Genomic DNA, 111,220 nt, shown 5'->3' on the forward strand with positions numbered 1-111,220 from the left:
TTTCAAAGTAGGAGACAATTGCTGCATGAAGTACTCAGGAGATAAAGGGGACAGCAATGAAATGGCTATGCAGGTTATCTTGGTTTTTGTTTCGGAGCATCACCCAGCAGTGCTCAGGAGGTACTCCTGGCTCTGTGCTCTCAAGAGGCTCTCCTGTTAGTGCTCAGGAAACTGTATGCAGTAGCAGGCAGTGACCGGTGATGGCTGTGTGCAAGGTGAGTGCCTTCGCCACTGTGCTCCCTCATTACCCCTATACAGCTATGTTTTAAGTCTAGAAAGAAAAATGCATAAACATACATTAGATTATACATGTATAGTTGTTAACTCAGAAATTCTTTCTTCAAAAGAATAAGCCTATCTTTCCCTCTTGCTCCTCTCATGTTTACAGAACAAGTTATCTTAATAAGATCTTACCTTAAAATCTTCCCTTATGGGGCAGGAGCGATAGTACAGCAGGTAGAGCGTTTGCCTTGTAAGCGGCTGACCTGGGTTCAATCCCTGGTACCCCACATGGTCCCCTGAGTACCTCCAGGAGTAACTCCTGAGTATAGAGCCAGGAGTAACCCCTGAGCATCACTGTGTGTGACCCAAAAAAAGCAAAAAGAAAAAAAATCTTCACTTATCATTGAAATAAATATTGTTTATACTTTACCTCAGTTTGCTGTAAAGCACACTTCTGCTCAATTATAGATTCAGTAACTTATGTTTCTGTTTATTAATTTTCCATAGATCAGTTTCTACCATGGAAGTAAATACTGAGATTCTGGTATGCCAGAAATGTATGTTTGTTTTGGTATCACTCCCAGTATTGCTCAGGAATCATTCCCGGTGGACTGGGCGAAACATATGGGGTGCCCAGGTCTACATAAAGACTAAAAGTAGGGTTGGAATGAGAGGACAGTGGGTGGAGAGCTGGCCTTGCATGTGGCTGATCTGTGTTCAATTCCTGGTAGCCCATCTAATCCCCTTGTGCACCACCAGGAGTGACCCCTGAATGCAGAGCCAGGAGTAAACCCTGAGCACAGTCTTCTGTGTCCCCAAAACAAACCCCAAAAATCCCTTTAAAATAACACGCAATTTAAAAATAAAGACCAAGAATATGATCTCTTGTGATTGGAGGTAGTTTTATTTTTATATAAGATCTCTAAAATTAGTATAATTTTAAGTCATCAAGTAAAGGTTAAATGTGTTGGTTATTTGGGAGTTGTAACATCATAAGAGTTATTGGGATGATTAAAAATCTAATGAAGAAAGTACCTTAAAGGATTAGAGCAAAGGGAATTTTAAATCCCAAGACAAATGCTGTTTTTAAAAATGGAATTAAATTATATTTTCATAATTAGATTCACAAACTAATATGTGACAAAATTCAAATATGTTGCATAATTTTTATTCATTTAAAATCCCTGGTATATAAAAAATGGGTAACAGAGAAACTAATGTTCCATGCAATAAATAACTGAAATTCCTGTAATAAAATCCTGTTGAAACACATAGGTATAACAATTATCACTCCTGAACTTTATGATTTAGGCTCCCCTATTGCTAGACTAATCCGAATCTCAGTTCCTGTGTGAATAAGCAGAAAAATGTCCAAGACTGATACTGAAGGATCTACAAATGAGATCAAAATATTTATAGCCTTTGTTAGAACACTGACTGAAATGCAATCATGATCAACTTCATAACTGTGTCTCATGGTAATTCAATTAAAAATATATTTATATCCCCAAACTTGCACGGACGGTATGGATTGTATGGTTTGTTAGATTGATTCCAATTCAGTTGGTTTGGTGGCATCTGAGAATCTATTATTAACACAATACCATATGTTTCTTATATTCAGACAAGTTTAGGAAATAGCTGATTAAAAATGCATAATTTTTTAGCCATCAGTCATCCATCCCTGCTTTGAATACTGTAATATGTGTTCACAGATAACTGAGGAGTTATTTGCATGCAACTGGTTACAGCACTATTAAATAAGCCAAAAGCTTCTGACTGTGTGGTCTGGCTAGCTTTGCTCTGTTCCAATAACAGACTTTCCTCCAAATCCTGGTCTGTCTGAATTGTAAGTGACTGATTGCAAAAAAATTAAGAATTAAAAAAAAATTTAATCTGGGGCTGGAGAAATAGCACAGGGGTTAAGTCACTTCCTTCCATGCAGGCAACCCAAGTACAATTCCTGGTATCAAATATGGTCTCCTGAGCACAGAGTCAGCCCTAAGCATCAGCACATGTGGACCCTTCCCATATGAAATCTGTGAATTGGGAATATGACTCAAGAGTGAAGTGAAAGCCTTGCATACCTGAGACCTTGGTTTGATCCTTGGCAACTCAAAAAGAAATGCTTTTCAGTTAAAAAAAATTAAAATGTTAACCATGTCGAGAAAATTTATGTTTAAAAATAAAAATGTGATGTTATATAAAATCTAAAATTATCTAGAAGTATCATTATACATCTGTCAGTGCAAAACTATATTAAATACATAAAAAATCTTGTGTAATCATTACTTTTGGAGTAAACTTATTTGACCCATAGAAAGGTGCTTAAATCATATGCATGATTTTTTAATAAAATGAATGTACCCATGTAAATAAGGCCCACATCAAGAATCAGAACATTACCTATGCCCAGGATACCTTATATGGCTTTTTGTTATTAACTCCATTCCTCACCATGAGTAAGCTATAGTGACTTTAAACAATGTTAGTTTAATGCTTTTGAAGTTCATAAAAGTGAATCATGATATTATTTTAGTTTCTTTCAATGTGTTTGAGATTCATATATAACTATTAATTTTATTTCTGATATGAATATCATACTATTTTTATATAATGTGAATATACTATGATCTATTTTGAACCCACCATAAAGGTATCTTTCAATTTGGGGCTATTAGAGATATAAACATTTTGGTGTTTTCTGACCAAATATCTATGTGTTTCTGGTATAGACTTATGTATAGACTCAGATCTAGGGTCATGTATCATTTGGCATTCCTCATTCCTGATTCACCAGAATTATTCCCTTGGGTGTATAAAAATTTAAAGTCACATCAAAAAAGTATGACACTGGGTTGTTCTTAACCTCATCAATATGTGCTATTTGTTGTTTGGGGCTTCATCCCAGCAGTGCTCATGGATCACTCCTGGAGGTGCTAGGGGGCCAGATGGGGTCTTGCAGATGGAACCCAGGTCGATAGTGTGCAAGGTAAATGCCCTATTGGGCTCCAGCCCCAACAAGTACTATTTTGTATTCTTTCCGTATTAGTCATTCCTTTGAGTATAAAATGGGATCATACTCTCACTTTTCTTGGTTTTGAGACTACACCCAGTGGTGCTCAGAGCTTTGGGGCATACACAACAGTGCTCCTGGTTTTATATTCAGGTGTCACTGATGATGCTGCTGAAGAGACCATATGGGGTGACAGAGATCTAATCTGGTTAATCCGCATGCAAGGAAAGTGAATTAATCCCTATTCTATCTGTCCCTTTACATTGCAATTTTAATAGGCATTTCCCTAATGATTAGGTGTTAAACATCAACATCTTTTTTATTAATTGGCTACTCTGCTTGGTGGAGTTATTTTTTTTAATTCAATCACTCTGAGATACAGTTACAAAGTTGTTCATGATAGTCTTAGTCATACAATGTTCCAACACCCATCTCTTCGCCAACACCCAGCGATGCTCAGGGGTTTCTCCTGGCTCTGCACTCAGGAATTACTCCTGGCCGTGCCTGGGGGGGAACCATACGGGATGCTGGGGATTGAACCTGGGTCGGCTGCATGCAAGGCAAAAGTCCTACCCCCTGTACTATAGCTTCTACCCCTTCCCTCCCTCTCATATTCCTTTTATATACTGTGATTTGCAATACTGTTACCGAAAGGGTATCATGCCTCTTAACTTCCTTTCAGCATTCACTTTGTCTCCAGAGTGATCATTTTCCAAGATAGAGTCCTTTAAGTATTTTAGAATTAAGTAAGTCCTTGTAAGATTACTATTATTTATATACTTGTTCCCCTCTTTAAAGACCTCTACATAGTTTTGGTTTAAAATAATTGTATTTCTAGATTTATCTTAAAAATTTCTCACTAAAGGACTAGCGAGTGTATGGGGGTAAGATGCTTGCCTTGTACCCTGCCAACCCAAATTCAATTCTAGGTACCAGATACGGTCCCCTGAGCCCCGAGTCAAGAATAGCCCGAATACTACTGCTCTTGACTAAAGCCCCTTAAGTCTCTCAATTATTTTAAAATGAGAGTTACCTTATCATATTGCTTACAACTACCTTCTCTACCCAACCATTCTGATCTATTTTATTGATTATTTTCTTTCATATTTATTTATACAACAGTCATGACTCTGAATAGTGCCATTTTCACACCCCAAATATGCCACCCAGTTAAAAAAAAAAAGCTACTCCAGCTGTACCTTCCTGACAAAATAACCAAATGCCCTGGACAAACATGATGACCTCTTAATACCTGTATTGCAAACCATAATGCACAAAAGGAGAGAGCAAGAAGAAAGGTTTAGGGAGGGAGGTAGTGGTAGGGGATGGTGGGGGGAAACTTGGGACAATGATGGATGGGTATTGGCACATTACATGACTGAAACTCAATCATTAATAGCTTTGTAATGGTCTATTTCACCGTGATTCAAAAATAAATTTATTTATAAATAAAAAGAGAAAGGTGGTCTAAAGTGGAGTCACTTGTGTTCAAGTCCATTTCACTAAATGAATTTATGAAGGGAATTGTATTCCCAGTCCTTCCTTCCCAGGACTGAGCTAATGAATCTGGAGTTCTCTGGTCAGCACAAGGCAGGTGATCTGCCCACCTCAGCCTCCCTTGCTGTGACAACCTGTTCACAATAGCCAGAATCTGGAAACAACCCAAGTGCCTGAGGACAGATGACTGGTTAAAGAAACTTTGGTACATCTACACAATGGAATGGGCCTGAGTGATAGCATAGCGGGTAGGGCGTTTGCTTTGCACGCAGTCGACCTGGGTTCGATTCCTCTGCCCCTCTTGGAGAGCACAGCAAACTACTGAGTATTCTGCCCACACGGCAAAGCCTGGCAAGCTACCTGTGACTTATTCGGTATGCCAAAAAACAAAAAACAAAAAAAACCAAAAAAAAAAAAAAACCAACCAGTAACAAGAAGTCTCACAATGGAGACATTTCAATGAACAACTAGAATTCTACAGTGCTACACAATGGAATACTATGCAGATGTTAGAAACGATGAAGTCATGAAATTTGCCTATAAATGGAGAATATATATGCTAAGTGAAACAAGTCAGAGAGGGACAGACATAGAATGACTGCACTCATTTGTGGAATACAAAATAACGTAGTATGAGACTAACACCTAAGGACAATAGAGACAAGAGTCTGGAGGATTGCTCCACGGTTTGGAAGCATGCCTCACGTGCTGGGAGAAAAGGCAATTGGGATAGAGAAGGGACCATTAAGTCAATGATGGTTGGAGGGATCACCTGGGATGGGAGATGTCTGCTGAAAGTAGGCTAAGGACCAAACATGATGGCCTCTCAGTATCTGTATTGTAAAGCATAATGCCCTAAAGTGGAGAGTAAAAAGGAAGGTGCCTGCCATAGAGGCAGGGAGAGGGATGAGGGGAGTGAGACTGGGAACATTGGTGGTGGAAAATGAGCACTGATTGAGGGATGGGTGCTCGATCATTATATGACTGAAACTTAATCATGAAAGTTTGTAACTCTATCTCATGGTGATTCAATTTAAAAATTTTTTTAAAAAGAGGGGCCAGAGCCATAATATAGTGGGTAGGGCATTTACCTTGCACGTGGCCGACCCAGGTTTGATCCCCAACATCCCATATGGTTCACCGAGCACTGCCAGGAGTGGTTCTTGAGTGCAGAGCCTGGAATAACCCTGAACCTAGCTGGGTGTGACCCAAAACACACACACACACACACACACACACACACACACACACACACACACACTTCAAGCTACTTCCTGTCCATGAAGTTTTGTATCAATCCTTCAAATCTGAATAGAACATTCTTGGTGAGGTGTTTGTTCATTTCGTTGAGTTTTTGTACACCTTTGGTAATTCAAGACCTTGAAATCAGTTATGCAAGAAGCATTAAAAGAGTTCCTTTAAAGAACAGAAGAAACTTTCCAACATGTGGCTTTGAGTAAGGCACTCACTAATGGTGAATATAGTTGTCCTAGATAAGATACTAGATTAAGAAAGGAAAAAGACATATAGCAAGCAATCATCACAAACTGACTTTTACAAAATTTATTTTCTGATTGTCATTCCTTTAAGTTTTATTGGAGCAAGTAATATAAAATAAATGTGTCATATGCCTGCCAAGGGGACAGATTGGGGAGAGGGGGGTTGGAAAGAAACTTGGAAACACGGGTGGAAAGAAGGGGACACTAATGGTGGGACTAGTGTTGGAACATTGTATGCCTGAAACAACTCTATGAGGAACAACTCTGAAAATCAGTGTTTCAATAGTAAAAAAAACTGTTTTAAAGAAACTCTCTCATGTAACATGTTGCTACACTGATCTTAAATTTATTTACCTTGAATATAAAATAGCCAAAGTATGTAAACAACTAAAATGTCCACAAACATGAGTGGATAAAGAACCTATGGCACATATATATATATATATATATATATATATATATAGGAATACTATGCAGCCTTTAAGATCGCCACGCAATATATTGCAACATGGATGGATATGGAGAATATCATATTGAATGAAATCGGGCAGAGGGAAAGGAACATAACTCAGAACGATCTCTCTCAGACGTGGCACATAAAGAAACCTCGTAGGGGAATATCAAATGCCCAGCAGCAATAGAAACAAAGAGCAAGGGAACTGATCTTCGGTAGGAAGCGTAGCTCTGGGACAGGGGGGAAGGGGATGTTAGGGAAGGGAACATTAGGACAATGGGGGAGGGGAAAAATGCCTGCCTCAGAGCCAGGCTGTGCGGTGGGAGGGAAACTGGTGGAGGGTGGTTGGACGTGATGACGGGATTAGTGTTGGAACAATACACACCTGAAACTCAATTACAAATATCTTTGTAACTTTTCAAGTCACCGGTGATTCAATTAAAAAAAAAAAAAGAAAGAGACAGGGGTGGGGGGAGGGGGAAGGAACGACGCTGCATACAAGCCTGGCTGTGGTGCTTCTGCGACGCTCAGCAGGGCTTACACACTCAGCAGTTACACTCCTTTTGCTGTGAAGCTTGCACGTGCCTAAGGCATTCAAGGTATAGTGTGATGCTTGCTCAGGGTCACTGTGATGCTCAAATGGTGCTCGCTATGGTCTCAATCCCTGGCGACACCTCTGTTTCAGCGGCAGAGCTTGCTGAGTGTGGCAACCCATTTTTATGGTGCGTGCACGCACGCACCTGGAACTGCTTTGGGCACCAGGGATGAGAGAGCAGATCTGCCAGGGCTGTATCCAGCACCTGTGGAGCACTGGGGATTTGAACTCACGACCAAATACCTGGACGGCAGTGCTCTAGGTACGCTACAGTAGCATCCTCTGGCTCTGATCAGTTTATTTTCTGAGATCAGAGGAGACTGGATGCATTCCGTATGCATTGCGGATAGAGAATAAGCTTTCTATTTTTTTAAAGAAATAATCATGTTTTTGAAGTGGCCAGGGAAAGGACTCAATAGGACTGGAGTACAGGCCAGGTTTGGGACCTGGCCCAAGTTCTCCCAAGCACTGCTCCTGAAGTAATCCCCACGCACTGTGTTCAAGTGCAATTCCTTCCTCCAAAGAAACAATTCAATATTTCATATTCAAAATAGTTCAGGGGCTGTTTTCTGTGTACTACAATTCAAGGTGCAATGGTATACAGTTATAAGGACTTTAGTCATTTTATAGTGAAGCCAAGTTAATTTTATGATCTTCAGTAATACAATCTATAAAGGAAATAAATTTTAAAATGTTTGACTTAATACTAAAAACAAGGTGTTAATGTTTTCTAGATCTTACCATTTGCCATGTAAGAAAAAAGACAGTGTTAATTTAAATCCACTTTTTATTATTCCATAGATTTTTTAACAATCATACACAACTTTTAACATAAAGATAGTGAAATCTCAAGGATAAGGAGGCAATATATTTGGCCTCTTCTATTCTTCAGTACGGAAGGAAATTTCCAAAGCATACGATGTGTGAGATTTAACACTGGAAAAATACATATGAAACTTGTTTATCTGGCTCCACGTAGAACCAGGCACAGCACAATAAATAGAGAACTGCATCATCTTTTTAAAAGACTGTTGTAATTCTAACACATTCTTACTAAAGAAATAAGACCAGTGACCAAACTAAAACTGTACAACATATAGGTAAGGGGATTCTTATGATGGATATCTGGGCATAGTTTCTCTAGAATCTTCACACTCATACATTAACATTCTTAAAAAGAAGTGAGAATGTACATTGCTAATTCAGAACAACAAAAAATAAACTTGGTCAAACTTTCTTCATCATAGCATTCATTACTATCACTCCTACGTAGCTGGTAGGTTTAAGGTAGGAATAGAAACTTTCAAAAATCCTTTTATTTTCCACTGGTCTTGGACCCTCTGGGTGGGAGGCCACACTAGAAGCCAACTGTTTGAGCAGCACCATTAAGCCCACCTCTCAACAAACCACTGCATCATTTTTATCTTTCAATATTCTGAAAGGCGAAAAAAAGTTGCATGGGAGAACATGCAAACGATAGCTGAACTCTCTACTTGACTGCATATTTTAACAGACCAAGAGAAACACATCACCTAAAAATTTAAATAACAAAGACTGAGGCATAAAATAAATACTCTATTTATGCTATTGCATTTGGGTACTTGAGATTGTTACACATGCTCACATCCCCTTCCTTCTTCCCAAGTGGAAGCGACTGTGCCAGCACTATTGGTCGGAAAGAGTGAATGGGAGACGGTTGCTCTCGGAGCTGTTCTACAGTGTGCTTTCTTACGCAGACATGGAAAGTACTCGAAACATAAATTCAAAAGGCAGGGTGAAATAAACCTTTCTTCCCCACAGAACCCAGATTCTATTAGCAGATACAAGAATTTTATCCCTGAAGAAAAAAAAAAAAAAGAAAAAGAAAAACAGAATGGAAACTGTTATGCTGCCAAAGCAACAGTTATTCTGAGAAATCTTTTGAGCTGATGAACAAAAACTACAGGAGAGTACTATTTTCTATTTGGTAAAGTGGTTGTGCAAGAATTCAACAAGCAAAGAAACATGCAACCATGTAACACATGTTATCTTGTGAAATATATAATGCCACTCTGCCCCCAGAATCACTCTAGAGTGTCAGCTGATCCTTCAAGGTATGAACAGCCTTCAACCACAAGTAAGTATCTTCCTGCTGGCATTCTGCTTATTTCTCATTATACTGCCACATGATCCTTAGAAGTTAGTCTTCTAAGATGTCCGAGGAAAAGAAAAGAGGGTGTGATGTGGATCAAGTTCTCAGTGATTGTTCTAAATGTGAAGTTTTGTGTGTGGGGGTGAGGGGGGCACTCGTAGGGGTGCTTGGGGGACCATGCATACCTGGGGAGCAAAGTGAGGGTTCCACATGCTCAGGTCCTTTAAGCCATCTCCCTAACCTCCCTAACCCTAAGATGGAATTTGAAAAAATTTTCAAAGTAACGCAGTAGGATAGACCTTGATGCTGTATTTTTTCTACTTGACAAAAAAAAAAAAAAGAGCTTGAACAAGATGATGATAGTCTTAACTTTGATGGTTTCACTTGTTTTTCACTTTTTCAGAATATATTGTATTGAGCCCCACAATACCTTTTAAAGAGTTAAGTTCCCAACAGTTTCCCCAAAACATTACTAATTGATGTTGGGAGAAGCAATGCATAGTAGGAATATTAATCATTCACGTTTTAAAAACGCAAATGCTTCCTGCAAAATAGTTACTTAGCATACTGTTAAGCTGCAAAAATCTTATATAGATAATGGAGTCATTTCACAAGTTACGAGTCAAAGTGTCTAGAAATCTTCCGTTCCAAAAACAGTACGGACGGTCATTAGTCCTGTTTACAGCTGAACGGTGGAAGCAGAAAGAGCAAACACAGGATAAGCAGGGATGTCACCCCACATACAAGTTTACAGTAGTGTAGCCACTGTGTATCATATTTACTACATTCACCACTTCAGAAAGAGGATCAGGGAGGCCTTTTAAACACTGGAACTAAGGAATGTTTGTTTTATAGAAGACCTATCAAACAGGAGAACAAACGATACCACACATAAGCACTAGTCTTAAAGCTGCACAGTAAAGAAGCAAAGGGTTTGAGATGATAAATCTGGGAAGTATACACATCTGAACTTGCTGAGGACAAGGAAGAAATCACAGTTCTAGTCTTCAAGGCTACGGAATGCATTCTGCATATCTTCAAGGAGTTGTGCATAGTCAGCCTTAATCTTTGCCTCGCCATCTTTCACTGGATCCTGAAAAAAAGACATTACGGAGTTCAGTTTACCTCTGGAAAATAAAATTCCACAACATTAGCAAGACTTAGTTACGGGTTAAGTGAGATATACTGTTATGGGTATGACAGACACTGTAGTCAAAATTATGTTTCCTCTTCCTTTTTTTTCCTAGAAGGGTAGAAATGTATGAATGGAGTAATATACTAACCAAACAGAAAGACACAACTAAAATCTTATATTCTGCTTGTTAACAGTGTTCAACAACCAAAAGACTTATCCGAAACAACAAGCAAAATGCTGGGAAATTATGTTAGCATCACATATTAGATGTTGAAGATATGAGTTGTAATAAAGTTCATCAGAACAGAATACTATTTACTATTGAAAGCCTAGGGCTGGAGCGATAGCACAGCGGGTAAGGCGTTTGTCTTACAAGCGGCCAACATGGCCGACCCGAGTTCGATTCCTCTGCCCCTCTCGGAGAGCCCGGCAAGCTACCGAGAGTATTCGATATGCCAGACACAGTAACAACAAAGTCTCCAATGGAGACGTTACTGGGCCCGCTCGAGCAAATCGACGATCAACGGGAGGGCCTTTACCTTTACCTTTACCTTTACCTTTACCTTTACCTTTACCTATTGAAAGCCTAGTCCTATCACTAGGACGAGGACATTATATTTGGAACAGAGAAGTAAAAGTTCCAAAATGATCTTAAAACGTAAAATGCACATTAAAAATTCTCCCAGGCTGGAGAGACAGCTCAATAGACTGGAGCGCACTGGAGGTTCAGGGTCACTCCCTGGCACGGCCAGGTGTCACCCCAGAGCACCAAGTGAGTATCCCTGAAGAGCACTGGGCGTTGGTCCCCAGTCCCAGGTGCGCATACACACACACACACACACACACACACACACACACACACTCCTGATGGAAATCAATTTAACTGAGCAATACATAGAAAAAAGAGACTTTAATGTGGCAGTTCTTTGACCCACGTATTTCACTTCTGGAAGCTATTAGCAAAATATTCAAAACATATATATGGAGAGATTTCCAATACCTGAAAATTTCCAAGATTAGGAAAGTATTACATTCCAGCCACAAAACAAGGCTATGTTTGGAAATTTAATGACATTAAAAATAACGCAATGTTAATTTGGTATAGTGTACAATTGCATTTTTTGGCTTTTGTGCAATACCCGGCTGTGCTCTGAGATCACCCCTGGAGAGCTCAAGGGACCGTATGACCACACCCGGGTCTGCCTCATGCAAAGCAAGGTCCTACCTGCTGTACCATCACTCTGGCGCTGTACATATACACTTAAAAAAAAGATTTCATCCTAATTATACCAACAGAAATCATTGTTATTATATTACTACATCTATTTTTCCATTTTCACATTTCTTTGCAGATTGGGGCACATCTGGCAGTGTTCAGGGGAACAATGCCACACTGGGAACTGAACCAGAGGCTTCAGTCCTTTAAGACATCTCCCAAGCTCTATTTTTTTTAATTATCTTCTCACTTGATACATACTTAAAAAAAAAAAAAGATTTATCAAGCTATATATGAAATTTCTTTGACTAAAAAAAAAAAAAAGATGTCAATGCCATTGGGCTGGAGTGATAGCACAGTGGGTAGGGCATTTGCCTTGCATGCAGCCAACATGGCCAACCCCAGTTTGATTCCTCTGCTCCTCTCAGAGAGCCCGGCAAGCTACCGAGAGTATCTCACCCACATGGCAAAGCCTGGCAAGCTCCCTGTGGCGTATTCAATATGCCAAACACAGTAACAACAAAGTCTCACAATGGAAACGTAACTGGGCCCGCTTGAGAAAATCGATGAACAACGGGAGGACAGTGACAGGAGACAGTCAATGCCATCAATGACATCAGAATATACATTTGTAATGTAGATGTTCTGTTCATGCTTGAAGTTTAAGAATTCAAGAAGCTTAATGAACAACGCTTCCTATGTCTCGATATAAAATATCTGATTATTTCCTTGGGTTTTGAAATGCAAAGACTGGACTCGAGTGTGAGTAGGCTGGTTTTGTTTTTTTTTGTGCTAACCTGCGCATGCTCAGGATCCACTTCTGGCAGCGCTTGGGGGACCCTATGCTGTGCCAGTGAAAGAACACTAAAAGCATGCACAGCAAAAACCTTGATCCCTGCATTAGCTGAGTATGAATGTTTTTAAATATTTGAGACTGTTTCTATTCGTTCAGGTTCACTTTTAACCCACAGTATAAACAAACACAATCAGAAACAATCTCAATTTCTCAAGAGGTGATTTAGTAATAAGTTGAATGCCGTGAGACAAGCAATTAAATGCAATTCAACTGATAAAACATGTTCGAAACAATCTTACACATTTGAGTTTCTGTTGATAACTCAGCTATATGTTTATATCTTCCAAAAGAACAAGAGTCCATTTAAAAGGTTAAAATGATATGTAAGAGGACACTTAGAAGGAGTAAACAGCAAAAGTCATTTCAGATGAGCGCAGGAGCTAGAAGTTAATAGGCACTTGAAGTAACTGCTGCTCAGCAGTGATTTTGGCATTAAATTGCAGGTAGCTAAGACCAAAGGGAAACAGTGTCAGCATTCATATCAGACATGACATACTGCAATTTTTATCACCGCAATTTCTACTTAGGCAAGTACCTTTCAGGTCTGTTCAGTTTTTATATAAGCTGAGCATGAGTAAAAAGAAGAAGTGCTACTGTAAATTTTCACAATATAGCTTCCCTCTGTGTGTGTATAATAAAAGGAATCAAACTCAATGCCTAACACATTTGAGGTCTATGCTCTATCACTGCATCATACCCCTGCAGTGAGTGAATGTGTGTGTGTGTGTGTGTGTGTGTGTGTAAATGTGTGTGTGTGTTAGTAGTAGTAGTCAAAAAATAAATACCTTGAATTTCATGGAGGAAAGTTTATAGAGGATTTCTCCCATGTGTTCTCGAATAATGGACCATGTGATTTTATTGTCACTTTGGGCAGTGGTTTCAACAGCCCTACGGGCCATATCATAAAATGCAATCATGTTGGACAGCATTCCCACGGTCTTGTAGAATGGGCAGAACCTAGGAAAAAAGAAAGCAAAAATTACAAAAGCGAAATCCAAACTAGCTTCACATTTTAATAAAATGTTTTATTTCTTATATACCAGAATATTGTCACTGTCCTCCCATTGTTCATCAATTTGCTCAAACGGGCCCAGTAACACTGTGAGACTTGTTACTGTGTTTGCCATATCAAATACGTCATGGGTAGCTTGCCAGGCTTTGCTGTGCGGGCAAGATACTCTGGGCTCTCTGAGAGGGGTGGAGGAATCAAACTCACATGTAGGCCACGTGCAAGGCAAACACCCTACCCGCTGGGCTGGAGCAATAGCACAGTGGGTAGGGCGTTTGCCTTGCACACGGCCAATCGGGCCAACCCAGCCAACCCAGGTTCGATTCCTCTGCCCCTCTCGGAGAGCCCGGCAAGCTACCGAGAGTATCTCACCCACACGGCAAAGCCTGGCAAGCTACCTGTGACATATTCGATATGCCAAACACAGTAACAAGTGTCACAATGGAGGTGTTACTGGGCCCATTTGAGCAAATTGATGAACAACGGGAGGACAGTGACAGTGACCAGAACAGTAGCTCCTTTTAATATGCAGGCAATTTATACTGAATGACAGATACAAAAGATAGGCTTACTGTGGGAGTAGCTCCTTTAACAATGGAAATAGAAGATACTCCAATCAAAAAAGGGTAACAGGATAGGTTACCTGTCATAAGGAGTGTATCCATTTTGTTGCAGAAAATCATCTTTGATAAGTTTTGCTACCTCCAGAGTAATTTTATCTGTTTCTGCCAGAGAAGCCTAGGAGAAAAAAAAATAATACATAATTTAAAAAATTTACTTTCACAAGGTGGGCCAGTCAAATAGGCAGGAGAAAGCATTGGTTTTTGAGCCAAATCCAGCTGTGCACAGGTCTTATTCCTGGCTCTGTGCTCAGGACCACTGCTGATGGTACTTGGAGGAACACGTGCGGTGCCAGGGACTGAAACAGGGTCAGCCTGGTGCGGAGCAAACATCTTAACCTCTGTAGTGTAAACCTCTCCAGCCCACTTTGTGTTTTTGGGGAACACTTTCTTCTTCTTCATGCTCTGGCTTACTATCCTATTGTTCTAATTTTCAGTTTTAAGTTTGTTTGACAGACGTCTACACAGTCCACAAACAGCTAAATGTTTTTCAACCCTGCATGGTTAGCACCGTGCATGTCCAAAGCACAGTACGCACGTGTTTCTGGAGGTCTGAGTTCTACTTTACTGGTCCCGCCACTCCAGAGCTTCGCTCTCTAAACAACACTGCCTCCGAAGCTTGAACTTTGGCAATCAGGCCAGACAGGCCGTGTTTCCTGGGCACTGTGGGAATGTGGGCCTGGCGAGCTAAGCGGCCGGGGGATCACGGCAGCAGGCTCCTGAGAGGGAAGGAGCAGCTCTTCCACCTGTTTTCTGTTGGTCTTTTTACCACAACTCCCACCCTCTTCAGCCACAGTAAACAGGAAAATGTGCTTTATGTGTATCCTTTTACTGGAGATGAACTCCCGGGAGACCCATATTTTCATTTGTCTTACAGGTCTCACTAGGAGCTTTGGTACTTTGTTTTCGAAGCTCCTTTGCCCTTGGCTGCTGCTTCCTGGCTCTGGCGCAGTTGGGTCTTTGGGTGTGCCTTCTCCCCTTCTGCCCCAGGTGAAGGGCACGGAGATCTCCTCTACCTTCCTGCCTCCACGCACGTCTAAGGCCCAGTTTGCAATTTTCATTTATTTCTCCCTTCTCCCTCTGTTGCTGCTTGACTGTGGCGCTTGAGCAGCTCAGCTGGGATGCGGGCTGGGGGCTGGCTCAGGCTGTGGCAGTGGTCAGGTCGTCTTTGGTTGTGGCGCTCGCATGCGTCTCTGTGGGGGGAGGCTAATGCTGCAGTCATGGGGGGTGGGGTATTCCCATGGTTTTCTTTTAGTTTTATTTTTTGGGTGGGGAGGTGGGTTGAGGATTTCTCTCTCAAGCAGTGTTCAGGGGGCCCGGGGCTTAGCCTCGTGCTGCTCAATGTCAGCAGAGCTGGATAACCACAGGGACACCTTGGTGGTGCTCAGGAGACATACGTTGTCAAAAATGGGGCGGCCGTGCCTAGCATATGTACCAGCCCTTCGTGCTACCCACCTCCATGGGAAACCCCCCCCCCCCCCCGCCCGGCTTTTTGTTTGGTTTTGACCATATCCAGTGGTGCTCAGGGATCATCTCTGGCAGGCTTGGGGGACCACATGGGGTGTCGGGGATAGAAACCAGGTCTGCCACAAGCAAGCAAGTGCCCTACTTGGTATACTATCACTAGGTCCCACTTGTCTCCAGATTTTGAATTCTATACAGGTAGCTGTATATATGGGCAAGAAATTTTTCACAAGAAATTTCACAAACTGTAGAGCTGCTTGAATTGTACTTGGCACAAGCAGGTGGCCCTGGGATTGAAAGCTCAGCCTGACAACTGCTGGGTCTCAATTTATTTTTTTGATTCTTAATTTGTTTAAAAAAATGTTTGGGTCACACCAGGCAATGCTCAGGGGTTACTCCTGGCGGTGCTCAGGGGACCATATCGGATGCTGGGGATCGAGCCTGGGTTGGCTGTGTGCAAGGCAAATGTTCTACCCGCTGTGCTATCACTCCGGCCCCCGGGTCTGAACTTTAGCCAGTGAGTCATGTCCCAGCTGCTTTTGAGAAATTGAGATAAATACAGAGAAATGGAATTTCGAGGTCACAAAGTTACAGTGATTTCCCAAGTCATAACTAAAACAACTTATCTTCCCTTCACTTGAATTGTGATATCATCTAGATAACAACAAGGATCTATATATATGTCAATCATTTTGCTTTTTTTTTTTTTTTTTGCTTTTTTGGGGTCACACCCTGCAATGATCCGGGGTTATTCCTGGCTTTGCACTCAGAAATTACTCCTGAGTTGACATTATGAGATGCCAGGGATTGAACCCAGGTTGGCCGCATGCAAAGAAAATGCCCTATCTACTGTACTATGGCCCCATACCCATTAGTCTGTTTCATTTTGGTTCCACTGATCTATTTGTAACCTCACTAAAAACACACTTTTTATTACTATTCTTTTGCAATGGTGTTCAATAGAGAAAATACTCTCTTATTTTTAAAGACTTCTAAATAATCACTGTGATATCCTAGAATGTTAGGATGATTACTGGTTTGCTCGAAAGACTGAACTGAAAATTTATCTTGGCATCATATCAAATTTATCAATTAAAGAGAAGTACTATTATTCTAAAAAAAAAGTTTATCCAAGATCATGGTCAACCTCTGTATTCTGATCTTTTGTTTCACTTATTAGTTTTAAAATGTTTTCATAGAACATACATATGAATTTATACACATATATAGTTAATTTCTACATTCTGCATTTTTACATTGTTTTTGGTATCTGGGCTTATACCTGGCTCTGCACTCAGGAATCAATCCTGACGGGGCTTGGGGAACCACAAAGAGCGCCAGGGATAGGAACTGGGTGGATCACATGCAAGGCAAGCACCCTCCACACCCCCCAATCTCTGGGCACTACTTAGCTCTGTTTAACTGGTATTGCTAGGCAATCAATTTTGATTAACTAAAATATTAGCAGACAAGGCTCAACCAGCAACATGTTAGTAATCTCTTATATGAGGGCTTAAAGGCTCCAGGGTGAGATACAACAATCTTCACATACTTTCTTCTAAGGAAATCTTTTTTGATCATTTTTAGTGAATCATTAATAACAAGCAATCACGGTCACGGTCCTCCCGTTGTTCATCGATTTGCTCGAGCGGGCCCAGTAATGTCTCCATCATGAGACTTGTTACTGTGTTTGGCATATCAAATACGTCACAGGTAGCTTGCCAGGCTCTGCCGTGCGGGCGAGATCCTCTCAGTAGCTTGCCGGGCTCTCCGAGAGGGGCGGAGGTGGAGGAATCGAACTCGGGTCGGCCCTGTTGGCCGCTTGTAAAGGCAAATGCCCTACCGCTTTGCTATTGCTCCAGCCCAACAAGCAATATAAAATGAATTATTTAGGGCCTGCTCTTGGGGCAGGCTTGGGTGGTAGTTGGGAAAATTCAAAATAATGGTGGGTGGAAAGGTCTACTGGTGGTGGGATTGGTGTTGGAATATTGAATATAATAAATCATTATGAACAACTTTATAAAAATAAAATAAAATTTAAAAAATTAGCTACATTTAATTACATGATCCTTCGTTGAAACATCAAGAGGGACACAAAAATAATTCGCTTGTTTATACATGAAAACAGCTTAAGTGCTCAACAACAAATGAATAGATGCATGTGTGTATGTGTGACACACACACATTTCATCACTTTTGTGTTTGTATCTAAAAGAATACATATTCTAAAAGATATATATTCATACATTATGACAGAGTATTATTCAGGGAAAATGAAATTTTGTCTTTCATGACAATATGGATGGAACTCATGCTCAGGCAAATTAAGTTGGGAGGATGAAGATAAATATTGGGTCATGTCATTTACATGGGAGCTACAGAGAAGCAAAGCAAGGGAAAAGAACACTAACAGAAACAAACCTGTGGACTCAGAACATAGAACCGTGGTTACCCATGGAGGCAGAGGGAGGGGACAGAAACAGGGACGGGCCCAGAAGACTGTGCTGAAGGAACACGGGCACTTCAGGAAAGGGGTTGTGGGGTGGCGGCAACATATATTTTGAAAAATCACAGAATTATAATCCTGAGTTCTCACCTGCTACTTGGAGAGAATATGTAAGAGAGAAATGCCCTGCTAGCCACTAGGTTTTCTAGTCACCCCACCAGGGTGTCAGATGTTATGTGGGAAAAAACTTTCCGATGACCCCAAACTCAGTCAACCAGAGACTATCACTCACCAGGGACCCCATGCAAGAATGCCCCTCAACACCAGAACCAGGAGCAAGAAAACACCGCCTAATCCACTGAATGTTGGACTAGTTTGCTACTCAACACTAGATAAAATAATAGTCATTGTCCACAAAACAAACAGGTTACTCGAATGCTTGCTGAATGAAAAGAACAGCCAAAATTTTATCATTTAAATATATTTAATGCTCGTTTTTTCAGAGCAAAAGTGTACATAGCTGAGATTCTATCTGTCCTTATTACACTGGAGCTAATTTATAGATCTAATGAGCTTATACTCACCTTTCCCACAAGTTGTACAATTTCTGCCAGGTCTTCTTCTTCCTGGAGAATCTCTTTAGCTTTAGTCCTCAGAGGAACAAACTCTGTGAAGTGTTTGTCGTAGTACTCATCTAAGGCACGCATGTACTTGCTGTAGCTGATTAACCAGTTGACAGAGGGGAAATGCTTACGTTGAGCTAGTTTCTTATCTAAGCCCCAAAACACCTGATTTAAAAACAAAAATCAAATCACAGTGATTTTTTTTAAAGGGGGCACACATAAGGGTTAATCTCAGTTCTGTTAAGGGGTCACTCTGAAAGGTGTCTGGGGAACCAGGTGGCACCCAGGCACCCCCTATTCAAGCCATGTGCTCAGCCTACTACACTCGCTCTTCATTAACTTTTCTTAAGAAATTTTTAAAAATCAAGGCATACTATCTAAACACATAAGTGTCTCGTGTTTTAATGTTTTGAAAAAATTGTACTTTAGTATATATGAAGTCAACTGAAATAGAATAAAACTTAAAATTGAAAACTGCAGACTTTTACATTTCAGCATAACTAGTATCTACAATTCAAAATTCATCTGAATTAGTAGTGTCATATCTGGTAGGAAAAAAATAATTAGGGCTGCGATATGGCTCAGCGATTTAGCACATGACCTGTATGTCTGAATCCTGTTTTTGATCCCCGGAACTGGAGAAAAAGAAAAAAGAAAAAGGACTCTTTGGGAGATGACTATGGCACAATATAAGCATATGAACCACAAAATGCCTGAGATAAAATACTTTCATTAAACATCTCTAAATGTTCTGATTACATTTGGTTCTCTATAATTAAGGGTCAGCCCCCTAAGACGTGACAGTCATTTCTCCGGACAGCCAGAGCCTTTGCTCCCTTCCTTCTTGTGGGGAGAGGGCCCATACCCAGAAGTGCTCAGGGGTCGCTCCTGGTGCCGCTCAGCCTGCTGAGCTTTCTCTCTGGCCCCTGTACTCATTTCTTTGCTCCCCTTTCCCCTGCAGTTTCAAACTCAAACTTTAACAGAGATTTAAGAGTTATCAATTTAACCTCAAGGAATGTTCTTATCGGATCCTGACCAAAACATAAGCAAACACTGTTTTCCTCACAGGGACAACATAGACTTAGGAACGTAGCAACCATTTAAAAAAAAAACATACCCCTAAATTAATAATCTTTTATCTATCCGGACTTCTTCTCTTGACCATATTGGCTAGCTACCCACTGAAATTCAAGCGGTGTCACAGGAAACAGGTGCCGCACCAGAAACTATATATTTCTAGCTTTGGTTTCATTTGGGCGTAGTTAATAGAGTAAGTGGCCTGTGTTTCAATGGAGGTCCCATGAGTGGGTACGGGGTTTCCTCCCACTTCCCTGGGTACCAGTCAGATACAGATAATTACCAGGCCCAATGATGGAGGGACCTTAAGATGGAAGGAGCACCAGTCTCCGAATACTCCATACTTCCTTGCTGATAGGATTATCTGCCCAAGACTATAGAGAAACAAACTTCAACTGTGTTTTAACCATTATACATTTTTGGAACTGTTTCTAAAACTAGGGTTATTCTAAATTAAAGAGTGGTTATGAGTGGAATCCCAATGAAACTTTGCTATCCCTAGATAAATGTTCTATTTCTAGATTTGTTACAAAATCTAGACAACCAGCTAAGAAGAGCATCAAAATCTTTCAGTGATAAATCCAAAACTGGATTTACCAATGACATTTTTTTAGTGACTAAACGATGTATTTTGCGGTAATACCATAATAGCTGGGGGTATGTGGGAGAAGCGCCAGGCGGGTGGCCAGTGTTGGGGCAGGAGAGCAGAGACTGACTCAGGTAGACTACACGAGGAAAAGATGTACCTGGACAATACCGAGAGTAGCAGATGTAACTGGGTCAGAAAAGTCACCACCAGGTGGAGAAACTCTAGATTAAAAAGAAAACAAAAATTAGTCAAAGCCTTCTAATTTATTTGTATTTTGGGGTCAAACCCAATGGTGCTCAGGCCTTACTCCTGGCTCAGTGCTCAGGGTAACATAGGCAATACTAGAGATCAGGCCTGGCTTGGCCCTGTACAAGGTCAGCACCTTACCTGTTGAAAGCCATTTCTAATTGATGGTAACGTTTCACTACAAATAACTTTATTCTTTAGTGAATCAAGGCAGCTTTTACTGAAACTTCTGAGAAAGTTGAGAGAGAAGAGAAAGAGGGGAAAAGTGTTCAAGACAGAAAACAGGCAGCAAAGAAACACAGAGCATGTGGGATGTGTGCAAGGGAGAGCACAGGCTCAAAGAGGCCAGCCTTCCCAGAGATAACTTTGGAAGTCTGCCTTGAGAATAAAATCTTACAGAAAAACCAGTATTGAGTTGACAGGGTGAATCTATTGAATACTGTTAGTATGAGAAACAAGACAATAAGTTTCACTACGCAGAACAGAAGGAGAGCTGAGAACAAAGTATGGCTTTACACAGTCGACACAAATCATTTTCTCATGATATATTCCTACATTAACATGTCTTTTTTTTGCTATATTCCTAAGACACCACGACTTTAATATTATAAGGCAGTCATGTTAAATCTATGGAAGCAGAATATGCAGAGATACCTAAACATGTGCCTTTTTAAAGAGCTCCTTGAGTGACTCTATAACCTTGGTTAAGAACCACTGTCTTCAAAAGCAACTAACGTTTTCTCTGAAATAAATAACCCATTACTCTTTTGAAGAGTAAAAGCTTAGGTGCTTACGCTCCAACAATGCTGACACTTCCTTCTCTTTCAGGATTTCCAAGACATTTCACCCTGCCTGCTCGCTCATAGAAAGAGGCCAGCCGGGCACCCAGATATGCAGGGTATCCACTATCTGAAAATTAGAAGAAGAAAAAAATTAAAAACGGGGATTTTAAGTTTTTAAAGCCCAAGCCCAACCAATAGTTTTTACTTAATAAGTAATATACAGGCTTACCTGCAGGCATTTCAGCCAGGCGGCCTGAGATTTCTCTAAGGGCCTCAGCCCATCTGGAGGTAGAGTCAGCCATCATACTGACGTGATAGCCCATGTCCCGGAAATATTCTGACAGTGTAATTCCTAAATTGGAAAGTGCACATTGCAAATAATAATCCTATTATTTATAAAGTATTTTCACCCTTACAAAAAACTTTAAACCAGTCTGTACATGAAGTAAACTGCTAAGTTGTTTACCAAAATCTGTTCTGGGCAAAAAATGAGTTAGATTTCTCACCCTCCTTTGAATTTAGGTATGATGTTTTGCTAAAGTACGTAAAAATGTGTTTTATCATCAAGCAAGTCACAAATACTTCCGTGTTATTTCTTCCTTTAGGTTTATGTGAAGAAATTCCCAGAAGCCCTGGAAGGCATGTGTCGAAATGAAAGAGCTCTTATCAGCCTGGATCCTAGCATGGAGTGACATATTCAAGAATTCCTTGACAACCATATATTGAGCAATTACCTGTTTGGGTTTATTTGTTGCCATAGTTAGCCTAGTCTATCTAAATATAATATACATTTTTAAAATAGGAGGACCAGAGGGACAGTACAAAAGGCAGGAAGCTTGCCTTGCATGTGGCCAATTTGGGTGTGATTCCTTTCACTATATATGGCCTCCTGAGCCCTGCCAGGAGTAATCCCAGAGTGCAGAGCCAGGAATAAGCCCTGAGTACAGTGGAGTGTGGCCCAAAAAACCCAAAAACAAGCAACAAAGTAGGAAAATACTTTTCCTATTCTTTGTTGAAATGATTAAGTTGTAATCATTTTTATAAAGTAGTGCTTGTGTATGTATATAGGAAACAAGTATAAAACTTTTCCAAAATCCAACCCTAAATAACCATTAGCTTTTATGGCTAATTTTCAAGAGTAACAAATGTTATTAGTAAGTAATATCTTAATTATCCAATTCATTCTACTAAGTTCAGATTCATATATAAATTCATATATAGTAAATTTTTAGAAGGAAGCTGATAGGAAGAAACATTCCTGGGTTCTAATTCCTGTTCTTCTATCAACCTTAGGAAAGTAACAATTTCCCAATTTCCCAGTATACTTTCCTAATCTAATTCAAATGAAATAACTCTTGCTGTATTAATCTGTTACTGTGTTTGGCATATTGAATACTCTCGGTAGCTTGCCAGGCTTTCTGAGAGGGGCAGAGGAATAGAACCCGGCTCAGCCGGGCTGGCTGCACGCAAGGCAAACGCTCTACCGCTGTGCTATCACTCCAGCCCACTTCGATTCCTCCGCCCCTCTCGGAGAGCCCGACAAGCTACTGAGAGTATCTCGCCAACACGGCAAAGCCTGGCAAGCTACCCTGGCAAGCTATTCAATATGCCAAACACAGTAACAAGAAGTCTCACAATGGAGATGTTACTGGGCCTGCTCGAGCAAGTCGATGAACAACGGGAAGACAGTGACAGTGGACAGTGTATTAATATGTATAAATATTAGATGAAATGCTCTTGGCAAGAGGTTCTTCGACCTAGACTGGCCTCAAAGAAAAACAGGGAGGGCTGGAGCAATAGTACAACAGATAGGGTGTGTGTTTTGCCTTGCACGTGGTCAACACAGGTTTGAACCTATATGGTCCAACTAGCACTGCCAGGAGTAATTCCTGAGCCAGGAATAATCACTGAGTATTGCTTGGTGTGACCCCAAAAGCCAAAAAGCCAAAAAAAAAAAAAAAGAGAAAGAAAGAAAGAAAGAAAGAAAGTAGAACGATATACCAACGAAACATGCAGGTAAACAGTTTCAGTAAGTTAAAAGTGGGCGAGGCAGGGTGGAAGAGAAAGAATTCATTGTGAGTGACCTTGCAGCTGCTGGTTTCTGTTGGCAGGAGAGAAGGAGTGAAAAAACATACAGGCCCTACCCCCAACCCACATGCCATGAAAAATTTCACAGATGATCATGAAGAATTCCTGAATCAGTCACAGCCATCCCCTGAATTAGTCACAGCTATCCCTTCCCATTTCCTGTAGAGATGGGTAACAGTAAAAATTGCTCATAAGTTTAAGAATAGAGATATAAGAAGTAAAAAGAATAGCAGTATGCCGTGATGGTTAAATAACCCGCCAAGGAACAGATAAAAACCATAGGGATGGAGAGTGTGCACAGGAGTAAGGCGTGTGCCCCAAAAGGCCCAGCACCTCCAGGAGTGATCCCTGTGTGCAGAGCCAGGAATAAGCCTTGAACATCGCCAGGCATGGCCTAAACCAAAAAAGAAAACAATAATGCATCCTACAACAAAGTACAAATAGTAAGCTAAGAAAAGATGTCTCATGATGCAGAATTCAACAAAGAACCTGAAGAATAAAATAACCATTACAGAAATAAGAGTAATGTTAGAAGGAACACAAAGAATAAATACCCTTTCTCCTATGAACAAATGTATAAGAATAAAAAAAAGGATTAGAAGAGATACTAGAACATTGGAAAACAGATGAAAGAAATCCAATATGTACAGGTGGTACATTTTAAAGAAGGTAAATGATAATGGAAGAGAATCGCTTAAGAAACAGCACAACATTTTCCAAAATAACATTTATAAGATAGTGTAAGGAAAATCTTATAAAAACTATATACACCAGAATTTATCCTAAAAAAGTCATTAGGCTTCAAATAATAAGAGGAATTTCAAATTGCAAAAAGAAAGGTAAAGGTAAAGGCCCTCCCGTTGATCGTCGATTTGCTCGAGCGGGCCCAGTAACGTCTCCATTGGAGACTTTGTTGTTACTGTGTTTGGCATATCGAATACTCTCGGTAGCTTGCCGGGCCGAGAGGGCGGAGGAATCGAACTCGGGTTGGCCATGTTGGCCGCTTGTAAGGCGAATGCCCTACTGCTGTGCTAACCCTCCAGCAAAAAGAAAAGTCACCTAAAAATGGAAAAAAAAAAAAACCCAAAAAGTCAGTTTCAGATCTCTAATAAGTATATCTAACATAGTGAAATAAATGATCCCCAAATTTCATACCCCACCTATTGCTAAAATTTAAAGCAGTTGGGAGGAGTGGGGTCAGAATGAACAAAAGACTTGAAGAAACAAACATTTAGGGACTATAGTTTCCACGAGCCTTTCTTGAAGAAATTTAGTAAAGTTAAAATTTCACCAACCATGAATCAAATGGAGAAATTATAGCAAAAATACTTCCTGTGGGCATGTTCTCCATTTTATTATAGGTCTAAAACTAACAGAAACATTTATCGGTACAGAACAGAATGTGAATTATTATAAAACCTGAAAATCTAGAAGTACTAAAAGTAGGAACCAGAATATGAGCAAAGATGGAAGATAATAAATGCCTAGATGTTATCTTTTGTATCTAGCTGTCAAGATATCATAACTGAAAACTAATAATTTACACCCAGGGAGATGGCCCAATGGGCTGGATGCTTTGATGTGAGAACCCTATTCCAACCCTGGTACCAGATGGTCCGTCCCCCAGCAACATAACATGGGGTGATAATCAAAAGCAAACAAAAAAGACCCAAAGAAAAAAATGTTATCATTTAAACTATAGAGGTACTGGCAGATCTCTCTAGCTAAAACAATGAAAATCATGTACTAGGAAAAAAAAAACTGGTAGAAGACAGATCCTCTTATGATCATTAAAAAAAGTAGCTCCAAGAGCTGTAGCACATACTTTGTACGCAGCGGGTCTGAGTTTGATCCCTGTCACCACACCCTACCTCAAACACTGCCGGGACCAATCCCCAAACACTGAGCTGGCAGTACTCTCTGAGAACTGCCAGGTGTGGCCCACAAACCAAACTAAAGAATTAGCTTGAGTGCTGAATGCGTGTTTTACATGGAGAATTCAATCCCCTGAGTGAACATTACTGGAGTGACCCCCGAGCAAAGAGCTGGGAGTAGACCCTAAGCACTGCCAGGCACTGACCCTAACCACCATCTCCACACCAACCCCTGCTCCCCCCACCCCCATATACAAAATGATGTTTTATATTGACATGTTCTTTTTTTTTTTTTTTGCTTTTCTTTCTTTTTTTTCTTTGCTTTCTGGGTCACACCCAGCAATGCACAGGGGTTACTCCTGGCTCTGCAATCAGGAATTACTCCTGGCGGTGCTCGGGGGACGATATGGGATGCTGGAAATCGAAACCGGGTTGGCCGCATGCAAGGCAAATGCCCTACCAGCTGTGCTATTGCTCCAGCCCCTGACATAATCTTAAGATATAAGCAAAGTATAATATTTGTAGATTAGGAATATTTTAGAATGAAAGCTCTTTGAAAAAGTTGTTGCTAGTTTAATGTTGAGCTAAAACTAGATTAAATTTAAGATGCTGCTGCTTTTATCCCAACCGTGTACTCACCAGTATAAATAGAGGCTTCTCTAGCAGCAACAGGCATGTTGGAGGTATTGGCCACGAGAGCTGTTCTCTTCATGATTGACTCCACCTTCCCATCAACTTCCATTGTGAGCTAGAGAGACAACCTGTTAGTAAGCCTCAAATTTCTAAATGAAACATTTTAATCCAATTCTCCGTACTGTCTATATTTAAATCCTCTCATAATCACTCTTTCCAAAGTATTTATTTCCCATCACCCAACCTCTTTTCCCTACCCTGTAGGGCTGTTAAGAAGGTGAGCATTATTTCTATTTCATAAGTGACTATCTATCTATACTATCGTATCTAGATATAGGTAATTTTTTTGGTGTTTGAGGCATACCCAGTGGTGCTCAGGGCTTACTCCTGGCTCTTTGCAGAGTAAACATACCAGCAGTGCACCAGAGATCAAATGCAGGCTGGGGATGGAACCCAGGTTGGTACACGCGAGGCAAGTGGCTTACTTGTGGTACTATCTCTCTGGTTCTTAAATCACAGGAGTATTTAAGAAAATTCCTTCAAAGACTCTTAACAAATGAGAGAGTACTGCTCCATATCTGATGCAATTTATTGTCAATCACAGCAGATCAATGTTCTAATTTTTTCTTAAAGTTGGTTAAATAATCTTTATATATACAAACCTCCGGGAAGTCCCGAAGGACTTCAGACATCTCATTTCCTCTTTCACCACATCCCACATAGATGATCACATCACTGTTGGAATACTTGGATAGAGACTGGGATATCACAGTCTTTCCACAGCCAAAAGCCCCAGGAATTGCAGTAGTTCCTCCCTGCACACATCTAAGCAAAGTAAAACAAAGAAAACAAAGGGTAAATTACTGTGTTAATAAATACTAGTCAAGTAGATTAGCGACACTGTCACTGTCCTCCCGTTGTTCATTGATTTGCTTGAGCGGGCTCAGTAAAATTTCCATTGTGAGACTTCTTGTTAATGTGTTCGGCATATTGAACACTCTCGGTAGCTTGCCAGGTTCTCCGAGAGGGGCAGAGGAATCGAACCTGGCTCAGCCAGGCTGGCTGCGCGCAAGGCAAACGCCCTACCGCTGTGCTATCACTCCAGCCCAGATTAGTGACACAAGTTCAAACTTAAGAAAGAAATCCCTTTGAATTTTTTTTCAAACTATTTACCTATACATATGCAGGTGCACATATGCAGATATAATAGTTCCCCTAGCTGTGTTTTTTATTATCACCAATCACCTCTATCTTTAATAGGGATTAATAACTGAAAAGTGAAAGTATATTCCATAAAGTACCTGAAGGAACAGTATATAAAAATATTAAAATAAATGAAATAGTATCCTGGCACCACATAGGGTGCCCCAAGCCAAGCCAGGAGTGATCCCTAAGCATCGAGCCAGGAGTAAGCCCTGAAAACTGCCGGGTGTGGCCCCCAAACAAACAAGTAAGCAAAAAGGGACAGTATTAAGAACAAAATCAGGGGGCTAGGAGATAGTACAGTGGTTTGGGCATATAACTAGTATGTACCTGACCTAGGTTTGACCCGGCATCACATAGTTCACCTGAACATCAGCTGCAGCTCTGGGGACCCCCAGCACTGCTGCTGTATCCTGGGTCTCCCAGCACTTCGGGGCCTGAGCAGTATCACAACTGCAGGCCCTTTCTCTAAGCCACCAGCCTAGCTGGATTCTCAGCATCTCAAAAAACATAACCTATGTCCCACCCTAACCAGGTGTTTGCAAGCACCACAGATGAGGCACACACCCTGGGAGTGTATATGTATTACTGCTGAGCTATATCTGCAACCAAACCATTACTTGAAATCATCAATAGCCACATCAAATAATCACCCAGGTTGAAGGACAGGGCTGGAAGTGACCCCATCTGCTGCGTGTTACTGAATGTGGTAAGTGCTATCACAGAGCCACCGAGGTGTCATGAGAGTAAACAGAAAGGGATGGAAAGTCCATCAGACAGGGGTTAGGAAATTTTACTCCTGAAAAAAAAAAAGCTAGGATCTGGGCCAGGGTGACGGTGCAAGGGCCTGGAGCCTAGACTTTGCATGTGCAGTCCAGGTTTATTTATTTATTTTTTATTTATTTTTTGCTTTTTTGAGTCACACCCAGCAATGCTCAGGGGTTACTCCTGGCTCTGCACTCAGGAATTACTCCTGGCGGTGCTAAGGAGGTGCTAGGGATGCCGGGGATTAAACTCGGGTTGGCTGAGTGCAAGGCAAACACCCTACCCAGTGTACTATCGCTCCGGCCCCTGCAGTCCAGGTTTAACCCCCAGCACTGCATACTCCCCACCCTCCAAAGCAGCTTTGGTAATGATCCCGAGACAGTGAACTACGAAGTAGCCCCTGAGCGCTGCCAGGTGTGACTCTAAGTAAACTTTCCAAAAGGAACTGAAAGGAACTATAAACCAGCCAAGGAAAAATAAGCAAAATTCCAAGCAGAGGGAACAACAGGTCCAGGGAACAAAGAGTAAATGAGCTTTGCTTGAGAAACTGAAAATGACTCAGTATCCCTGGAACACAATGTATAAGGAAACAGGCAGTCCAGAGGCTAAGACATAATTGGATGGTACGCAATGACCAGAGATTACGAACTCTGAAGAATTGAGGAGTATATATTTATTTTAAGAGCAATGAAGAACTCGTAATGGTATAGGACCAGCTATATTTTCGATGGACCACTATACAACTGGGACAATTGTTTAGAAAAAAGGAAACAAACCAATAACTATAAATTAAGATGCAAGCAGCAAGAAGACCCAAATGATTTCAAGTATCATCAATTTATAATAATACCAATCTATTAATTTTAGGTTAAGAAAAGTATTCTTATATTTTTATATTAGTTATATTATATACATTAACACTTGATCACTTGACTTCCCATTAATCGTCGATTTGCTTGAGCGGGCGCCAGTAACGTCTCCATTTGTCCCTGTCGCATGCTAGTGTAGCCCAATGGCGTCTGTTCGCTCTAGGAACATGAAGAGCCTCAAACCAATCATTCCTGGTCTTGATGAAGAAGTCTGACCATCTGGTAGGTGGGCGGCCACTCAGTCTTTTGACATCCCATGGAATCCAGTCGGTAACAGCTCTAGTCCAGCGGTCATCTTTAAATCTCATTACGTGACCAGCCCATCTGATTTTTGACACCTTGGCAAATGAGACAGCGTCCCTGATTCTTGATCGTGGATGGAGGTCGGAACTCTGGATTCTTTCTCTCATTTGAGTGAAACGTGATATTCCAAGCATAGCTCTTTCAATTCCTCTTTGGGAGACCCGAATAGCGTTCTCATCCTGTTTGCGTAGGGCCCAGGTCTCTGAGGCGTATGTTAATACAGGAAGAACCGTGGAATCAAAGAGATGTGCCCGGTGCCAGAGGTTCTTCGTCCTCTTAGCTATTTCTTCGACGCTCTTGAAGGCGTTCCAAGCCGCTCTTTTCCTCCTGCATAGCTTGGGTGCCAGGTCATTTGTCATGTTGATTTCTCGACCTAGGTAAACATAACCGTTGCATTCGGAGATGGTCATTCCATTGAGAGCGAATGGAGCGTCAGGAACGAGGCTGTTTCTCATAAACATTGTCTTCGTAAGATTCAGCTGTAGTCCGACCTTTCCACACTCATGGTCGAAGTCGGCCAGCATTTGTCCCGCTTGGCTAATGTTTGCTAATTATATTAGCATGAATTTTAGTCTCAAAATTTTATTTTTGCAGAAAATTTTAGAAATAATCCTTTCTGGGGTTGGAGAGATAGTATAGTGGGTAGGGTTTCTGCCTTGCATGCAGCCAACCTGGGTTTTACCCTGGCATTCCATCATGGCCCTCCTGAGCATTGCCAATAGTGATTCCTGAGTGCAGAGCCAGGAGTAGCCCCTGAGCATCGTCGGGTGTGACCCCCAAAGATAAAAAATAAAGTTAAAAAAAAAAGCTTTCTTTTCGAATTATGAAAAAAATAGATTCAGTGATTGACCAGTAGTATTATTATGCACTGCATATCTAATTGACTCTCTAGATAAAAATAATTACTATCTCTTTAGACAAAAATAGCACATGAAACATTTATCTACAGAAAGTGGAAGAAAATATACGTCAGAGAATTAAGACTTCTTTCCTGAGGGAAAATCATGGGACACAGTTCCAACTTACGGGAAAAGGGCATCAAGAACTCTCTGGCCTGTCAACAAAGGATGGTTGGCTGGTAGCTTCTCAGTGACAGGCCGAACCTGACGGACAGGCCAAACTTGGACCATGGTAAACTTCTCCTTTATACCTTCAAATTCAAGCTCCAAGACAACATCCTGTAAAAATACAGTAGAATTTTAAGCATCGTCATATTTATGAATATTTCCCCCTAAAATCAAAGTATCCCCGATTCTTCTTGGGGAAATGGAGGTGGTATATAAAAATGAGGAGGGAGATTAATGCCTTTATAGGATATTTTTATGTATAGTATTACTTTTTAAAATCAAACTATTCTAATCATGTTTATAAGAGATATTTCAAGTAATAAAGGAATAATTATATAAATATATAAAATGCATGGATATATAAAGGGAAATTTTTACAGATCCAGAAACTAATCCTAGGATAATGGAGGAAGAAAAGAAGTATAAGCTTCCCATAATTTGTGGTCAGAGAGATAGCACAGTGGTAGAGCAGTTGGCTTGTAAGCTCCTGACCCATTTTCGATCCCTACCACTCCAAATGATTCCCCTAAGCCTCACCAGGAGTGATACCTGAGCACAGAGCCATGAGCAAGCCCTGAGCATCACCAGGTGTGCCCCCACCAAAAAACAAAACGCTTTCCAATTGAATCTTTAATTCTTTGATTTGTTTACTTAACACCCGCTTCAGGGGGGTTCTCCATGTAGGAGTGAATTTTAATTTTGGGGAAGGATTTTTGGTCATGCTCTGTGGTGCTCAGGAAAGCATTTATAGTGGGCATCCTATGGGCGAAGCATGCGTTTAGCCCACTGAACTATCTCTGGCCAAAGAATGAATTTCAAAGTGAGAGTAAGGCTACTTGATTGCTCAAAATACTAATTTCTCTTTTCATGTCAAGATATAATTGGCATATCACTTTACATTAGTTTCAGGTGTACAAATAATGAGTTTCTATTTGTATGTGGTGTGAAATTATCACCTAATTAATCTAGTTAATATCTGTCACCATATATTTTTTATGTGGTGAGGACTTTTCAATATCTACTTTCTTCACAATACTGAAATATGCAATACATGCAGAACAGTTTCAGAACTATAATCGCCAGACATCACACCTTCATGAAATTTATACCGAGGCATTTGCATCTTTTGACACCCTTCACCCACTTGCCCACCCTGGACATACATACACCATTTCCTGCCTCTAACACTCGCCGTTCTGTTCTTTTAATCAACAAGCTTGATTGTTTTCATTTGTTGTTGCTGTGTTACTAGATGTCACACATAGGTGAGGCTGTACATTTTCCGTCTTTCTCTGACCTTATTTCACTTGGCATATTGCTCCCAACTTCCAGCCCTGTTACTGCAAGATCTTCAGCTTTATTTGGGGGCCCCAAAGTAGTGCACAGGAGGCCTGGTGCCTCTTCCTGCAACTCTCAGCCAACTGGTCCAAACTGCCCAGGCCACCCTGGTGATGCTTGGGAGATCATGTTGTGCTCAGGACCAGAGGGGTTGGTCACATGCAAGACATATGCCTCAATCCTGCACTATTTCTCCAGTGCCAAGATTTCCTTTTTTTAGCGACTAAACAAAACTTTACTATATATATACATATATGATAGTATATAAATATACACATGTATTTATACATATATAAATATATTTATACATATTTATACATATATAAATATACATATATGTATATTTATATACTATCACAAAAACAGGGCCACTCCACAATACTGTTTTCTATGGATATTTACAGGTGTCATAATTGCTAAGTAGAACAATGTAAGTTACAGGTCCTCTATTTCTTGGAGGTAACTATTGTGTGCTTGATGAGAGAGTTCTCACTGACTATGTATAAATATATATATATATATAACATATATATGCTACAATGATTTTCTCAATTTTACTTTTAGCTTTTCAGTAAACTCAGCATCTCCTGAAGATATGTTCAGACCCACAAAAACATTTATGGGTCTAATATATTTGCTATAAAGTGGCTATTAAAAATGGACTGTTTCAAACAGCTCACACAGAATAAGAATTTGCATAATCACATAACCACATATGTAACTACAGACTGACAAGAGAAGTTAAAGCATTTCACATGTCTAAAGAATCAAGGCCATAATATAGCATAAGGTAGTAAAATGCTACACTGTCTCAGAAAAGAAACAGTATGTTCTGCTTTGGAGCCATAGCACAGGGGTAGGGCGTTTGCCTTGGCGCAGCCAGCCAGGTCGAGCCGGTTCGATTCCTCCGCCCCTCTCAGAGAGCCTGGCAAGCTACCGAGAGTATCTCACCTGCACGGCAAAGCCTGGCAAGCTTCCCGTGACGTATTCAATATGCCAAACACAGTAACAACAAATCTCAAAATGGAGACGTTACTGGGCCTGCTCGAGCAAATCAATGAACAACGGGAGGGCAGTAACAGTAAAAACAGTAATAATTAGAAAACAATTATAGAAGTTAATTACAAATCTACTGAACAAATACAGAACTATGTAGGGCAATAAAACCTGGGCAGCTATCACATAAAAGCAGGGCCTCTCCACAAGATTGCTTTCTATGGATACTTACAGAGGTGTCATAATTGCCAGGCGGAGCAATATAAGTTACAGTTCCTCTATTTCTTGGAGGTAACATTATTTTGTGCTTGATGAGAGAGTTCTCATTGACAATTCCATAAATATCTCCACCTGTGATATGACCGCCAACCTAAAGAATAAATAAATCTGCTATTTAATGTTCAAATAGGCATCAAGTAGACTCATTCTTATTGCTAGCATTCATATAATTGTATCACTGTCAACAAAACAACTGTACTAGTAAATTTAATGAAAAATTTAAACCTCACTTCTACGGTCTATTTTTATTTCAACTAAGAATACTAAATAGTTCAGTACACAACAATTCCACATTTTTCAGCAACTTTATAAATCTTGGTTATAAAGACATACCCGCAGGTTTTTGGAAGGTGTAAAATCCCATTTCATATCTCTGCTAAGAGCAGACACATTCACTCCTCTGGGAATGTAGATACTTTGGGTCTGACTGCTGATATCTGATAAAGGTCTTTGAATACCATCAAAAATGGCTCCCATGATGCCAGGACCAAGCTCTACAGAGAGAGGTTTCCCAGTACGGAGTACAGGATCGCCAACAGACACACCAGCTAGAAACACTTGTTGAGGAAAATTCACTATGTAAATTTAGAGATACTATAAAAATGAAAATGAAAGCCACAGTTTAACAAGGAAATCATACTCACAGCATGTCTTAACACTAAAGTAGACATATGAAAAAATAATAAACATTAACTGAAATAAAGAGTTTTTAAACATTTTTACATTTTGGTTTTTGAGCAATAAATACCCAGTTGTGCTTAGGGCTCGCCGCTTGCAGTACTTAGGAGACTATACGCGGGGATTCAAACCTCAATCTGGTTGTGTCTTTGACACAACCAGCGCAAGCGCCTTATCCCTTATACTACTGCTCTGGTCTGTTAACTTTATTTTTACATTAACTGGTTTTGTTCGTTTAGTTTAGGGAATCACATGTGGTGGTGCTGGGGGCCATTCCTGGTTCTGTGCTCTGACATTGAAACTGAATCTTGCACATGACATTGCACATGACATTGAAACTGAATCTTGGTCTCTCAAATGCATAGCATGCGCTTAGACCGCTGAGTTATCTCTTCAGTCTAATATGCTTTTAACTTATTTGTCTATTAGGCATTATACAATTTTCAAACCTTGCAAACTACATTGACTAGACTGCCCATCTTATTTTTACATACTTGCTTTTGGCTTAAGCAATTGGTAAAAACTGCTTCTTACTGATGAGCATATAGCACAGTTAAATAATGAATCTTATTATTTCAAGCTACTAGCTCACAAAGCATCTGATAAGATGTACAATATTTCTGAGTGAACCTTAAAAAGTTAAAATATCCTAAAATACCATATAAATTTGTTGCAGCTTCCAGAGAGCTATATTTCAACTATTATACTTAGAAATTCAGTGCCCAAATATGGATTTTAGTACTCACACAAATCTTTTTATTTATTTTTTGCTTTTTGGGTCACACCCAGCGATGCACAGGGGTTACTCCTGGCTCTGCACTCAGGAATCACCCCTGGCGGCACTCAGGGGACCATATGGGATGCTGGGAATCGAACCCGGGTCGGCCGCATGCAAGGCAAACGCCCTATCTGCTGTACTATTGCTCCAGCCCCACAAATCTTAAGAATTAAAAAATAATTTTGATGTTAAAGGGATCTTTGCACTTGGTGGTAAACATACCATTAAAATATACAAATATATGCATGCAGCTCAATCTCTGAACACTGCTGCTTGTGAACCCAAAACAAAACAAAACATTTTAAATGAATAGAGCTTGGGGCTGGAGCCGCGGGTAGGGCATTTACTTTGCACACGGCCAACCTGGGTTTGATCCCTGGCATCCCACATCTCCCCAAGACACTGCCAGGAATGATTCCTGAGTTCAGAGCCAGGCCAGGACAAACACCTGAGCATTGCTGGATGTGACCAAACCTCCCACCACCACCCCCAAATAAATAGAGTTAGATCTAAGAATTCAACTTTTATAAATTCAAACCCTTTCTTACTATAATAAGAATTTATATATTTTATATATATAATATATAAGGTTATGATCCACCAAAATTTCATCAAGAGACTGATTACTAAATAGCGCTATATTAACAACAGAATTTGAATGTAACTATGAAATAACAATATACGAATTCTTTTTTGGGGTCACACCCAGTGATGCTCAGAGGTTATTCCTGGCTTTGCACTCACGAATCACTCATGCAGTGCTCAGGGGACCATAAGGGATAGCAGAGATCAAGCCTGAGTCGACTACGTGCAAGGCAAACATCCAACTGGCTGGACTCTTCCTCTGGTTCCACAAATACTTCATAAAGATCTCCAAAATATACTTTCACTTTTTACATTTATGATCATTTTAAAACTTCAACATAATTAATTCTACAGTAAACTCCTCAATCCCTGCCAGCTATATTCTACCATTAATATTTTGCTATATTACACATATCTTTTTTCCACAATATATATATTATTGTTTGAAAAGCATGGTGCAGCATAGTGCGCAAAATTTGCTATATTTGGGGGGGAAAGGGAACAAATATAAAAATTAATTTTTATATTTATTCATATAAAGTAAACCATCTTAAAGGACAGAATAAAAGGAACTAATAAAAGTGGGTGCATGCATCTGTGTGCATGTACGATGAAAATTGCCACATGTAGGTGGGAAAGAGTTGCCACTATATATTTGTTCATTTTCTCATTTAAATATTCAAACCATGTAAAAGACTGTAATAAAAATAATAATTAAAAAAATCCTTTGTAGTATGATTTCTTTCTTTTAAATTTTTATTAGTGAGATGTCATGAGGTACAGTTGTAGACTTACAAACTTTTGTGCTTGGGTTTCAATCATACAATGATCAAGTACCCATCCCTCCACCAGTGCCCATTTCCCACCACCACGGATCCCAGTATCCTTCCCACCCCCCATCCCCCTCACCCCACCCTGCCTCTGTGGCAGGGCATTCCCTTTTGTTCTGTCTTATTGGGTCTTGTGGTTTGCAAAAGAGGCAATGGGTGACAATCATGTTTGGTCTACAGTCTGAGAGCATGATTTCTTAACTACAAGAATTTTTAATTTTATTTGAAATTCTTAGGTACCAGCATGATAAAACAGCTAGTAGAGTGCTTGCCTTGCACTTGGCCAACCCAGGTTCTATCCTTGATACCCCATAGGGTCCCTAAGCCCTCCCAGAAATGATCCCTGAGCATAAAGCCAGGAGTAAGCCCTGAGCACAACTGGGTATGACCCCCCCCAGGCAAATTAATAAAATAAAAATAAAAATAAATAAAAATTCTCAAGTAATCTGTTTTGAATTAGCAAGTCAAAAATTCGAAGAGAAGAGCTGAAGGTGTAGCTCACTGATATACAGCCCTTGCCTTGCATGTGTGGGGCCCCGGATTTGATCCCCACCACAGTTAAAACAAGGGAGGGGGAGAAAGCGAGAGTGAGAAAGGGGGAGAAAGAGGGAGAGAGGGAGAAAGAGTGGGCAAGCAGTTACCTGCAGGCATGTATTTTAGTAAGACAAACAAAATCTTTTTTCCGAGGGGTGCGTACGCAATGGTGTTCAAGGCTCAGGTATGGGCTCTGTACTCGGGGGAACACAGGGCCAGTGGTATGTAAGGGACTGAACCGGGGTCAGCAGTACGTAAGGCGAGTGACTTCACTTACCTTTGTATTCACTCTAAGGCCCCCAGCCCCACCAAAATCCTCATTGTGCCTAAAAGTGTTGAACAAAATAAAAATTGTTCTTTAAGTAAAATATGAAATAAGGCAAAAAAGAAACAAGCGCCCTCACAAGGGTCAGTTTTTAAATTTATTTCTTTACTCTTCACAGAAAATTGAAAGTAAATACTATGCGTAAAATCCAAACACATTGGATATAATTTTAATTCCTACAAATCAATATTGTTATTCTTTTATCCTTTCTCCTATGTGCCCCTCTGAAGAAAAATCCCAATTGGCTTCCCCTAAATCTTATGTAGTACTAAAATATTAGGAGCAATGAAGATTCAGCAATGAAGATAAGACCAATTTCTTTTTTTTGGGGGGGGGGGTTGGGAGGGGTCAAACCAGCGATGCTCAGTACTCCTGGCTCTGCACTCAGGAATTACTCCTGGTGGTGCACGGGTAGACCATATATATGGGGCATGCCGGGGATTGAAGCCAGGTTGTTTGCGTGCAAGGCAAACACCTTACCTGCTGTGGTATCACTCTGGCTCCAATTTCTTAAAATAAGAGCTTTTCTTCTCTTAAGTTTCTTCACATCCACAATTCATGCTTGTGATAGCAATGGATACATCCGCTTCTATGTCACATCAATATTTGAAATTTGACTTGTAGTAAGAGACATGACATGAAACCAAAATAAAGGATACAAGTTTCTTCATACACCTGGATCGTAGCCATGTCACCCTCCAAACGGATAATCTCTCCGACCAACTCGCTGTGGCCCACTCTGACCAGCTCGTACATGGCTGCACCTGCCATGTCACAGGCCGTAACCACTAAAATGAAGAAACCGGGATTTTGATGACTTTAAAATGCTGTGAATACTTACAGGTGAAGAAAACATTAAATAAATTCAGTACTATAATTCACAAATTCATAAAAATATAAAACCCATTATGAAGTTTCAAAACACGTATTTTAGCAACTCTTAAACATGATATAAAAGGTATACAAAATAAACACTAAAGATTGCTCATTTACATAACACACATAAATCTGTTTCCAAAAAGTTTGAAATTCAGATGGAAAACTCTTAATAGAAACTGAGGCACATTTTGATCACTGTAGTCACTATAAAAATAGAATACGAGATTTTGAGGTACCTGCCATAGAGGCAGGTGAAGCTGGGAGAGTAGGTTTGGGGGGAGGGGAAGGAAAGTGAGGACAATGGTGCTGGGAAATTACAATAGTGTAAGAATGGATGCTGGAACGCTGAATAACTGAAATCAATCATGAACAGCTTTGTAACTGTGTATCTCATGATGATTCAATAAAATAAAAATTTTTTTCAAAAGTTACGATTTTTTCCCCCCATAAGCCATAAGGATGTTGTAATCAGTCACCACCACTAGATTATATTAACTTCTAAACAAAAATTATTCTTTTGTTAGGAAAGATGGGCCGTTGCCAATTATGCACAGGAATAAATATACTTTTAATACTTAGTATTCTAATAAATAGATTAGAACTGTACCAGTAACATTCAAATGGAAACTATTAATATATTAATATTTAATTAACTTGTGTTATAATAATGAAGATTTATTATTTCGCTATCATAAATACACTGAGATACCAGATAAAACTAAGCTAAAATTCTAAATCATACTTCAAAAACCAAATTTAAGAATTGCATGTCCCTGAAACTTCATGCTGTAAATTAATGATTAACCAGTAAGGGGAATAAAATATTTCCCCAGATTCTGGGCTATACCCAGTGATGTTCAGGGCTTACTCCTGGCTCTGCACTCAAAATCACCCCTGGTTGGCTGGACATGAGGGGTGGGATGGGCACAGAGATCTGGGATGCTGGGAATTGAACCTGGCTGGCTATGTGCAAGGCAAGCACCCCACTTGCTGTCTGTCACTCTGTCGCAGGAGAAAAAGAATTTTGAAGAAGACCAGTTTACAATAAGTTTCATAAAAATATTTCTACCTTAACTCTCTGGATACTGTTATATTTCCTAAAAAATTTTGATTTTTTAGCCTGTCATTTTCTTAAAACCTTATCAAAGGAAAAATGGTTTCTCTGAATACTAAAGATTGAAGACAGTGAAATGTCTGATTTGCTTGTCAGTTCAAGCTCCAACACTGAGATTCCTTATCTGCATAAATATTTAAAAAAGGGTCATTCACTTTTTCTGTGAATAGAATGAATGAGAAAAGTCACTATATACCACGAGGTTGATTAAAAAGACATAGAAAACTGAATTTCCATGGCACTAAGAATTAGAAATTACTAAGCAGATTTTACCTAAGGAAACTGTGGATCACAATTTGTGGGGGCAATGTGAGTAACAAAATGAGTACTAAAAAGACATTAACTATTTAAAATATGTTTGGGCAGAATGAACATGCAGCTTAACACTGCTTTTCACTATCACTATCATGTCAGACTTCTCACCCACAGGAACTTATTCATGTGGTCTCTGAAGTGATTATTCAGGAGAATTTACAAATGCCGAGAGTCATGGTTGATATTGTTTAAGAAGGGCTTTAATATCAATGTTAAAGCACAAACCAAAAGGACATATGCTCAATAACTTTTATCTGCAATGCACTACCTATTAAGATCTATTATTAAGATCTATAAACACTGTGGGCTGGGGAAATGGCTTAAGTGGTAGAGCACAAACTTAACCTGCACCATGCTCTGAGTCAGACTGCTGGTCCTGCACGGGTCCTTAAGTATCGTAGGACATTGCCCCATAGTTCCTATGAAATGAATAGTGCGGCCCCTATTAAATGGATAATACATTTGATAACTTTGTAGCTTTTCTATCTCAGATTTGGCTATTAAGTCAAAATATAGGGGGCTGGAGTGATAGTACAGTGGGTAGGGCATTTGCCTTGCACGCAGCTGACTGGGGTCTGATTCCCAGCATCACATATGGGTCCCCTGAGCACTGCTAGGAGTAACTCTAGGAGTGCTAGGAGTGCAAAGCCAGGAGTGCAAAGTCCCCTGTGCATTGCCGGATATGACCCAACCCCCCCCCGCCCCCCAAAAAAGTCAAAATATAGAGGCAACAAACTCTGCACAGTGATTCCACAGACTATCATAAATTATAATCTCAGTAATGATAAAGTTTAATAACTGTTAGATAAGCCGTTTTGATGAAGGTATTACCTTAGTCTTAGAACAGCAATGAAATCTTCTAAGGGAAGAATTTACATAGGTGAACAGAACCTTGTGTGTGTGAGTTTTTAAGCTTTTGGAGGTGTTCAGTGGACCATGAAGTACCATGGTTGGAATCCAGGGTGCCTAAATGCACTGAAAGGCTCCAGTCCCTGTGCATTAAACTATGGTGCTATACCACCCTGGGAGGGGAAGGGTGTTTTTCCCTCCGCCTGTCCCCCCTTGCAGCGGAGGCATGGTGGCCTCCATCTCTTAGAGCCTAATGGATAGCCAGGTATGAGACTGCATTGACAAGGCACGTGGGGCCTTGTGGGATGGGGGCGTGGAACCGGCCCTGCTCCCCGCCCTGACAAGGCCCTGGGCTGCTACCCACAAACACCTCCTCTGGCTCCTGAATGACCATGATCCCAGAGGCACACAAACCAATATCAGCACCCAGAGGCTTTTAGCAGTAATCCCTCTAGGCTTATTCCTAAAATATCAGAAATCCAAAATCACGTGGCCACTATTGTGGCCACATGAGATCATATGCTCTTCATAATCAGCAATAGAAAACAAATTATCTAATGATGTCTTTTTGGCGGGTCTGAATGTTGGGGAAAATTCCAAATAATAATGTTGGGTCTTTGTCCTAATATTGAATGTGATCAAGACAGAGAGAGAGTAAAGTGGAACTTTCACTGTTGGTGGGAATGCCCACGAGTCCAGCCTTTCTGGAAAACATTATGGACAGTCCTTCAAAAACTAGAAATTGAGCTTCCATATGACCCCGCAATATCACTTCTTGTAACATATCCTGAGGATGCAAAAAAGCACAATAGAAATGACATCTGTACCTATATGTTCATTGCAGCACTGTTCATAATAGCCAAAATCTGGAAACAACTTAAGTGCTCTAGAACAGATGACTTGTTAAAGAAACTTTGGTACATCTACACAATGGAATACTATGCAGCTGTCAGGAGAGATGAAGTCATGAACTTTGCTTATAAATGGATAGACATGGAGAGTATCATGCTAAGTGAAATGAGTCAGAAAGAGAGGGACAGACATAGAAGGACTGCACTTATTTGTGGAGTATAAAACAATATAACATGAGGCTGACACCTAAGTTTAGTAGATACATGGGACAGATAGAGTGCTCCATAGCTGGAAGCCTGCCTCATGAACAAAGGGGAGATGGCAACTGGAATTAAGAAAAAAATGGTATTGAATCTTCCCAACAACCTTTATTTGGTGCTCCCTTCTCTATCTAAACTGCCTTTACCCCTAGAGTGTGCGGCTGGCCTCCAAGCCATGGAGTAAACTTCCTGGTATTTATCTTGGCTATTCTTGGGTGTTAGTCTCCTATTTTGTTACTTTATGTTGCCCAGATGAATGCAATCTTTCTATGTCTGTCCCTCTCTTTCTGACTCATTTTGCTTATCACGATACTTTCCATGTAGTACCACTTGTATGTAAATTTCACGACTTCATCCTTTCTAACATATCTGTATTAAAATATCAATCTAATCTATTATGGATATTATTCTATATTTTATCTATCATCTATAAATTTATTCTTTTTTAAAATTTTAACTGTAAAGTTTATACTTATCTGTAGTTTATGTGGCTACATGGACAAGCATAAATAAATTTTATATTTTAGAATAAAAAAAATGGCCTGAGGAATCAGTTGGGATGGGAGATGTGTGCAGAAAGTAGATAAAGAACCAAACAGGATAACCTCTCAGGGTCTGTACTGCAAACCATAATGCCCCAAAGTAGAGAGTTTATGGGGAATCATGTCTGCCATGGAGGCAGAGGGAGGATGGGAAAGGGGGCTTATACCGGGGATATTGGTGGTGGGGAATGTGCACTGGTGGACGGATGGGTGTTTGATCATTGTGTGATTGTAAACCCAAACATGAAAGCTTGTAACTATCTCATGGTGATTCAATAAAATTAAGGAAAAAAAAAAAGGCTCCAGTCCTTTAAGCCTTCTGTCAAGTCTAAAATGTGTGTGTAATTCAATGCAAAATACCTCGATAAGATATTAATTTTCCCAGTAAAACTGTTATGCATTACTTACCAGGTCCTGAGACTCCATGGACATAACCAAATGTGCTTTCTCTATCTTCATCAGCTATTTTGGGTAGTTTGGAGAAATCCATCATGTTAATTTACCTGGCATTAAAAGAAAAATAAGTTATAATTTCAGGCCTTAAAAAATATATAGTTAATTCTTCCCTGTGGCCACACTTGAATAATTTTCATTTCTTCAAAGTAAAATACAAAGTTAATATAACAAATTAACTATCACTGTCACTATCACTGTCCTCCCGTTGTTCATCGATTTGCTCAAGCAGGCCCAGTAACGTTGTGAGACTTGTTACTGTGTTTGGCATATGGAATACATCACGGGTAGCTTGCCAGGCTCTCCGAGAGGGATGGAGGAATCAAACTGGGGTTGGCCGGGTCGGCCACATTCAAGGCAAACGCCCTACCCGCTGTGCTATGGCTCCAGCCTAAGTTAACTATAACAGAATAAAATTTTATGTGTCATTCCATATACGCAATGACTTCTTTGAAAAGCAATTTCTAGAAAAACACATAGCCTGAAGTGTTTGTTCATGTTCTTGCTCCTTGTTGGAGCACTCTCCCAATACCTGCTGTTATATTTCCGTCAGATCTTTATTCAAATGACACCTCCTCCAAGAGGCTTCTTAGCTTGCCCATTTATTTTAAAACTGCAACACACCTCTTTCACTGCTTTATTTTTCACCAACTAGTTACTGGCATGGGCTGGAGTGATAGCACAGCGGTAGGGCGTTTGCCTTGTGTGCAGTCAGCCCAGCCGAGTCAGGTTCGGTTCCTCCGCCCCTCTCGGAGAGCCCGGCAAGCTACTGAGAGTATCTTGCCTGCACGGCAAAGATTGGCAAGCTACCCATGATGTATTCAATATGCCAAACACAGTAACAACAAGTCTCAAAATGGAGACGTTACTGGGCCCGCTCCAGAAAATCGATGAACAACGGGAGGACAGTACTACAGTGCTACAGTTACTGGCACATTTATGGGGAACCATGTAGCAACATAGCTCAGTGATAAAGGCCTGACACACATGAGTCTTTGGTTCCATACCTATCATTCTCCCACAAAAAAATAGAGAGTAATAAAGGAAATAAAACACATGCACATATAAAAGAACTATGTGCTCAGTCATAAAGTGTGTGTCACAGATTAGCAAGCAATAAATTTCCAAATAGTACACCCTTGTTCTCAGAGAGCCTGGCAAGCTACTGAGAGTATCTCGCCCGCATGCAAAGCCGGCAAGCTACCTGTGACGTATTCGATATGCCAAAAACAGTAACAAGAAGTCTCACAATTTGTTGTGAGACATTACTGGTGCCCGCTTGAGCAAATCGATGAACAACGGGAGGACAGTGCTATACAGTGCTATTTACTGAAAATTCAACTTACTGACTAAAAACTCAAAGATTGGAATGTCCAGGTAAGGTTAGGAAGGAACTAAAGCAGGAAAAGAAGGAGAGTAAAGGTATTCCAGGTATAGTAATAAGAAAGAACATACATAAAAATTCCGTCCAACAGCCAGGCTGACTAGAAGATTTTTATTAGTGCAACAGTGAAAAATAAGAATGCAAAGGTACAGAGATTAACTTGGAGTCCTGAAATAAATGTCAAGTAGATGCTTTGCTATAAGCAACAGGAAACAACTAAAGACCAAGGAGAGAGGGAATGAAGTGATAGCACAGCGGGTAGGGCATTTGCCTTGCTCGCAGCCGAACCGGGTTCGGTTCCCAGCATCCCATATGGTCTCCTGAGCACCGCTAAGTGTAATTCCTGAGTTCATGAGCGAGTTAAGGGCCAGAGAGATAGTACAGCAGGTAGGGTACTTGCCTTGTACATGTGGCTGATCTGATAACTGGCACCCCATATGGTCCCCCAAACCTGCTAGGAGTGATTCTTGAAGACAGAGCGAGGAGTAAGCCCTGAGCACATTCAGGGATCTGTGCTCTTTGGCTGTGGGAAGGAACACAGACCCTCCCACTGCCAGGCCCCAAACAAAAATAAATAAATAACTAAATAAATAAAAAGGGGGGGGACTGTGAAGAAATAGTACAGCAGGTAGGGTGCTTCGCTTGCACACAGCTTGAGCCAGGTTCAATTCCCAGCACCCTTTATGGTCCACTGAGCCCACCAGGAGTGATTCCCGAGTGCAGGGTCAGGAGTAATCCCTGAGCACTGCCAGCTGCACACTCCTCCCCCTAAAAGAATGGGGAGGGCATACAATGAGGCAATTAATAGTCTTCTTTGACTCATTAAATGAGTTTTTGAACCCAATTCCAACACAACTAGGTATGAGGACTTCCCCATACCAACCAGCAATTCTCCAAGGCTATGTACCTGTAGACAGCACCAAATCAAGGTAAAGGGCTCACTCTTCCAGAAACACCTTCCATTTCATACACGTCTCGCAAGCCCAATCTAGCACTTATGTTTCTGAATGGTCCGAACGGTTATAAATCAGGGGCTTCCAAGACCCTCTTTGATTCATGAATTTGTGAGAGTGATGACTCAAGTGCACGATGAAACTTTTCCTTACTAGGCTGCACTTTACTAGAAAAGCATAAAGGTCAAGACTGGGGAGTCGGGAAGTGGTGAAAGGGGGAGTGAAGGGGAAGGCAAAATGCAAGGCAAGCAGGGAAAAGGCCCAGAGCTTCCAAGGCCACAGGACAGCCATTCTCGGCATCTACCAGAGCTCATCAGCCAGGAAATCTCAGAATCCTTTCGCCTTTTTTTTAATGGAGACACAGGCATGGCGAATCAAATCATCGGTCACTGGTGATTGGTTCAACCTCCACCCCTAGGGTTTACTGGGGAAGGGGGGAAGAGACGAAAAACTTCAATCTAATCACAAGGTAGTTTCTCCAGGCAACCATATCCTACTTGAATGCTTCTGAAAGTCATCACACTCAGCAAAGGATACATTTATCATTTTCAACACAGAAAAGTTCAAAGTTTCGGAAACTTTAGAACCAGTACTTAGATGACCAACTATATGTAAGACATACATTTCTATCATCTAAATAACCAAATACTTATTCTTCATATAAACCATAATATTGCATATGCTTAATACTACTATGAGGAGGATGGTGGACTGGGCTAACAGAAAACAATCCATTATTAAAGAAACAGTTATGAGTAAAAACAAAGAATAAAACTATATAGCTATGAACGAGTTGCCCCCCGCGAGCAGCTCTCCAGCATGGCCACAGCCCCAGAAGCACAAGGACTTAATGCAGAACCCGGCAGCTTGGAGCAGAAAAGTGAACGGACTATGCGTTGATCCAGGCCATCAGGTCTGTCCAGAGGGGAAAGGGTGTTGCCCCAGTCGCCTTCTCCTCTCTGGAAAGAAAGATGGCGGCCGCATGGGAGCCTTGTGGACAGCAGGTATGAGCCGGGGGTGTGGGGGCGACTAAAACCTCATGGGAAGTGGGGCGTTTCGGTCCGCCCTTCACGCCCTACCGAGGTCACCAGTTGCCCCCCTATGAGTGGCTCTCCAGCACGGCCACAGCCCCAGAAGCACAAGGACTTAATGCAGAACCCAGCAGTTTGGAGCAGAAAAGTGAAAGGACTATGCGTTAATCCAGGCCATCATGTCTGCCCAGAGGGGAAAGGGTGTTGGTCCCTTCCGCCCTCCTCCCTCTGGAAAGAAAGATGGCGGCCACATGGGAGCCTTGTGGACAGCAGGTATGAGCCGGGGATGTGGGGGCGACTAAAACCTCATGGGAAGGGGGGCATTCCGGTCCGTCCTTCACGCCCTACCGAGGTCACCAGTTGCCCCCCGCGAGCGGCTCTCCAGCACGGCCACGGCCCCAGAAGCACAAGGACTTAATGCAGAACCCGGCAGCTTGGAGCAGAAAAGTGAACGGACTATGCGTTAATCCAGGCCATCAGGTCTGTCCAGAGGGGAAAGGGTGTTGCCCCAGTCGCCTTCTCCTCTCTGGAAAGAAAGATGGCGGCCGCATGGGAGCCTTGTGGACAGCAGGTATGAGCCGGGGTAGGGGGGGCGACTAAAACCTCATGGGAAGGGGGGCGTTTCGGTCCGCCCTTCACGCCCTACCGAGGCCACCAGTTGCCCCCCACTAGCGGCTCTCCAGCACGGCCACGTCTCCAGTGCACAGAAACCAATTTCTTAACTATCTGACTTTCAGTAGAAATACTTCCAGGTTCAATAAGTAAAATAGCAGAAATCCAAAACCAACATTTAATTCTTGAACCCAGCTGTAGAAAGCAAATCACTTCACAATGCTTTTTCAGCATGTCTGATTTGGGGGGGGGTAAACTCTAAATAATAGTGGTGAATCTTTTATTGAAACAATGAATCTAATCAAAGCAGATAGAGTGTTAACTAGAATTCATCTGCCCCACAGGGACTGGGAGGGGTGGGGGGTCGGGTTTTATTGGGGTTCTTCATGGTAAAAAATAAGTTTTGGTAAAGGGAAATGTGTTTGATATTTGCATGACTGAGACCTAAACCTGAAAGCTTTGTAACCTTTCCCACGGTGATTCAATAAAGAAATAAAAAAAAAAAACTATATAGCTATGAGATCTTACAGTTGAGCCAATGTGGCGGAAGAGGGCAAAGAAAGCACTAATATTGTAAGGAGAGATTAGTGATAAAGTAGAGACTCATCAAGATAAAAGGTAAGTTATTAAGTGAAGATAAGGAACATAACAGCTTCTGAAAAATGCACTGAAGGGGCTGCTCCATAAGCAGGTATAAAACTATGAATAAAGAGACTGAACATGTCTTTCAAGAAAGCATTTAGATAACAATAGAAGGAAAAAAAAGAACTTTTAAGACTTTTATTTGGGAAATGGATTGGGCAGTCTTCAAAAGATAGCAAATACATAATTGAGATCAAATTTTATTCCTCAGAAAACAAGTATTTTCAAAGTCAGGAGGAAACTTATCATTCATTACACAGTTTTACTTCCTCCTCAATTCTGGGTATTTCTTCCGTAGCATTCGTGATACACGGTCATCTGCCCACAAAAACAGAAATAGCATAAGATCTTGACTCAGCAAGATTTCATAGTCACGATCTCAGGACACATCCTCATTCTACTAGTCACACACTACAGATAATGAATAAATCAAAATCATGTACTCTGATTTACAAAACAGGAATAAAACTACTTCTGCTCTCTAGACTTGTTTTATCCAACTAACAGCCAAAGGCAAATTCTCTGTAGTGTCTTCCACTGTCCCTCAGAGATAATCTACCCTTTATTATGCCTTAGAAAGAATATAAAGCAGAGGGATCTAGTCTATGCACAGGCAGGGCAGCGTTGAATTAGAGAAAGCCAAGCCTTAAAAGTTCAGTGAATAAAAAGGCATTGGAGTATATAGAAAAACGTCCTTATAACTATTTCAAATCTCAGGGGTAGGGGTTTGCCTTACACGCAGTTGACCCAGGCTTGATCCCCGGTATCCCATATGGTCTCTGAGCGACACCAGGAGTAACTCTGTGCGCAGAGCCAGGAATAACCCCTGTCACTTCGCTGGGTGACACCCAAAAAGAAAAAAAAAATTTCAAATCTCCTTGTTTTCACAAAACATTTCTATCAAGTTCGCAAGGCATTAACAGGGCCTATCCTGATCTTTGGGTTTGGTTTGGGGTCACGCCCAGCAGGGCTTCCCGCTTCCGCCTGACTGCACTCTGTGCTCACTCCTATTGGGACTCTGGGGACCATGTCGGATGTTGGGGATGGAGCTGGGTTGGTCACGAGCAAGGAAAGAGCCCTTCCTGCTCCAGCCCACCAATTCCGATGTTCAAAATACATATTCCTCCTTTTAAGTCAACAGTGAGAACCTTCAAATGTACTGGCAATGAGCGATTAGTGGGAATCACATGGAGTTTGTTTGTGATTCAGCTGCCATGTGGGCTTATGACTCAGCTGGACAATCCTTGCCAGTGTAGGAATTAATGACTATATAACCTTTTTGCTTATATTTATTTTCTGACTTTTTATTTTTCACTTTGAGAACAGAAACCCAAGATTTTACTGCCGCCCACATGTCCAAAAAGCAAGGCTCTCCTTAGCTCAGGCTCCCCTTAAGTGGCTCCCCATGGTGGATGGCCTTATTACACTGCTGACTGAAGCCAAACAACACGACATGTGGCTGCTTCACCCAAAGGCGATGTCTTTACATTGCCCTTTGTCGATGGCTCAGAGGGGCACCAGCGAAAGGCCCAATACGTGCCTTTAAAAGGGCTCATCTACAGGTTTTTAACCTGCCATATTTAATTTATGCCAAAGAAAGCATTAGGAACAGGAGACACTTTAATAAATTTACTCCCATTTTTTTAAAACCAGGTCCATACATTTGCATTCATCTGATTAATATCATTACATTATGAAGATGATCTTGCTTTTAAGGGCCGGGGATCAGTTCAAATGGTAGAGCACATAGCATACATGTGCACGAGGCCCTGACTTTAAACACCAGCACCACAAACACACACAAAAGATGTCTCCTTGTTTTCAACAAAATCTATGTTAAGAGGAGGAAAACATGATGATCATGAGTAATTGAGCTTTTTCTACACCACTTTTCTAGGTGCAGACCTCTCTCCAGACCTGACCTTTTTGGATAAAATGACATGGCGTGATTGATACTTCTTTTAGGATAAAATAAAGAAAATAATGAAAATAAGGTTTTTTAAAAATTTGTTTTCTTTTGTGTCGCGGAACTAATCTTGGCTCTGTACTCAGGAACTGTTCCTGGTGGCGTTTGGGAGACCACATGGGATGCTGAGAATCAAACCTGAGTTGAATGCGTGCAAGATAAGAGCCTTACCCTCTTACCCTATGAATTATCACTCCTGCCCCCAAAAAACCAAATTTGAACTGAAGAAACAGCATAGTGGATAAGGTACCTGCCTTGAACACAGCTAATCCAGGTTCGAGCCCCTGCACCACATATGGTTCCCTGAGCACCTGAACAGAGCCAAGAATATGCCTTAGAAACAGCTGGGTATAGCCCCAAAGCCAAAGTACAAACAAAAAAAAGTACCAGTTTTTTTTTTTTTGTTTCGTTTTGCTTTTGTTTTTTTGTGGGGTGGGGGCGATCAGCTAGTGCTAAGGCTGGAGGATACAGAGCTTCTAGGGATTAGCTCTGTTAGGTCATCCTGGGGCCAGCCCTGCAGTGCTGGGCGGGACGGAGGGGATCTCCAGGACCATACCCAGCAATGCTTGGAGACCATGTGGTACTGAGGATCAAAACGGGTCTGGCTGCGTTCAAAGCAAGCACTGAACTCCTAGGCTATCCTTCTGGCCCCCCCAAACACCAGTTTTTAAAGTACAAAAGACAGGGTCAAAAAAAAAAAAAAACTCAAAGGACTGAATTAACCTTTGCACACAGGAGGCTTGGGTCGGAAGGATTACTGGCACTGCATGGTTCCCTGAGCGTTGCCTGGTGTGATCCCCAAGCACAGAGGTAGAAGCCACCAGGCCCTGCTAATGTGGCCCAGACCAGTGTTCTCCCCACCCCCACATAAAACAGAGAAATCCTGAGCACTTCTCTCCACTTCTGATGCTTTAACTTAGTAAATTTTAATGTTGGTTGTGCCTCTCCCAATAATGTGCCTTCTCGAGCAAATTGCTGAACAACGGGAGGACAGTGCTCCAGTGCTCTTTTTCATGAAAACATGCTCCTACTGCCACCCTCAATTCTTTTGCCCTACTTATCCTCATGGCACTAGTGCTGAAAGGATATTAAGTTGTTTTTGAATACTGGCTCACCATAACTTCTAGAATGCAAGTTTTATGAAGGTGAAAAAGAGAGAGGGCAATAAGCACCGGGGGAACACATCCTGAGTAATTTCGTACCACCAACAGCACGTCCATTTTACAGAGCAGTTAAAGAATGCAGATTTAATTAGATTTGCCTAATGTTGCAAAAGTTGCAAAGGAGGGCCATTGGATTCTCCTAGGCAGTCTTAACTTCAAGCCAATGCTCTTTCCCCCTCCTAAGCGAATGAGGCTGATTTCTATCTAGCACAGCGGGTAGGGCGTTTGCCTTACACGCGGCCCACCCGGATTAGATTCCTCCATCCCTCTTGGAGAGCCTGGCAAGCTACCGAGCTATCTCTCCTGCACAGCAGAGCCTGGAAAGCTCCCTGTGGCGTATTCGATATGCCAAAAACCGTAACAAGTCTCACAATGAAGATGTTACTGGTGCCCTCTCAAGCAAATGGATGAACAAAGGGAGGACAGTGCTACAGTGCTGACCAATCTCTATAGAACAGAACAAAGGTCAGCCTGCTATCAGCAGTAGCATCAGATTAAAGATGCAGTACTCCAATTTTCCTCAAGAAAGACACAGGAGTGTGCTCCGTGGTTCACCATGGCAGCCCCCGGTGGGCCTCAAGTGTGGAAAACTAACTAACCAACATTTGCACCCTTCAGGCCAACCCACACCCGGAGACAGAACAGGTAGAGACTCAACCATGTCAGTGGATGTGGGATAATCTCATAAACATTCTTCAGTCTAGATCTCTTCATGGGCTGTGTTTGAGGTTTTGTTTGGCTGGCGGGGAATTTTGATTTCTTCATCTGCTCAATTCTCCTTCCATTCCCACCCCTTCCTTTTCACACGCTGATCCCTAACAAATATCCTATACAACAGAATCTTTTGGCATCTGCTTCCAGAAAACCCAACACTGAACAAACTGAATACTCCCACAACAACTGAAACTTAAGACCCACACTTGAACCAACACAATTTGGGGGTTGTTTTCTTAGTTATCTTGCAATTAGTTATTTTGTGAAATAGAGAAATGAATACAGGCAGGGGTTTAGAAACCTGGGCTTACAGGGCAACTCAGCTCATAGGCTAAGTCCACTGAAAGAGTGGTCCAGCATAGCCAAAGGTTTGGATTCCACTTGCTTCTTGTCCTTCAACATAAGTAAAAAACTGCTCACAGCCACAGCACTTAGAGGAAGAATTCACTCACAATTTGATTTCTAATGTATTATTTTCTGAGTTGGAAAACATGTTCTTCAGTCTAGAAATTACAGTTCCAAGTCTTAATAATTAAGTACTTTGAGAAGCTTCCAAAATTTAATATGCATCGATTACTATTAATATGCATATTATTACAATTTCTATAGCACTGATTAGGGTTGCTATTATATTTCTCACAAAAACATCTCAAATGCAGAAATAAACAAGACAATTAAAGCACCTACTACAGAACCTTGACAGAAAATCAGAGTTCAAGTCTACCACAATAAGGAATTTTCCTTGAAGGGTCTTGTATGTTCTCTAAAATCCAAACAAATTTTGCATTCTACTTTATTACAATGTGTTTTACAGGAAAAATATGTGAGTGCTTCCTCACATGTAAAAGAATTGAGGGGGCCAGAGAGACAGTACAGAGGGTAGAGCCCTTGCCCTGTATGTGGCAAAGCCAGGTTCGGTCCCCAGCACCCTATATGGTTCACAGCCCACCAGGCTCAAGGAGTGATGCTTGGGCACAGGCCCAGGAGTAAGTCCTGAGCAGTCGGATGTGGCCCCAAAACAACAGTAGTAAAAACTGAAATGAATTTAAGCATATAGCATTTGGGGGACCAAGGGATAGTAGAGCGGGTAGGGGCGCTTGCTTTGCATGTGGCCAATGTGGACTAGATCTCTGGCATCTCATAGGAGTGATTCTCAGTGCAGAGCCAGAAGTAATCTCTAAGCAAGCTGCGGGTGTTCTCCAGGAAAAAAAAAAGGCAAGCATATGGTGATTACATAAAGCTTGGCCATTTAACAATGCCAAGTTGTAATCCATTTATGACCTTTAATGGTACCTATGAAAATACCCAATTAAAATTTGCCTCACTATTAAATGCTTTTGATGCTATGTCGAGCACAAACTAATTTTAAAGATGTTAAGAAAACAACATCCCAGGGCCAGAAAGATAGTTCTGTGGGTAGGGTGCTTCCCTTGCAGGAGGCTGACCTGGGTTCAATACCTGGCGTCCCCCCTGAGTACTGCCAGGAGTCATTTTTGAGTGTAGAGCCAGGAGTAACCCCCGAGCATCACCAGATGTGGCAAGAAAGAAAGAAAGAAAGAAAGAAAGAGAGAGAGAGAGAGAGAGAGAGAGAGAGAGAGAGGAAGGAAGGGAGGGAGGGAGAGACAGAGTGAGAAAGAAAGCTGAGGGAGGGAGGTTCATGTGAAGAGGGAGGGAGGGGCAGAGGGACAGAGGGACAGAGGGAGGGAGGGAGGGAGGAAGGAAAGAAGGAAAGAAGGAAGGTGAAAGAAAGGAAAGGAAGGGAGGGAGGAAGAAAAAAAATCCTAAATTCTTTGGCAAATTACAGTGAAGTTAATTTTATTGTAAATTTCCACAAGTTACAATTAGTACTTAATGCTGAGTAAAATTTTATGTTTATTATTATATACCTCATTTTTAACATGTTCATATTATATACCTCATTTCTGTATAACATTTAACTATTTTTCTTCTGTCATTTAGGAACTAAAGTATAAGATTTATTTATTTATTTATTTATTTAGCTTTTTGGGTTAGACCCGGCGATGTACAAGGTTTACTCCTGGCGGTGCTCGGGGGGACTATGTGGGATGCTGGGAATCAAACCTGGGTCGGCCACATACAAGGCAAACACCCTACCCGCTGTGCTATTGCTCCAGCCCCAAAACTTATTTTAAAACAAATTTTTAAAAAATTTTTTATTAGTGAAACACCATGAGGTGCAGTTGTAGACTTACAAATTTTTGTGCTTGGGTTTCAGTTATACAATGATCGAGTACCCGTCCCTCCACCAGCGCCCATTCTCCACCACAGGTTTTTGGGCTACCCTAAGCTTTGCTTAGGGCTTACTCCTGACTTTGTGCACAGAGATTACTGCTGGTGGTGTTTGGGGTATCTAGTTGTGAGGATCAAACCAGAGTCAGCGGGTGCACTGAACCCCCTGTACTATCTCTCCGGCTCCAAGAAACCTATTGAAAACAACTGCTTCCATGAGAGCAGCATGCTGAACTGATAAACGGACTTTATCATTTTTTTTCTTTTAAAGTGTCTTTGTTTGATTCCTACTTTAAGGACGAAAAGTAAAGGCAGTTAATTTACCAATAAGATTTTCATAGATCCAAACCGAAGGTTCCAACTTCCTGTATTTGAGAAAATTTAAGGAATAAACAAATCCTGTTGTAGGAAAGGAAAATTCCAGAAAATTGGCATGAGCAACCATTTGATCTATGAGTCATCAGTCTCTCTCCCACGAGCTGCAGAATACTGCAGTGACAAATTGTAAGAGAAGATATCCACTTTTCTCCTTCCATTTTACAAGGTCTATGCCAAAGTACTATTCATTAGAGTCATACATGTATCTGTTAATTTCTTTATTCCATAAATAATTATTTTTCCTACCAGTTTCAAATGAGGTAAGTGTTGGGGACAATGAGAGGTTTTATATAAAAGCGAAATACCATAATCCAAAACAACATCTGTTGTTTTTATAAACGAAACACTGAGGCACTTCACTGGAAATGAAGTGTTACTTTCATTCTTGTTTGGGGGACCACAGATGGCAGTGCTCATCCCTTACCGCTGGCTCTGCACTCACGTATCACTCCTGATGAGATTTGGGGCAATATATGGGGTGCCAGGGATCAAATTCAGGTTGGCTGTTTGCAAGGCAAGTGCCCTGCTGGCTGCCCTACTGTTCCAGTCCCTGAAGTCTTGTTTGGATATAATGTTTTAGAAAATCATAAAAGGCCATCTTTGAAAATATATTTTTAAAAGATGAAGAATATGGGCTGGAGTGATAGCACAGCCGGTAGGGCGTTTGCCTTACACGCAGCTGACCCAGGTTCAATTCTTCCGCCCCTCTCGGAGAGCCTGGCAAGTTACCAAGAGTATCTCACCGTCATAGCAAAGCCTGGCAAGCTCCCTGTGATGTATCTGATATGCCAAAACAGTAACAACAAGTCTCACAATGGAGACGTTACTGGGCCCACTCGAGCAAATCGATGAACAATGTGAGGACACTGACAGTGACTTATTTTTATACATAGCTATTTTCTATGTATAAAAATAAATAATTACCTTGTATTTATATAGTACTAAAAATTTTGAAAAAGTTTCCTTATTTCTTTTCATTTAATCTACCTAATGTATCAATTACATTAGAAACACTTCTGTGGCAGATTACTAAGCATAATTAGCTCCCCATTTTTCCCTTGCAGACAAACTCCTAACTTAGTTCATATTTTGGGAAGTCCATGATATAAGTGAGGATCTGTTCCCTTTCTCTTATGAAGCAATGAGTTAGGAAAGAGTTACAAGAATAAGTGCTATTAAAAAAAAAACAAGTGAAGTATTATCTAAAATATAATGAACAGTGCTAACGTGCTATTTAAAAAACAATAAATCGATCAGAGGTTAAGAATAAAGGTAAACAAAGGTGATTAACAGTTTACAAAAATTACTGAGATAGACTTTAGGAAAGAGACTAAAGTGAGAATCAGAGAAGTACAAATAAATCAGAGATAGCAAACTGATACAATAGAATTGGTAAAACTTTACTTCAATTAGAATGAAAACTTTATAGGACACACACACACATATTTCAACCTCAAAGCAAAATAAAGATACTTCTAAAAAAGAAATAATAAAGATGAAAGTTAAGAGTAGACACAAGCTAGGAACAAAATTCAAAAAGTACTGGCTACATGGATTAAGATCTGTTGACAGGCCCATCCATAAATAATTTTTATAGGATTTCTAGATATATGGGCTGGAGAGATAGCACAGTAGTAGGGTGTTTGCCTTGTGCGCGGCCTGGCAGAGCCAGGTTCGATTCCTCCGCTCCTCTCGGAGAGCCCGGCAAGCTGCCGGGAGTATCTCGCCTGCATGGCAAAGCCTGGCAAGCTCCCCGTGACGTATTCGATATGACAAACACAGGAACAAGAAGTCTCACAATGGAGACGTTACTGGGCCCGCTCGAGCAAATCGATGAACAACGGAAGACAGTGCAGTGCTTCTAGATATGTAGATTTCTTTTACTTTTAAATTTTTAACACGGGGTGCTAAAATTCCTTTTTAACCAGAGTAACACAATATAGTATTTAATGAATCAATTCTAGAGTACGTAATAGACTAACATCTATGATAAATGATAAAACTGGAACACAAGCAAGCCCAAGTTATCTGTCTTCAGAAAGGATATTCATCTTTGTTTTTATTTGGAGAGGGAATGGTATTAGGGGTTACTCCAGCTTGGTGCTGGGGGATCATGTGGTGCCTGAGATCAATCAAACCTAGGTTTAACCATGCAAAGCACACATTCTAGCCTTATGAGTTATTTCCGCCCAAACTCATTCCTATCTCACCCTTCCACATAGCATAGTGTCTTGTACAACAAAAGGCACTTTCTGAAAATAAAAATAGGGCCAAAGAAGAACTCAATGGATTGGCACGTATGCTTCGCATGCAAATGTCCTGGGTTCAATAACCATCACTGGATGATTCCCCAGTACTGCCGGGAATCATCCCCCCTCCACTCCCCTGCATTACACACATACACCCAGCATTGAGCAGGACTAGCCCTTGAGCACACAGAGTATTACACAAAATCCCCTCCCACCCAAGTAGACAACATCAACTATTTGTTAAGTACACACCACACTCCAAGCGTTATGTTGAAAGTGGACATTCTTGTTTCAACCTTCCAACAGTCCTATGAGGTTGGTATTGTTCGATTAGGCAATATGTTTCAAAATGCAACCCACTCAAAATGGTAAAACTATAGAGTGCTAAAGCTTAGTCTGATTTTAATACCTAGACATTGAATAAATAATTCAAAAGACCTTACTTTATTTTTCTTTCAAACCTTTATTTTTTTTATAATTAATAAAAACGTATTGGATCACTGTGAGATACAGTTACCAACTTGCCCCATCCCTCCACTAGGGCACATTTCCCACCACCATTGTTCCCAGAGTCCCACCCGCCATCCCCACCCTGCCCCACTCCCTGCCTCTGTGGCAGGTACAGTCTTTTTTCCTCTCTAGTTTTGAGCATTATGATTTGCGATACAGATACCAAGAGGTCATCCTGTTGGTCCTTGGTCTACTTTCGGCACGTATCTCTCAACCTGGGTGATCCCGCCAATCATCATTTACTTCGTGGTCCCCCCACTGTCCTAACTGCCTTTTCCCCCAGCTTGTGGGGCCAGCCAGGAGACCTTACATCAAATAGTGTCTTTAACTCTTCGTTACCTTTACTCGCTCTGGTGTAGATAGAGACACACAAAAAGGGAACGGACGATTACCCAACAAGAACAAACTCTTGGCCTTGGAGTACGAAATTCAGATTACCAAGCAGTGGACTGAGGGTTAGTGTGGGGATGAGGACGAAAACTGGACCAGAGGCGACATAAAGAGTGGTGGCAGGTCTTGGGCACTTTGGTGATGATGACAAGGATGAAATGACTTTGTATATCTATGCTATAAACATTAACACTATAATATTACCTAGACTATAAAAAAAAATTTAAGTCACTGCATTAAAGAAAAACTTTAAACGACAAGCCTCTTTTTCATTTTTAATGGACTATATCTGGAGAGAGAGTGCAGTGGGTAGGGCACTTGTCTTGAATATAGCCGACCTGAGTTTTATCCCCTGCATCCCATATGGTCCCCAAGCATTGTCAGGAGAAAGTTCTGTGTGCAGAGGTAGGAATAACCCCTTTACATTGCCAGGTATGGTCAAAAAACCCGAAACCAAAAACAAAAAAGGGCAAAGACACAAAATAGTGACAACAGATCATTACAAACTAAAAATAAGCTACAGAACCACCAAAACCTGACTATCAAAACAGTTATCTCTGAAGAAATTAAGATTTATAAAGACAGTAGATAACTTTTTTAATATATTGCTTTATAACAATCATAAATGCACTGTAGCACAGTAGCACTGTCCGCCCACTGTTCACTGATTTGCTCGAGTGGGCACCAGCAACATCTCCATTGTGAGACTTGTTGTTACTGTTTTTGGCGTATCGAATATGCCACGGGGAACTTGCCAGGCTCTGCCGTGCGGGCTGGATTCTCTCAGTAGCTTGCCGGGCTCTTCGGGAGGGGCGGAGGAATCGAACCTGGGTTGGTCGTGTGCAAGGCAAACACCCTACCTGCTGTGCTATTGCTCCAGCCCATAAAAATCATAAATAACTGATTATATTTAAAAAACAGGGCAAAATCTTATTGCAGCTAAAAAGTAAATGGGCATGTCTAAAAAGAAAACTGGTCACATTGTGGCTCATAAGAATATTAACAAAACCAGGACTAAAACAAGTTTGCTATTTTTAAAAAGAAGAAAGGCGGGCTGGAGTACGAGTACAGCAGATCGGGCACTTGCCTTGCACGCAGCTGACCCGGGTTCTATCCCCAGCATCCCATATAGTTCCCTGAGCACTGCCAAGAGTAATTTCTGAGTGTATGAGCTAGGAGGAATCCTGTGCATCGCTGGGTGTGACCCAAAAAGCATAAATAAATAAATAAATAAAAACAAGAAAGGGGCCAGAGCAATAATAGAGCTGGTAGGGCACTTGCTGTGCATGCATCCAACCTGGTCTGATCCCTGGCAACTTATATGGTCTCTGAGCTGGCCAGGAATGATCCCTGAGCATAGAGCCAGGAGTACGGCCTCAAAACAAAACAAAACAAAACAAAGTATGGTCCCAAGACAAAACAAAACAAATAAGCAAAAAAAAAAAAATCCAAACAAACAAGGAATTTGTTCTAGATTTTTTTTTTGGGGGGGGGGGAGGTTTAGACTGCATAAATTTCAAATTTTTAAGCTACCTTGGTTAATGTCTGAGAAACTCCTTATTTTTCATATCTCTTAAACAGAATGTAATAAATGAAGAGTAAAAAGTTACGTAAAAGTTAATTATAAGAGCCAGACCAATAAATAGTACAGCAGGTAGAGTGCAAGCCTTGTACTGAAACCAGGTTCACCTCTTGGTCTTCTGAGCCTCACCAAGAGCGATCCCGGAGTTCTGCGACAGAAATAAGTCTTGAATACACAAAGTTAACCTGGGTTCAATCCCTGGTCCTACATATTGTCTCCCGAGCCCCACCAAAAGTGATCCCTGAGTAGAGTCAGTAGTAAGCCCTGAGCACAGCCAGGTCTGACCAAAACAGCCAAGGAACTGAATCAGTATCTTTGAACATAAGCTTTTGTTTCTAATAGGTAACACCAATGGCAAGTGCCCTACCCCTGTACTACTGCTACCACCCTTAAAAGCTTAACTTTAAAGTTTTAATTATTAGAAGATGGTTCTATGATGGTACGATTTGACTTTCACTCTGCTTCAGGTGAATACTGAATTTTAAATCGCTAGGCATTGGGTTGAACGCAGTCAGTGCACTTCAGAGAGGCTGTATCAGTTTCCACTCATTGAATGAGAGTGCCTCTTTCCCACACACCTTTGCCAGAACTGTCACTGAGTAATATAAGAGTAATTGCATATTCTGCATCAAGGTGCTTTACTTTGTCGTTGGGGTCACAATGAACAAAGAAAGCCAAAGTGCTTCCTGTTTCCCTGGCATTTAACAGTCTGGCAGTAAGGATAGATACTGACTAACTTAATCACGATTTCCCCCCCTCTATTATTCTGCGGCTCAAACCCAGAGCTTCACGTATTTGAGACATACACGCTATTGCTCAGCCACATCCCTGGTCGCTGTTCAGAGGCATTAATTACAGCAGTGCTAAATGCTACAATTGGTGTTTCTGCTGTAGATCTTTTTAAATTTCAACCCATTTCAAAGAGACCATGTAAAAGTGTCAGTCACCCTGCACATTTTATCACGTTTGTTCTCAAGCTTCATTCCCCACTCATGTTGCACTGATCTTGTCAAACAGATACAGAATAATTACTGGATTCTAACCCAAAAAGTAACAGGGAATGTACTGATTTGCCCCCCCCCCGCCCCCCCTCATGCTTTCCCGAGATTCTGTGGTTTACAGTGCCATTAAAATGTTTTCTGATGCATGTAATTCCACCAGCACACTCACCACCTATCACCACTCCCTCTCTCAAGGACCCCGAGCAGACCCCTGCATCCCTAGCTTCCCCACACCAATTCAAGCCTCTGGGTCAGTTCCCCCACTGTCTCTGTGTTGCTACCTTGCTGTGTATTTTTAAATCCAATACTGTATCTATTCCTTTCCATCTGTCCTCACTCAGCATACCTTTTAGTTCCATCCACTTTGCTGTAAAATGCGTGATTTTGTTCTTAGAGCTGCATAGTATTCCACTATAAATATATATAATTTTAAAAAAATTTTATTAGTGAAGCACCATGAGGTACAGTTGTAGACTTACAAAGTTTTGTGCTTGGGTTTCAGAATATATATAATTTCTTGATCCTTTTGTCTATAGTTGTGTTTGGGTTGTTTCCGTATCTTGGCTATTGTACCAAGTGTGGAGATAAACACAGCTAAGCACACTCCACAACCGAAAATCCAATGACCCCATCCATAAATGGGGCAAGGAGATGAACAAACACTTCCCCCCAAAAGATACAGAGGGCCAAGAGGGATATGAAAAAGTGTTTGTCACTCATGATTAGGGAAATGCAAATAAAAACAAGATGTCATCTCATGCCGGTGAGAATGGCACATATCCAGAAGTCTGGAAATGCTAGTGTTGGGGGTTGTGGTGAGAAAGAAGCCTTAACCATTGCTGGGAATGCTGTCTGCTTCGGCCTTTATGGAAAGCAGTATGCAGTTCTATCAAAAAAATAGGAATAGGATCCCCACACAATCCAGTGATATCATTTATTGGCATCTATCCCCAAAGCACAAAACATTGGTTATAACTGCAATCAGTACATAATGTACACCTAGAATATATCATACTCAATTTTATTTATTAAGACAATTTTTATTGTTTCAAAATTATTTTTCTGGGCCACACCTATCTGTGTTCAGGTCTTACTCCTGGTTCTGTGCTCAGGAATCACTCCTGACAGTGCTCAGGGGATCATATGCAATGACGCAGATCAGACCTGGGTTGGCCACATGCAAGGTAAGTGCCTTGACCCGTGTACTGTCTATCACTTCAGCTCTGACAGTTATTCATTATTTCACTTTTTAGTGAGGCAAGATAGTATTTATTGAAACTTAGAAAAATATAAGGCGAGAGAAAGAGAAAGTAGATGTTCAAGAGAGAACATGGGCTTCTCTAGAGTGGAAAAAGCAAGGCAAAATACTGTCAAGCAGGCAAGACACATGATCAAGGGAAAGAACATGAGCTTGATGAGCAAGCCCCAACAAATAGTTGTTAAATACTACATAGCCTGTCTGTGTGGTAAGGGAACCTTAATCCTATGATCACACTGAGGTAATGAGAAGAGTTGAAAACAACTAAATATGCTGTTGCCCGTTTGATTATGAATTTATGTACTGAAAATGCTGAGTGGGTACACGCTTGTCTCCTCAAGTTCAACAAATTCTGGGGATTCTTAAAGTTCTTTAACAAGTCAGGGGTATAGACTCTGGCCAGCCTCTCTCTAAAATACTTCTTTACTTCTGTGTTGTCAACAGGGCTTTGTGAAAATATCCTGGGTAATTTCTGAGTACACCGAACCCTGCTCTGTGCTCAGGGGAAAGGTGGGGAAGGCTTGGAAATTGAATCTGACAGCTGAGCGCAAAGCATAAACTCAACCTGTGGTCCCTGAATAAACTTCTGAGACACAGAAGAGACCTCAAGGACTAGGACTAAATTCTATTACTTTGTAGGTGGGTGCTGTTATGGTTCGTTGAAAGGTGGAGGCAGAAGAGCGTAACTGTCTGTGAAAGAAATCACTGTTCTAATTCAAGGTAGAAGTAATTCACAATAAAGAATTGATACCTGTTTATCTCTACGTATTTATATGTAATACGCCCCCTCTCCCCATATGGAACAGTATCTTGAGTGAGGATGAGATCATATTTAAAACAATATGCACACACCCTGCTGAACAATAGCAGGCACTGTATATCTACACACACGCACCATAGGTGTACCCTACAACTCGGGCCCACACAATTTTTTACTCACTCTAAAGTGTCTACTTCGGATCACACACTGAAGAAGACTTTTGATTTCAGTGAGTCTTCTTTTTGACTTAAATGTGAGACATGTTTTCCTTTCATAAACCAATTAACAGACATGTTATACTCAGGGCCAGAGCAAGAGTACAGTACACAGAGCACTTGAGCTGCTTGCAACCCATCGAGTTTGATCCCTGGAACCAGGTATGGTCCCCGAAGCCCCGCCCAAGGGTGATCCCTGAGCACAGAGCCAGGAGTAAGCCCTGAACACTGCCGGGTGTGTTCACCCAAACCAAAATCCAAACAAAAAAGATATGTTATATTCAAAGCAATTTGTGACGACCATAACTATCTAAAAAATTCCCTCACTGCCAAATTCCCCATCACCTGACAATTTAAAGATTCTTCTAAACTCCTTTTCCACATGTAGCCATTACTATATTTTGCTAAATATTATGTTCTTAATGTTCATATTTGTTGGCAATCTGTTCTTTATTTTAACAATTTGAAAGCTGTTACATAATTGTGTTGATGCATAAAATCAAAAAATTTCAATCATTAAAAACGACAGCATTTCCTTAACATTCATTAATTAGAGCACTTTATATAATTTTGGTAACATTCAAATATCAACTTAAAGAATTTTAGAGCATAAATTATGCAAGAAATATTTCAAGTTTTTTCTTGAATGCTTACCTACGTTATTTGGAAGTAACAAGATGTCCAAAATGTCATGCCTGCCTTTTCTTACAGACATTGCTACTGATTAGGTATGTGGTAACCTATGCGATCACATGGTGGTAGTTCACACAATTCAGGAATGCGAGACATGTGAAAGATATCTGTAGTCATTAAGCTTCTTCCCCAAGATTCAACAAAATGGGAGAAATACTCAGAAAAAATTTCAGTGTATTTCCCAAACTGGTACTTTGTAACTCTACTGAGAGTATCTCGCCCACACGGCAGAGCCTGGCAAGCCACCCGTGATGTATTTGATATGCCAAACACAGTAACAACAAAATCTCCAATGGAGACGTTACTCTAATCTATAATTCTTAAAAATGCACTGCACTGTAGCACTGTCCTCCCATTGTTCATCTATTTGCTCTTGCGGGTCCAGTAACATCTCCATTGTGAGACTTGTTTCTGTGTCTGGCATATTGTATACGTCACGGGTAGCTTGCCAGGCTTTGCCGTGCGGGCGAGATAATCTCGGTAGCTTGCCAGGTCCTTCTCTTCAGATCCTTAAAAATACTCACCAAAATTCAAAACCACCTGTTCTCTAACTGAACTCTCCTTCATTGCTGCTGTGGGAGGGAAAGGGCTGTTCAAGCAATGCTTGGGGCCCAGGTGCCATCCTTGCAATTCATGGCAATCGGGCCAGATAATTCAAAGCCTGGTGGTTCACTGCTGCTCTGGCCCACCAATGATGAGGCCACCATCCTGAACCTCCAAAGTTAAAACCAGCTGTGCCTGAGGGGCCATGCCACACTAGAGAAAGAACTCCAATGCATGCCTCCCTAACCCCTGAGCTATCTCCCTGGCCTGAGCTTTCCTGTTCTTTTGAAATTACTTTATGTGCACAAAATGTTTGCTTACAAATAATTGTTTTAGCACTTTTTCTTATTAACAAATATTAAAAATGTCCGGAGCGAAAGCACAGCGGTAGGGTTGTTTGCCTTGCACGTAGCCAACATGGCCGACTTGAGTTCAATTCCTCCGCCCCTCTCGGAGAGCCCGGCAAGCTACCGAGAGTATTCGATATGCCAGACACAGACGTTACTGGGCCCACTCGAGCAAATCGATGAACAATGGGAGGACAGTGACAGTGACCGTGACCATTATTAGAAAAGGTGTTTAAAACAGTTGTAGTAGTGTATGGGACACAGTGACATTAAGACGGGAATCTCTAGTGAAAGGTTCCTTGGGCAAGGGAGGTGAGTACACTAGTGACAGGTGTGGTACTGAAATTATGTGCATGGGAAACCAACATCAACAATACTGTAAGTCACAAAACCTCAATCAATAAAAGTCTAAAATAAATAATGTTATGATTAGTAAAGTAAAAGTAAAGGCCCTCCCGTTGATCGTCGATTTGCTCGAGCGGGCCCAGTAACGTCTCCATTGAAGACTTTGTTGTTACTGTGTCTGGCATATCCAATACTCTCGGTAGCTTGCCGGGCTCTCCGAGAGGGGCGGAGGAATCGAACTCGGGTCGGTCATGTTGGCTGCGTGCAAGGCAAACGCCCTAGCCGCTGTGCTATGGAAAAAAAAATAGGACAGGAATCTCTGGAAAGAAACTACAGGGTCCAAACACCAAGTGCTTAGAAATACTTAGAAACCAGGGATACTTAGAAACTATGTGACACTCTTCGGGATTTAACCTGACCTCATGTCTTCTCTCATCTATTAAATGGGGATAAAAAATAATACCTATTTGGGCCAGAGAGTCCGTAAAGGAGGTGAGACCCTTCCTTGTCTTGTACAGAGACCCCAGTTCCATCCTTGGCACCACATACAGACCCTTGAGTTCCGCCAGAAGGAACCTGAGCACAGAGCCAGGTGTAAGCCCTGACCACCTCTGGGTGTGGCACTAAGTCATATACATACAGGCCTATCTCACCAAGTTGTCAGGAGACTTCCATGAATTAACACAAGTATTAAAGTGCCAATGTGAGATGACAACTCTTAATAAATGTTTCAAATAATGATGGTTATACAATTGACTACTAGATTGGTATTAAATTGCATGAGGTAGCTTTAACTACATCAATGTGAAAAATATCAAAGATAACACTGTTTAGCAAAAAAAGGCAGGTTGACGAGGTACTACTTTTGTTAATTCACAAAGAAAAACCCACAATGCATAGAGAGGAAGAATATATAACTTTTGACGGTATAACTTTTACCACATGTAGCTACATTAACAAAGGAATAATAGACAATATTGTTCAATAGATAAGTCAACTAATAAAACTACCACAACGTAATTAACTTAGCAAAAAAGTAAATAACAGTAATTTATAGTTCTTATCGAGTCGGTTATTATTCTAATCCTTTTAAAAAATATTCACTTAATCCTCACAATACATCATCCATACTTTTTACATTTATTTTAAAGTTAAGGGACATGTGAGTACAGAAAGATAAAAGTAGCCCCTTCAAAGTCATGTGGAAGCAGCAGAGCCAGATTTAACCAGACAGTCTGGCCCCAGTACTTTAACTGCCTTGCTTTGTTGCCTCTTGCTACTATTTTAAAGTTTCTTTTTACTTAAATATATCCCAATAATAGGGAATATATACTCAAGTAAATAAACGGGTGAAAGAAAACAAAACCCAACTCAAGAACTCCAAAGAGTCAGTTCTTTTTATGACTTTGATATGTTAACTTCAATCTCATTGAGAGAGAGAGAGAGAGAGAGAGAGAGAGGGGCATGATCCCCGAGCAATCAGGAGTAATTCCTGAGAGATAGAGGGAGCAAGCAGCATCAGATAAAGAACAGAAAATTGTATTAAATAGGTCTGGAGCCATAGTACAGTGGGTCGGGTATGTGCCTTGCATAGAGCAGACCCGGGTTCAATCCCCGGCACCTCATATTGGTCTCCCAAGTCTGCCAGGAGTGATCCTGAGTGCAGAGCTGGAGTAAGTCCTAAGCACCACCAAGTGTGGCCAAAAGACCAAAATAATAACAAAATAAAAATAATATATAAAATAAATTAAAAATTACACTTTTAATTTTACTTCTTTAAACATATCCTTCTTTGCTCTGGTGCCACGCCATTTTTTTGAAGTGTAAGGAAAGTTAATCTTGTATGTAGGTTTTTTTTCCTTCAACAAATCCCAGAAGTGGACTTTTCCTTATACTGAGGTAGTCATATGATTAAGTCAGATCACAGACCCCCATATTTGTGCTCTACAAGGCAAAGAGCATTTAGGATGATGTCGCATCCATAGTGAAATAAAGTTTATTTGTTACTCTATCAGGTAATACCTACCATTTTCTTGTACATTGTAAAACAATTTTGACTATATGCTTAAGGGTTAGCATATATACAACATTAAGTAGAATTTATACAGCTCCTAGAATAATTTATACATCTTCTCAGATGCCTAATTGACTAGGACAACATGTCTTTGACCTATTGTGATGGGAGATGGCTAAAGTAGCCACTTATAAAATGAAGCTGTGAGCACAATCCTGGAAGCTTTACCATTTCTGGCCACACTGCGTTAGGCTCTCGTGAACACCTAAAGGGGTGTGATCCCTGGCAAGCACAGAGGTCAGAAATGTGACCTCAGAGAGCCCAACTGGGAGTACTGCATTGACTTCCTAAAAGCAAACTCTGGAGAAGCCTGTATTCTCTCCTGAACATGAACTTCCTCCTTTTCTCTCCTCTCACATCTAAGGAAGTTTTACTTAATACTACCATGCTTCACTTAAGGAAAAAAAAAAACAAACCCTACAACCCCGGGGTTGAAAGCTACTACAGAGGTTAGAGTACATGCGTAGCAGGCATCCAGCCCTGAGCCAATCCCTAGCAACACAGGTACCCCAATCACTGCTGGGGTATGAGTTATGCCTGTGTGGTCTGGATAATTCTCACCATCAGAGGGCCCAAGGAACACTGCCTCCTTTGGTCCTTGCACTGAACCAGTGACCTAGTTCTGAAAATCACTGGTGGGGCCCCCAGGTCTGATGAGCACCACTTCAGAACTCCCCCCCCTGCCCCTCCCCTCCAAAGAGAGGAGCCAGAAAGATAGTACAGGGGTTAAGAAGCTTTCCATGCATGTGATTGACCCCAGCATTACATATGGTCCTCCAAGCACTGACAGAAGTAATCCTTGGGTCCAGAGCTAGGAGTAAGCCCCGAACTCAAGGGAGTTCATGGAATGTGGCCTCCCAACCAAAAACAAAAAGAGTATAAGCCCCAGTAAAGATGTTTATAAGAATCACAGCTAAAGAAGTCTCTTCCTGTATCCCTTTCTCAAAAAAGCAGTGTAGACTGTACATGAGTACAATTACTAAGGGTGACCTGCAGCTACCAAATGCAAGCACTGCAACTAAAGGGCTGAGTATTCGAGCACCACAACCTGATGTGTAACCCCAGGACAGCACCATAATTAAATGTGGAGGTACCACAGATAGGTGATTGTGTGCCCGTCCCCATCACTGAAAAAACACGTCACGCCATTACTACTTCTGGACATTTCAGTGCTATTTCTTTTTGTGATAACTTCTTCATCCTACAAATTTTCTTCTCTCTTCAAAAGTGTAAATAGGGTCACAGAGATAGCTCAGAGGGCTAGTGCATATGTCCTGAATGCAGAGGTCCGAGGTTGAACCACTGACACCACATAATCCCCAGAGCACTGTGGGATGGCCCAGACAGTGGTATGTAATTTTGCCTTTTCCAATTACAGAAATACTACATATTCATCATAAAGGAAAATATAATATAGAAAAGTATAAGGAAAAAAAGTAAAAGTAACCTGAAATGCCCATTCAGCCAACTGAGAAAACCACTAACCCCCCACCCCCCCTTTTTTTTTAAAGAGAGGGAGTTTGGTTTGGGCCACATCCTGTGATTCTCTCAATGAGGGAATTACTCTTGGGGCTGCTCAGGGTAACGGGATGCCGGAGATCAAATCCACGATTCAGTCATGAACAAGGCAAACACCCCCACCCATTGTACTATCATTCAGGCCCCCAAATCACTACATTTTGGTTCCTGTCCTTTCTACAGTTCATCTGTACAGACATGCATGAGCAAGCAGTCTTGCATGCGTGTTATTCTGAATATCCCGACTTTGATCTTTCCTTTCATTTAATTCCTCCTATGCTGGAAATAATACAAGAGGGTGGTATTTTCCAAAGGTACAAAAACAGTATCTCATTGCATGCATTTCTCAAAACTTTTTTCCTAATTTCAGATGCATGCTGTATCTTAAGTGTACCTTTCAGGATACATTCAGATACACCCATTTAATTCAGCAATCTAGAATTAACTTTTTTTTTTCAATTACATTTTTACTTTTTGGGTCACACCTGGCGATGCTCAGGGGTTACTCCTGGCTTTGCATTCAGGAATTACTCCTGGTGGTGCTTGGGGGACCATACGGGATGCTGGGAATTGAACCTGGGTCAGCCTTGTGCAAGGCAAACACCCTACCCACTGTGCTATCGCGCCAACCTCTAGATTTAACTTTTATTTTTAATGATTTCACAAACATTCCAAAAATATGCCTGAGCTGTAACTTAAGAACAAAATCCCAAGTGACAGGCAGTCAGCCCCTTTGTTCTCAGGCTTTTGCTTTAGGCAACATGTGAGTAAACCCTGTTTAACTCACTGGTACTTTTCTTGTTTTTTCTCCCCACTTTTTGTGGATTGTTTGGGTCACACCTGGTGGTGCTGAGGACTTACCTACTGCATTATCTATTTAGCCCCAGTACTTTCTCTCTGAAGAAAAGATTCCACTGAATGGGATTGGCGGCGAAAGAGAATATACGTTTTCAATATTGGCAGTTACTAAAGAACCATAAGAATTCATATTCCTGGGCTGGAGAAATAGCACATCTGGCTGTGCCCAGGGCAACTTCAGACATTGCTCAGGAGACTGTCCTACCATGGACTCCATGTCAGCCACAAGCAAGCAAGTGCCTTATTCCCTGTATGAACTCTGGTCCTGATGACAAATTCTTGACCAAACATCCCTACTTTACTGAACACATTTTTGCTAGTCAGAAAAGAGGAGTTTTCATTGTTAGTGTATTGAGTACTGGAGAGAGGTTATCCATATTCCCCCTAAGTTTCTTCTCTGTCCTAATTATGTTTTTATATATAATTCTAATTATATATTTTATCTAAGCTACAATTGTGGAAACCTTTCTTTTTATTTGGTGCAGGGAAGGGGGCTTGAGCCACACCCAACAGTGCTCAGGACTTATTTCCAGCTCTGTGCTCAGGTATCACTTCTGGAGGTTCTCAGGAGGCCACATGCAGTACCAGGGATCAAACTGGGGTTAACCATATGCATAACCTTATCCCCTGGACGATCTCTCCAGTGAGAGGTATTCATCCAGTACCAGGAATCAAACTTGGGACTTAAGCATTCAGAGTATGTACTCCAGTCCTTTGAGATATCTCCCTGGTCCTCACAGTGACTGATTTCATTTTAGTTGTCAGGGCTCCCCAGTGGTGTTGAGGACCAGTGGTGACACCCTCCCAGTGATATTCTGAGGGCTGTGCAAACCAAATGGTTCTGTGCGAGATCTAGGATGCAGTATGACTCATGCTGAGTGCTCAGGGGGCAACTAGGACCATGCTGGGGTAGTGATGAGTCAGGGCTATAACTGACAGTGTTGATAGGGTGTTAGCAATCAAACTCAGGTCCATGTGCATGTGCTCTAATCCTCTGAGGTATCTCTTTAGCCCAGACTCCTTTGTTTGTGGGGAGGAGGGGAGAACATTGGGCCACACCTGCAGTGCTCATGAGACAATGTGCAAAACCAGGATTTGAACCAGGGTCATCTGCATGTCAGGCCAAGTACCTTAACCCTGTACTAACTCTTTAGCCCCCAAGAGTGACTAACTTTAAAGACAACTTTAATAGTTTAAGGTAAGCCTACAGATTCCCATTTTCTTTATAAATTTGTATATATCACATATATTTAATGTTATATATGCATTGTATATACATATATCTCTACATATATCTAAAGCCTCTTCTACTTCACACTAGAAAAAGAGGTAACAGTAAAGACTTTTGGGAAGACAGGATGCTTGTACCTGGTAACGAATTACTAAATACAGGTCTTTATACATAAGAAGCACTCTTTCTACCCCAAGCCCCAAAATTGAGAGAGAAATTAAATGGTGTTTTTAATCAGCTATAATTTATTTCACTAGAGAACCTGACATCAAAGACAGCATTATCTTTTTATCCTTACAAAATTTTTCCATAGGACAAGCATTTTTCTCAGTTTCATGATGAAATATAAACATGTGATAGTCATACTTCACTTGTTTAATTTAGTGATGTTTCAAATTTAAAAATAATCCTTGTCCTTGTGAGTGATCAATTTAGAAACAGAAAAAAAAATTTTATTGTTCCTGGGTGACACCCAGCTGTGCTCAGGGGACTGCACGGAGGATCCATACGGGCCAGACGGCCAGGTATCAAACCCAGGTTGGTTGCATGTAAGCAAGTGCCCTATCCGCAGGATTATCTTTCTGGCCTGGAAGGAAAAATGTTTATGTTCATTCTCGTCTCCACTATGTTTTTTATATTTCTACATCTATTTTCTATCAGAATAAAAAATATATATGTTAAAGCAAGAAGCAGATTTTTAAAACATAAACTGTCTATGCTCTATAGACCTGCATTCTTTTAATACTTTAAGCCCTGTAGGTAAATATTCAGAAACAGAATTATTTCCTTAAATGAGTCCAAACATTCAAGATCATAAGCTCTGGAAAATCTTTATGGAGGAAATACTGAAGTTGTCAAAATTACAAACCTTGTTGGTACTTCTCATTTCCTATTCATAACGGTTTCAGATTTTTTTACTTCTTGTTTCAAATTCTACTGTCCTGTCCATGCTCCAAGCCTCTTAATCAATTTCATGAAATGCCTTGAGCTTCCTTTAGAAATTCAGGATGTATCAAACAAGGTATCAGTAAAGTTAGTTAAAAATACACCAAGCAGGGCTGGAGTGATACCACAGTGCGTAGGGTATTTGCCTTGCACGTGGCTGACCCGGGTTCGATCCCTGGCATTCCATATGGTCCCTTGAGCACTGCGAGGAGTAAGTCTTGAGTGCAGAGCCAGGAGGAAAACCCTGTGACTCCAAACGCCCAATAAACAAATAAAAATTAAAAATACACCAAGAATATAGTAGGCACTTGGCACTCATAATTTAGTAAGTAGTGAGGCCATAACTCTATAAGGAAAACACAGTATTGCCTTACATTTACTAACCTTTTTTTCCTCAAATTTTTAGCAGTAATTTATAAATTCTTCAGCCTGGGGATCCTGACTAAAGGCGGTCAGAATCATCTAAAAGGGCCTTGTGTGGCACGAGGGATACCACATGCTTGCCCTGGGTGTTTTCAAAACCACTGAACAACTTCTGGATCCTTTCTCTGTGAGGATCCCTAAGAATAGTGCTGTCAAGATTTCCTAAGCAAGCGTGGGCAGCGCTGGGGTTAAACTCAAGACCTCTAATTTGCTGGCACCGGGATTTGAACTCACAAGTACTTTTAAGCGCCTTAATGTTACAGACTCATGGCCTAGAGAGATAATACACAGGGTAAGGTGCTTGCCTTTCATGTAGCTAGATCTCTGGCACCACAAAACCCCTCAAGCACCAGGATTGAGCCCCCTTCTATTACTCCCCATCTCCAGCACAGAGCTAGAAGTAGCTTCTGAGCACCTCCAGGTGTGACTCAAAAACCCTCCTCAAATTTTTCTTTCAAGTTATTGAGCCATCTTCTGGACTTCTAGTCATTGGCATTAAAAATACTAAATGGACAGGAGTTTTCTTACTTTAAGTGCAAGACTCTAGAGAGAAGGTTCCCACCCCCAACTTAAAAATTATGTAACGATATAATTTGGTCAGAGCTGAATGATGATAATCCTGATTTTTCTGACTAGTGCTATATCACTTGTGGATTTTAGTTATTTAGTTTTTGGGCCACATCCAGCGATGTATAGGGGTTACTTCTCACTGTGCTCAGGAATCACTCCTGAGTTCAGGGGACCATGTGGGATGCCAGGGATCAAACGTGGTTCTGCGCACGCAAGGCAAGCACCCCACCCAATGTACTAGTTCTCCAACCCCCTTGTGGATTTTATACAGCCACTTTTGATTTCATTAAGTACAGTTCACTCTTTCCTTCCTTTCCATTCAATACTTGAATGTAATCGTACTTGTAAGTAAACTTACATATTGTGAAAATGAATTGGCCACTGCATATAAAAAGTCACCTAAGATTTATGTCTGTTCTGTGCACCTGATCTGGATGGTTATATTACTAATTTAGGTTTGAGAGCTAATATGCAGTGCACAACCTTACAAAGAGCTGTGATCTACAAGAACTCAAACAGCAGTTTAAATCTTGTCCAAATGTCAAACACTCATTTAACAATTTACTGAGTCTCTATCATGTGCACTGGCATCCTGATACTGACGACACAACTGAAGAAACACTGTCCTTGAATTTCTAGTTTTATGGTTCACAGAGAACCAATATAGCAAATAGTAATTTAAAATAACATACTAGAAGTAAAAATACATAGTAATGTTTAGTGTTAGGATTGAGTGGCTAGCTCTGCCCATAGGAAAGGATGGTAGGGAATAACCTATAATCTATAACGTAGTCAAGTACAGATTTTTCGGAGCCCAGGTACTGTTTAATGTTGGACTAAAGCACAATTCACTAAGAATATTGAGATTACGTGCAGAAACTGATAGCTGTCTCAGAAACAGCTTCCAACCATCACGTGTGTGCATGCATGAATTCGGTATAATATCAAAGCTCTTTCAATTCATCTTTAGTAGCAATCTAGCCACCAATTCCTGCTGCTAATCTCCCAGATTTCATCAAAACTTTTATCATTTTCATAAGTTCCCTAAAACTGGGAGAACTGTGAAGTAAAACTGCAGACTCATTCGACCTTTTTCTTATTGGCATTTCCCCCTCCAATTTGCAAGGCTTTTTAGCTGGCTTTCTCTTTCCTATTTTGGTTCCACCCAGACAGAACTGGTTTGGACTTCAGGGCCCTTAAAGAATGTCACCTTAGTATCTGGTGGAATGTTACCTGCATAGTAAAGGAACCATGCTTGTATTTTCCTTCCTCTAGAGATCAAGGAACCTCACTCAAGAAAATCAATGAATAAAAATTATATTTATATAGATAGCAAGTCACATAAATTAATATATTATCGCTATTGTCCAGTAGGGTCATATGCAAATGCAAAATTATAAATCTGTGATAGTTTATTGCCTAATTAGTTAAGAAAAGAAAGATCTTTAAGGATTTTTTTTTTCTTGCAAGGAGTGTTAATATTTCAATAGGCTAGTGTTTCAATTCTGTACTTGGCATAAAAATATTTGGTTAAATTGCCATTCTAAGATTTTTAACCTTTTGTTCCTCTTAATCAAAGAAAATCAGTTTACTGAAGATGTGGAAGATGCAGGGGAAAAAAATTAGTTACATCTACCTAAGACATCCATCTTTCTTATTTTACGACTGTTTTTTCCTTTTAAAATATTTTTTAAAATCATTGGTTAGGAAAGTATAAGGTTTAACTGAGAATATTTCTCAAATTAGAGAAAAAAAAGCATAATTTATAGTTTAAAAATCAAATGTCTAATTTCTGTAAGTTTTTTCAGCTTTAAAGAAGGAAGGAAACTTGGAGTTTGCAGCATAAATAAAGATGTTTAACCCCAAACTGAAAAACATTCCTCCTCAGAGCACATTGTTTGGGGTCAACACAGTCACTGCTGCATTACAAATAAAAGGAGAGAACACTGAGTTGGTCAAAAACCTAAACAAAATGATTTCTGTATTTCCTCAAAATACTGTCATTCAAAATCTGAACTTTTACAAGTGGGGAAAGCCCGGGATGCTACAAGTGCAATTTAATACAAATTCGCCCCTGGAGAAGGAATCGATTGGGAGTGGTAAAAAATGAAATAATGTCAGCAGCCAATCGCCCGGATTGACTTCCTGACCACCTTCAGATTTATGGTCAAATATATCTGTGCTAATTCTATTTCCAGTCCATTTCGTTTCTGGGAAAAAAAAAAGAACACCATCACATCCCTTGCAGGGCCACCAAGTCACTTTCCCCTAAACAACTGTGGGTCACCTCCCGCAGATCCCCATCGTGCGATACCGTCTCCCGACGCCTCCCCCGTTCGCCTGTCGCGTTACTAACACCTCCTGTTTGGAAACCACGATCTCTTGAAGCTGCCCATCATTCCCTTCCTGCACCATCACACCAGAGAGCGGACAAGGCCTGCGACTAGCCATGCAGTCGCAGTCAGCGCCTCTGAACGCCATCCGCAGGGCCGTGCAGTGAAGAGTCGGAAAGACTGAAGAAGGCACTTTCGCAAAAGCAAGCTTCAGCAATGACTCCGCAGCAGCGAGGGCCGAGCAGTGACATTCCCTCCCCAGCCAGTCTCGCAGGAGCCGCCTTTCTGCCTCGAGGGTTTTTTCCCTAGGGCTCCCGGGCCGGAATCTGAAGGTAGACGGCGCAGGGCCTCGGCCACCGCACCGCACGAGCTCGGGGCACCTCGAAGGCACTGCAGCGCCCGAGGAGGGGCTGAAGCCATCCCACTCCCCGGAGCCCGGAGGACCCGGGAGAGAGAGCCGTAATGGCCGCACTGACCAGCCCCGCGCCCCCCCACCCCGTCCCCCCCAGTCCCCAATCTCGGGACAGGTGGGCAAGGTCGCTTCTTCATCCCTCGGCGGCGGGGGCGACCTGAATGGCTTAAAGGCGGGTCAGGAAAACCGGAGAACTGAGCTCCCGAAGGGTGGGGGGCAACATGACAGCGGGGACCCGGGACGGCGGAAGCCGCCGCTCACACTTCCTCTCCTTCTCCCCCTCCCTCCACCCCTTCTCCCAGCCCAACCAGCGGCCGGTTAACCGGCCGTCGCTCACCTGCCGAGGCGCGAGGTGCAGAAACTGCGCCGACCGCCGACCCAGAGGCTCTGTCACTGTGGGAGGGGACGAGCTCCAGCTGCAGCGCGGGGCGGGCCCGGCGGCCACGTGACCGCGAGCCCCGCCCCGACGGCCCGGCCCGGCGCGCTCCGGCTCCCGGAAGGGCGATGGGCTTTTCTGGCTGGTGGGTCTCTTTTTCTTTCTTTTTTTTTTTCTAACCAACTGTTAAAAGATGATGAATTTTTTTCGCGATTAGGTCTTCCGAAAAATCACGAATCCCCAGGCTCGCGCGGTAAAATGCAATGTAGGAGGGGTGGGCGGAAGGGGTTAAAGTGCGTAAGGAAGTGACGTCAGCTGCTCGACCAGAGACCGGAAATGGCGATGGGGTTGGTCCCTGGGGGCGGGGGCCCCCGCCGGTGAAAGCCCTCAGGTTTAAATGGGGGGGGGGGGAGAATGGTGGCCGGGACGGTCACGTGACCCCAAAGACTGGAGACGTGCTGGACGGATGCCAAGTTCTTCGGCCACCTCTTCCTTACATTTATGTCATGGAAGCGCCGCATTTGAGGACCCCATCCTTTTTTTTTTTTTTTAAATAAATTTTGCATTTAGAAGCCGTCCTTATGAAATCCTACTAGGAGGGAGGAACAGCTGAAGGTCATTCCGGTCACAGTTGCCCAGGCAAATGCAGGGCCTGGGGAGCTTGAGCTTGATAAAGCGGGGCTGCAGAGGGAGTGGAAAAATCCGGCTTCTGCCGCCCGGGCCGACGGGCTTAGTCCCACGGGGTGGGGGGGGGGCGGTGTCGTAAGGGAGGGGCGGGGAAAGATGACGCCGCTGGGAGCGACCCAGTAGGAAGCCGGAGGGCTCGGCGGAGGGGGCGGGGGCAGCGGCGGGCGCCGAGGGCGGCAGTGCGGCTGCGCAGAGGGCGGCCGCCGCGCCGGCGCACGGAGGGGGCGGGGTTAAAGGTCAGAGCGCGGCGGCGAGTCCGGCTGGCGGCGGCGGCGGCGGCGGGCGGGCGGGAGCCGAGTGCCCCGTGTGCACGTGTGGTGGCGCGGCGGCGGGCGGGCGACACCCCCGCCCCCTCGGAAGGAAGGCGCAGGGCCGCGCTCGGCTCTCGCGGCCTCCGTCACCCGCTCGGCGCCCAGCCCGAGGCGAGGAGGCCGGCTGGTGGGGTTGGCGTGGCCCGAGCCCAGGGCGCCGAGAGCTCAGGGCGGCGGCGGCGGCGGCGTTGAGAGCGGCGGGAACAACGGCCTCGGCGGGCAGGGAAGATGAAAGGGTGAGGAAGGGCAGCGGCGGGCGCGAAGGGCGGGCGGGCGGGCGGGCGGGAGTCGGGGGCGGGGGGAAATCTCGGCGCTTCGGTTCCCTCAGCGCCCGGGGCGGCGGGTTGGGGGGGGCGGAGGCGCGACTCGCGCCGTTTGGCGGGATGACGGGACGGCCGAGGCAAGAGGCGGGGGGCGGCGGGAGGAGGAGGAGGACTCGGGGTTTGGGCCCGGAGCACGGCGGGGGGGCGGGGAGCGCAGGCGAGGCGAGGCGCGGCGCGGGCGGAAGCAGCCCCCGGCCCGCCAGCCCGGGGGCGGGGGCTGCGGGGGCTCCGCCGGGCGCTCGGACGCCGCTCGACCGCCGCCTCTGCCGCCCGGGCCGCTCGGCCGAACCTTCTGGAGGCCGGAGGACTTGGAAGCGCGGGCGCGGAGCTGAGTTCTCGAGGGCGAGTGACTCAACCGGGTTTTGGGTTGGGTCAGAGCGGCGGGAGGAGGGGAGCGGGCGGGAGGGCCGGAGCGCTCGCTCGGGGTGCCAGATGTTTCAGGAAGTGTCGCCGGTCGGTAGGTGGAGCTCCTGCCCCCGGAGCGCCCCCCGGCCCCGCGCCCCGCGCCCCGAGCCGGGCTGGGGTTCCCCGCGAGCTCTCCGGGGCAGAGTTCACGTTCAGGTCAGCAGCTCGATTTCCCCTCCTGGATTAAAAATGGGGAGGGTTTTTTTTTTTTTTTAGTGCCACCGTTTTCACCGAAAATGATGTCACCTTTTTCTTTTTCTCTGTTTTGCGGTGTATTAAGATAACTTTTCGATCAAGAGGTGTTACTTTGAAATCAGCTGCCTAACTAACATGAAGACTTTCGGAGAAATGCAGTCTTTATCAGTTCCCAAAAGCGTTTTTCAAAGACCTGGTGCTTCATTATTTTTTTTTTTTTTAGCACGTCTCTAGCAAATCAGTTAGAGAATTTAACCGTGTTGAGATCGTGAAACGTTTAAAGCCACAGAGCAGCCCTGTCGAGGAAATGCAGTTTTCGTCTTTGAAAGAGTCTCCTACTGAAAAATAGGTCTAACTAAAAGGCCTAATAAAAAGGTCTAAATAATGATTCGTGTGCGCGCGCGTGTGCGCGGTTTAAGTAATGGAACATCCCCAAGTTTCACTTGGCCTTAGGTCTAATCCTTATTCTTAACATGATTGAGTCCATCCAGGGGTTTGCTTTCAGTGTTGGGAGATTCATTCCAACGTTTAAGTCTGTGCTTCAAAGTTCAGCTGTCAAGAAAACATTTTTTTACAGTACCTGCTGTAATTCGCATTGCGTTCTAAAAAATTCTCATCAGGATACTAATTTGAAGATTGTGCAAAGTACTTGAGCTTAATCCTAATTTAGGAACTTTGGTTATTCTATATATGATCTACTGTAATTTGACTTTTCTTTCACTGCGTTCTTCGGTATAACAAGTTGTCCCCCAAGCACTGTCAGGAATGACTCCAGAAGTAACCCCTAAGCATGTCTTGGTGTGACCCCCAAAACAAAACAAATCCTTGTTTTGCAGAAGTGATAGTACAGCGGATAAGGTGCTTGCCTTGCATGTTGTGGATTGGATTGATCCCAGGCTACTCAGATTGTGCTAGGTGCTCACCAGGACTAAGCCCTGACCACCTCCGGGTGTGTGTGTGGTCACCCCCCCATAAAAAACTTGCTTTCTTTCACTGCTATTCCTGATTAGGATCCTCTAACTAGTTTGCACTTATATTGCATTCAGTGTACTATTTGTCTTGTTCTGTTAAAGTAATAAAACGTGACTTAAGAGTTCCGGGTACTGAAACAGTATGCATTTATAATGAAGGACCTCGAAGAAATTGCTCAGAATGTTTAGATACAAACTTGGCAATAAAAACGAGGTCAAACAGGGACAGAGGAGATAGTGCAGTGGATAAGGTTCTGGCCTTGTGCAGGGCTGACCAGGGTTCCATCCTTGTCATCCCTTATGGTGCCATAGTAACCACTCCACCAGGTGTGACCCCAAAAGCAAAAGAGAAAAAGGAGATCAAATAGTGTTATTCTTAGTCTACTTTAACAATTGTACTCATGAGACAGTATTTTACGTGTAAGATGGAGGCAAATCCTTAGAAATGAGTAGCTGGCTAAATTTAGAGTCAATTTAAAATTATTAAGTCTGTGCCTTTGCCAGCAACTGTGCTCAAAATGAGTCCAAGCTTACTTCCTATCACTTCTTAGAACTGGGAATTTAGAGTTGTGCTAATTGTAAGCTTTTCAGAAGATTTTGTGAACATAGTCTATTAACTTCCCAAAAGAACAAACTCCCAGATAATACTAGTAGTAATGGGGCTATCCATTGTATTGGCAAGTACTCTCCTTTTCTCCATAACAAATTTTTACTTTTTATTATTACACATATTTATGTGCATGGTCTAGAAATTTGAAGCATATTGTGAGATACTCCTTTGTACTTGAGACTGCTTATTTTATGAACCAGGCATGTTATAAATGGAATTTGTGGGTGATGGTAAGCTGACTAATACTCCAAGCAAGAAAGTATGCAAGTGTGGTTTTCAACCATCAGTAAAGATTGAATGGTACTTGGTTTGTTATAGAGGTTAACAAAGTCAGGGCACTTTTGGCTGATCTGTAGGTGTAGCAATGATTAAAACCACTACAACAACCAGCGCTGAAATGACTGTGTAATTAGTTGATATAATGGAAAGTAAAGCTGAATTGCATTTACCTTTCAGTTGTAAAGAGGTATAAATTAGTCCTAATGTCATTAACAAGTTGTGAATGCATGTAAATAAAAATGAAAAGGTGAATAATTATATAAATAAAGCATGAATTGTCTGGCTTACTACTTACTGATTGATGTGTTGAAATTAAAGATTTGCCATCAATAATGAATGTATGTTGAGAATTCAGAGTAAGGATTTACACCTCTGATAGCTCCTGGACTGTGTGAGCATATTGGAACTTTTTGAAGTGCTCTATCTTTGCCATGGTGTTGACTGTATGGGTGAATACATCTATTTTTGCTTCTTTTTTTTTTCTTCAAGAATTGAGTGCTATTTTATCAGAAAACAAATACCAAAGCTAAAGAAGTTTAGGAACTTTTGCTCAGAACTACAATTCATTCTCCTCTGTAGACAATAATTGAAGTTATTGATTGAATTACTAGATTTTTTTTAACAAACACTTTTGTAATGTTTCCTTGCTGTTTTGGGATGAATTCATATTAAACATAATCTACCTACTTAATAATATTAAGTCACAGTAATGTAGATGAAAAATAGGAAGTAAAGTATATTAAAATGTGTTTTGTATAAAGGTGTTAGCAACTGTCTGTAAGTAAAATTACACTGTATTGATAACCAACACAGATACATGGATTGATGTTATGGAGCCAAAGTTTTTTTTTTTTTTTTTTTTTTGCGTCTTCGGTCACACCCAGTGATGCTTTACTCCTGGCTCTGCACTCAGGAATTACCCCTGTCAGTGCTCAGGGGACCATATGGGATGCTGGGAATCGAACCTGGGTCAGCCGCATGCAAGGCAAATGCCCTACCCACTGTGCGATTGCTCTAGCCCCTTGCTAAAGATTTTTAAAGGTCACCAGCGTAAACCATTGTCTTTCAAAAGTCAGTAATTTTGCTGAATCAGACTATTAATTTCACTTTTCTACATGCTCTAATCCTTTTTACTTCTGATTCATTTTTCATATATGAATGCTGACTTCTAACTTTCTGCCACCTAAAGGTACACTTAATTATTCAATCTTTTTAAAGCAAACCTAAAACAATCCATTATAATACTAGTAACTGATAACTCTTTCCATTGTGAAATAATAGTGTGTATTTATAAGACTTTATAATCACAGAGTTATAAAATTGCGCTGTCATACACACAAAAATGTGTTCTTGATCCGTTTTATTTGCATTCATTTTAGTGCCTAACTTGCAAAATGTTCTTCTCTGTCCAGTAATGGTACTGATGAGCAATTGGGTTCTGGGCAATTGACAAATGTCTTTAGAACTGAGTAATTGAATTTTAAATTCAAATTAATTTGAGAAGTAAGGTTTTAATTTAAAGAGTAATCCTAAAAGTTACTTGGATGTCCTTTCCCCCTTTATTTTGAAGATGAGAATTGAACCCAAGGCTCTCATATATAAAAGGCATGTGCTCATAAAACTGAGCTTACATCCATTGCTCAAGGGTACATAAGTATGTTTATAACAATTTGTGAAATACGGATTCAGAACACATTTCTAAGGAAAATTCCCTGGGAGGTACCATACTCAGTGAATTTTGGTTTAATTCCCGTTCTGCAAATATCCACTGAACATAGAGCCAGTAGTGCCCTGTGTAAAGCAGTTGTAGCCCTTCCATTAGTATCTGAATTTAGATGTGTTGTAAGTCTAGTGTACTCTGAACTTTAGAGGCATGGTTTTTGATGGGATAAAGTTTTAGTTCACATCTGGCTGTGCTCAGTGGTTATTCCTGGTTTCTACACTCTGGACACCATATTGATGGCAAGGATTTGAACCCTTGTCCACAGGATTCAAGGCAAGCACTGTACTATGTACTTTCTGGAGCTGGGGTGAAGGGTAGGTGTTGAGATAGTCTGTGTGTGGGTCAAAGTGCGTGCTTTGTATGGGGGATGCCCAGTTCCGCCCCTGGCACCACATGGTTTCTTAGCACTGCTGGTCGCATTCTCCTCCGGACAGTACCATGCCGGGTATAGCCCTAAACAAGTAAAATGGTCATTAATGATTTTATTCTAAGTTGAAATGTTTTTTTACCTGGTCTTTGCTTTATTAACGTTGATGCTAGAATTTTTTTTTAATGTCTAAGTGACTCAGAATAGACAGTAATGTACTGTACTTGAAAGACTTAGATTATATAATAATGTACTGTATTGAAAAGACAAAATCTGTTCAAACCGTTTCCTTGAGATTTTAGGTCCAAGGCTGTAGACGTTTCTAAAGTTTTTGACCAGGTAGGATGTCTTAACAGTCCATAACTCCAGAGGACAGTTTTGGTTTTAGATAAAATTCTAAATTCCTGGCTGCTGTGGGCAGGGAAGACATAACTAACAGTATGTGTATAGCTTGTTGAAAGAATTTATACTTTAGAGGAATCTTCTTTTATATGATTTACTTAGATATTATTTAATTTCTTTAAATATTATTTAGCGCTGGCTTGCTGCTGCTAATAAAAAGTCACCTCCAATGTCTCTTGAAATTTTGAATATTTACAGACAGGTATGTGTACACCTGTATACGTTAGGCAAATGTTCCAGGTCTGTATTTCTCCTTGTTAATAATCTTAAGGATAAATGATGACCCCTTAGAGAAAATACTGGTGTGACCGATCTTGGGAGATAAGGGTGTAGTCTTGATTTGTATTTATTGATAATTTGATTGTAAGTCTTTGGGCCTCAGTTACATCACATAGAAATGAGAGTATTGGCTTCTGAGGTCCCTTGCAGATCAAATACTGCGCAACAAGTTACCAGCTAAGATTTTGTGCCAAGGTATATCTGATTACCCAACAAAAGTGTGCACAGTTAGACTTTAGTCTTTCTCTGTACATCATCCTTTTTGCTATCTGATGGTCTTTGTAGAGAAACACCCACTTTTGTGGAGTCATATCTCCATCTTGTGGCCTTTTAGTATATTGCCACTAAACTAAAAACAAAACTTTTTATTCCCCTTTCTCATTCCTTTCAGTGTTGTAGTTGTGATGTCTGGGGAAGTACACACATCTGTGGTGCCCACATACTTCAGCCACGGTACTCCCTGAAGTTTGCCTCCTTTACTTTGGTGCTCTCATGTGCTCACAGGACTCTGGGTTGAGGCACAAATGTTATGATCATGGTGGTAACGCATGCTTTCTAGAAGTCACGGTGTGGTATTTTGAACATCCTTTTAGTTGAGTTGTGGCTGGAAATCCCTTGTGGCACTGGAGATTGTGGAAGAGCTGCTGGGATTGTGCTTAGTGCACAGTGAACACCAAAGGGATTTGAACTTGAGACATACTCTGCTTGCAAGGCAGGTGCTCCAAGCCCTTGCTAGTCCTCCCCTATTCCTCAGGGCCAGGACTAACTTTGTTTTTACGGTTGTGAACGGTATAGACCTTCTTAATAGATTTGGCTGATTTTTAATACTAATTGTCTAATGTTACTAAGCTGAATACCTTATATGCATTGTTCCTTTATATTTGTTGCTTGTTTTATAAACCAGGGCTAAAGGTTTCCTGTACACTAGTATATTACATAAACAGAGAGATACTTAAAAATTGACTGATCTTGTGGTCCTAAAACATTAATAGCCAAATGGCCTCTGTAACTTATGACTAGGAGATAAGTAGTTTTTTTTTCTTTTCTCATTTGACACTCTTTATTCTTCCTTACTTTCTTCCCCACGCTTTTTTTTTTTTAAATTGAATCACCATGAGTACAAAGATGTTCATGATTGGGTTTCAGTCCTACAATGTTCCAGCATCCTTCCCTTCTCCAGTATACAGTTCCTACCACCAAGGTCTCCAGTTTCCCTCCCCCGCAGCTTGTCTTTATGGCAGATAACCTCTCTCTCCAACCCCCTTTTTTCCTCTTAGGCATTGTTGCTTGCCATACAAGTTCTGAAAGTTTACGTACTCAGTTCTTACCCGGTGTGATTATTTCCAACTGTCATTGTCATAGTGGTCGCTTCTCTGTCCTAACTGCACTTTTACCCCAACTTGTTGCATGCTTCCAACTGTGGATTGGTCCTGGCCCTTCCACTGTCTTTGGGTATTAGTTGCATACTATTTATTTTTTAATATTCTTTCAGTGAGTGCATTCATTCTATGTCTGTTTCTCTCCTTCTGATACATTTCACTTAGCGTGATACTCTCCATGTTCATCCATGTATAGGCAAATTTCATGACTTCGTTTTTCCTAGCAGCTGTTTAATTTTCCATTGTGTAAATGTGCCATAGTTTCTTTATCCAGTCATCTCTTCTTGAGCACTTGGGTTGTAATGCCACAATGAATGTAGAAGTGCAGAAGACTTGACTGCATTGTGTTTTTGAACCTCAAGGGTCTATTTCCAGGAGCAGTATTGCTGGATCGTATGGAAGCTCAATTTCTAGTTTCTTGAGGAATGCCCATATTGTTTTCCGTGAGATTAGTACTCACTGAAAAATAAAATCCAAGATCTATAACCTTTGTACATGTTGTTTATGGGTACTTTTGCTACTTATCTCCTTTTTAGAGCTTTACTTTAAAGATATGTGGAGAAATTTGTCTTCAGTTGTAAACTGTGCCACAGGAACTTGGGACTAAGAAAATGCAAATGTATAAAATGAGAAGGAATGTAGGCTTCATGTAAAATGTGCAGATTTTTAATTCAGCAACTGATGTGTTCTTGTTTTTTTCCAGTATGTCCAAGGGATTGGTAAAGATAGCTCAGAGGTCTGGAATGTCTCCCTTGCTTATGCCAGACCCCATCCCACAGGGCCTCTGAGCCCTGCTGGATATAGCCCTGGTAGTGCCCCTCCTACCCTCCCTGTTCCAGTACTGTCAGGACAAGCTCCACCATATAGTGCATTGAACCAATATTCGTAGAACCACCGGACCGAGAATTCGTAGCTGGTGAGGCCCCTCAGGAAAAAAACTGTTCAAATACACCAAGGATGTGACAACATGACTGGTTTAGCTTTCAGGTCATAAATCACTGATAAATTAAGACAGAAGCTTACATTGTTAAATTTCATTGAAATCTTATCTAAAGTAGGCAGTGTGAGGTTTTCAGAACTAGACAAACTTGATTTTGTCAAGCTCCTCATTATTATATACATATTAAAGCTGTAGTCTAACATAACTGGGCTGCTTCCATGGGGAAAATGATAAAGGTACTATATAAAATCTATTCTGATCACAAAGCTTACTTTTTTCAGTGACCTATTCCACTTTTCTAAGACCATCCTTAACTAACTCTCTTTGTCTTATTACATTACTCAGATTTACTTTTTCAGTCAGCTTATTGTTTTAGATGGGTATTAAGTTTGTGAAGAATTTTACATTGTACATATATATGTATTTTTTGAAGCTGTGCTAATGGAAGGACATGGCCTAACTTGTGGGGCAGCTACTGTACTGATAACTGCATTTCCCGATTAGTGTCACAGCAGGTAGGGTGTTTGCCTTGCATGAGGCCGACCCTGGTTCTATTCCTCCATCCCTCTCAGAGAGCCAGGCAAGCTACTAAGTATCCCACCTGCACGGTAGAGCCTGGCAAGCTTCCTGTGGCGTATTCGACATGCCAAGAGCAGTAACAAGACTCAAAATGGAGATGTTACTGGTGTTCGCTCCAGCAAGTTGATGAACAACGAGAGGAGAGTAGTATATGGGACCGCTCCAGTTGATACTGGGACCCAGCAGTGCTTTCTGAATGTTAAGGACATGTTCCAGTTCTCAAATGTGGGGTCTCAAGCACGCAGAGCTTTTGTTTCAGCTCTTTAAACCCTCTCCATGAGTCTAATACATAAGTGTTTTAATTTTATATTGCTCAGTGTGGTTTGGATGCAGTACAACTGGGAATTCTCAAACTTATTCTCACTCCTAGATTTCTTATTCGAGAGAACTAAAAGAACAAAAACCTGTACACAATGTTGAGAGCAACTTTATAATCTCCCCAAAGTGGAAATAATCCAAATGCTCTTCAACCGAAGGATAAGCTATGGTACATTTGTACAATGGAATATTAATCAAAAATAGCAATGGTTGAAATGTTAGTACAGTAGTAGTAGTATGTTCAATCTTGAAAATTATTGTGTTGAATGAAAGCAGACAGCTGTATTTTGTGTGATTCCATTTATGCTTGAATGCTTGAAGAGGCAGAATTATGGGGAACAAAAGAATAGTGTCTTGGAAGAATTATGACTATATTAGAAATACATAGATGATTATTGTGAGGGAGATTTTTGGTATGTTGAACCAGTCTTAATAATAATGGTGGCTGCATGTCAATGCTCAAAACACATCTCCAAAGTAGGTTTATGTAAACTAAAAAATTTCAGGGGGCTGGAGCAATAGTACTGCTGGTAGGGCTTTTGTCCTGCACATGGCTACCTGGGTTCAATCCTCAGCATCCCATGTGGTCGCCTGAGTGCCATCAGGAATAGTTCCTGAGTACACAGCCTGGAATAACCTGTACCATTGGGTGTGGCCCAAAAGGAAAAAAATTTAATTTAAGAAAATTTAATGCTACCCCTCCATCTCCCCCCCCCCCCCCAGTCCTAGTTGATACAAGCAAAAGATTGCTACAGGTGAACTGAAGAAATCAAAAGTTACATTAAATCTGAACAGAATAAATATTCAGCAGTCAGAATATAATAACAAGACTCTTGGGCCAGGGAGACAACTCAAAGACTAATGCTTATGCTTTGCAAGTGAGGCCTGAGGTCTAGGAACTGATACCTCATCACTGCAAGGTGGGGCCTGATGGGGAACAGGACTCTGTATGCTGTTTGCTCTATATATATATGGACAGGGAATTTAAAAGGATGGTAATAGATTACCATGCATCATTAGTAGGAAGATTGTTTATTCTTGAATAGAATTTTTAAGAAAAGGAATTTTAAAGCAGAAAGAGGGCTATGTTGGAGCTGGAGAGAGAGTATAGCAGGAAGGATTGCTTACCCTGAATGTAGCCAACCTGGCCAGCACCTTGTATGATCTTTGATCTCCCAAGGTGTGGTCCCTGAACACTGTCGCGCCCCCCCCCCCCCCCCCCGTAAATAATCTCTTAAACTCAGAGCAGTTAACATGATAATACAGAAAGCATTGATAGAACTAAAAAGCAGAAAAAATATATTTTTGAAGTTAACAAAACTCTGATGGAAAATCTGGGGACAGTGTCACAAAAAAGTAATTGGTGCATTGTGTAAGCCTTCTTGAGGCATTTTAACGAATAACTTTAGAAAAGAAAGTGACCAGAGCCAAGGATAAAGACATAATTGAGAAAGTTGCAGTTGGAGCACATTTGTGGAGAAAAACTACAAAGTTTTTTTTTTGTAATTGAATTAACATGGCACTGTAGCATTAGCATTTATGTTACTGCTCATCCACCACTGCCAGAGTGCCAAAGACTCCATCATTGTCCTTGCATCAGTACTTCTCCTCAAATACCCTGCTTTCCTCACTCGCTTGCTACCCTTAGCTCTGTTTTCGGAGTCCAGAGGTTTGTTATCATTAGGATAATATTTAATTTTCTTGCTTCTTACTTTATATAAAACATATGAGTGAGATAATTTGGTCTTATTTTGGATATGTGTAATTTGAGGTGTCTGCTAGAGCTGCTTTGACATTCAGAAGTTTGACCTAGGCTTAATTTAGAAATTTTTAAGTAGGCAGCATTTAAAGTTGTAGGATGCAACCAGATGCCATCTTAATAAATAAGGCCTCATAAAATTTATTCTTCTCCAACCCCAGCTTCCACATATACACAAATTACATTTTGCTTCACCATATCAAACTGACTTGTTTTGGAAAGAGGTCATTGCTGTTGTGAACATGTTCTACTTTCTGCATAGAATAAATTTCAGACCCATCATCATTTACAATCTTTCCCAGGATCACTTCCGCTATAGAATTTTCCAGGTTTTTGCACATACGCTTTTACTACTGTAATATGTAGGCTCGTATTTCCCAGTAGGTGCAAAGTCTTTTGCATTCTTGTTGCTTATAGCACCTAACTGTGGGTCATAACCCAAAACTAAATATGGAGATTGCAAAAAACCTGGCAACCATGAAAAGTTTCACAGCTTTCAACAGTCAGAAGTTCAGTACATCTCATGTACTGAATCTGAAGTTTCTGGTAGTGCTTGCCTGGGTGTATTTATTAGGGAAAAAGGAGTCACAAATAGAAAAAGTTTAAGAAGCCTTTATTTGGGCCAGAAAGCTGATCGTACCGGGGATGAGACACTTATCCTTACACGTGGCCAATCCAGTTGACTTCCACCACCCCATTTTGTCCTCCAGCTGCTGTGAAGAAAGATCCTTGAGCGCTAAGTACCCTGAGCACTGCTTCGTGTAGCCAGACCTTCCTCTTCCACAATTTAAGAAGCCCTGGCTCAGCACATTAGGTGCTTTGATAGGATAGTTACAGATAACTGAAGTGTGCTTTCAATGGGTAGGAAAAGTTTGATACACACAGAGTTTTTAAAAGTGCTAACTTCTTTTAACATAAAAGTTCTTTTGAAAGGGCACTCTTCGCAGAGTTGCTCAGGATTCCATGCGCTGCTGGGTACCAAGCTTGGGAAAGCAGGCCCTCTACCCCTGAGCAACATCCCAAGACCCACAGCTTTTTAACTTTAAATGAACTTCCTATTGTCATCATCATCAAATGCAGGGGAGAAAATTAAGCCATGTATTCCCTAAGAACTTAACTTTGTGATCTGTATTTAGACTTGATCTACCTACCCTAATGGATTAGGGTAGTAGTAATTAACTTGTGTTAAGTACAGTGTAGCATACTATGTGTTTGCCAACCTTTTCTTCTGAGTGAAGCAGCCTTTGAGCACTGTTGGATGTGACCCAGAAATGAGCACACAGGGCTGAGGATGTAGCTCAGTAATAAAGTACATGCTTTGTGTGTATAAGACCCAGTTTCTATCCCTGCCATTAGCCAATAAAAGAAAAAGAAAATTGTGAATAGGATGTCAATACTTGTATTTTTCAGGAAAATAAGAAGTGTTTTATTTCTGTCTTTAAAAAGGAAAAGATCAGGTGCCTTATAATGTGAGGAGAGTTGTTTGTTGAATGAGCTGTAACCTGACTAAAGAAGACACGAGGGCAGAGAGATAGTACAGTGGATAGAGCATTTGTCTTGCACATGGCCACCCGGATTCGATCCATGGCATTCCATACAGTTCCCCAAGCCCTGCCATGAGTGGTTTCCCGAACATTGAGCCCTGAGTAAGCTCTGAGCATCACAGGATGTGACCCAAACACACAATAGTACAATAGTGATATGCCTAGTGAAAGATGATAGGGAAGGATAACTAATTTCAGAAAGCTAAATTTATTTGCATTTAATCATGTCACTATGTATTGGTAGACTGTAACAGATTCTAGATTTTTAAGAGATGTTTGCATCTTGAGAACTTGTCAGTGAAAAGAAATTTAATGTGCTCAGATTTATTTCACTTTTGTGGAGGCCAGACTTGGGTGCTGGAGAGCCTGAGGTATTCTGGCATCAGCAGGACTTTCACCCATGTTGACTGAATGGAATTGGGGTGGGGCAGGTAAGAGGTGATGCATCAAATGCAGAACCTCACTCACCCATGCAGAACTCTACCACTTGAAACAACACCCTTGGCACTGCATTCCAATTTTAAGAATTTGGAGACGGGCTGGAGCAATAGCACAGCGGGTAGGGAGTTTGCCTTGCATGCGGCCAACCCAGGTTCAATTCCCAGCATCCCATATTGTCCCCCGAGTACCGCGAGGAGTAATTCCTGAGTACAGAGCCAGGAGTAACCCTTGAGCATCGCCGGTGTGACCCAAATCCCCCCCCCCAAAAAAAAAAAGAATTTGGAGACATGGCAGGGAATCAGTCACAGTGACAAAAAGCATAAAGATAAAATTTATTGGAGTGGGGCCATTGTGATAGTACAGCAGGTAGGGCTCTTACCTTGGACACTGCAGCCAGGTTTGATCCCTGGCATCCTGAGCACCACTAGGAGTGATTCTTGACTGTAGAGCTCTGAATATCGCTGGGTGTGGCCCCTAAACCAATATATATCTCCTCGGGACTGGAGAGATAGTATGGTCAGTAGCTTTGTACTTGGCTGACTTGGATTCGATCCCCAGCACCTCCTACTGTTGCCCAAGCCCACCAGCGGTGTGCCGAGTGCAGCTGGGTGTGCATGTACCTCGCCACCACCACCGCCAAAAGAGGAAAGAAATGGTTGACATAGGAAGACTTGGGTTCTACAAAAGCTGACGCCTGTTTTTTATAGGGACCGTATCCATTGATGCTGGGGTGGTTGGCTAGGGCCACTCCTGAACGGAGGCTCAAAGCTCTGGGCCCAGGTAGTGCTGGGAGTAGAAATCAAGACCTTGTACATGTTTGGCATGTGCTTTTACCTCTTGACCACACGTTTTTTTATAATAGTCTTAAAATTTTTCTATAAATGCTTAACAGCTGGGTCATTTATAATAATTATAATGTAATTAGATTTCTATGAATCTAGTTGGAATATGCTTTTTTCCCAGGATAATACATCGCATCCTTCTATGTTAATCAAAAGTATACTCTTTTTAAAAACCAGTTCCCATATTGGGGCTTGCTTTTTTCTTTTTTTCATTATAAAATTGACTGGATTCTAATTTAGTCACTTCTCCACAGAGTGTAGGTATAACTTATGTAAAATCATGCAAATAACTAAGGTGTATTGTTTATATTACCCTGATGTTGACGAGTCATTGTGTTCTGATCCTAGGTAGCTTTGTGAAAGTAGGATTAACATTGTCGTGCATTTGGTGGCACTAGATAATTTATTTTTAATTTATTTTGATATTTATTTTTTTAATAGACACACACTTTATTTATTGGCATGCCCAGCAGTGCTCAGGGGTTCTGGCTTTGCACTCAGGAATCACACCTGTTGAACTAGGGGACCATATGGGATGCGTGGAATCAAATGGGATAGACCTGTGTGCAAGGCAAGCACCCTAGCCACTGTCTATCTCTCTGACTCCTTTTAGATCATTTTTAAAATGTTTGTTTTCATCCTCTTCTGGTATTTAAGGAATTAATATTAGTGTTAGTGGCAGTGGGATGAAAAATAGTAGGTCCTATTCAGATTTCTCATCAGTTGCATCAACTTTTAAGCTTCTTCTAATAAAACTGACTTAAGCTATGAAAAGTCCCTTTTGCTCTACAGGCAGTCCAACATTTGTTACTTAAGTATGAAACTCCGTGTGTGTTTGGTTTTTGGGTGCTTGGAGCACATTGCTCAGGGGTTACTCCTAGCAGTGCTGGGATTCAAAGCCAGCACTCCAGCCCTTTGAGCTGGCTCCCTACCAGGACACATTTTACAGTTTTACTCTCCCCCCTCCTCCATATAACTTTTTTTTTCCCCCGCTTTTTGGGCCACACCGGCGATGCACAGGGGATACTTCTGGGTCATGCAATCAGGAATTACTCCTGGTGGTGCTCGGGGACCATATGCCATGCTGGGAATTGAACCCGGGTTGGCCACGTGCAAGGCAAATGTCTTACCTGCTGTGCTATCGCTCCAGCCCCCAACTTTTTTTTTTTTAAGGTATTTGAGCACCTAACAATGCTCAGAGGTTACTCCTGGCTCTGAGCTCAGAAATTACTCCTAGCAAACTTGGGGAACCCTACAAGGTGCCAGGGATTAAACTGGGGACAGTTGTGTGCAAAGCAAGCACCTTCCCTCTGTACTGTCTCCAGCCCCTAACTTTTTTTTTTTTTAAATGAGTTTGAGATATAGAGGGCTAGTATTGGCTTTCTAAGTAGTTTTCATACTTACGGTTTTTTGTTTTTGTTTTCTCAAGATGTGGATTCCCACAAACCATTTCTCCATAGGTATACGGGAAGGTCTAGGAATCTGGTTTGGATGCTGCTTTATATGACATGTAAACATTCCTGCTTTAATTTCACTCTGCATGGTTTTGTATTTTTGGATTTTTGAGAATAAATTCCCATAGGAAGTTTACTTAAACAATATTACTTTTTAAAAAATGTGATTGAGGACTGGAGCGATAGCTTGCCTTGCACACCACCAACATTAGTTTGATACCCGACATTCCATCTGGTTCTCTGCTAACCTCCAGGAGTAACTGAGTGCAGATCTAGGTATTATCCAGAAACTGGAAAAAAATTTTTTGAAGTGTGATGGCTTTTATACCCACAGTGTCAGTGATCAAACCCAGGGCCTCACACATGCAGCACAGTCATCTGAGCTCAGCTACATCCCAGACTAGGAGATACACCTCTTAGACTTTCTGATACATAGGCGAGATTGCCTCAGAGAGACTAGAATCGGTATCTGATTTTACACTCCATTAGTAGAGTATCAGAATCCTAGTGTTCTTTAAAAAATTAGTAATTAATATTTTGTGGTTCTTAACTAACAAAACTAATTATATTTTATTGAGTACATTTTGGTTTGTTCCAGTAGCCGGATCGAGCTGGGAGATGTGACACCACACAATATTAAACAGTTGAAGAGATTAAACCAGGTCATCTTTCCCGTCAGCTACAATGACAAGTTCTACAAGGATGTGCTGGAGGTTGGTGAGCTAGCAAAACTTGGTATGTTTTTTTCCCCCCTCATTTTATTTGTTAATTAATGTTCTGTCTCTTAGCTATTAATGTAATCCTAACAATTTAGTAATGGGGGTGATTGAAATTCTGAGAAAAACCAAGATAAAATATTTAAATTTTAAAAGGAATTGCTAAGTACATTTTTTACTGTTTTGTGTGTTTGTATATTAGCTTTACAGTAGAGATTTTACTTTTCTATGAAGATATGATGGGGGGGGGCAGTAATTGAACCTTGAATGTTTGAGTGACTGGTGGCAACAGTTTAGTCCTTCTAGGAGATGAAGGGATTCAACAAAATGTGTCGTATTCTCTGTTGAACATTTTTTTTCCTTCCATCACAGCCTATTTCAATGATATTGCAGTAGGTGCAGTATGCTGTAGGGTGGATCATTCACAGAATCAAAAGAGACTTTACATCATGACACTAGGATGTCTGGCTCCATACCGAAGGCTAGGAATAGGTGAGACTTTTTTTTAACTTCTTAAAAGAAACAAATTCTTTCCTGTTTATTCTATTTTTTAGACATACTAGGAATGAGTTATAAGTGAAAATAACTGGTTAATCAGTATCTACCTGATGTTTGTCTCATAAATTCCATTGTAGGCGCAAATATTAAGGCGTATGTATAGTTTAAGAGATTGGTTTTTTAATGAGGTTATTTATTTGTCTTCTTAATAGGAACTAAAATGTTAAATCATGTCTTAAACATCTGTGAAAAAGATGGCACTTTTGACAACATTTACCTGTAAGTAGCATTATATTTAAATGTTGACTACAGAATTCTTTATTCCTTAAAATCTGATTACTTATTACTTCTTTGAAAACAAAAAGTTTCATACTGAATTTACTTTAATAATAATGAACCTAAGATAAAGTATATTATTAGGCCCAGCAGGTGGCCCAAGAGGTAGAGCATGTTTCTTTCATGTGCAAAATCCTGGGTTCAATCCCTAAGTGGGCCACTAGTGCCAGAAGTATAGTGCTGGGCCTACCAGTTTTCTTTTTCTTTTTTTTGTTTTTAATTACATTTTTATTTTCTTTCACTGTTGCTTTGTTTTGGGGCCACACATGACTCAGGTTTTCTCTAGCTCTGTTCTCAAGGATAGATCCTGCTGGTGGTGCTCAGATGATCAGGCTCCTGGGTTTGCGCATTGGTCAGCATTATGGAAGGCCAGAGCTGTGCCCACAGTTTGGTGTGTCTGGCTTAATTTTCCTGTTATCTTGGAGTAGGAATTCAGAATTATAGGGACAAAACCAATGATCTCAAGACTTCAGAGTTTAAGATGCAGTGTCTTTAATACTACTTTTCTCCATTTACACTGTTTATGCATTGTGTGTTGTTAAGGCTTTGAGGAACGTGTTCATTTGTAAGAGTTGAATAATCAAAATTAGAGTCCATAGCTGATAGGCTACTTGTATTTTAAGTACTCTCAGATTGAAAAGCAAGATTAAGAAAACAATCATTTATTGTCTTCATAGTACACACATTTAGATTATTCTCATTTTTCATTTGGTAGGAAAGCGATTTAATTACATAATACTATTTTTGAGAATTGAGAAAGCTCAAGTTAATTATTTTTGAAATATATCGTGTTCTATCAACTAAGAATGCATTAATTACAGGAGGCCCTAGTTTTAAATTTTTATCATTTTTCTCTGCGTGTGTTAATATGATCTGTGAATCATTTCTCTGTAATATGAAATGTTATACTAGCTAAGATATTTTTTGATAGTAAGAGTAAAGACTTACTACCTGCAAGTAAAACGTTACAAATCTCAATTTGTCAACAAAAGTTTTTCTGAAATGAGTATCTAATATTTGTTGATGTTTTGGACTTAATCTTTATACGTATTTACTGGTAATTATATGGAGAATCTTGACTAATTTCTGCATTATTGAAACTATCTCATTTAAAGCTATCTCTGGGTAATATGTAAAAGCTTATGAAAACTTATTTTTTCCTGATGTCTTCTTATGTATCTTAGGCATGTGCAGATCAGCAATGAGTCAGCAATTGACTTCTACAGAAAATTTGGCTTTGAGGTTATTGAGACAAAGAAGAACTACTATAAGAGAATAGAGCCCGCAGATGCTCATGTGCTGCAGAAAAACCTCAAAGTCCCTTCTGGCCAGAATGCAGATGTGCAAAAGACAGACAACTGATCAAATGACAAATGAACTTTCTTGCACTTGCTTGTCGCCAAATAAAAGAGAGGCCCATTGATTCCCCCCCCCCTTTCTTTTAAAGCTTTTCACCCTCCTTTGTCCTTTCCCCCCCTTTTTTTCCTTTCCTCTTAAAATTTTTAATATGTTCAAGGACTTAAAATTAATCATGTTTGGATTGTTTCAGTTCTCTTTTTTTTTTTTTCCTTTTTATTTTTGGTGAGGTGGTTTGACAATAGGAAAGAAAAATATACATTAGTTTCACAGTTAAGCTATATGGGTCTTTAAAATTTGAGTATAAATTTCAAATTTTTTTAGCCTTTTTTTTAATGTCCTGCTTTCACATTGAAGGGCAGAGCCTACAAATTATCGTATATTTCAAAAAACAAAAAAACAGCAATATTTTGTTTTCTAACTCATAGACAAGTTTAGTGTGTTTGTGGTACTTTGGGTTTTTTAAGACTGTGGGATGCTAATCCCTGGACATTGCCTTCACTCCACCTCTTTCCTTCTGAGTACTATATCAGGAGTTTAGACCATTTGTTATCCTTATAAGAAATACTAAGCTTATTTTGTTTTTTTGAAAGCAATTATTTCTTCTTCGATGAAAGTTAAGGGTGGGTGGGAGAGTTTTGGTAGATAGTGTCAAAAACATTGTTCTCAGTATTTGAGTTAAACTGCATTTTGCTAATGAGTGAACTGGTTTTTAGCAGGTTTGGTTTTCCTGCGGTTGATTATTAGTGGCATTAACTTTTAGAGTGTGGGCTGGTGAGATTAATTTTTTTTAATATCCCAGCTAGAGATAATGGCCTTTAACTGACCTAAAGATGTTTGTTGTGATTCACCCCCCCCCCCCCAGTCTTTTTTGTTCAGTAAACCCACAATAGATAGTCTAACTTTGAAAATGAAGTTGATAGTGTCCTTATAGGTCAATATCTCTAAATAAGCCTGAAGCAGGTGTTTTCTCTTGGACATATTAAAAAATACCTAAAAGGAAGCTTCAAGGAACTTGTGGCACAATAAATGCATTTAATGTTAGCTACTCCGGATTGTTTAAAATTTGGCCACTGAGCATTTGATTATATAGGAAAGAATATCTAGTCAGTATTTTTGAGAATAATATAGCTGTGCTATTGCTTATCTGTTGGAGAACATCCCAGATTTGCTTACATTCTGTGCCTATTATAGTAAGGATTTGGGGGAGGGAGAATTGTTGAACATAACCGTTTTTATTCTTGGAAAAATAGAAGCCTAGAAGTGTTAATAATGCAAGTGTCACTGTGACTTCCTCTTCTTCACAGGACTGGTTTATGCCAGATCATTTAATGACACATAGGGACTGGCTTTGATTGGGTTGATATTTTTTGTGAGATAAGGGACATCTGGCATTTTCATTTTTCCTCCATAGTCCCATCTCCAGTATTTAAAAAAATTTAGATTGCCAGTACTGTGGCCCAAGTAACGTTCTGATTAGACATTGAAAATGCACAAGGTTTGACATTTCTGTCATCTGACTTTTAAGTGAAGATTAATTTAGTTTCAGGAAAGTTCTGGCATAAAAGACTCATTTCTCCCAACATGTTAAGTATCAGAATTATTTTACACGACGTTTATGCACATTTTTGAGAATGTGAAAGTTAAAAGTACAGTAGACTTCTATAGTCTTAATTGAGTGCCAAGCGTAATACAGAAAAGGAAGATAGTTGTCGAATGAGTGTGTAGGGTCCTAATCTTAAGATAGCAAAATTATAGAAAGACCATACTGATTTCTTGAGTCTCAGTTTCTTAAGCAGTCCAAATCTAAGCTTAGAAGAAAAGTTTAGCATTAAGCACCTTTAAAACTTCATGGATAAGTTTCAGCTTGCTCTTGCCAAGACTAAGTGTGTGAGTTACAGAAGGGAAAATTAGTTTGAAGAATTCAGCCTTTTTGTAAACTTCCAGATATCAAAATAGATTTTGATATATAAATGAGTTTTCTGAGATGACACTGCCTCTATTTCTATAACCATTTCACCTGGACTATCTAATCAGTCCTATGAATGTATCCCTAAATGTGGTTATTGAAAACCGAGTACCTGCCTCATGACAATTAAGTACATATTATTTAAGGAGGAAAAAATAATAAATTTTGAATTGAGTGTGTAGGCTCCCTATCATAGTTTCTTTTTCCATACTAGTCAGTGATTTTACCTAAATTGTATATGTTTATAAAGGGTTAATTGTCCTACATGAAACTGTTTTAAATAATTCCATCTGCTAAAGGAGGAGGATGTAGAAATAGAAGCTGGGGTGCTAGTAGTTCATATGCTTACAAGTTGGTAAAGACTGAAATAATGTCCCCTGTTGGATATTTTGAGATGTAATAAAAATTATTGTGGTAAAACTATTAGAAAATCACAAGATATGTCCATCATATTTTCCAGGACAAATCATTTTTACTGTGGGGCGAATAGGCAAAAGTCGTATATTTTACATTAGTCCTAAAGAAAAGAATTTGTGGAGAAATCTATGCAATATAATTTGTCCAAATTAGTTTTCATTTGAGGAAAGAAGTCTGAAATCCTCCAGTTTACTCATTTGAAAATCCTCCAAAAATAACTATTGGGAATCCATGGTGTGGGGTAGAAAAGGAAAGCTCCCTCAGTTTTTTGGAGGGAATAACTTTAAAAATACTTAAATGCTAAGTTTACTTGGTGCAGTTAAGAATTAAACTTGTTGATTTTAACATTGCTGTTACATCTGAAATAAACTTATGTGATGTTCTGGTAGTTATCTGTGATGTCTGATAAATATCAAAACTGCAATATATTGAATTCTGAGATCAGTTATATGTAATACAGTTATTGTTTCCTCCTTCCTCACTATTCATTTATTTTTACTTAAACCTAAATAGGCCAAGTGCAATCAAGCCTCATAATTTAGACTTTTTGACATTTGATAGAAATACATCTGGCTGGGGATGTAGTTCAGTGATTGAGTTGCTCGCCCTGCATATGGTAAAGTATCCAGCACCCCAAAAAGATGTTTTTCTGAAAGAAGTACCAATTATATGCAGCATAGTCCCAGTGAGAGAAAAAAATACGATCCTGTTGCTTTTATTTTGTGTGTAATTGTAAAATACTTGGCAGTACATAGGCTGTAACCAGTTAGTAATGGGCTTTGACTACAGATAATGTATACTCCAAAGTTTTTGTTAGTAGTGAGGAAGAAATTTAGTAACTGAGTCCTTTGGAAGTTTTTAGGTATGAATTTTAAACTTATCTTTAAAAATTCATTAATCTTAGTCAAAATTATTGTATTTAGAATTTTCTTCAGTCAAGAAACGGTGAGCAGTCTTTGTATGTATGTTTAACCCTTGACAATTTCTGAGTCAGGTTGAGTGATGTCTAGCTTGAAGTCTTACAATATGATTCAGCTTGCAGTATAACTGTCATTGTGAAAGCTTGACCCGGCCTAGAGAAGCCGGGTTCTAAGATTACCAGCTCATGGCTGTTAAAGGTACTCAGTTCCTCATTATGTGAATATCTGTACTGAGCTCCTTGAATGACAACTGACAGCTGGCTTTTCTTGTGGAAAGTGATCCAGGAGAGTGAGCAGTTTTAGGACTAGCAGTTTAGACGTGACAGTTTCTTCCATTATATTATTCCCTTAGTTACCTAGACCAAACGAGTATACCAGTCAGCTAATCTCTTTAAGGGATATGAGAGAAACTTCTCAGAAACATGAGACTTCTCAGAAACAAGATGGTGAATCTGGTTTTATTGACAATAGGGGCAGGGTATTTGGAAAGTCTACTTTATCTTACTCAGAACGTAGTTTCCCTGAGGGTAGAAAGCACTACCCTTTACCTCTAAAAGAAATGATTGGGCTTAAAAATTCTGCCATTGTATGATGGGGGGTTTGCTCCCCAGATTGGTGCTTTTTTTAGCTCGAAGAATAAGATATTTATGTGACTGAGCACTTCAGTAAGTAGGATTGGTGAGAGCGTGAGGCTTTTTCAGGGAATAAATCTTACAACAGTGTCCAGAGTTAGACTTCTCGCAAGGTTGTGCCACAGAAACTTGATCCTATTTTGAGAAAGCTGAGTCATATCTAGGTGGAGAAAAAGACAGTCAAAATTTGAAATACAGGTTTAGTTATCTTGATTAATATTGATGGCTGTGAAGTATTTAAAACAGCCTAGAATTTGTTTTGAGTCATGACTGTTTTCTTCCGGGGGCCACATCCAGTGGTGCTCAGGACTTATTCCTGGCTCTGCACTCAGGGATCACTGCGGTGAGGCTCAGGACCGTATGGGGTGCTGGGGAGTTGAACTTGGGTTGTACTCTTGCAAACCAAGTGCACCCTACCCGCTGTCCTAATGTTCTGGTCGCATGTGAACTTTTTAAATTGGCTGTTCCTGATTTATTGAAGCAGCTTTATTAGATTTAGATACAGACGAGTTAGATTTCATTGTCTCAAAAACTGAGCTTATAGCAGATAAATTATATGTAGCTGGAGAGATTTACAGTGGTTTAGGCACTTTTCCTTGCATAACAACTCAATTGGATTCAATCTCTAAAACCAAATATGTTCCTCCAAGCATTGCCACCATGGAGTGATCCCCAAGCACCGCTGAGTGTGACCCAAAAAGCATTAAAGATCTTTAATACAAACTCAACCACCTGTTAAATAGCTCTAGCTTTAACTGGAAACATAATCAGGCCTTGGGTTGTTTCTCTTTTCCCTTCTGTGCTCTCTAGTTGATCTAAGAGGTCTTTGTTTCAAAAAGTCTCTATCTCTATTAAGATGTAAACCGTCTTAAATCCTGCTTGTCATTAACAATCTCCTACTGAGGCCTGAGGGGTTGGTGGGTAAGATGCTTGTCTTGCTTGCTGCTGACCCAGGTTTGATCCTTGTCATCCCATATCAGTTCTTGAGCACAGCCTCCACAAACCAAATAACCTCCTAAAGTATAAACTTGAACATATTGATAATTTTCTGTCAAACCTTTAAGGCAGGCCATATTTTGGAGACTGAGGCACATGCTTTATATACCAGAACTGTGGGTTTGATCTCATATCATGATCCCCTAAGTACTTCACTGAACACCACTAGGTGTGGACTCAAAACAAAATGTCTAAAAAGCTTGACTTAGCTTTGGAAAGAACTTGGTAGAAATCTTTGCAGTAACTTTCTCTTCACATTGGTTGGAGCACACAGAAAGTAGTTCCTTTAGAAGAACTAAGACAAAGTATGAAAAGAGGTGCAAATTGACACTTTAAACAGCAGAAGCAACTTAACGTTTGAAAATTCTGCTTGTCCTGAACTCACCGCATTCCTAACTGCCTTGGTGAAATTGAGTAAATCAACTTTTAGGGTATCTTAGCTGAACATCGTGGAATCAAATTAGGAGTGATCAGTTTCTGTCATTTTGGTTTCTGGGCTGTAGTAAACATTTGTCATAACTAGTTATTAGGAGCAGACTTTAATTTGCTCATTTTATATATTAGATGTTTTTTTACCTTTCTGTATACTTATCTGTGGGTTTCCTGATAACCACCACTTAGTTGTCAAAATGCTGCTCCAAATGTGTAACTTACACAGCTCTTAAGGAGTTTGACCTTATATAGTAGTTTTTTCCTCTAAATGTCTTCTCCCTACCCCATTCACGCTAATTTAAAAATATAGTTCAGAGAACCAATTTAGAACAAGATTCATAGATTACTGTTGAGTCCTCACTTATTTTCGAGAAAACTCATGTAAAGTTTGGTTCTCATTTACTACGAAATACTAGTTTTATAATTGTGAAGCAATCATTTTAAGACTTTGAAACTTAAAGTCCAACATTTCAATATAGAATGGAGCACTTTGTCAGTAATCATTGGTAGGTAGGAAGAGGACATATTATTACTGATAATGGGTAGTTAAGAACTGAATTTATACAAGATGAAAGTCTTTAATAATTTCTGAATTACCAGACGAGGTAAAACGATAAAATACCAAAATGTCTAAAATTTTAACAGGTAGACCCATCAGGAAAGTAAAAATGCAAACTTCTTAAAAATGCTTACGATTTAAAGCTGTTAATAAAATGTATATCTGAGGAAAGCACCAAGAGCTGATAAAGGATAATTCACAAAGGAAATGGAACTTTAACAGATAATAATAAAGTTCTGTCAGGCTTTACCTAATGAGAATTTGAAATTGTATCAGGACTAACGCATCTAATGTATACCGGATTCATTTTTGTATACAAGTTGAAAGTTTATCCATTAGGCATTGATCACTCTATACTAATCACCTTGCACTCTGCTGCAACAGGAACTTCTATTAGCTGCACTTATAATTTCAGAAACAGGACTGAATAGTATGGTCCTTGGCACCTCATGGTCCCCTAGCTAGCCCTGCCACGTGCTGTCCAACCAATAGCACCTCTTTGCCCCCAGTGTCAGCATCCCTTCAGATGTACTTACGTGAAACAGTACCAGGGATAAGGCGCTTTCCTTGGACTCTGCTGGTAGGTTCAGTCCCCAGCAACATAAGGTCCCCTGAGCAAAGAGCCATGGGTAAGCCCTGAACACTGCTTGGGTATAGCCAAAATAACCCAGACCTGGAGGTTACTTGATCAAGGTCACAACTAGGAGGTGGCCAAGCTGAGTTTGGTCTACACTAATTTTTTGAGAAATCATTCTACTGATACAAAGTTGGAAAAGCCACATATACAATAATCTCCACAATAAATAATGAAGAAATCAGAATATGGTTAAAGTTGGAGTTAGTACTTTACACTCATAATGGGAACATTCCAACCATATTGGTCATGCCATTGACTAATAAAAGGAAGACATTGGCATACTGGATATATATGTTAAATGTGGATACGTAGTACCTAAATTGATTTGTGGGGAAAATGTGTCCAGTATATAGAGAATGTGTATGAGTAAACTCCCAAACGATTATAATCTTATATGTATGTGAACATAGTGGGGTGGGTGATATAGCTCAACAGTAGCACTTGGATACGATATAGGAGGCCCCCTGCGCTCAATCCCGAGCACTGAAAGGGAATTAAAAGATGAGTCTAAGGGCTGAAGCGATAGCACAGCAGGTAGGGTATTTGCCTTGCATGTGGCCAACTCGGGTTCGATTCCCAGCATCCCATATGGTCCTCTGTCCTGAATGCATGTGCCAGGGGTAACCCCTGAGCATCTCTGAGTGTGACCCAAGAAGTTAAAAGATTAATTACTAGTTTCAAAACACATGGAGCTAAAACTTAGAAGAAAAATCTAGTTATAATTGCAGATTTCAAACTCTTGGTAAATGAAAAATAAAGTTTTAGAAGTTAAGAATGACAATTCCAACCAGCTTGACCAAAATGTGTGGCATGTTTTTTCCAACAACATCAGGATACAGTCTTAAAAACTACAGAAGCACATCCACCAAAATGAGCCATGAGTCAAAAGAGGTAGGTAACATACAAATTGTGTGTTACTGTGTGTGTGTGGTGGGGGAGTGGCAAGGTGTAGTGTTCAAGGACTATTTATAGTTCTGTGCTCAGAAGATACTCTTGGCAGTACTTTGGGGACCCTGAGGTGCTGAGGATCTCTCGCGTGAATGAGCTCACATGTATGAGCTCAGCCCATGTTCTATGAGGTCATATTATTTTGGGTCTGGGGGCCAGAGAGATACTCCAGCAGTAAAGTGCTTGCTTTGCACTCAGCTGGCCCATGTTTGATCCTTGGCACCCCATATGGTTTCCCAAGCCCTAACACATGGAGCCCAGAGCCCAGAGCAAGCCCTGAGCACCACCAGGTATGGTCCCAAAACAAAAACTGTCTAGAAAGTCCCTCAAAATATTTGAAAGTTACCCAGCTGTTTCTAAATATCTCAAGTCTGGAATCCTGTGAGCATAACAATGAAGATGTGATCTTCCAGCAGGTTAGGCTCTCTTCTTCCATGTCGCCAATCTTTCATTCAGTCTCTGCACTACCTTGGTCATTCAGGAATCACGAGGAGTGATCTCTGAGCACAAAACTAGGAGTAAGCCCTGAGGGTTGTAAAGGTTGTAAAGTCCACTTGAGGCAAAATAGAGAAAAAAGATGGAGTAAGTGAAGTGCAGGCTTGTGAAGTATAAAACCAGTGGTTATCACAAGGAAAAGTGCGAGTGGGATTGAGGCTGGGACAAGGGACCAATGTATACTTAAAGATAAACTTGGGCTTTTAGTGGTAACCTTAATGCAGTAAGTATATATGTTAGTTGACTTTCTGGGATGCATACCTGGAATGTTAAAATACACTTAAGTAGATAAAATCTGATAGTTTTGCAAAATGTTTTTAAGTTGTCACCATAAATAATACTTCGCAGTTTAGCTCCTAGGCCTATATAAGAGAGAGAAAAATGTGCCCATGTGAAAATTGGTGCTTGAATATTTCTTGGTAGCCAGAATAGGTGAAACCCAAATGTCCACTAACTGATGAATGAAACCATACAGTGAAATAGTACTGAATCATAAGAGTGAATTGTTTGGTGTGTGAATTCTGTCAATAAAGCTGCTACCAAAAAAATAACTTGAATATCCTTATATATATATATAAAATTGAATTTGAGGCTGAAACTCCCACAAATGGGGTTGGAGAGATAATACAGGGGGTAATGACTTCTGCCTTGCATGGACTGGCCAGGCATCCCATAGAGTTCCCTGAGCTCTGCCAGTAGTGATTCCTAAGCACAGCCCTGACCACTGCCAGGTGTGGACCCTCTCTGCAAAATAAAACCTTCCCACTAAGAAAAATTGCAGGTCCAGATGAATTCTATCAGAAATTTAAAGAGTTATACCAATTTCATGGGCTGGAGCTATAGCCCAGTGGGTAGGGCGTTTGCCTTGCGTGCAGCCAACCCAGGTTTGATTTGATTCTTCTGCCCCTCTCGGAGAGCCCAGCAAGCCACCGATAGTATCTTGCCCACACAGCAAAGCCTGGCAAACTCCTCGTGATGTATTTGATATGCCAAACACAATCTCACAGTGGAGATGTTACTGGGCCCGCTTGAGCAAATTGATGAACAGTGGGAGGACAGTGCTACGGTGCTACCAATTCCATACTCTTCAAGAAGTAGGATATTACCTGATTTAATTTAAGAGACCAACATAATACTCATACCATAACCCAGCAGTCCTAGATCTTCTTTATAAGTTACACCAAGAGCAATGGGTCTAGAGCCTAAATAATTAAAATCACTAGTCTCATCTGTAGAGATTTTAGGTTCAGTGGATGTGGTCATACATTGTCAATGGCATCTGAATTTTTTTTTTAAATCCAAGATATTCTAAGTCACTGGAAGGATTCTTGGCATATAGGTATAATCACGATCATGACCATCCTGTTCGTCGATTTCCTCGAGCAGACCCCAGTAACGTCTCCTTTGTCCTAGTCCTGAGATTTTTTAAAAAGTGCCATATTCAAGGCTCTTTCAGGGTTAGGAGAATGAGACCCATCATTGTTACTGGTATTTGGCATATTGGGTACGCCACAGGGAGTTTGCCAGACTGCCGTGTGAGCAGGTTACATTCAGTAGCCTGCCAGTTTGTCCAAAGTAGGAATGAGATAATAAGATGTCGTGCGGCCCCAAATAGGTATAATAGTTTATTTTATATCAGGGATGTCCAGAGAGTTGGGGCTAGAGTGATAGCAGAGAGGGTAGGGCATTTGCCTTGAATGTGGCCAACCTGGGTTTGATTCCCGACATCCCATATGGTCCCGCAAGCACCACCAGGAGTAATTCCTGAGTGAAGAGCCAGGAGTAACCCCTGTGCATCGCAGGGTGTGACCCAAAAAGAAGGAAAAAAAAAAGATGCCAGACAGTGGGAAACTGTGTGTCTGTGAGAAATAAGTATTTGAGTAGGCAGAATAATCACCCTCACCAACGTTTAGGTGCCAGAACCACAAGCAAGGAAATCTTTAGGTTGAAGTTGTATTGTGCCCAAGCCTTGCCTGGAGGTCCTGGGTTCAGTCTCCAGTTCCCTGTACCCTACCCCAACAACTCCAGATGTGGCTCTGGTAACCCCCATAAGAAAGAAAACTATAGCAAATTAAACACAGTAGTTTATTAAAATTGAATGTGATAGGATCAAATAGGATTAAAAGATTAATTTTAACCATAGAAAATCAATTTAGGTATTTAGTGGAGCATATTTAGAGGGAAGATTGTGGTTATCTCATTAGATGCAAAAAAGATTTGACAAAACTCGATATGATTTTTTTTTTTTTAAAATGCTTCCTGTGTCAGGTGTGGCTCAGAGATAGAGCACAAGCCTTGCATATGTGGGTCCCTAGGTTCAATCCTAGCACTGAAAATTGAATAGAAATCTTGAATGATCAAAAGATATAAAAGAAATAACTTCACTATCACTGTCATTGTTTGTTGATTTACTCAAGCGGGCGTCAGTAATATCTCTAGTCCTCCCAGCCCTGAGATTTTAGCAGTCTCTCCTTTCTTGTCTCCCAACAATTGGAGGCTCTTTCAGGGTCAGGGGAATGGGATCTGTTATTTTTACTGTTTTTGGCATATCGAATACACCATGGGGAAGCTTGCCAGGTTCTGCCTGTGCGGACAGGATAATCTCGGTAGCTTGCCCGGCTCTCTGATACTAGTATGGGCTGGAGCGATAGCACAGCGGTAGGGCATTTGCCTTGCACGCAGCCAACATGGCTGACCCGAGTTCGATTCCTCCACCCCTCTCGGAGAGCCCGGTAAGCTACCGAGAGTATCTCGCCTGCAGAGCCTGGCAAGCTCCCCGTGACATATTTGATATGCCAAACACAGTAACAACAAAGTCTCCAATGGAGACGTTACTGGGCCCGCTTGAGCAAATCGATGAACAACGGGAGGGCCTTATTTATTTTATTTTATTTTCAGCTGTAAAAAATGAATTAGGAACATTGTACAGATTCAATGCAATCCCTATAAAGATACCCATAACATTCTTCAAATAAATGGAGCAAATGCTCCTGAAATTCATATGGTACAATAAGCCCCCACAAATAGCCAAAGCAATTCTTGTGAAAAAGAAAATGGGAGGAATCAACCTCCCTAACTTCAAACTCTACTACAAAGCAGTAATAATTAAAACAGCATGGTACTGGAACAAAAACAGCTACAAACCAATGGAACAGGGTTGAATACATTGACATCTCCCCTCAATCATATGATCATCTAATCTTTGATAAAGGTGCAAGAAATGTGAAGTGGAGTAAGAAAAGCCTCTTTAACATGGTGCTGGCAAAACTGGAGAGCTACATACAAAAAAATGGGCTCAGAACTCTGCCTAACACCATGTACAAAAGTAAGATCAAAATGGATTAAAGACCTCAACATCAGACCGGAAACCATAAGGTACATTGAAGACAAAGTTGGCAAAACCCTCCATGACATTGAAGCTAATGGTATCTTCAAAGATGTCACACCACTGGCCGAGCAAAACAGAGATAAATGGGACTATCTTAAACTAAGGAGCTTCTGCACCTCAAAAGAAACTGACCAAAATACAGACAGTCTACAGAATAGGAAAGGATATTCGCCAAATACACATCTGACAAGGGGTTGATATCAAGGATGTATAAAGTACTGGTTGAACTTCACAAGAAGAAAACATCCAACCGCATAAAAAAAAATGGGGCAATGAAATGAACAGAAACTTTCTCGAAGAAGAAATCCGAATGGCAAAAAAGCACATGAGAAAATGCTCTACATCATTAATCATCAGAGAGATGCAGATAAAAACCACAATGAGATACCATCTCACACCTCAGAGACTGGCCCACATCCAAAAGAACAAAAGCAATCGATGCTGGCATGGATGTGGCAAGAAAGGGACACTCCTTCACTGTTGGTGGGAATGCTGACTGGTTTAGCCCTTTTGGAAAACAGTATGGACCATCCTTAAGAAATTAGAAATTGAACTCCCATTTGACCCAGCAGTACCACTCCTGGGAATATATCCCAGAGAGGCAAAAATGTATAGTCGAAGTGACATCTGCACTTTTTTGTACATTGCAGCACTCTTTACAATAGCCAGAATCTGGAAGAAACCTGAGTGCCCAAGAACAGATGACTGGTTAAAGAAACTTTGGTATATCTACACAGTGCAGTACTATGTAGCTGTTAGAAAAGATGAAGTCATGAATTTTACATAAATGTGGTACCACATGGAAAGTATGCTAAGTGAAATGAGTCAGAAAGAGAGGGATATAAAAAGATTGAATTCATCTGGGGGACATAAAGTAACAAAATAGGAGATTAATACTCAAGAATAGTCAAGATCAGCACCAGGAGGATTACTCCATGGCTTAGAGGCCAGCCGGGCATTCTAGGGGAAAGGGCAGCTCAGATAGAGAAGGGAGCACCAAATAAAGGGTGTTTGGAGGATCCGCCCAGGAGGGGAGGTACATGTTGAAAGTAGACTATGGACTGAACATGAATGCCACTCAATACCTCTCTTGCAGAGCACAACACCCAAAAGGAGATAGAGAACAAGGGGGAATGCCCTGCCACAGAGGCAGGGGTGGGGGTGGGGGGGCATGGGTGTGGGAGGGATACTGGGATCCATGGTGGTGGAAAATGGGCACTTGTGGAGGGATGGGTACTTGATCATTGTATAATCAAAACCCAAGCACAAAAGTTTGTAAATCTACAACTGTACCTCATGGTATTTCACTAATAAAAAAAATGAATTAGGGCCAGAGTTACCATACAACAGGTAGGGCATTTGCCTTGTATGCAACCAATCTGAGTTTAATCTCCATCACTCCCAAATGGTCCCCATTACTGCCAGGAGTGAGCCCTGAGCACCTCTGAGGGTGGCACCAAAACAAAAAAAATGTTTGAATTACAAAAATGTAGTAGCATAAAATCTGAAGTGTTTAGAGATTGATTTAAAAAAAATAGCCTGTCTGTCCTCCCATTGTTCATCAATTTCCTCGAGCGGGCCCAGTAACGTCTCCATTGAGAGACTTCTTGTTACTGTGTTTGGCATATTGAATACTCTAGGTAGCTTGTCAGGCTCTCCGAGAGGGGCGGAGGAATCGAACCCGGCTCGGTCGGGCTGGCTGCGCGCAAGGCAATCGCCCTACCGCTGTGCTATCACTCCAGCCCTTAACTTGTATAAAATGAATGATATATCACTCATGAGGGAAATTTTGAAAGAACCAAATTGATGAAATTACGTGTTTATGTATCCAAATATTAAGTCATAACCTCTCACTAAATTAGAAATCTCAGTCAAAGTTTGAGCAGGCTTTCTTTAACTGGCAAGAATCAGCTTTTTCTTTTGGCACCACAGCGGGCTGTGCTTAGTGCTTACTCCTGGTGCTATATTCAGAAATCACTTCTGGCACAGCTCGAATGACCATTTGGGGTGTAGGGGTCAGTGGCATCTGGTGCTGTGGTGCCTGAAGTATTCTCTCCAGTTGCAAGCGTTAGTTGAAAAACAAATATGAAAATCAAACGAATCTAGAAGAGTGAAAGGGATTTTAGATAAAATTGGTGGGTTTGATTCAATAGAACAAGTGCATCCTTTGCAAGTAGGGGCCCTGGGATTCAGTAGCTGGCACTGAGCACCACTTTGAATATCACCTGGAATGACCCCCAAGCATAGAACTGCAAGAATACTCCATGTGACACGGCCCTCCCCCACCCCTTGGTCCTTGCAAAACGAAATGACTAGACTTAGTCATTGGCTTCAAGACTTTAAAAACTTCAGGGCCAGAGCAACAGTACAGTGGGTAGATTTGCCTTGCCTGGCCGACCCAGGTTCGATCCCTGGCATCCCATATGGTCTCCTGAGCATTGCCCGGTGTGACCCAAAAAGCCAAAAAAAAAAAAAGGAAAGACTTAAAAATTTCAGTAATCAGAATACTGTGGTGTTGGTATCAGGACTGACATATAACTGGGGAGATAGTTCTAAGGGTTAGTATTCATGCTTTGCATGTGATCCCGACACTACATGATTCTGTATCTATTGATAGAGCACTGTAGCTCTGTGGCACTGTCCTCCCGTTGTTCATGATTTGTTCGAGCGGGCACCAGTAACGTCTCCATTGTGAGACTTGGTGTTACTGGGGTTTTTTTTTTTGGGTATATCGAATACGCCACGGGGAGCTTGCCAGGCTCTGTTGGGCTCTCGGGATACTCTTGGTAGCTTGCCGGGCTCTCGGAGAGGGATGGAGGAATTGAACCCAGGTCGACAGCGTGCAAGGCACTGTGCTATTGCTCCAGCCCATTGATAGAGCAAGATAACAAAATAAACTCCAAAAACGCAGCTACATGTATTTGGTCACTTCATTTGAAAGATGATATTTACAGCTGGTGCTGGAGAGATTTACTAATGCACAACTATGAACTTTGATGCATACTTCCACAGGTAAAGGTAAAGATAAAGGCCCTCCCGTTGATCGTCAATTTGCTCGAGCGGGCCCAGTAACGTCTCCATTGGAGACTTTGTTGTTACTGTGTCTGGCATATCGAATACTCTCGGTAGCTTGCCGGGCTCTCCGAGAGGGGCGGAGGAATCGAACTCGGGTCGGCCATGTTGGCCGCTTGTAAGGCGAACGCCCTACCCGCTGTGCTATCGCTCCAGCCCATACTTCCACAATATACAAAAAATTAAAACATGCCAGTGATCTAAATATATAACAACATGAAGCAAGAAAAATCTGTGTGACCTTCAATTTGTCAAAGATTTCTTGGATATGACTCCATAAGCAAAATCCATAAAAAAAAAAGATAGATAATTGGGCTCAAATTAACAATTGGGCCAGGAAGATAATACAGAAGGTAGTGTTTGCGACTGACCGAGGTTTGATCCCCGACACTCAATAGGGTCTCCTGAGCCCCCCAGGAGTGATCCCTCAGCACAGAGTACTAAATCCTGAGTATTGCCAGGTGTGGTCCAAAAACCAATGGAGAAAAAGAAGAGACAAAAATTCACAACTACTATCCAGAAATTGAGAGGACATGTGTGTAGCATATCACATCTGATAATGTATATGTATTCAAAATGTGTAAAGAGCTCTTAAAACGCAATAACTCAAGTCAGTTAAATGGGAGAGTAAACAGCACTCCATAAAACATATACAAATGGCAAATAACTGAAAAGATACTTAATAATCTAGTCATTAGGGAAATATAAATTAAATTCACACTGAAATACCACCACATACCTATTTGGAATAACTAAGTCAGAAAGATTGGCCATATTTATTTTTCCTTAAATTTTTATTAGTGAAACACCATGAGGTACAGTTGTAGACTTACAAATTTTTGTGCTTGGGTTTCAGTTATACAATGATCGAATACCATCCCTCCACCAGTGCCCATTCTCCATCACCACCAGTCCCAGTATCCCTCCCACCCTCTTTCCCTCCATCCCACCCTACCACTGTGGCAGGGCATTCCCTTGTGTTATCTCTCTCCTTTTGAGTGCTGTGGTTTGTAAAAGAGACATTGAGTGGCAATCTTGTTCGGACTATAGTCTACTCTCATCACGCATTTCCCATCCTGAGAGGAACCTCCCAACCCCTTTTATTTGGTGCTACCTTCTCTATCTGAGCTGCCTTTTCCCCTAGCGTGTGCAGCTGTCCTCAAAGCTATGGAGTAATCCTCCTGGTACTTATAGATTGGCCATATTAACGGATGTCATAGCTATGCAACATTCCAGTTCTAACACAACTGGTGGAAATATAAAATGGTATAACTTTGGAAAAGCAGTTTGGCATATTTTCTGTGTTAGGGGCACATGGAGATATCTCAGTGATAGGACACCTCCTTGGCAAGTATTAAGGCAATAGAACAGTGAGTTTCAATCCTGGTACTGCTCCTGGTGCCATCCTAACAACGGGGGCAGGTCACTGGAGAAATAAGAGATAAAGGGAAGGAAAAGACAAAGGGGGACACTACCTTCTTTTCCCCCCTTTTTTTGTCACACTTGGTGATGCACAAGAGTTTCTTCTGGCTCATGCACTCAGGAATTACTCCTGGCATTGCTCTGGGGACCATATGGGATGCTGGGAATCGAACCCTGGTCAACCAAGCGCAAGGCAAACGCCCTACCTGCTGTGCTATTGCTTCAGCCTGACACTACCTTTCTATATGAATTATCTGTTCCTCTGAATAGTTGCCAAAGTATTACCAAGCAAAAGAAAAGTAACTCTAGTGAAAAAAAATTTTCTAACACATTTCTTTGTAGTGGCCAGAAACATAAACTAGTGGTCGGCAAGATCAACAATCTGGTGTATGTGCTTTGCATAAAGAACCCCAATCTGGATTTGATCTTCAGCACCACATAGTCTGTCAGCATTACCAGTGTGGCCAGTCTATTCTCCTTCCCCAAATTATATTAAATTGGCCACAAGAAAAATGATCCTTGCCTACATGCAGGGAGATTAACTTCACTTGTCCGCTATATTTTGCCATCGGCATAGGCATTGTAGCTACTTGCTAGCTAGCCTGGATGTAAGACTGGCATGGTTATTTAATATCAATTCCTGATATTTAGGGCAGCAATAGAAAGAGACAGTGAAAAGATTTGGGATTGGGATTTGGGTTTTAAATCTGGAGTAAGAATTAAACGACTCGCAGTGACGAGACACGAGGGGCCTCATGGAATGGGAGTCGAGCCAGCCCCTTCCTCCCCGTCCCAACAAGACCCTGGGTCGCTGTCCACGAACAGCCTCTCTGGCTCCTGATCAAGCTGCTTAACGGCCATGATTCAAGAGACTCAGGAACAAATCTCGAAACCCAGCAGGTTTTGGCAGAAATCCCTCCAGATTTAGTTGTTAAAATTTCGGAATTTCAAAATCTCGCGGCCACTACTGCAGCCACGTGACATAATGTTATTCATAACCAGCAATATTAAACAAATTGTCTACTGTTGCCTTTCCAGCAGATCTGAGTGTTGGGGTAAAAATCCCAAATAATATGGTGGGTCTGGTGTCAAAATATTGAATGTAATCAAAGTAGAGAGAGAGTAATGTGGAAATCATCTGCCCCACAGGTAGGAGGAGGGTGTGGGATGGGGGTATACTGGGGTTTTTGGGGGTGAAGAATGGGCACTGGTGAAGGTATGGATATTTCATTTTATGACCGAGACTTAAACCCGAAAGATTTGTAAGTGCTCTCACGGTCATCCAATAAATAAAATTATAAAAAACGGAAAAAATAAGTAAGGTGGAGTTCATGCCTAATTCAATCAGCTAATCATCAGTGGCTGAATAAATAGTAGTACTCCTACATAAAAAAAAAAAAGAATTAAATGAAAAATAAAAAGTAAAAAAAAGAAACCCACATGGGGATTTCACTCAGTGATTGAGTGCATGCCTCGTGTGAAGCTAAGAGTTTCACAGAAAGTAACCAAGAAAAAGCAAGCAAGTCTTTTTTTATTAAACAGAAATCAGAAAGGTATTGATACATATTTTTCATAGTGATTTACAGAAACTCTAAACAATATCATCTGAACCATTTAAAGTAGTTGTGAACTTACTTTACACTGATACAGTGTGATTATTTTAAAAATGATACAGGCTGGGCTCAAGAGATAGTTCAGGCGATAAGGCCCCATCTGATCCCAAACATAGCATAAACCTTGGAATACCAAAGGGTGCAGCACTGAGCACTGTCAGGTGTGGCCAAAAACTTATACATGGCAAGATAAAAGTTATTAACTATAATAGCGTTTGGGTTTTTGGTTTTGTGGCCACATCTGACTATGCCCAGGGCCATTTCCAGCTGTGTGTTGCTCCTGGTGGTATTTGGGGGACCATGTGGTTCCAACTCAGGCCTCTCTGATGGACAGAACGTATTTCAATACTTTGAGCTATCTCCAAAGTTCCAGAAGTTTTCTAATCAGGATGTTCTGGATACAGTGGAATTTCCTAAAGTTGAACATACTAATCCGTTTCATGAAAATGATATTAGTATTACCCTGAAGTCTAGGATCTCTCTCATCTCCAAGTTTGATTTGGTTGTGCTTTCGTCAGAGACTAGTTAGAACTTCATATGCAGAAATACAAAAGCTAAACCAAAAAATCCAGTCTTTTGGGGCTGGAATGATTGCACAGTGTGTAGGGTTTTTGCCTTGCACGCAGCCGACCTGGGTTCGATTCCCAGCATCCCATATGGTCCCTTGAGCACCACCAGGAATAATTCCTGAGTGCAGAGCCAGGAGTAAATTCTGTGCATCGCCAGGTGTGACCCAAAAAGCCAAAAAAAAAAAACCCAGTCTTTTTCCTAGTGTCAATGTAAGTAACACCAAGGACTTTTAGTCTACCTTTTATTTTAGTCAATTCAAAAATTAAATTCTTTTCCCTCCATTTTGCTGTTGCATGACAGGATCATATCCAAACTTGGTAGTATTGCTCACTGTGGGGGTAGAAATATCACACTTTGGTTGCAGTTACTTCTTTTGTTTTGCTTTTGGGCCACACCAGGCTGTGCTCAGGGCTAACTCCTTGCTCTGTTCTCAGGGATCACTCCTGGCCGTGCTCTGGGTGCTATATGGGGTGCTCAGATAGAATCCCAGTCAACTGGTGCAAGGCATCTTGCTTGCTATGCTATCTCTCCAGCCCCCTGGTTGCAGTTCTCGTACATGTGCTTGCCTAGGGTTGCACTCATTAGTAGCGGTGCTCCCACACATTATGGTTGAGGTGCTCAGAGGGATCACTGTAGGTTGTTGTAGTGCTCACACACTTGCTCACTGGGGGATTGTGCTTCTGGTCATAGGTGTCGTCACATTTTTGGTGCATCGCTTACCTCAGAAGTCTCACCAGCTGTGATGCTTCCACACATCCAGCTCTGGAGACTGCATACTCCATGGCTTATTCAGGGAACCTCACACAGCAGAACCCCTAGACCCA

The 111,220-nt window shown here is 41.1% G+C and overlaps 2 protein-coding genes and 1 non-coding gene across 4 annotated transcripts; 1 reads left to right on the forward strand and 2 right to left on the reverse strand.

The window, feature by feature from the left end:
• Positions 1-8,054: 8,054 nt before the first annotated feature.
• ATP6V1A (ATPase H+ transporting V1 subunit A) lies at positions 8,055-73,710 on the reverse strand. Its single transcript, XM_056109270.1, has 15 exons — positions 73,574-73,710; positions 41,842-41,936; positions 37,282-37,410; positions 33,226-33,440; positions 32,846-32,983; positions 30,239-30,390; positions 26,735-26,897; positions 26,079-26,187; positions 21,707-21,829; positions 21,490-21,604; positions 20,607-20,670; positions 18,745-18,948; positions 14,274-14,368; positions 13,407-13,578; positions 8,055-10,507 (listed from the first exon to the last, which is right to left on the reverse strand). Exons 2-15 carry the CDS (start codon positions 41,924-41,926, stop codon positions 10,415-10,417), a joined length of 1,857 nt encoding a protein of 618 aa, XP_055965245.1. The 5' UTR covers positions 41,927-41,936; positions 73,574-73,710; the 3' UTR covers positions 8,055-10,414.
• On the reverse strand, positions 47,925-48,060 carry LOC130018717 (small nucleolar RNA SNORA21). The gene has a single exon (XR_008791606.1). It is a non-coding gene; the product is annotated as a small nucleolar RNA SNORA21 (small nucleolar RNA).
• An 864-nt stretch (positions 73,711-74,574) lies between the features above and the next one.
• NAA50 (N-alpha-acetyltransferase 50, NatE catalytic subunit) lies at positions 74,575-95,100 on the forward strand. 2 transcript variants are annotated; one of them, XM_056109309.1, is made up of 5 exons: positions 74,575-74,846; positions 90,019-90,155; positions 90,509-90,628; positions 90,847-90,913; positions 92,155-95,100. In XM_056109309.1, the coding sequence occupies exons 1-5, from the start codon at positions 74,839-74,841 to the stop codon at positions 92,330-92,332; spliced, it is 510 nt and encodes a 169-aa protein (XP_055965284.1). In that variant the 5' UTR covers positions 74,575-74,838; the 3' UTR covers positions 92,333-95,100. The 2 variants fall into 2 exon arrangements, with proteins under 2 accessions (XP_055965284.1, XP_055965285.1); XM_056109310.1 differs by having other exon boundaries at positions 90,022-90,155.
• The last annotated feature ends 16,120 nt before the right edge of the window (positions 95,101-111,220 follow it).

The sequence above is a fragment of the Sorex fumeus genome, unplaced genomic scaffold (genome assembly GCF_029834395.1).
Source record: "Sorex fumeus unplaced genomic scaffold, SorFum_2.1 ptg000265l, whole genome shotgun sequence".
NCBI classification, from domain to species: Eukaryota; Metazoa; Chordata; class Mammalia; order Eulipotyphla; family Soricidae; genus Sorex; species Sorex fumeus.

What these genes read in the sequence shown, in the direction of transcription:
- ATP6V1A (XM_056109270.1), bottom strand. Translation starts at nt 41,926, where the DNA reads ATGATGGATTTCTCCAAACTACCCAAAATAGCTGATGAAGATAGAGAA. An exon ending in CACCTTCCAAAAACCTGCGG is followed by an intron (nt 32,984 to 33,225) that starts GTATGTCTTTAT and finishes TTTATTCTTTAG; the next exon opens with GTTGGCGGTCATATCACAGG. An exon ending in TCCTTCGGGACTTCCCGGAG is followed by an intron (nt 26,188 to 26,734) that starts GTTTGTATATAT and finishes TTGTCTCTCTAG; the next exon opens with CTCACAATGGAAGTTGATGG.
- NAA50 (XM_056109309.1), top strand. An exon ending in TGGTGAGCTAGCAAAACTTG is followed by an intron (nt 90,156 to 90,508) that starts GTATGTTTTTTT and finishes CTTCCATCACAG; the next exon opens with CCTATTTCAATGATATTGCA. An exon ending in ATACCGAAGGCTAGGAATAG is followed by an intron (nt 90,629 to 90,846) that starts GTGAGACTTTTT and finishes TCTTCTTAATAG; the next exon opens with GAACTAAAATGTTAAATCAT.